Source organism: Artibeus jamaicensis, unplaced genomic scaffold, assembly GCF_021234435.1.
Source record: "Artibeus jamaicensis isolate MK-2021 breed Jamaican fruit bat unplaced genomic scaffold, CSHL_Jam_final scaffold_916, whole genome shotgun sequence".
In the NCBI taxonomy this organism is placed as follows: domain Eukaryota; kingdom Metazoa; phylum Chordata; class Mammalia; order Chiroptera; family Phyllostomidae; genus Artibeus; species Artibeus jamaicensis.
The window spans coordinates 4,413,888-4,553,916 of NW_026522059.1; the positions used below are offsets into that span (position 1 = coordinate 4,413,888).

A 140,029-nucleotide genomic window follows, 5' to 3' on the forward strand; every position below is an offset into this window, starting at 1 on the left:
CCCCCTGGTGCTCCCCGTCCCCCATCTCCCCACCCTTCCGTCCACAGCTGTTTTGGGGGTCCCCACAATGGGCCTGCCACTCTGTTAGGCTCTGGGTGCTCTGCTGGATTTTCCCTTCATGTTGTTGGAATCCCCATTTTTTTCATGCTCCAGAACGGCTACTTGTCATGGGTTTAAGGTCAACCTGTTACCCTTATAAATCTAGCTGCTTCTCTAAACTCTTTAAACATTGACAGCTGGTCAGAGCCTGAGACTTCACAAAACGAACTGCCTTTAACATTTACGCACTTAGCCAGATGTTCCTGTTTCAGTGTGTCTGATTTCACTTCTCCTCACTGCTTCAAACACCTTAACAGCACCCAAGTTTTTACTGTACCCATAACCTAAGCCCATTTGTAAAAATCGTAACTATCATACTGGTCCATATGTTACCCCTATAAAACTTATCTTTGTACTTTCCCAGGATTATAAGAGCAGATCCAAAGGAGAAAGATGAACTCCTCCCTGGGGCATGAATGAAATCTCAGCCGCTGGGTCGGCGACTGATGGGTTCTTGGTTGGAACCCGGAATCCTTCAGGGCAACTCGAAGGGCAGCAGGTGTCTGCTGGCGGGATCCCCCGTCTCGGGCCGGGCTCCCCTGCTTTGTCAACAGGCCTTGCAAGCCAGTCCTGGCGTCTTTCCCTCTGCGCACCTTAAACCCTGAGCACATGGTGCTCTGCCTCAGTTTACAATGAACTTCATTAAGCATCATTAGCCTTTCCTGTTAATTAGCAGGGCCACGTGACCGTCTGTCTACCAGCCCTTCTCCCAGCACGTCTGGCTAATCCGTGAACTCACACAGCCAATGACTAAACTCTCTGTCTGCCTGGTGATTTGTGAGCTCCCAGGTCCTGACCCGCCCCTCCTGGTTTCCCTGCAGTTTCTACGCTTCTGGAAAATCTCTGACTTGCTCACAGGAAGCTTATCTGCTCTTCTCGCCTTATGCAGCTGTAGCATTTTATAAACAGATACACAGAGCTCCAAGTGAAAAACCGAACCCCCGGTAGGCCAAACTTACCTACTCACTAAAGTATCCTATTTTTACCCTTTGAATTATAGCCAGCGTTGTGATTACACATTTATATGTGTGCTTTAATACATAAAACGTTAACCTTGCCTCGTTATCATGGTTTTCATAGACTCAGGCTGAACTTGATCAATAATGGTAGGTCTAGTTATTCTCTGCAACAGGCCCGTTGCCATGACCTGACCAGAGGGACGCCCCTTCCCTTTCCGCCGACTCCTCCGTCTTTTCAGCACTGGCCCAGCGTTCTTCGCAGCACTTGGTTTGCCGGCAACAGTGACACACGTCAGGCTGTCCTGACTCTCCCGGTTCCCGAGCAGGGCCTCAGCTTCTTTGCAGGAGCCCTGGCTCCTGCTAACAAAACACGCTGCCGGGATGGACATTTGGAAAGCGGACCGAAAACACGGAACTAGGAAAGGTGTGCCTGCTCAGGCCGTGATTATGTTCACCTCGAGGCCGCCCACTCTCGCTCTCCTCTTCCTCTCATGCAATTTTAGTTTTGAAGATTTTATTTATTTATTTTTAGACAGAGGGGAAGGGAGGGAGAGGGACACCAAATTGCGGTTGCCTCTCGCTCACCCCCCTATCAGGGACCTGGCCTGCATCACAGGCACTTGCCCTGACTGGGAATCGAACTGGTGGCCCTTTGGTTTGCAGACTGGCGCTCAATTCACTGAGCCACACTCTTACAGAAAACAAGTCAGCCGCTTCCGGGTGTACAGAGTGGAAGTTTATTTTACGGGGGGGGGGGGGGGGTCAGAGGAGTCAGTTTCCAAATTCTGGGCCTTGAACAAAGGGAAAGCAGTTATTTTATAGATTGGGGCGGGGGAGGGGAGGAGGCCCATCCTTCAGACCAAAGCAGGGATAGCTGGGGGAGGCCTGTCCTTCAGACTCTTACTTCTGACGCAAAAGCAGGAGGCAGCTTACAGAAGCAGAAGGAGCAGAGCGTTATCTATGGCACGTAGACGATAAATAGTCCAGAGACGCCAAAAGAGGCTTTTGGCCTCTTTGGGCCAAAACAAGCCACTGGACTGCAAAAACAAATCACTCTCTAGTCACTGTGTTGTCTCTTAAAATGGCTATCAATTTCCCCCAACACCACCAGCCGGGGCTCTTTTATACGATTTTAAACGGACTCTACAAGGTGCCTACTCAGATCTTTAACACTTCACTCAGACTGATTATTCCCCCCTCTAACTTTATCATTCCGTGTATCTCAAGGATTGTTATTTTGAAGTCACCTGTATGTATCCTTTAACAAGAAAGTATCTTATAAATAAAAATATGTGTACAATTATTCTGTTTTCATGTAAGTGCATATATTTGTCATAGAGCTTTTAGACATAAGCATAAAATTACTGACCCAAATACAATGATGTAAAGTAACTGCTGACTTGCCACGAAATGCCACTTCCTGCTGATACACTCATTGGCACAACTGCATTCATAGGCGGGCCCTGGGAGGCTGCCTGCCGCCAGCGGGCCCCCTGGGAGGCCGGGCTCCTCCAGGGACCGCCAAGGAAGCAGGATGCCATTAATGACATAATTTTCAGCAATTTACATTTAATTCCACTAACACCTCCTCATTACTTGATGGCATTTTGAGATACTCCTGGCAAATGAAAAGAATAAAGATGTTCACTGACTGACATGCGTAAATCGCCCAGTGAAGTGATGGATGAACCAAGGGTGAACTCACCTCTCCGTCTGTAAACCTGGTCCCTTAGAAAGGGGCTCGGCCACTTCTGCACACCTGTGGCCAGGACACTTGTCAGCAGGGCAGGTGCTAAGTGACTCTTCTTTGGATGGAGGAGGAAGAAAATGATGGAGAAAAATCACAGCTGCCCCAATAACCCGGGACCATCACTCCAAGTCCAAGTCCACGGTTGTTTTTTGGTTTTCATTTTTTTTTTAAGATTTGACTCTGATCTATTCTGAGGTAATGGGGTTTTGAAACACTTTTTAAATTGTTTCATTTCCAAAATTCATTGTAGTTCCATCCAGGAGCAATCCATCTGCTAATCAATAAATAACATTAAACGCCACTGCAGGAAAGGTGTTCAGCACAAAACCAATATTGGCAGCAACCCAGAATGACTCGTTTCCTGACAGAAATCGACCCACAGCGAAACAGTGATTGTTGTCAGTATTTATAGTTCCAGGAGGAAGAGCTCGTCGGTGCAGCATTCTCAGCTGCCCCTTTCCAAATGAGAGGCAGTGTCGGGCTCCACCGAGCATCCATCTCCTGATGAGGGTGCGGTGGGCGTGTCACAATGACCCGACACTGCCTTGGACCTGGCTCTTTGGGGGTGCGGTGGCTCATCTGGGTACCTCCCGGATGGCAAGGCGGTGACATGGGAAGGACACTGGGCATGGAGAGGCCGGTTCCACGCCTGGGCCTTCCCCACTTCCCGAGTGACCTCAGAGAGCACGTAACTGCTCTGAACATGCCTTTCCTCGTGTGCCAAAGAGGATGACCCAGAGGTCATCCTCTGGGCCGGTTTCAGCCATCATGGTCAGGGTGAAATGAGGGGCGGCAGCGGAGGTATCTCTGAATGTGTATTTAACGGACAAATTTGGGGTCTGGTCCTGACTGCTTACATCCCAAGAACAGGATTAAGCAACAAGGTGGAAAGGCTCCTGAGAAATCGGATGCCATCAACCTGTGCCCACTGTCCTCGGAGTTCTATTCTGACAACCAGGTGGCAGTGGGCATGAGCACGTGCCCTCAGCAATCCTAACGGGCGGTGGTAGACAAGGAGAGCAGAGACCCGTGGGAGGTTTGTCCCGTGCTCCCTGAGCTCACAGAGAGAGGGCTGTGCAGACACGTAAGTGTGAGCAGGTGGGGAACGGGAGTGAGCAGGGCTGTGGAACTCGGGCACGAGCTGTGGGGCTGTGCCACAGAGAATTTCTTTAAACTGAGCAGCAACAGAGGGCAGGTTATTCCAGGAACAGACATGACAGGCAGACATGAGCACTGCAGGAGAACCATAAAAATAAATCGGTCTCCCAACCTTCTTATCACTTGAGCTCCCTTTACATTTTTTTTTGCTTTGTCCCTGCTCCCTCTGTGTGTACCGTTTTAAGCTGACTAACTTAAAAGAGCTGTGCATAGTTGTATTTAGAAAAAAACCTTCACGTTACTACCATAAATGGAAAAAAAACCCTTTTATTTGTTATGAACAGAAAATAAACTTAACAATACAAGCAACATGAGCTCATTAATTTCTTGAATAAATAGCTGTCTGGTTCCGTGCTAGTTTCTGGGGTTACAGGGGTAACAGAGAGGGACAAAGGCAAGCAACTGAGAAAAACTGATGTCGGATCGTAGTAGATACTGTGAAGAAAGCAGACAGTGACCTAGAAGGGTTACTTTAGAGGGGGGGTGGTCTGGGAGGGCCCCCTGGAGATGCCATCTGAGCAGAGACCTGAAAAGTGGCAGAGCTAACCGCCTTAATATTGAAAACCGAAAACAAGGCCATGACTTGTCAACCAGGCACTGCTGCGGGCAGGAGGCTGCGAGACCTCACCCTCCACGGAGACTTGCCGAAAGGCAATCCAGAGGGTAGGGGAAAGGCACGTTCTCAAGGTGGTTCCAGGTTTGTTCTGTCTGAACGGACTCCTTCAAGGAGAAAGCATCCCACTTAGGGAAGCACTGCAACCTGAGAGGAGGCCGAGACCACAGACAGACACAGTAGTAAACCGAGACAAAACACAGTGAAATCGCTGTCCCGGGTTAGTTAGTAACGGGCAGACGCGGACACCAACTCTGAACTCTCCTTCCAACTCCAGCCCCGTCGCTATCCACCAGACAGGTCCAAGCACTAGCTGTCAGGGAGCAGAACTGGGGAGACTCCCAATCCTTAAATCCGCATTCCAGGACTTCCGACAGCTCCTCCCCAGGCATGGCTCAATCCGTGGAGCTGGGAATCCTCGGAGCGGGATACCACGCGTGGTCTCCGGTGGGAGCATGCGCAGTAACACGAGCCAGCCAGGCCCAGCTCGGCGCTGGGGGAGGGCCATCCGAGGCTGACGTCCGCTACGCCGGCGTCAGCACCCCGTGAAGAGGAGGGCGAAGACTCCATCCGCCATGTTGGATGCCGCAGATTCGCCATAAGCTAGCCGGCTCTTTTCTTAAAAAAATAAAATTAAAGAGCGAAGCATCAGCAGGGCGCCCCGCCTTCTCGGTGGGCACGGGAGGGGGCCCGGAAGAGGCCGAAGCTTTTTTTTCCTCCGCGGTGGGGGCGTTGCCATGGAGACGCGGACCGCAGGTGAGCCGGGCTGGGGGTTGGGGTGGAGAGGAGGTGGGGGTGGGGCACGGCGCAGCTCGTGAAGCGGCTTGGAGTTTGGAATCGGGAAGAAGCGCGCAGGCCGCCGGGTGGCGGAGGGATCCACGGTCCGGGGCGGAGAACGGACGTAGCGGCGTTCTTTGACAGCACGTTCAGTCGCTGGCTGTATCCCGCCGCCTTGGTTTTTATTAAAAAAAAAAAAAAAGTAACAAGGGTGCTGGTGGAAAAGGGGGGACGGCGCACGCGTGTACTCTGGCCATTTCCAGAGCAACGGGTTGGGCTGGGGCTTGCGGCAGCGACCTGTAGCTGGCGAACACTGGGAGGGAGGTTCGAATCCCAGCGCTGCCAACTGGGAGGCCGGGTTGCCGTACCTCCTTTTCTGGTTTCCGTTCCCTCCTCTGTGAAATGGGTAGGTCCTTTAGACCACGTCCTCGGTCCCAATGCTTTGAAGGGACAGCTGCTGTCCCTTCAGAAATTGAGCTACTGAAGGAAAGGTTCTTTGTGTCCTAAAGAGGATGTAATAAACAGGAGGGGTTAGCGTTGCAACCGCGTAGTCGTGCGACACGCCGTGATGAATCTTAATTTACCCTCTGCGGCTGCCTAGCTCTGCGGGGGCCTTGATCCTCCTCTCCCGCCCCCACCCCCCCACTCTTTAAAGTTAAGCACAATTGCCACCTCCTCCAGGCAGCCGTTTCTGGTTTCTGGCCTCCCAGCAGAGGCAGGCTCTCAGGCTGGCTGGATGCAGTGGTGTGATGGGCCTTTCCCGTCACACCAGGTTCAAGTCCCTTAACCCCGACCTTGGAAGCACACCCCAGCACTGACCTCAGGTTTTACTGCTCAGTTCTCCCAAGAACTCTAATTTGGGTGGCATTTATGGATGCGGAACAAAAGTTTAGACTAGAGTCCCATTTTGTCCAGTTCTGAAATGGCAGAGCTGGGGCTTTCAAGATCCACTTCCTCCCATTGGGATGAAGCCCATACTCCTGTCCCCCGTAAGGGGTCAGTGGGAATGTAACACACGAAAGCTTGGATGCAGACGCGCTCACTCAACACCCTCTGTCCCTGTGGGTCTGCTTTCATCGAAGAGCCCAGTAACCCTTTGCACATGCAAACGGAACATCCCTCGGACTTACCCTCCACAACTGCCCCTCCAGTCGCTTCTGAGCCTGCTGGTTCATCCTGCGGCAGCTGTAGGGTCTCCGGGAGACAGCGGGACTTTATGTTTGCCGGCCATCGGGTGGCCTCCCCCATCTCCAGGAGCACCTTTCTCGGGCTGCGTTCAAGACAGCCACTGTGGTTGGTGCCCTGCACACCGGGCAGGGCTAAGGAGCCCTTCCAGCCTCGGTCCTGCCCTCATCCCGCCGATGTGTCTGGTTCAGGCCTGGGTGGCGTGGAGTGACAGTGGCCACACCCCTAGCCAAGAGCCGCAGGGCCCTAAACTAGTTGGCCACACTTTCCTAGGTCGACATAAGAACATCCAAACCTGGAGAGCATGTTTATAGTAATGTGTTTGAGCCAAAAAGTGGACATGCCTGGAAGCAAGACCTCAACAGGCTGAAAAAAATGCTTCCAAGAAATGACCGTTTTCAGCCTCTTTTATGCATTTGGAATTAAGGAGGGAATGCAAGGAACGTGACGTGAAAATGTGGGAAAGCCCGAGGGGGGGGTGGACTACTGGATGGCTAAGGAAACCATGAGTTCTTTCCAGGTCACACCGAGGGTCTGAAAGGAGCCTGTCCAAGGCAACAGGACTCGCTCAAGGCAAAGATAAGCCTTTTACTAAAGAAGTTAGAGCCCTAGGGCATAATTACCCTCCACGCCTGCCCAGTTAGGAATTAGTGGTGGCCTCACCCTGTGAGGTTGCTGTCCCTGGAACTGAAAAATCATGACTTCTCCTTGGTTTGGTGCCCGCACCACCCCCAAGTCAGTCAGCTAACTGCTGATTCACAACATGCATTGCCCTTTTCCAGACCGGACAGCTTTTAAAAAGAAACCCGGGCATTTGCAGTAGTTTCCTCTCCTTTCTGGTCATGACAAATGAGAAACGATCACATTTTTAAACACATTGCTGTCAACCTGTGGTCAACTCATTTCTGAAGTTTCCTGTTCCCCTGGGTTGTATAATCCAGGAGAGGCACGGCGGTCACCAGCGAGACAGGCTCCCAGATGGCCCAGGAGGCCCAGCCTGGAGGTGGTAAACTAGCCGAGACGTCACGGCTGGAAACTGGGCGGTTTACTGCCTGGTTCCCTTCTCAGCTGGCTTCTCCTTTTCCTTGTAAAATGGTTTCTGTTTCCTTTGTCGTTCATATACCTTTTCAGAGATAGCCATCAGAAGTAGTTGGGTTTCTGCCCAGGGCAAGGGCAGTCAGGAATTAGCGATATTAAAAAGAATGTCCTCAATCGTGTTTCCTTTCATAGAGAAGTCCACGCAGGCCTCCTCTGAACGTCTCCCCATCAAGATGGGCTGATTTAATTACGTGGAAGGAGTTTAGCCTCGAGTTACGTTTTCTCTCTGTTCTCAGCTGTTTATTCTTTTAAGATTCCACCATTTTTGGAATTTCTCAAGGGCCAGTGTCCATGTGAACAGTGGGGAGGACGGGAGGAAGGTGTGCCTGCGTCCGGAGACCTGCCGCTCCCCGGAGTCCTTGCCGAGGCGCGTCCCCGGATTCCAGGGATGCTGCCCCTGCTTCCTGCCTCCGCGGGGCCTCGGCCTGCCGCGAGTCCTCCCTGCCTGGACCCGACCTCTCTGCACTGGGACGCTCCCTGCAGTGTCACCCATCCGCTTCTTGAAACAAACATCTGTGGGTGGAAAGGGGGATGGACTTTAATTTCATAAAAGAAAAAAAAGCCACCCCAGCTGGGTCACTCAGTTGGTTACAGTGTCGTCCGGACAGGGGTTGGGCGTGGACAGGGAGCGTAAATGAGTGGGAAAGCAATTTGATGTTTTTCTCTCTCTCTAAAAAAAAAAAATCAGTAAAAAAAAGAAAACATTAATGTGAGAGACAGCAGATAGACATAGTGAACATATTAAATATTTATTACGGGTTTGAAGTGTTTTCTCCACCCTCTTTTTCAAGGGACATAATATATAGATGACTGAGTTCACTGGTAAAAAGGCTGGTTTGGCACATCAGCATCAAAACGGGATTGTGAGCGGGCGACAGGCTTTGTCGTCGTCGACCTTTCAAAGCAGGTACCAGGCAGAGCTGGAGGCAGTCGGGCTCCGGAGGCTGGCACCTCCCGCCCAGGCGGGTCTGGGCCAAGGCGGCTCGGGCAGAAGGAAGCAGTCCTCGGGAAACCACCTGCAGTTTTCGTCGGCCCACACCTGCGCTCTCCTGGTGGAGCCACGCGAGGAGTGCCCACGCGAGGGGCTCGACCAGGAGTCGAGTTTGGTGGCAGGAACAGGCTGGAAGGAATGGGAAGACATCAGTTGTGGGGACACGGTTGGGACGTGGGGACTGCCTCCTGGCTCGTGTGCAGGGCCAGGGTGGAAGGTGAGAAGAAGCCGGGAGGACGCTGTGCCCCAGAGCCCCGGTGGTTCCTGGGAAGCTGGCCTTGTTGGGGAGGACGAGGGTCCTGGTTTGGACATGTCATGCTTGGCTGGACGGTTCTGTTGACCTTCGGGGGTCTGAGCCTGAGCCGTGGGCTGGAAGGGCTACAGGTGTGACCAGGGCGTCCTTTGTTCCCTGTCTTTGTCTTAAATGCCAGCTCCTGACCCCAGCCAGCCTACTCCAGGGCTTGTCTGAGCGGTCCTGCTCTGTGGCCCTCCAGTGTCTCCCGAGGTGGCTCTCTCTGTCCCTCCCACTTCCTCTCGCCTTTTCTCCTGCTGCCTGTCTCAGTCGGGGGGTTCTGTCTGTGCCCCGACCGGCTCTGCTGGCCGGCTCTTCTCCCTGGTCCCGAATCGGGCTCCCTCTGTGCGTCTGCCAGGGAGGGGGGTGTGTGAAATGGGGGCTCTGTGGCTGAAGACTGGGTGTGTCGGGAATTGTGGGCACGTGTGTTGACTGCGGGTGTCTCAGAACTTCTGGTCTGCCCTCTCCCTGTCTTCACCGTTTGAGATTAAGTGGCAGGCATGGTGCCCGTTTGCCCACTCCTACGCACTTTCTAAAAACGAGGCCTTTCTCTTACATAAGCACGTTGCAGTCGGCCACGTGAGGAAGCAGCATTGGCGCGGTGCCCTCCTGCACTCATCTGCAGAGACCCCTAGTTTGCCACGCTGCCCCGGGGACGGTCCCGTGGCCGTATACAGAGCCAAGCGAAATCCCCGGTCCCGAACGGAGTTCGGGGGTCACGCCCGGCCCCGGGTCGTCTGGAGCATTTCCCCTCTGCGTTCCAGGAGATTCCTGATTTTGAAGAACACGAGGTAGTTGTGTTGTAGGATGTCCTTCCTTTGGGCTCGGTGTGACGTTCCCTCCTGACTCCGTTCAGATTCTGCGGTTTGGGAGGAAATCAGGGAGGTGGTGCCCAGTTCTCGGCCACCTGTCAGAGGCCACGCGGTTCTTTGTCCTGTTGGGGCCATGCTGTGTTCCAGGAGGCCAGGTTCCTTGACAGTCAAGTTCCAGTTGTTCTCCTCTGTACCGAGACGTCTCGCGGTCAGATACCCTGGCCCTGCGGACTTCCTTCCCTCGCTGGTGCAGCTTCCTCGGACGATGCTCGCTGGAATCGGTTCTTATCCCGTTGCTAGGTGATGGGTTTCTGATTCCATCCTTGCTTCCACACCTGCCGGTTGTCCTTCTGTGGGACCAAAAGTGTCCTCTTCTCGTTCCTCTGTCTTTTCACATGAATGCGAGCTCCTGACTTCTTCTTTCCATTAGGGGTTCGTAACCCTTTATCATTATTCCATCTAGCACGCGCGGCGCCCCTAGTGTGGCCATTGGAGGTGCCTGTGCCACACCCTGGCTTCCCGTGTGCAGCGGACAGTGCTTCCACGAGGAGGCCTGGCTTCTGTTTACGGAGGCAGGTGTTCACCAGCCGGGGTCTGGGCTCCAGGTGAGCGTGTCATCGCTGGGGAATCGCGGCTGCTCAGCCCACCTGGCAGACACAGCTGGGAGGTAGACGGGTGCACGGAAGGTCACACCTGCTCACGCATCTGTATCTGTTTCCATCGTAGAAACCGCTGAGTTCGTATGGATCTTTCCAATTCCGACCCTGCGGTCCAGGGTTTATTCTCCCCTCCCCTTTCCACAGTCGTCACCCCTTTTCCAACAGAGAGGGCACCGCCTGCCACTGTCCACAGTGTAGCCACTGTCCACAGTGTAGCTGCCGGCTTGCTCGGCCCTGGAACATGCGTGGGCTTGTTTCCTCGTGCTGCTGCGCGTCCCGTGGACAAGGAGCCGCTGGTCGGAGTTTAGCATGTGCTCATAGTAGTCCCCACCTGCCCACGGTCTCAGTTACCGACCCAGAGTCAGCCATGGTTCAAAAATATTGAAGGGAGAATTCCAGAAATAGCCCACTCGAGGGTTTTAAGTTGTGCACCAGTCTGAGTGGTGCGATGAAGGCTCTCGCCATCCTCGGGATGGGGACTGTCCCTTTGTCCACATCCCCACGCTGTGGACGCTCGCGGCCGCTCCCCACTCGGCTGCTGCGCCTTGGTCACTGGATCGGCTGTTAGGGCGTCCCGGGGCTTGCGCTCAGGTCACCCTTACTGTGGCGACCCTGGCAGTTCCGATGTGCCAGAGACAAGCTCAGGGGGCTTTTTTAAGTGAAAAGGTGCAAGCTCCCAACTTAAAGTGCGGCGTAGGGCACATCGCCCATAAAAAGTCATAACTGCGTGGGCTACCAGGTGGGTACTAGACTCATGGGGGGAACATTTCATAAATTATGCAAATGTCTAGCCCTGTGCTGTGCACCTGAAACTAATATAAAATAAAGCTGAATGTCGAGTGTAATTTGAAAATTAAAAAAATAAAAATAAAATTCCAAGGAAACATTATTGGTGTTGCAGTGAAAGCTTTCTTTTTGAAATTAAGAATAAAGTAAAAATGCTTTTTATTGTCACTTCTATTTCCCATTTCATTGAAGATGCTAGCCAATAAGAAAAAGCTATAAAAATGGAAATAAACAGATAAACCCCGGCCCGTGTGGCTCAGTCAGTTACAGCATCATCCTGTAAACTGGAAGCTCGTGGGCATGATTCCCGGGCAGGGCACGTGCCTGGCTTGCATGTTCAGTTCCTGGTCGGGACGCGTGTGAGATATTTCCCTCCCCCCTTCCCTCCCTTTTCCTCTCTCTGAAGTCAGTAAGCATGTCCTTGGGAGAGAACGAAAAGAAGAAACAAACAAACAGGCGACACTTTATCATACACAGAGAGCATGATTGCGTATGGAAAATATCTGTGACTAAAGCGTTAGAATTCCTAAATAAAAGCTCTCAACTCAGTGAGGAAGACAGCCAAGGTACGTACGTGGTCAGGACGCATCTGCCCTGAACTGGGAAGGAGGGAAGAGGAATCCAGGCTGGCTTCGCGGTGGCTCCGCACAGGGCGGAAGCCATGGCACAGTGCTTTGTAAGCGCTGAGTTGAGATGGAAAAGACGTTAAATTTGTGGGTGGAAGACGTGAGCTGAAAATGTGTCCCGACCAATGGCAGCCTGTTGCTCCAGAAAGCTTTGAGTCCCTACGAGGACTTCGGCAAGGGGTCCCCGGAAACAGATGACACCAAGACATGGACTGCCAGTGAGGGACAGTCACATGGCCTCAGGAATGGGTTTGGCCTTCCATCATCTCACATCGTCACACGATTTCAAGACAGACTGCATACCCGTGGCTTTTATTGTAGTGTATGGTTATAGTTTCTCCGTTCTGTTAATTATTGTTGTTAATCTCTCACTGTGCCTGATTTAGAAATTACACTTTATCATCGGTACGTGCGTGTAGAAAAAGCAGTGTATGTAGAGTTTGGTACTGTCTGTGGTCTCGGGCATCCACCGGGCTCTCGGGCTGTGTGCCAGTGGACGGGCGGGGGCCACCATGGGTCTCTTCTCACAGCCTGAGGCCTACGGCGGCCACGCCAGCTCCCCGCCCCTCCCGAGTCAGTGCCAGTGTGGGCGCTCCCGCCAGACAGGCCGCGTTCGCTTGTTTCTGGCTGCATTTCTTTTCAGGGTCCCCCTCACTCTTGTTTGCTTATTTATTTTTTAACTTCTCTAAGTATGTGACTCTGGAGGGGGTGTATTTCTTATATGTTAGAGAAAGGAGTGAATTTTGCTTCTCTTTTTGTGGGGACTCAGACAGAGGAAGTGGCAGACACGCCCGGGGGAAGGTTTCCCAGAAGGAGCGGAGGATGGGAGTGGGACCCCCGCCCCCAGTGCACTGGGCTCCCGTCCGGGCTCTGCCCACCGCCCCTTCTCGGGCACCTGTCTTCCAGCCCTTTGTCTGGGTCTGGTTTCTCTTCTTCCATTTGGATGCCACGTTTGCTCCCGTGTTATAGACGGGACTCCAGGACCACAGAGGTCAAGTGCTTCCCTTCTGCCGGGGCAGCTGGCAGCTGTCCCACCCACGCCAGCCTTTCTTCCCACACACTGTCTAACCTGGAAGCCAGAGTTAGAGGGATTTGGTTAACTTAGGCATTTCTCAGGGCTTTTCCCGAGGACACACTGGAAATGATCTCGTGCAGGAAGTGTTTCTCTGTTTGTAGGTAAACATGCTTATTGACCTTTAGCATTGATCTCTTTAAGCTCTTAACTGTATTTGGAATTAAATGATATTGGTGGTTTTGACGAGGCAGATTGACGAGGCAGATTTAACAAACATACCATTAAATGCTCAATTACAGATTGTAGTGATTTCTACTATGGTGAATATTAGGGGGGAGTGGGTGGGCCAGAGAAAGTAAGGGGCCCTGGCTTATATTGAAGGGCATCTAAGACAAGTCTGTCCGAGAAAGTGAGGTTGGAGCTGAGACCTAAGTAATCAGGCTCCTGAACTAAAAAACAAAAACCAGTTTGACAGCCAGAGAGCAGGTGCCTGCCAGTTCCTCCACTTTGCAGAACGAGTTTCAAGCCTGCAGCTCAGAACCAGGTCCCCGAGGCCAGTTCTCCTTGCCCTTCCCACTAGGGGACATGCATGTCAGTGGGCCTTGCAGTTGACTTGGGAGATGCCTCTGTCTGCAGAGGTGGGGGCTGTGAGCTGAGCCGGGACTGTGGGCCCTGCCGGAGCCAGGGCGTGTCTGGCTGGGCTGAGGACTGCGTGCTGGCCACAGGGGAGAAGGCCAGGGGTTTGAGGCTCAAAAATGCTTACAGTGCTGGGTGGGAGCAGTGGCCTCACTGGGGTCGCAGCTGCACCTGCTGGGGCCAGGTCTGGGACAGGGGAGGGCTGCCCGCGCTTCCAGAGCCGCCTGGACACGGCGGGGGTGAGGGTCAGGTAGGGTCCTCAGCCTCCAGCCCCACCCCTGGCCTGAGATACTGGCTGGGAGACTGGACCTGCTACCTCTCTATGTCCCTCCCAGGGCAAGAGCCTGTGAAGCCAGACCACAGATAATAAATAGCACCACAGTCACTTAAAATTAGTCTCATCAGCAAAATGGGATTGTTTATGTTCCTGGAGGGCGAGTCTGTGCCTCACTCACAGCTAAACGTGCCTAGCATAGTGCGTGATTTATTCTCTGCACTCATTAAATGTTGAGATTAATAAACAAAGTAAGTTAAAACTTATTTTCCCCCAATCCTAACAGAGTGGCCCAGGTGTTTGGAAAATGAATACACCTAATACTTGTTTCATATGTCAGTCACCAGGAAGTATGGGCCAAATCTTTCTGGTAGGGTGCGGATGGGGGCCGGTGGGGTTGGGAGAATTCTTTTTTCCCCAGTGTCTCTTCTTGCTTAAATTTAAAGATCTCTTCTGGAATTTAAAAAGACCTTAGACATGTTTGAATATTAAAGAGCAGTTCTTTCTCCTAGAATTACATTTTTAAAAAAGATTTTATTTATTTTTATTTTTGGAGAGAGGGGAAGAAAGGAGAAAGAGGAGGAGAGAAACATCGAAGCCAGAGACAGCTGTTGATTGGTTGCCTCTCGCACGTGCCCTGACTGGGGACCAAACCTGCATCCCAGGCATGTGCCCTGACCAGGAATTGAACCAGTGACCTCTTGTTTTTCTGGATGACATCCAAACAACTGAGCTGCACTGGTCAGGGCTCTCCTAGAATTAATTGTCAAGTTCAGAACACTTTATAACTGAGACTGACCTCAGCCTTTTGTCATAAATAAAGTGGATATTTAAAATCTGAAGATGAATTTGCATGTCTCCGACATCTGCCTTCAGTTCCACCCAGGCTGGTACTTCGTCCCTTTGATTATGCCCCCGGGAGCCCAGAAGAAGCAGCCGGCTGCCCAGCCTGCAGCAGTGATGAATGAAGGTGCGTCTCTCTCTCCTCTGCACTAGCAGTGTGGACAGGGGCTCTGGTGGGAAGTTCCTGGCTTCCTAATTCTTCCCCTTCAGAAGTAAGAAAGATGCATCGGCCGCATAAAGGAACCAAAAGAGACCAAAGTAACAAAACTGGAAACTCTGGGCCTGGCGGCGGAGTGGCCGTGGGCATTGCTGTCCCCTCCAATCCACTGTAAAATGGGAGGGGACTTTGCACAGTCTTTTATATCCTTACCTGAGGATACGTTCATTGATTTTAGAGAGAAGGGAAGGGAGAGAAAAAGAAACATTGATGTGGCAGAGAAACATGGACCAGTTGCCTCTGGAATACGCCCTGACTGGGGATCAAACCCACGACTTTTTTTGGTGTGGGGGACGATGCTCTGACCAACTGAGCCAGCAGGCCAGGGCTGCACATTTGTTTTATCGTGGGAGTGACCCCAGAGACCTGACCACTCCAGAGGCGCAGCGTGAGTTCTGGGGCCAGCTTGGTAATTGCACAGGCCAGCTGTGGCCTCAGAGGGCTCCCCATCCACATCCTGAGAGCTCCCTGTACTTCTGCCTGGGGTCCTGCAGGCACATGGGGAGTGGGTGCTGTTCCTGCTCACACGGAGGGTTTGGGGGGCTTTCCCAGGGCAAGGCCCCACCCTTGGCGGTGGCGGGGTGGCAGGCGAGCCTGCTGCATTGCCAGGGCTCTCGCTTTGAGAGCACTTAACAGTGACTTAAAAAACATGCCAAGTTTTAACACGGAAGAAATGTGGATGCATAAAATTAAAATGCCACTGTTGGCCCAGCCTTAATTATAGCTGATACCCAGCATTTCTCATGTTGTTTTGTTAATCCAGTTTCAGCGAAGGAACACTCACGGGATTTCTCCTTTGCATTTAATAAAAATGTTAACTCTGCGAGCTATAGAAGTTGGCACATTCATCAGCGTTTTATGAGATGCACGATAATAATACCACAAATTAGGGTGAGCATGTGTGGGAACTGCTGCCCCTGAACCCCAGAGCTGGGGGGCACCATGGAGATTATCTGTGGGTGGGAATGGGAAGCAGGAGGGTGGGTGCCGAAGGGGCCCCTCCTGGCTGTGGGGGAAGCGATGCTGCAGAGCTTCCCTGGTGGGTGAGGCGGTCCTCACATCCTGATGTTGGCCCAGGTGGTCCGTCCACGTGCACACGTTAGCCCCCGGGTGAGACTCGAGCACCAGGTTCCACTGTAAAACACCAGAAGGCCTCTCCTCATCAGGACCCCTCAGCTCTCAGAGGGGAACAGGGCGGCCCAGGAGGCTCAGAGACGCAGTGTCTGCCATGCTGGAGGTGAGGCGCCAGGTCCACTGCTTCCGGAAGGACGGTGCCTGGGGTGTGGGGGTCACCGATGAGCTGGACACGTCACAGACACTGGGTGCCGCCGCCCTCCCGCAGCCCTGCGCAGACGAGCAAGCGCGAGCTCAAACGCCAAGTACACAAGCCGGATTGCAGGCTGCGGGGCGAAGGCGGGTCAGGTCCGGGCTCAGGGCTGCCCTTCTCTCTTGCCCCACTGTTGCCGTCATGAGTCAGACATTCACTTGGGAGTCAGAGCCTGCCCCTCCCCCACTGTGCCGTCATGAGTCAGACATTCACTTGGGAGTCAGAGCCTGCTCCTCCCCCAGTGTCTTCCTTCAGATTCACCATTTACATTTTTAAACATCGGTGCATACCTTGTATGCACAAAAGTGTGTGTAAAATACAGGCATGGCTCCATGCGTGTTCACAAACATGCAGGAGTTCCCCGTGTGCCCAGCCAGAACTCCGCCTCCCCGAAGCCCCCGCCTCCAGGCCCCACCCAGGGGTGACCCATTGCAGCACAAACAGGCTGGAGAACTCGTGGCCCTTCCCACCTCCTGTGACTGGAAACTCGCCCAGGCCCGAGTCAGGCTTCCTCACTCAGCGCCCTTTCTGTCGCACAGAAAGGGGCGTGGATGTGGAAAAGCACCCAAGGTGTGAAAATCACCTGGATGCACCCTGAGACTTGGCCAAGCGAGCAGTGTCTGAGTGTGAGGAGGACTGAGGCTCCGCCGTCGGAGGAGGTGGCTGTGACTCACCTGGGGTGGGCCCGGCCTGGGCTGCAGGGACAGGTCTAGTCTTAGTGGCATTTCACCTGGTGACCCTGCCGTAGGGTCATGAGTGGCTTGGATTTGCCCATCCCTTGGGCTCCCCTGCTGTGTGACTGTGGCCCCCTCCCCGGGCCCAGTTGGCTCATCTTAACATGGGCGAGCAGCCTCCTTACAGGACAGATGTGAAGCCTAAACGGGCGGCAGCTATCTGGTGTCTGGCAGAGGGAGGAACCAGTGGACCTTAGCTGGCTCTCCTCACACCCTGCTCAGCCCTGGTAACGCTCCTCGGTGCAGGCAGGGTGTAGTGCCCTGGCCGGCCACCAGGGGGAACCGCTAGCACGTGTATGTGCCGCCGGGGAATGACTGAAGGCCCTGTGCTTTCTTGTGTGGGTGACAGCCAGTGTCTTTGTTTTTCTGCGCAAATAGCTGTCTGCCCTGTGTATGGTGGTCCTCTGTCCCCTGGTTCCAGACCCGTTGCCGAGCTGTGCAGGGGGTGTGGTCCTTCAGTGCGTGGTCTGGGGGAGTGACAGCATCTACCTCCTGCACCCCAACCTTCCAGTTTGCTGCTGCCCCGAAATGAGTTGCTGCCGTGAGTTGTAGCAGACTCAGGGAGCAAAGTCCCCCTTCTGGTGTAGCTGCTCTTCTTAGTCGTGATTAGTTCTTTGAAATGTCCCTGGGATTGTGATGCCAGCCGTGGGTTGGGGACCACGGCTTGTCTTCCTGACGGTGACCCCTGCCCTGTTACAGGAAACAGCACAGTATCTCCTGGCACGGTACTGGGTGCTGGGGGGAAGCGGGTGGGGTGGGCAGAGGTGGTGGTCAGCTTGCAAGGTCAGCTCGGTCCAGCGTGGGCTTCTTACTGTGTGTGGCCGGGACTCCTTGGCTGCTCACTCACTCTCTGTGCCCCGGCTTCCTGCTCCGTGACGGGGTGGTGGTGCTGGTGGAGGTGGGGGTGGTGATGGTACAGTCCCCGCCCAGGCCTCTCCACGGGACAGCGGGGAGGACCCAGTGCAGGCACAGATGACGCTCTGTGTGAACACAGGGGGCAGCTTAATGTTGCCCTGCAGCCGAGCTGGGCGGGGAGGGTGGGCATTGCCTCCCCTGCCTGGCCTGCCCTGACCATGGCCCTCTGGTACCTGGGCGCCATGCTCACCTGACGCAGGGCTGGGTGCCGCACACCCACCTGGTAGCTTGTCTCTTGTTTCAGGAACACCTTTTTCCCACGGATTCTACATCTGTCCGTCTGTCTGTCTGTCTGTCTCTCTTCTTTCCTCCCTCCTCCCCTTCCTTCCTTCCTCTCTTTCTTTCTTTCTTCCCTCCATTCCTCTCTTTTCTTTTTAAAACCTGAACATCATGCACTTGTATCTATCAGCCTAACATACCATTATGAGAGAATGACAGGTGGAGCATAAGTCATAGTGTCCCCTTCCCGCCCTCCCCAGCCCAGTCACGTGGCTAATCAGCCTCAGAGAGAAATACCACAAACTCATCAGCCGTGAGGAAATCTCTCTAATTGCTGGTGTTTACAAATCTGGAGGCTCCAGATCCAGATTCAGCCTTTCCGCCCCGCCGACTGCACCTGGGAGGTCGCTGTTCTTCCCCAGGGCAGGCTTCCTGGGTGCCTGGCCCTGACCTCTCACAGATGGGCCTCCTGCCGGGGAGGCCGGGTGCCCCTTGCCATCCTGAGTTGCTTCTCCGAGGACCAGGAGCTGCTGAGGCCCTCCTTGGCTGCTGCGTGCTGTAGTGGCACCCGGCTTGCCAGCTGTACCTTGAATTTGTGTTCCCCATCCCTGCGTGAAAGGCTCTGTGAGACCAGGGCCTGCCTCGTTCCGCCCCCACGGGCCGGCCTGCGTGCACGCCCTGCCTGCAGGAGTCCCCTCCTCTTCATCGCTCTGCCTCCAGCCGTCTTGCCCGAGAAGCCTCCCCAGTGCCTCCGCCACAGGGGTTTCTGTGTTCTCCACGTGCTGCCCTGTGGCAGGCAGGTGGTTGTGCTCGTGTAGACACCTGTGCACCATGCACCAGCGTGCCCTGCTTTCCGGCCCCGTGTGTAAGCTGCTTGTGGGCTGACCGAGTAGCTCGGGAACCACCCAGGCCAGAATCTGCTCATTAGGCCACTTACAGCTCCCTCATCTGTGAAGTAGGTCACATCTCGGCTGACTCACGAGCAGGGCCAGGGCACAGCTGCGCAGGTGGCCCAGGGCACGAGGGTGCCACATCCATGGGGACCCATTTCAGATGGATCTGCACCTTCGTTAGGACGGTTTTCAGCAACTGGCAGTACAGTGCCTTGTTCCAACGAAATCACAATATTGTGACCACTTTCAGGGGGAGCGGGCATCTTAAGAAAGGGGTGCATTTTTCCGTGTCTCACGGCAGGAGGCCTCTCGGGCTGGCAGCGGCCCGGCTGGTGGGATCAAGTGTGACTAGGAGTGTGGCAGCGCCCAGCACGCAGAACACGTTTGCCTCCTTCCCGCTCTGGACATCGGGGCGTGACGTACTGCCACAGGGTTGCCCCCCACAGAAGTGGGGCTCCCAGCCAGAGCGAGTGCGGAGGGTGTTGAGGGCAGAAACGTGGCCCGAAGGGGAAAGAGCCGGAGTCAGGGGTCAGGTTTCCCAGGTTCACATCCAGCTTCCCGGCACTTGCCGTGCGGCACCTGACGTCATGACTCACATTTTCACTCCTGTGAAGGGCATCCTTCCTTTGACGTGGCAGGAAGCCAGGGCCCGGTAGTTTGTGTGGCGGCGCTTCCTTGTCTGGTGGTGTGTCCATCGGAGTGTGCGGTTTGTGTGCCAATGCCCCCTGGGAGGGCTGTCTTAGGTGGGGGGGAGGCAGCAGCCAAGTCCGTCCCACGGGGTTGCTGTGAAGAATAAAGGGGCCTCGCGTGGGCCGTGCTCGGCGAGTTACCCGCGGAGGGTTTCTGTCCTCGTCCCTGAACCCCGTTACAGCAAGCTCTCACCAAGCGAGGCGATGATGATGATGGCGATGATGTTACGTGTGGTCCATAAAAGAAACTGTTCGTAGTGGAGGGACAGCGTTTTGTCCCAACCCAAGCCTCTCTCCTGGGGATGAAGGAGGAAGGCATTTCACGTCGTGCCGAGCTTTGCCACGTGAGCCTGCGTTGGTTACGAGGAGCGTGATGGCCGTCGGGCTCTGTGCTGTTCAAACATTCCCATTCCTGTCGGGAAGCTGCCCGCTCTCGTGAATTTAATACCTTTGGGGCAAGAGTAAAACACGAAAACAGCAACGCAGCCCTGAAAGCATTTGCCACCCTGCTTCTCGTGATCTAGATAACGTGGTAGGAGCTGAGCTAGGGCGTCGAGTGCTCCTTAAGGTTGATCAGTCCTGGTGAGAAGTAGTTACAGAGCGGAGTGGAGAGGGTGGTGTATACTCATCAAGGGGAAGGGGGGGAAGTTTTTTTTTTAAGCTGTAGCTTTTAAGTGAAGTAATTGGGTCATCTGGTGACGTAGCACTTTATCTTCTCGTGGTTACTGATAGACGTTTGGCATAGTTGTGACTCTCAGTTCATCTGGTGCTTACTGCGTGCCCACTGTGTCCCCGGCAGCACCACGGTTGAGGGGGGTGGCCCTAGGCTGGGCGGGGCTCTGGCTACAGGTGCTGCACCTGGCGATGCGGACAGCGCCCCACAAAGGCGTGGGGTGCACAGCAGTCTCTCGGCTTGAGTCCCCCTCCATCCTGAGGTTCAGGGGGGTGGCGGCGTTCAGGAGCAGGCATGTGCCTCCGGTGCCCAAAGGAAGGCGGGGACCTGTCAGCGACCAGTGGCCCTGCCCGGAGTTGGAGGGGCCCCTGCCAACCTCCTGACACCTCCCCACCCATTCCGGTGCATGGTCGTCTTCTCGGAGGAGTGGGGTCAGAGGCCCTCATTGTTCCTGGGTCCCCAGGCATGGTGACGGTCAGCAGGGGACATGTCAGAGGGGACATGCCATGGACAGGGCCTAGCTGATGGCAAGTTGGCGTTGGGAAACCGGACTTGCTTGTTTTAAGGTTTCCCTTTTTAATGGTGCTGGGTGGCAGATTGAAAACTGGTGGCTAATCCGGGGGCACTCAGCGCTCGAACCCCAACTTGTGTGCTCTCCCTTGTGCCGAACACGTAGTCCCCTTCCGAGTCCTTTTGTTAGCATGAGTGCCTGGCGATTGGGCCTAAAAATGCATTCAAATGATAGCATCTTCATCATGATTAGCTGACAACATGATAATGATGTTTTAGGGTGTAAGATACATTTTTCATGTGAGCCTGCTATGATCATGAAAACAGCCCCTTTGCTATTATTTGGCGGATGAACAGTTCTTGGTACTTGGAGAAGGCAGCGTGAGATGACGCTTACTCCGCATGTGTTGGCTTTCTGCTGCCTCCTCGAGGCCCTGTGACATCACCGGGCCTGGGGGCAGTCACAGACCCCGTGCAAGAGGGAACACGGTGCCCTCTGCCCGGCTTTTGGCACAGGCTGCTCATAAATAAAGATTGCGTCGTCGGTAGCAAAACAGCCCTGCTCCTCGCTGGTGCTGGCCCTGGGAGGGCCATGTGGCACTGCGGGGGCCCTGGGCTGGGTCAGGTAAAGCTGGGCTCCACCTTGACCCTGCCCTTGGCCGGCTGCTGTGCAGCCGAGGGTGGGCAGCCTCTCTGAGTGTCAGTCCTCCACCTGCAGAATGGGGGTCATAAGCCCGGGCTGGCCAGGAGGTGGGGACCGCCTGAGCTGATGCGTGGAGGGTGGCTTTGAGCCCACCTCTGGTGTACTCCCGAATACCAGTGTCCTTTCCAGGATTGCCTGTCCTGTTCCTGGCTGCTTTTCACTCGAACAATCAAGCACCTCCTCCTAGAAGCCTTCCAAGCATGTCAGCCAAGGATTCCTGCCTTCCTGCACACACATACACGCACGCTGTTTGTTACTTGCAGCGTGGCAGTGGGCTCCCACAGTAGTTGAACGGTCACATGCCGGCCTGGGGGACGTGACCTTGAACACGATGCTGTCCTTGCCTGAGCAGCTCTGAGCTCCTCCTTGAGAGCTCTGGCCCAACCACTGTGCTTATCTGTTATCTTGCTTTTAGACGGTCTTTCCATGTTTATAACTTACACAGGCTCCTTGTGAAAACGCCTGGGTGATAAAGAGTCTGACTCGGGACTTGGGGCATCTTTTCCCAGCCTGGCCGGCTGCTCTTCCATCCACCCACTCGTGACCAACACCCCTCCATCAGTGACACAGGCACGTTTCCCCGGGGTAGTTGTGCGTCTCAGTCTTTCGCTCTTAGGAGCTCGTTAGGAGCCTTTCCCCACGTCATTGGAGATTCTTTGAAAATGCTATTTTGAGTGGCCGTACCGAGTTTCCTGGTGGGGACGTGTCACGCTTGCCCGAGCAGCACACGGAGGTGGTTTTGGAGCTCGCTGCCCGAAACAGCTCCGTGTTGAGTGTCTCCATGCAGAGTCCCTGTGTGCGATTGGGAGATCGTGCGGTGGGGTCTCAAGAAGTAGAGCCGCTGGTCGGAAGCTGTGAGCGAGCATCCTGGGGGCTCCTGGCCCCCGTGCCGGTGACAGCCAGGCCCCGGCCCTTCCTGCGTGCCCGCACGGCAGGAGCGAGCAGTCTCGGACACGGGGCTGGGGCTGCGAGCCAGCTCTCTGGAAGCCTTTGAGCTGCCTTCTGAGGACGGGTGACCTGAAGAGACTGCATTGCAGGCCCAGCGCTGCGGAGGCTCCGGGAGGGCTTGCGCGTCTCCCCCAGGCCCCTGGTGGTTCTGTGACTTCAGTTCAGAGGCTGGCCAGGCTCCTGGGCTGCATTGCACGGCTGAGCCCGGGGCTCACAGCCATCCTAGGTCATGTGTGCTGTTGCCACTTGCACCGGGGGAGCTCCAGGTCCGGCCCCCTCACCTTACAGGGCCGGACACACAGCAGACGCTCAGGAAACACATGCTGCTGGTCGATAGCCCGTGGATGGTGCCCCCTGGGGCTGCTGAGTCCTCCTGCTTGTACCACAGCCCCCGGCACTCTGCCAGCCTCCTGACAGTGCTTGCCACGCCTGGGGACTGAGACCCTCACAACAACTCTGTGGTCCCCAGGAGCTCTTTCCATGAGATGTCACAGACGTCCCTTTCTCCTGGAAGCAGACAGGAATCGAGATTCCTTACGGGCCTGTTGGGAAGTAGTTTAAGTAAGAACACTAAGATGCAGTTGTTCCGTGACGGGTTCGTCTCTCCCGTGAAGCAGTGGCCTCCTCTGTGGCCCCGTGCCTGCATCATCTCTGCATCTCGGTGCCTGCCCTGGGGCCCGCTCCACGGACGCTGTGCACCAGGTGCTGAGATGAACACGGGAGACACTGCTACTCGATTTGGGGATTATGTGCTTCTCAGCGGTGATTTTTGTCTCAGATGTTGTTGTGATAGTGGTAAGCACTTCAGCTTTCACTCGAGGAACTCAGCTCATGGTCTGTAGCCAAACAGGTCCTGTCGGGAGCAGGTAGCAGCAAGTCTGGTCTCTGCCTCCCGCTAGCTGTGACTCAGGCGGGCTGCTTATCCTCTCCCAGCCTCAGTTTCCCCACCCATGGAATGGGGTTACAGACCCCTTTCCCCTTGATAGTGGGCTCTCTGCAGGACCCTCAGAAGCACATGGAAGACAGCGTGGCCCCACACAAAGAGCGAGCTATTACTGTAGTCTCTTCTTAGTTGGGAAGCCTTTTGCGTTCCTTAGGAATAAAGCATATCTTGGAAAAAAATAAACTATCGATTGCCTGTATTCACAGGAGGCTTTCATTGATGAAGCAATGTTCTGCTTTGTTAAATTTCTATTTCACGTGCTGCTGGGGAGGAAAGCATTCTCTCGGGCCATTACTGCACCTGCCTGTTTGAGGAGAAGCCCTTTCTTTGAGTCTGGAGGGGGCTCATTCCTGTGACTGGTGCGTCCTGTCCACAGTGCGGCTGGGTTGTGTTGGCCTGCTGCTTTTCTTTCTAGTCTCTGCCCGGTGGGGGAGAAAAACGAGGTGGGGGAGAGCGGGGAGTGGAGAGCAAGAGGTGTTGGTTTGAAGGTGGGAGAACTGATAGTGGTAGGGAGCACAGACAGGGAGGGCTGGGCCGTCTGGAGGGAGAAGCAGAAGCCCCCGCCACAGTGCTGTTGGCGGGTGCCCGCAGGCCTTCTTGGCGCCCTCTGTCCGGTGGCCTCCCAGGGCGAGGGCTGCGGGAAGTCCTTCCAGGTGCAGGCTCAGAGGGCACACTGTCTGTCCGCAGAGAGTCTGAAAGCTCTACCAAGGATTCGGCGGCATCAGTCTGCCTCTTGTTTCCATGAGCCACCAGTTGTAAACAGCATCAGTGACTGAAACACTGCCTGCCCCAGTGGGCCTCTCCCCCGATCTCACACCCTGCACACACACAGCTGGCCACTGCTTGTGCGACCCCTTGCACTGACAGGAGCAAGGCCGGTGACCGGTGGAGGCCCTGGGCTGTGGTGTGGTGGGCGAGGCTCGGGGAGGTCTCTCCTGGCTGCTTCAGGGACACAGGAAGGAAGGCGAGCAGCCGGCAGTGAGGCTGGGGGTGCGGAGCGGAGGAGGGACAGGACGTTCGTTCCCAGTGACAGAGAGTGTGTGGCCTAGAGACTTGGTAGGACTGCAGATGGCCTTCCGCGGCCGGCGGCGGTGAGTGCCCAGGGGAAGCTGTGCTGGGAAGCAGTGCGGTTCCCCCTGTGCAGCTGTGTGGGCGGGGACACGTAAGTGGGGGGGCCGGGCTGGTGCAGGCTGCAGTTTTCCAAGTGCCGCAGCGTGGACTCTGCGGTTCCCGTGAGACTCTGCCCCCCAGAGGCGACTACTGCTCCTCCAAGGTCACCCCCCTACGGCATTCAGGGACCGGGGCTGGGCGTCCAGCCTGGGTGTCTGGCTTCAAGGCCAGTGTCCTATCCTTCCTTTCAGTGTAAATGTTACCCCCCAAAATGTAGCTTTTAATTGTTATCAGATCCTAAATTTAATATGTATTTTTTAATTAATTTTTTTATAGAGAAAAAGAGAGACACGAGTTTGTTGTTCCACTTATTGATATATTCATTGCTTTTTTCTTCTATGTGTTCTGACTGGGGATTGAACCCCAAACCTTGGTGTATCAGGGCAATGCTCTACCCACCTGAGCTAGCCAGCCGGGGTCCTAAATTTAATATTCTTCTATGTGCCTACAATTATTATATCAGACTCAAAGACCAGTTTTTTCCATCCCGTCTCCCTGCCCAGTACACGGATGGACATAATGGGCCATCAGGAAACGTCTGTGAGTGGTGACGGTGCTTTAAACAGGAAAGAAGTGGCTGAGACAAGGGGCAGGTTCCTGTTCTTCTTGTTCTTAGCTTCCGTGCCAGCCAGTGCAAAGGGGTCTCGGCTCTTGAGAGACGTTACTGTGACTTTCCTCTTGCCCCAGCTTAAGGACAGTGCGGCCCGGACACCTGACTGCCGTCGCTGCGCTGCTCCTCTGAAGGTTGGGCACAATTTTCGAGTCTCGGACTCGTTTCCCACTTCGCTGCGCTGTTACGGGAATGCAGGCCCGGGAGGAGGTTTGGGTCACGGGGAGGTCCGCGTGGGACTTGGTCCAGAGGACTGAGGTTCTGAAAAACTGAAGAAAGACTCTTCTGGCAACAGGGGCCGCCGGAAGGTGGGAGTGAGCTTCCTGGCTGGGCGGGAGTCCACGAGAGACAGGGTCAGCTGGAGGCCAGCGAAGGCCCAGACGGGCGACCTTCAGTGTTTTGCTTAGGCCGTTGGAAGTAATGGTCATTTCTGTGAAGATGCAACAACATAACAACACTTTTTTCTTACAGAAAACCCGGCCATCTTCATGTGCAAGTGCTGTAACCTCTTCTCCCCGAGTCAGTCGGAACTCCTCTCCCACGTGTCTGAGAAGCACTCGGAGGAAGGGGTCAATGTCGACGAGATCATCATTCCCCTCAGGCCTCTGAGCACACCCGAACCCGCCAACCCGGGCAGAACGGGAGATGGTAAGGGGGCAGGGCTGCTGGGCGGAGCCGCCCCTGCGGGCGTGCGTGTCTGTGGTGACGATGCTGATGTGCCCTCAAAGACACGGATCCGCGTTCCTGCCTGGGGTCCTTGGTTGTTGTCTGGTGGGCGTAGATGCATGGAGAACCCGAGCAGCCAGCCCAGAAGTCTGATGACAGTCTAGAACAGTGCAGGTCTGCTCAGGCGTGGTTGTGTTTGAGTTCCCTGTGCCTGTTGGCGGATGGAAGAAGGAGTGAGAGGCTGAGGGAGGGAGTGAGTGGAGGAAGCGGTGTTGTCCAACAGGCTGAAAGACGCGAACTTGGTGTCAGGTGAGTGGGGGTTTGACCCGGCTCTAGCACCTACCGGCTGCGTTACCTGAAGCAAATGGTGTTACTACGTCTCTAAGCCTCACGTTGCTTACCTAAATACAGACACGTGTTCCTGTTGCAAGGTGGGCCGTGAGGAAATCAGGCATTTTCGAACTGTTAAAGACAGCATTTCTGAACTGGTTACGTATGCTTGGACCATGGATTCTAATTGCAAAAAGCTTTGCTTGCATGGAGTCCTTCACGGTCACAGCGTACTCCAGGAGGTACATCTGGGGTGCAGTGTCCGGTCATCTCTCCTGAGTGGCATCAGAGGCCGGAGGGGGCGGAGGGGTCGGAGGAAGCGTTGTGCAGTGTAATTAGGTCCCCACAGATGCAGGACATATGCGGCACAGGAGGAGCAGCTGCAGACAGGAGTTAGCAGCAAGCCCCCACGAACCTCTGGTTATGTGGTGGCAGACAGTGGCTGGTCTCCTGTGCAGGAGCCCCATCTGGGTGGTGACTGTCCCCTTGCAGGGTTCAGTAGTCACACCAATAATCCAATTGCTCGTTCCTGGGAATTCTCAGGTGCATTTCTAATAAACGGGCGGCTCATTGATCACCTGTCTGACCCAGTGAACGAGGACAGACTCCAGACAGAAAGTGTGCTGGTTAACGCGTCTCTCTGGCTGTTCCCAGGGTGCTCGGAAGAGTACACCCGACGGAGCGTTAAGTTGTTGAGACGTGAGAAGTTGTTCCCGTTACACTGAGCCACGTAAGGTGAAAACGGAGAGAATCCACACCCGTGGCAGTCACGGCAGACGAGGACAGCAGTGTTTGCAACGTGACCCCATCCGTGCCGTCAGCGTGGTGTCCGGGCCTCCCTCAGCCCATCTGGGGCCTGTGAACAGATCCGTCTTCTCGCCACCGAGAAGGCAGGGGCGCCGTGGGCGGTTCCTCCTGCTCACGTCCTGCCTGACAGTTCACATGTGATTCTGTCTGCAGGGGAAGGGGAGGGGGCACGGAGGTCTGTGCCAGGCCCCGGGCATCTACCAAATAACCTGATTACCAAACAGGCGAACACCTGATAGACTTCTTCCAAAGATGATGTCCAGGTGGCTGACAGGTAGTTGGCGTAATCCCAGACCCTAGTGCAAAGCCTGACCCAGCGCACACCCCATCGCTGTGGGGCGGTCAAACCAGTCACCTTGGGTTGTTTGTTTCCCTACACGTGGCTCTGCTGCCCCTCTGCCTCCAGAGGAGACGTCCCATGCTGCCTGCCACCAGCCACTCAGAAGGGCTCGGTGGCCCCCCTCATCCCAGCCAGAGCTCCCCAGACTTCCTAGACCTGGGGGCCCTGCCGAGGAGCCTACACCTCTTACTGTCTCTGCAGCGCCTTTTCGGTGCAATTTCACAGGTGGGCCTGTTCCTTCTCCTTGTCCAGACCAGGGGCCCCACTAACAGATGAATGGGGTCTCGAGACCCCAGAACTCACCCTCCTCGCTGTTGCAGGCAGACCCACGGGTGTAAAGCTCCCCTCACTCCCCAGCGCACTCGGGTGCTGCTCCTGGGTCAGGCTCTATGCAGGGAAACCCGCCAGAGCCGTTTCACTATTCCTCTGTGCTTCCTTTGTTTGAATTGCAAAAGTAATAACACCTTGCTGGAGAAGATTAAAACAATGTAAAATGAGGAAGCACGTCTCTCCTCCCAAGTTCCTCACTGGATGGTCTATATACCCTTGGGAAGAATCATTGACCTCAGAGGTACGAGTATCAGTCTGGATTCTCAGTTCTCATCCATTAGTCTGTAGGTCTGTCCTCAGACCAGTAGTAAATTTTGAGATAGGAGAACTGTGTCCTCCAACTTTGATCTTTTCCCAGATTGTTTTCACTCTTCAGGGTCTCTTATATTTTATATGATTTTTTTGGAGCAGTGTGTCTGTTTCTTCAAATAAAGCACTTTGAATTTGATAAAGACCATGTGAATCTGTAAATCAGTTTGGGGACTATTGCTCTCTTTATACTAAGCCTTCCAATCCGTGAACATGGTGTGTCTTCTTATTCGTTTAGGTCTTTAACTTTATTTAGCAATGTTTTGCATTTTTCAGTGTTCCAGTCTTATACTTCCTTGGTTTTTTGTTTCTAAGTATTTTATATGTTTTTGATGCTGCCGATAAGGAAATAAATTTGTTATTTTTACTTTCAGATTGTTCACTGCTAGTTAATAAACACAACTGTTATTCGTGTATTGGACATGTATTCTGCTGCCTTGCCAAACTTGTTTGTTAGATCTAATAATTTTTTAGTAGATTCTTCAGGAATCTACCTTTGTAAGTGTAGTAGACTGCTCTGCCCCCACACGTAAGATCTTGTCATCTGCAGCTGGAGATAGTCTTACTTCCTCCTTCCCAACTGGATGCCTTTCACTTGATTTTCTTGCCTAACTGCCCTGGCTGGAAATCTGGGACCGTGTTGGATGCAAGTGGTAAGAGCAGACATCTTGTTCTGTTCCTGATCTCGGGGAGAGGCATCCAGCCTTTCACCGTTAGGGATCATGTTATCTGTGGTACCTATTTTAAATATACTTTATCAGGTTAAGGAAGTTCCCTTCTTAGTTTGTTGAGTGTTTTTATCATAAAGGGTGTTAGGCTTTGTCAGACATCTTTTCTGTCTGTGGAGATGCTCGTGTGGGATGTCTCCCTTTGTTCTGTTGACACGGTGTATCACGTGGATGGAATTTCGTACATACGTAGAGTCACCCTTGCATCCCGGGGTAAATCCTACTTGGTCATGTTGTGTAGTCCTTTTAATATGCTGCTGGGTTTGGTTTGCCAGCATTTTGATAGAAATATTCGTATTCAGAGACATTGGCCTATGGTCTTTGATGTCTTTGTCTGGTTTGGGGATCGGTTAGTAGTGGCCTCATAGAATGAGTTGGGCAGTGTTCCGTCCTCTGTTTTTGGAAGATTTCTGAGTGTTGGTGTTAATTCTTCTTATATGTTTGAAAAAGTTTACCAGTGAAGCCATTTAGTCAGGCTTTTAATTTTGGTGGGAAGGTTTTTGAGTTCCGATTTACTCTATTTGCTTGTCATAAGGATATTTCTGTTTTTCTATTTCTTCTTGAACTAGCTTCAGGAGTTTGTGTATTTCCAGGACATCTTCTATTTCATCAACTTTATCTGATCTGTTGACATACAATGGTTCACAGAATTGGAATTTTTTGATTTTCATAAAGTCAATAGTAATATCCCCTCCTTCATTCATTTTTAAAAAGATTTTATTATTATTATTTATTTATCTTTAGTGGAGAAGGGAAGGAGAGAGGGAGAGAAATATCAATGTATGTTTGCCTCTCGTGCATCCCCTGCCAGGAACTGACCTGCAACCCAGGTATGTGCCCTGACTGGGGATTGAACTGCGATCCTTTGGTTTGCAGGCCTGCACTCAATCCGCTGAGCTACACCAGCCAGGGCCCCTTCTTCATTCTTGATTATAGCAATTGAATCTTAACCTCTTCTTGCTGAGTTGACCTAAAACTTTGTTAATTTTGTAGATTATCTCTTTTGTTTTCTCTATATTCTATTTCCTTTTTTTCCACTCTGATCTTTATATTTTTGTCCTTCTGCTTGCTTTGTGTTTGGTTCACTTCTGTCTTTCTAGTTTATTAAGTTGGAAGGGTAGGCCGTTGATTTGAGATGTTTCTTCTTTATTTAACAGAGGCATCTGTGGCTATAAATTGTCCTCCAAGAACTGCTTTCACTGCATCCTGTAAGTTCTGGGATGTTGCGCTTCTGTTTTCTTCATCTCAGTCAATGTGTTGTGTAATTTTTCTTACAACTTCTGCTTTGACCATTTGTTACTGAGGAGAGGACATTTAGTCTTCATTCTTTTTTGGAGTTTTCAGATTTCTTTCTGTTATTTTAAATTTTAGTCCATATACTTTGTATGATCTGAGTCATTTTAAATTTATTGAGATTTGATTTATTGAGGTTTGATTTATTGAGGTTTGGTTTAATACCTTGGTTTATTGAGGTATGTGGTTTCTCCAGGAGAATTTCCGTGTCTCCTTCGGAAGGATGTGTAGTCCGTTGCTGCTGGGCGACATGTTCTCTCTGTCTGTGTTCGGTGTTGCTGGGCAATGCTGTCGTTCAGGCCTTCTAATCCACTCAGATGCCCAGATTTATGATGGAGGAATATGGGTCAAACAGCGAGCAGGCAGACCTGGGGATACTGTGGGTTTGGCTCTGACCGCCCCGTGAAGTGACTACCTCAATAAAGCGAGTCATGATCGTTTTGCTGGTGAAGAGTCTTACTTTCAAACTGTCAAAATGCAGCGTCCGTGAAGCACAGTACACAAAACACAGTGGGACTCAGTGTGCCCGCACTCATGGTTACTGTTAGTAAGCGGGGGGATAGGATTTGGGTCCGTCTAGCGTCAAAATGTCTTCGTGTTCCTTTGACCTCTGGGTGTAATCAAATTCTTACCATCGAGCTACTTTTATAAGTTTTTTCCTTGTTAACTTATGTATTTTTTAAATTTTACTTACTTATTTATTTTTAGAGAGAGGGGAAGGGAGGGAGAAAGAGAGAGAGAAACATCAATGAGCAAAAGATACATCAGTTGGTTGCCTCTCCCATGTTCCAGCTGGGGACCTGGCCTGCAACCCAGGCTTGTACCCTGACTAGGAATCGAACCGGTGACCTTTCAGTTCACAGGCTGGTGCTCTGTCCACTGAGCCACACCAACCAGGGCTAATTGACTTTTGACTTAAATTCTTAAATACATTTTCTCTTATTTACTTGTACATACAAAGAGTAGTTGCCTGTGCTGTCCAACTGAAAAAAAAGTATTTCTTAAGTCTTTAGTAACTCAAACTCTAAATACGAGAAAATTTTTTCAAAAATCTTATTATTCTAAGTTCTTCTGTTTTTCTTTGTGCAAGTCCATGAAATTTGAGGCTTGTAAAGGCTTAGTTTGTCTCTAATGATTTCCATTCAGGTTTAACCTTCACAATTCATTTTAGGTTGAGAGGTACTCGAAATGGTTTAATTAAACTTTTAGCTGAGTAATTGATTTATTATTTTGGTCTCCCTTTGTAACAGGAGGTTCCTAAGTCCTCTGGTTCATTTTATAGCCTTTAATCTTCTTGGTCGAGTGGGGACGTGGTCTGCAGAAGACCCTTCCATTTTCCTTCCCTCTTTCTAATCGAGTCTGGCTGTGGTCCAAGAACGAGTTGTTGAATGGACCGAGCTCATTCTCCCTCGTGTGTGTGTGTGTGTGTGTGTGTGTGAAAGAATGCACGTGCACATACTCATTCATCCTGAGGGAGGCTGGGCAGTTGGGCTTGCTCGAGGGGATTTCTCTGGGTCTCCTGGGAATCTGGTTTGGCTCCTCCAGCTCCTTCCTGCTCTCAGACTTTCCGTAGAAGGACTTCTCTTCTCCTTTTCATCTTGCCTTCCCCCGCTCCTGTTTCCCTATGACATTTCTTTAACTGGTAACCCGGCACCTGCAGTATGCTTGGGTGCGGTGCTGGGCGCAGTACTGGGTGCGGGGTCTGGGGCGGGCCCGGGCTCTCCTCCTGTCGGGTCTGCTTCCTGGCTGCTGGGGGGCATCCAGGCACCAGTGGACTCCAGTGCTTCTCTGAATGAAGTCTGGGCTGGAGGGGGGATGCTTAGTCTAGTCACTGGGTTAAAGGATGTGTCCCAGGGGCGGTGGGCATCCCAGTTTACATCTGCGCTGCCTCTTCTGGGCACTTAGCCCAAGTAAGGTCATCCTGCGTGCATGTGGGCACATGGTTCTTGCTGTTCCGGTGGCCACTGGAACCCGAGCCACTCCATCTACTGGGGCAGGCAGCGCAGGGCAGGGGAAGGAGTCTGAGACTCGGGTTTCCGTCCTGGCAGGGCTGAGGCTGGCCCGTAGGCCTTTGTGCGGATTACAGAAAGGAGCCCCACGTCTGGGCCGATGAGTCGGGAACAGCCTCGCTCTCCAGGTAGGCAAGCATGAAATGTGCTCAGGGCTGATGTACAAGCACCAGGGAGCTCAGCTTGGCTCAGGGGCTGTTAGCCCCCACCGCCCTCCGTGGGCATCATGCAGGGCCCAGCCTGCACTGCAGCCACAGAGACTGCTGGTGGTGCAGGCAGGTGGCTCTTGTCATCTGTTCCAGGAGCATAGGGCACTGGTCCTCTTTTAAAAGTGGCTCTGAGACAAATAATGCCTTAGTCCCCACCAGGTGCACGATGTGCTTACCAGCCCTCCCCTTCCTTTTGTACCCACCTGTTCAGGGCAGGGGTCGGCTGGTGCCGAGGCAGGTAGCAGGGCAGTACCATCGTCAATTGTCCGCAGCACTTACAGGTCAGAAGGTGCTATTTCCGCACTGTGATTTTACCCGAGCCGACGCAGAGGTGAAATTCACTGACTCTGACGCTAACAGAACTGGGTTCCAGTCACACCTCTGCCATTGATTAGTTCTGTCTCGGGACCAAGAACTCACCTTCTGAAGCCTCAGCACCCTCCTCGGCAGAAAGGGAGTCACACAAAAGCTTCCCCGGGGCTTTGAGGAGGACGCGTGCGGGGTTGCTTTGCGCAGGGCTGAGGTGTGTGTGCTTAATAAGTAATGATCGCTGATTGGTGTGGCCTGGTGTGTCCACATCATTGCTGGTGACACTCAGGCAGGCTGAGGGTGCCTTCAGCCTCCTGCTGCCTCGAGTCCTGGGCCCGGCTGCTGTCTGTCGCAGGGAGTGGTTTCTGTGTGGCCCACAGGCCTGGAAGGCGCACGCTCCCTCGTGTCCTTCTCATCAATAATTCATCATCTCCATGTTGCTTCCCGGGCTGGTTAGAAATAAACGTCACGGAGATGGACTGTCAGGGCCTGACAGTGTGAGTGTTCAGGATTTTTCTAAGTTCTCCAGTTGGTTTGACGAGATATTGAGCTACAAAGTGAGAGATTGGAAGGCTGGCTCTGTCCATGTGTCCGTGGGCTCAGGCGTAATGACACCGCTAAGTCTGGGCTTTCTTGGTGTGTGAGGTATGTTTAAACGAAGAGATCAGGGGCAACGAGCCCTAGTGAACATGAATGGGGGTGCACTGAGGAATCACATGACCTAGCACTGGACTGGCTGTGTGGGGACCAGTCCCTTAGAGAGAGACCATGTCAGAACACTGATGACTGTGTCCATCATAATACACAGGTGCCGTTTATCCAGCCTCTCCAAGTCCTGGGCTCAGCATCTGGGTGGATTTCTCCTGTTAACAGTGGCTCAGTGAGACAGAGTCAGCCTGTGTTTCTCTTTCACGTTGGAAACCGGGGCTCTGGGAGGATTTGAACCCTGGTCAACCTCCCCGTCGGCCAGTATTCTCAGCGCCGCACACACTGGCTTCCTTCACTGTCTAGAACCCACCTGAGGGCCACGTGACTAAGCAGAAGGGTCTGGGCCGGGAGAAAGGAAACCCGGACCCCAGCTCTGTGAGCACAGCAGCTGCTTCTGGAAAACCGGCCGAGTCCCTCAGCCCCTGGGACCCTCGTTTCTCTTCCTAGTGTGAAAGTTGCACTGACTACATCCATCTTTAAGGGTTTTATGAAAATAAAATGAGGTAATGGCCGGGAAAGTGCCTTGCAATCTTGACTGATGGGCAAATAAAGGGCTCATGTTATTAGATTTTTGATAATGTTGGGCTATTTTTTTCATAATGCTCATGTTGTCTTTGACTGAATAAAAATCTTGGGCTGATTCTTTCTGTCCCTTGCTAGCTTTTGCCCCTGGGTGGACAAGGACTGTCCTCTGACTGTGGGGATGCTGTCCCCACACTGTGCATTTGGGACAGGGTTGAGATGCGCTTTGCTCATCCCTTTCTTCCTACTGGAAACTTGGGCCATAGGGATGACTTCTTTTCCAAATGCTTCTTTTCCTAATGTTAAAAATGATTAAGGAAAGTAATTTAGGTGATATAAACAAAACTTTAATGCTTCACAAGTGAGAACTAGAAAGTGAACGGAAGGCGGGAAGCTTTTATAGGATAAAGAACAGGAATGAGAAGGAAGTGCAGCCCTGGCCGCTTGGCCCGGTCGCTCATTCGATTTGCGGTCAGGGCGCAGGTCTGGGTTGCGGGTTTGGTCCCCGATTGGGGTGCAAACAAGAGGTGATGGATCAGTGTTTCTCTCTCTCCCTCCCTCCATCCCTTCCCCCCTCTCTCTCTAAAGATAAATACAATCTTTTAAAAAAGAAAAAGAAGGAAGTGCAGAGGCCAGAGCTGGCTTGGCGTTGGGGGACGGCGCAGCCTCCCTGAGCTCTCAGGGTCCTGTGTCCAGGGCTCGCGCTGCCCTGCTGCTCCTGCCCTGCAGACTCCACTCCAGGACCATCCTGAGTCCCCCCCCTGACTTGGGAGCAACAGTGACCTGTGGGCGATGTGGCTGACACTGTGCTGTGCAGAGTCACAGCCATGGAGAGAGCAGGGAGAGATCTTGAAGGCACCCGAATCCTGCAGGTGGCCATTCCCCCAAGATGGTGCTTAAATCTGGGGCCCTTGCCCCCGATGTTCAGACTTGAAGAGGATGCTGAATCGCATGTGCCTAGGGGGACAGTTGACTAAGGTGGGGCGTCAGCCAGGAGGTGCCAGCTCCCTGCTCTGCCTCGCTCAGCGTCCCTCTCAAGCCACATCACCCAGGATCCCACCACTCACCCTCACACCAGAGCCCTGGGCTCCCAGAGCCCGCGCACCCCTCTTTGTTCCCACCTGCGTTCTGGAGACGGATGCCTGAAAAACAAATGCCAATGAAGAAGAAATGCAAGTGGTAAAATGATAGGAAACTTTCTCTAAAGCAGCTCTGGCCCTGACATTTAAATCATTAGGTCGCTAGGAAACTTGAAAATATTGTTATCTTTAGCCCTATAATTTGTGGCTTTAGATTATCATTATTTTTTTCTTTTTTTATCCAAAAAATTTGGCCATGGTAATTATGTCTTGAAATAATCTGCACAGCTGGGTAACGGGCCTCCGAGAAGCCCCGGAGGGAAGCCCTGGGTGGGCAGGGAACCGCGGGGTCCCTGGGGCCGGCGGCCACTTCACAGAGGCAGCAGGTGTGCAGGCCCTGCCAGACGGTCTCTTCAGTCACAGCGTCGCAGAACTGACTGTGCAGCTTTGCAGCTGCGCCTGCACAGCACACAGGGTGCGTTCTCGTGTTATCGCTTATTAATTATGTACTGTTTTCCGTGCAGACCACTGCGAGCCTACCCTTGCCCACCTCTTAGCGTCCAGATGCAAATATATTAGCATTAAAGGTACTGTTTGCAGGTGTCAGTTTCTGGAATGGTCGTCAACTCTTTTTAATAAAATGGGACCCCAGACCCGTTCCCAGGTGTGGAAGTTGGGTGCACACCTGTGCTGTCCCCTGTGTGACTCTGTGCACCCTCTGGTTTCCTTGGCAGAGCTGTCCGTCATGAAGAGGAAGAGGGGCAGGCCTAAGGGGTCCACGAAGAAGCCGAGCACCGAGGAGGAGCTGGCGGAAGGCACCGCAGGCCCGAGCACGGCCCGCCCACAGGCCCCGGAGGAAGACCACCGCAGCCCGGCCCCGGGCTGCCTGGAGTGTGCCAAGTGCTCCCGGAAGTTCTCCAACACGCGCCAGCTGAGGAAGCACATCTGCATCATTGTGCTGAACCTGGGCGAGGACGAGGGCGACGCAGGTAACCGCCACCGTGCTGGCTGGGCTGGTGGCTCGTGGAGCGCTCCAGCTGCGAGGGGCAGCATTCGCTGGTTCAGGTACTGCTTGGAAGTGGCGCGTATTCATGCCAGCCTCACTTCTCTGGGAAGGTGCTGCTTTTGTAGTGATCGTGGGCTCTGGCTGTGTGTCGTCTTTGAATTGAGCGTGTCATCTGGTGGCTGATGCCCGCCGAGCCCGAGTTGCAGGGGCGTCTCAGTCGGTGGCGCGGGGTTGCAGAGACGGTCAGCCTGTACCCTCACTGAGGTGAGACAGATACAGAGTTGATCCATGAATGTGGGCAGAGGGGTTATCTTCACACATGCAATCTGGCAGGTAAAATATTTCAAACTGTAGGGCCCACAGAGAAAATAATACAGTCTGGTTCAAGTCGGAGAAACCCTTTAAAAGGTAAAACTTTGTACTTTGAAAATAGTGATGGATTCACAGGAATTCACGGAGATCATAGAGCAAGGCCTTGCTCACGCTTCAGCCCGGTCCCCCCAGTGGTCACGTCTGACGTAACTGCAGCATCAACATCAGGATGTCACAGGAGGCGGCGTGCGGGTTTGTGCAGCCGCCACTGCTGTCAGGAGACAGGAGTGCCCCGTCTCCTCAGGTCTCCCCGGTGCTCCCACTCACAGTCACCCCCACCCCTGGCAAGTGCCCGTGATCTCCCAATGCTGTAGGTTTCCCGTTTCAAGAGTCTTAACTGAGTCCCACAGGATGGGACCCCTTAGGATTGGCGTAGAAACCTGCCTTTTCAGACCCAGTCTCATCATTTTAGACTTGAGGAGGCTAGGGGCCCGGAGCCACACTCACTTGAGGTGGGGTCAGGGCACCATCGCGTGCCCCCCCACCCTGACCCTGCGCCAGCCCCACACCACCCCCTGGCCCAGCACCCAGCTCGCCCCTGCTTCGTGGGTGTGGACCGCCCTCATGGGCGTGCGCCTCTCTCGGGCCCTGCTCTGCTTCCTGAGAAACCAGAGTGCCCTCCGTGTGGCCCCGAGGCTCCCTTTCCCCTCTGTGACAAACGTGGCGGTATCACCAGCGGTGGCAGTGGGCACAGGCCTTCTACCGAGACCCCCACCTCGTGGCTGTAGGGGACGGCCTCCTGATCCATCGATCTGAGCGACTAAGTGGACGTCCCCAGACACCACATGGGAAGGAGCAGCTCAGGCCACTGGCGGGGCCTCTCAGACATACAGACATGACCTTCCGCCCAGCAGTCCTGCGGCCGACGTCCGCCCCACCGCTCCGCACGTCTCAGTGTGCCAAGCACCATGTCACCCTTCGGGAAATTCTCACGTAATTGTTCTGATACGTGCTCTCTAACGAGCAGCTCGGTGACATTTCAAACAATGGACCTTGACTCTTTAGCTGGTTAAAACAATGAGAGGAAAACAAAACAGACTTCTGTGCACTGAACCACAGCAAGTTAAAGTAACACTTTTGATGTGCGTTCAGCATTTGTTTTATTCTGCATGTGAATAGTAAAAGAAACCAGGAAAACAGATTTTTTATGCCATTATGTGCAACAGCTGGTGTTTTTGAAAAACATTTTGCAGCCTCCAGAAATCACTGTGTCGGGTTTATAAAAGTGACTTCTGAACCTTTCCCAGCTTATTATTTCTGGGGTCATTTTACGCAGAGAGAGTTGTAAAAGGTGCTCTTACTCTTGTTCAATCCTTCCTAAAGAAGACAGGCATTTATGTTCAGATTGTACTTTGAGTGCCTTCTGCCGTATTTGTGTTGGCAGCACAGCCGACTTGAGGCCGGCTGCCCCGATCAGGGTTCTGAGTGAGGGGTGTTGGGACGTGCGCAGTCAGGAGGGCGGGTAGGGCCGGGTCCGGATGTCACACTTCTCTCCGTGCCAAACGGTAACTCTCACGTCCTTTCCCTGTTCTGCCCGTCGGCCCTCTCCTATGTCTGCACTGCTCAGGCGAATGGAACCCGGTGGTGATCTGGGCTGCGGTCTTAACCCCACCCTGTCTTTGGCACGCTTGCAGTGTGGGGTCTGCCCTGGACGTTAGTGCTCCCTTCCTGGGACCCCTCTCTCCCCACTCTGTCCACCTCGAAAGGGGAGGGGAGCCCTGATGGTTTCCCCTTGGCCCTGGGGGGGGGCATCTGTCATTTCTGCCCATGCAGTTCGTTGGTCAGAGCTGATTGCGTGGCTCCACCCGACTTCACGGGGCCAGGAAGTGCAGCCCTGCCACGCGCCCAGGGTGGGGAGAGCTGGCAGTGTTTGCTGACTGTCCCTAGACGCTGCTGCGTGGCTCCTCTTCATGTCCATGGAGTCCTCCACAGGCTGTGTCCTGGGGACGTAAGACGTCCTTCTTGTCAGAGTCTCCTGAGCCCGAGTCTGTGCTGCGGGTTGGTGTCGGGTGGTGCACCGTGTGGCGTGTGCGGTGCTGTGCTCGGCGTCCAGCTCCTTACAAGTGCCCCTCCCTGCTCCTTTTTGGTGGCCAGCCCCGCCGTTCAGATGTCTCAGCTAGAAACCGCTCCCAAAAAGCAGGGCTTGTGCTAGGGACGCTTTTGTTTGAGGGAAGCCTTTCTTGTTCAGCATCCTGGAGGCCAGCCCGGGGCTGTGCTGCTCGGTATCAGCGTGGTGGAAGCGGCTCCATGGCGCTGGGCGGCGAGGTGGTGACGCTGTTGAATTTGCTGTCTGAAGTTCCGTGGACTGCCGTGTGTCCTCAGTGGAAGAACTTGATGGCATGTGACAGAGCCTGTGACACAATGGGACTTACTCTAAGTAACGGTTCTTCCCAAGACAAGTCACTGCTGAGCATCGTGACCCCCATTTGGAAAGAAGTGCTGTCTCCCGCCATGGCAGCCCTGATGGCCAAGAGGCACTGGGACAGACGGCCTTGGCCCGGCAGCCTTCAAAGCCAGAGGGACTGCTGTGCCTGGTGCTGCCAGGCTGTGTGGAGCCGCCTCGGCAGGAGGAGAGGAGGTCCCGCACTGGCAGAGGGGGACAGAGAGGGGGGTGAGCAGGTATTAGAAGTCAGAGGGCCCATTGAGTGTGAGGGGGCAGGACCGGGTAGGACAGGGCAGGGCCCCGTGTCCAGGGGGTGCATCCTGCAGGGCATCCTGATGGGCACGGTGAGGGCGGGGGAGCAGGTGGGGTAAGTATTGCAACAGTTCATGCAGCAGCCTGCAGCTGCGGGAGCGCAGGCACCTCTGAGGAGAGCTGGGTGGTTCTCTGCAGTGAGTGTGCACTGAGAAGGGCTCGCCTGGAAGATAAGGTCCTCCTGCCCTTCCCGGGCCGGTTGTCCTGGCTGGCTCTCCTGGCTGGCTCTCTCGGCACCTTGCCTCTTTCCCCCGGCCGTGGGAGAGTGAGGTACTGCTCTGGGTGACTGCGGATCTCGTCTGCCATCATTTCCTTTCAGTTCTGTGTTAACATCTTTAGTGTTGGGGCTAATTGTCTGACCGAGGACCTTTTCCAGGCAGTTCACAGAAATCCGTGGAACTGCTTCCACCAGGTCTGAAAAGGTGCCGAGCACTGATGCTGGGGTCAGGCGCCCGAAGACTTTCGCTCGTAGCACTTGGAAAGCCAGTGAGGCCTGGTCCGTCTGCACGAGCCAGGCCCTTCCCTGCCTCCTCTTAGAGAGACTCACCCCCTAAAAACCTGTGCCTCTCTCTCGTCTGTCTGCCTTCAGGCATTTGTTGGGTGCAGGCAGACCCGAATCTCGGGAAGCTCCGAGTTCCCAGGCCATCCTCCTTGGTCTCTCCCGTGTCTCTGGCTTCTGCCTTATCGCTGCAGGGCCCCCACCTCGCCTCTGATGACCCTCCGGGAGCCCCCGCCGCACCCTCCCTACATGCAGCCAGCCACCCACTCGTCTCCTCTCTGATGGAGGGCTGTGGATGCTTGTCAGGACGTTCTGAGGAGGTGGTACTGGGACAGATGGTTAGGTCTGCGGCCGTGATTCTGCGTCAGGGGAGAGCCCTGCCCCTTCCTTCCCTCTCTGCATCTTGCTGTGGAGTCTGGGACAGCTGTGCCGTCGAGAGCTCACTCCCTCCTTCTTTACCTGGACGTCCAAGTGGCTCCCGCCCCTCAGGCCAGTGCCCAGCCTGGCCATGCGGAGTTGGCTCTTGTCCTGCTTGTGGCTGACACGCTGTCCTCCATGTGTGTGGATGTCTTTTGAACAGATTCAGTTCATTCTCCCAGTGGTGGTGCAGATTTAAAGCACAAACTTAATCAAGTCCCCCCTGCCACCAAACAGTGGTTCAGTGGCTCACCATCACCTTCTAGACCTTGAAAAATCGAATTTTGTATGAAAACCTGGATTTCCAGTTTGCCTTTGAACAGCCAGAAGATTTGGTGACTGCGTCCCACGACCTGCCGGCGCAGCCCTGGCTGCTCAGGAGCCGGCCCGTGTCGGTCACTCGTGCAGCTCGGGCCTTGTGAGCACTGCCACTCACTGGAGGAGGTTCCAGACTTCTCCCGGCGTCCCGGTCCTCTGGGACCCAGCTTTTCCCACCCTGGCTTTATTTCCGCCACCCTGCTTCTCCACAAAGGGAGCCACTCAGGGCACCTGTGGAACAGTTACTCCTCGTCTCTGCTACCTTTTCTTCTGAGGGAAATGCTGCCATTTTGACCACCACCTGTGATTTGCTGCAAATACTTGTTTTTGTATTTAGTGGGAGGGTTGCCTCCTTGGAAAGTCTTCTCTGACCTGTTAGCTAGAACCTACCCTCCCTCCCCGCCACTGCCCCAACCCCTTCCCAGTTAAGGTGGTGTGCGGGGCCTGTCCCCAGCTGCACCTGTTTGCAAGTTGGCCTCTCCCCGGGGCGCAGGCAGGGTCTGTGATGGCGCTTTAGGAGGCTGCCCGGCGCATGCGAGGTGCCTACACACCGTAGGATGAGGAAGTGATGATTTCTTCTCAGGCTGTAGGTCTTGGGGATCTCTCCCACCCAGAGTTGTTTGTGAGTGACTGAAGTCTGGTGGGGTTCGTGCCAACAAGGCGGGGGGCATCCCAGTGCCTGGACCGTGGCCTGCAGTGGGGGTGCAGGGACTGTGTACTGACTCAATGACAGGTGGAAGGACCCAGGATGACATCTGAAGGGACGTGGTGGCCTGCCCCAAGGGACCCACATGCATGTCGTAGGCACATCCCCTCACCACCCCCTAGATGGGTTCTGGGCGCCGCCCAGCTCTCTCTGCTCGGAGAGGGTGTTCTCTCCATCTCGGTGTTTGCTCCTCAGGTAACGAGTCTGACCTGGAGCTGGAGAAGAAGTTTAAGGAAGAAGACCGAGACAAGGCCCCGAGGAGGCCGCGGCCACAGAGAACAGAGAAGGTCCAGAGGGTCCCCTCCGGGAAGGAGGCCGGGCAGGCGTCCGGAGCGAAGAAGCCCATCGTCAGTGTGGTTTTAACTGCCCACGAGGCCATCCCAGGTGACCAGGACAAGCGGGAAGTGGGGACCTTTGGGCAAAGCTGTACTGAGGGCAGCCTGACCACTTGGACCCTGGGGCCCCACTTCATCGCCCGATAACCCAGGACGGTGGCAGGGCTGTGTGTGCCGTGTACGGGAAGGGTGGGGGCCACGCTGCAGCTGCCCCCTGCCCGCCCCGCCCCAGCGGCTGCACAGGTGCTGCGACCAAGGACAGGCCTTCTGTCTTTGCCCTCTGGCCCAGCCCGTCCCCTGCACGCCCCTCCCCCACTGAGCTCAGCACGGGGGGCCCTGCTTCTCCAAAACCATGCTGAGTATTCAGTTCCCGCTGCCTCACTCCTTTTGTGCATTGTTAGTGGGTTCCTCAGATACTTTACTGGGGACGCCGGCCCCCTTTCACATAAACTAGCGAGTGGATATCATGTGCTACTTCTTTTAAAAGTCTCTTCCAGAAAGTGTTACTTTAGACTAAGAGCAGTTTGTTACCATAGGTTCCACAGTAAAATAATAGGGTTTTTTACCTATCCGTTTGGGGTGATAGATGAGAAATAAAATGTTAAAACTCAAGTGTAGGATTTTAAAAACAGCGAGTGCCTTTTAAGCATCCTTTTTTTCTATACTCACGGTAACTCATTATTTAAAATGAACATGCTGAATAAACGCCTCCTAATACTTCAGTGCCGGGAAAGTTGGTAAGTGGAGAATAATCCGCGTGAAACTTGTGACTGGAAGAACTTTCTGGAAAGTCACTTTACCTTTTTCACCCTACTTCAGAGCAGTGTTACGTAGTTCTGGGGAGTGGGGACCCCGGAAAGAGGTTCCCGTTCTCAGCCATCTCTAGAGGAAGTTCCTACAATGATTTCTTAAAACATGATGGTAGTGTTTTGAGACTTCTGTTAAGTGGGAGTGAAAAGTGCAGTTAATTTCCTTTGCCGAAGTGAGAGGTAGACGGGAGCCTTTTCTTTAACGCACCTGATAGACACCTGTGCGCGTGTGCAGTGCACACTCGTCTGAAGTGTCCGCTGCCGTGAAAGGTCTTCGGCCATTTCACACCATAGAGCTGCACACAGAAGGTGACCTTTGAGTGTGTTCACTCCCAGCCCTTCGCTCGCTTGTGTGCGGAAGCAGAGGCCGCGGGATGGGAAGGGAGCTCGCTCCCGGGCTGGACCCGGGTGGTGCCCGTGCCTGTGTGCCGGGGGCCAGCAGCTTCCTCTGCTCTGTGCCGCTTTTCTTTTATTAGCTGTTACTTTTTAATTTTTTATACATTTTTGTTTTTGTTCATTTGCAGTTGCCCCACCTTTTTTCCGATTGCTCCCCTCTGCCCTGCCCACTACCCTGTTTTTTAAATAAAGATTTCATTTATCTTTAAAGAGAGAAAGGGAGGGAAAGGGAGAGGGAAATATCTGTGAAAGAAACGTCAGTAGGTTGCCTCTCACACGCCCCCTACTGGGCATCTGGACTGCAACCCAGGCATGTGCCCTGACTGGGAATCGAACTGGCGATCTTTCAGTTTGTGGGACAGTGCCCAGCCCACTGAGCACATTAGCCAGGGCCACTACCCCGTGCTGTCAATGCAATTTTCCATTTATGTAAAGTTCAACTCTTGTGGTTTCACACAACACCTGGCAGGTAAACATGTCTGTATCTGTCTATACGTTTGTGTATTTTTAATAAATAGATCAAGTGCAAAAGGACCTCGGGACTCTTTGATAGGTAATCGGAAAGTGCACCCATTTCCCCCAGGCGCACACGCACGTTAAATGTGTGGCCTGAGGGAAACTGGTGCCCGGGTGTCACCGGGTGGAAGCGTGCTCCCCAGGCTCTGCTCCCTGCATGGCTGCGGCGGGGCCCCTCGCGGGGCCTCTTTAACACGCGGCGCGTTGTGCCCCCTCGCAGGTGCTACCAAGATTGTTCCCGTGGAAGCCGGACCCCCAGAAACAGGAGCCACAAACCCCGAGGCCGCCTCGGCCGAGCGGGCGCCCCGGAGAGGGTACCAGGAGTACGCGATCCAGCAGACGCCGTATGAGCAGCCCATGAAGTCAAGCAGGTAAAGTGCGTGTGTTCCGTGGGACTCCCGCCGGCGGCTGGCTCCTGTGCCGCCACAGAGGGCGAGAGGACAGCGTGAGGGCTGATCAGGGCTCTGCTCTGTGAAGGACACTGGTGCGGTTTACCTGGAGAACCCGCCCCTCTTTCATGGCCAGTCTGCAGCCCACAGTGAAGGCGGGCGTGTGCCCTCCACATGCTCCCTGGGTCCGTCTCAGCCGTGTGTGTGAGGGGGGCAGTGGGGGCTGGGCACACTGACGCCCTGAGCTCTGCAGATGTTTTTCCAGCTGAGAGGAAAAACAAAGAAAACGACAGACACCAGGGGCTCCCTCTGTTTCTGGAGGAGGGGGAACGAGGTGTCCTTGAAGAAGAGTGAGTTTTAGTGCCGAACCGATCTGGGTGGCTCTGGACTCTTCTCCTGGCATTTGGCTCCTCAGGCTGGACATCTGTTCTGGGTCAGGGACTGGGGATGTGAGCAGGGACGGGACAGACACGGCCACTGTGGGGACCTGCTTTCCCTCTGCTGTGACCTGACACAGGTGATTTTGCCTCCAAGCTCCTGCGGCACCGGCCAGTAGAGTCTGACTCGGTGGAGAGAATGAGCGATGAACCAGCCGAGCAGCATCTGGTGCCACGGTGGTCTTTCCCATTGGAACATGGTGTCATGTGGTGGCTTCATTACTTTGTAGGCTCGGTCCCCTCTTGCGAATGTGGATGACCGAGTTTATTGATGAGGCTGTAAAAGTACTCATTCCTTTGGCAAACCCGTAATGGAATTAAATTTGGGATCATTCGGGTCTCAACTCAGGTTGATGTATAGACCTCAGCTACTTATCTTCATGCTGTTTCAAGGTTTGCTGGGGAGGGCTTCAGCCAAACGCTAATCCAGTTTCAGGTAGGTCAGTACTGAACAGATACTCAGCATTTGATGAACAGATCTAGGCTGTATTTCTATTGTCATATATTCTGTTACTATTTCGTCACATTTGTTGTGAAAGAGACTCTTGGTGTGACAGTTTCGCTTTGTAAAACAGGTGCAGACCTTTAGGTTATAGCAGTCTGTCAGCTAGGTCGTCTCAGGCAGGTCCTCACACACAGGTGGCTCCGATTCAGCGTGTAGGAACTCTGGGACGTCCGGAGAAGCGCCAGTGCTTCTGTGACCTCCCCACCCTGAGATCACCTCCGTTAATAGTTTAGTGTATTCCCTTCCGGCCTTTTTGCAGCCCGTATATTTTGTAAAATTGAGTTTATCTTTTAGGAGTGATTTTGTATCTTGTTTTTAATATTAGTCACATTGCACTTTCTTTTTGTTGAAATTATTTACAAACTCTCTTTCCGGGGACATGCTGTAACATGATGAGGGTGTGCTGTAATCTCCACTCTGGACATGGCAGCCAAGGGGATCTTTGTAAAATGCTCGTTGGCTCGTCCCCTCTGAGGCCTCCCACTGCTGTTGGGAGAACTTGGCCTCAGGCCTTCCGGGGCTGCCCCCTCTCCCACCCGGCCCGGCCCCCTTCCGTGCACCCTCTGGTTCTCTGGCTCCAGCCATCTGGGTGCGTTTTACTTCCTTAACCTCTACTTGTAGGGGCCTTGTGCTCTTCCTGGATGTCTTCCCTCCCCCTGGTCATTCTGCTCAGCTGCCCAGGCCTCAGGGAGGCTCGCGCTGCCCCTTTAGGGAGCTCGGTCTGCCCTGACCCGGTTCCTCTCCCATCACAGTCCAGAGCCGGCGGTCTTCCCTGCTCAGTGTTGGGGCTGTTGGCCTGGCCCACGCTCCTCTACAGATCAGCTCCCAGAGAGCGTGGAGCGTGTTTGTTTTCCATCCCTGTGCATCCCTAGTGTCTGGAATACTTTTTTCAGGTAATGAATGAATGAAAAACATGTGCCAACGTCGTCTCCTGTGTTGGGCGCCTCAAAGGCTCCGGTCAGAGTGGAACCTCCCATGCTGAGCTGCGTAAGAGAGAACAGCTCAGCCCCTTCATTGGGGTTTTGTGTTTCTTATTCTGGACCCAGAGGCCTGGCTTTTTGAACGGAGTGCCCAATCGCGTTCCCCCGCAGTGGGTGGGGGGGCCTCAGCCCGTAACCTAGCAGGAGCTGGCTGCGGGGGCCTGGCAGCCCCGTGGGTCCATTCACGGTCTCAGGCAGCGGCCCACACTCGAGAGTCAGTCGTAGGCTGCTTAGCGTCCACATCAGATTCGCCCCCTTGGCGGGAGACAGGGAGCTGAGGACGTTCTTGGGTATTTCTCTGATGGCACAGCACAGTGGAGGGTTCTCCTAAGACCGTTTAGATCTTGCATCAGAGACGGAAGTGCCAGGGTGTGTTTGTTTAATTAACATTCTGAGTCCAAGCTTTCTTCCTTTGGTGTTCTTTGTACCAATAAAATTTGTCACCTTCTGGATATCTTTATGATTTGAGAGAAGTCCAAATGACTTTCCTTAAATTAGCCTTGGATTTAGCGTGCAGTAACTTCCACATTTGAATATTTTAATTACACCCTGTGAAGTGTACCCTCTGGGGTTCGTGGACTGTGATCCATTTGAATATTTTTGATTTAAGGGCAAGGCAGCTTGCATTGATCAAACATAGTGGTGGGGAGAGTCCCATAATTCCAGGCTCCACACTGTCTGGCTCACAGTGCGGTGTGGTCACTTGTGTCGCTGAGGCCTCCCCTGGGAACCGGGACATGCGTCCAGAGGGAGCCCTCGTGGAAGAGGAGGCCTTGCCTACCCCCTTGGCTCGTTGCCAGCTCCTGTCCCCATGCACGTCGTAGTGGTTTGGTGACTGTCACTTGCTGCTTTCAGAAACAAGGCATGGCTGTGCCAACAGCAATGGGTGTCCCACATAGGGGCCTTCTCCAGGTGTACGGCCCCCCTGGGCGGTGTTTTCAGACAGTTCAGAGGATGGGAAGGAATGAGGTAGCTCTGGAGACGGGCAGTCTGCTCAGGTTCAGACCCGGGCCTCACTGCTCACTAATGGTATGACTATGGGCAACGGCTCAGTTTTCGTATCTGTAAAGTGGGCGTAATGGTAGGGTTGGGATTAGAGACTTAGCACAGGGGCTGGCGTATGCTGAGTGCTCAGTGCTCACTCGCTGTGACTATTTGTTACTATTGCCGTCTCTTTCCCCACACACAGCGGCCATTGAAAGGGAAAGGGCTCCGAGGGGGACTGTGCTTTTCTCCCCCACCCCGAACGTGAGACCCAGCAGTGCCTGAAGCATGTGGCAAGTGTTAATCAATGGCACTCACTTATTAATAAGTCATGAATGAGTTAATGACTAACCACTGAACTCGGAGAGCTGTCCAAGTTCAAAACCAGCCATGACATAGGAGAGTAAGATGCAGACTCTGTGGCAGTGGGAGAAAGTCACGTGGCACAAGTCAGCACGGGGCCTTCTGTGACCGTGCCAGAGAACTGTGCAGCTGACCTGCGGTCCTTCACTGCAGCCGCCCAGGCCCGTGGGTGCTCGCCTCACCGAGAGCTCAGTGCCACATGCATCTGTGGGCAGACGTGTCCTCAGCAGAGAGGAAGAGGTAGCTCAGTTCTCAAGGCTTGGTTCTGCTCCAGACTCCAGTCAGACACTGCAGTGCGCTTTTCCTGGAAGAAGTGAGCGCCCGGAGAAAGTCCGGGCTCTTTTGCTGATGGGCGGCCCTGCTGTGGGAACTTGCAGCAGAGGGAGAGGCTGCCGCCCTGTCGGCTGGTTGCAGGGTAGGCAAGTCTGCGCTACTGGAGCTACCGAGCGAGCCGGAGCAGGTGGTGCGCAGACGGGGCTCGTTCGGGCAGGACTGGCCCTGTTGGACTGCCCGGGACCCATGCAGGCAGCCCTGGCACCCAGCGGGTTCTCGTCCACATTCTGAGCGACACAGTCCCCCTCCTCCTCCTCCTCCGGCCTCCCTCCTCCTTGTTCTGTGCCTGAACGCTCAGACATCTCTGCTTTGACAGCTTTTCCCGGCCACCCGCATCCGGGTTAGGGGTGGCTTTCTCTTTCACACTGGTCACATGCCAGTCCACCTGTCCCACACAGTGGTGCAGCCATGTGCTGACCTATCCTCCCTCCCCCCAGACTGAGTGCAGGACCACGGACCCTCGCTTCTGTCCCCGATGGTCCTCGGTCCTGTTGGTTGACAAGTGCACGTCAGGGCTCCACCCTGAGCCCCACTGAGCTCCCTCTGGAGCCTTTGCCGTTTGGTCTCCAGCAGTAACTGTGCTGTTGTCTCTTTCCAGGCTAGGGCCCACCCAGCTCAAGATCTTCACCTGCGAGTACTGCAACAAGGTCTTCAAGTTCAAGCACTCGCTGCAGGCCCACCTGAGGATCCACACCAACGAGAAGCCGTACAAGTGCTCCCACTGCAGCTATGCCAGCGCCATCAAGGCCAACCTCAACGTGCACTTGCGCAAGCACACAGGCGAGAAGTTCTCCTGCGACCACTGCGCCTTCACCTGCCTGAGCAGGGGCCACCTCAAGGTGCACGTCGAGCGGGTGCACAAGAAGGTCAAGCAGCACTGCCGCTTCTGCAGGAAGAAGTACTCGGACGTCAAGAACCTCATCAAGCACGTCCGGCACGTGCACGACCCTCAGGACAAGCAGGTCCAGGAGGCGCTGGATGAGCTCTGCCTCATGACCAGGGAGGGCAAGCGGCAGCTGCTCTACGACTGCCACATCTGTGAGCGCAAGTTCAAGAATGAGCTGGACCGCGACCGCCACATGCTGGTCCATGGCGACAAGTGGCCCTTTGCCTGCGAGCTCTGCGGCCATGGGGCCACCAAGTACCAGGCGCTGGAGCTGCACATCAGGAAGCACCCCTTCGTGTACATCTGCGCCGTCTGCCTCAGGAAGTTCGTCAGCTCCATCCGGCTGCGCGCCCATATCCGGGAGGTACACGGGGCCGCCCAGGAGGCGGCCGTCTTCACCAGCTCCATCAACCAGAGCTTCTGCCTCCTGGAGCCCGGGGGCGACATCCAGCAGGAGTCCCTGGGCAGCCAGCTGCAGCTGGCCGAAGAGGAGTTTGTGTTCCAGGGGGTCAGCGCGCCCAAGGAGGCGGCCTGCCCTGGGGATGTGGAGACCGAGGGGGGACGGAAGGAGCCGGAGGCCCTGCTGCAGGTGCCGGCCCCGGCCACGCACTTAGCCAGCACCCCCCAGGCCGAAAGCACCACCCCACCGCCGTGTGCGCTGGGAGCCGCTGCCGTGGAGCCCCCGGACCTACATTCCCACGCGGTTGTTCCCGGGGAGCTGTTGCCTAAAAACGACACCCCCTCTGCTGGGGTTCACGCTGCTTCTGAGAAGGCTCAGGACACCCAGCCTGGAGGCCCTACCCGGACTCAGGGCGAAGAAGTCACCCTGCTGCCGCCCAAGGCTGGAATCCCTGCTACAGACCAGGAGACCCAGGCCTCCGAGAGCCCCCTGGGGGAAGGGCAGAAGGCTGCTGCCCTCCTGCCTGAGGGGCCAGACCCCAGTAGGTGCCCCAGGCCAAACCCAGCTGAGGCCTCGGACTCACCTCCGGCGGCTGGCGAGAAGGACACGGCCCTGGGCCAGGCCGACTTCTGCGCCCCTGCGCTTGAGCACCGGGCGAACATGAACGCCTTCCTGCGGATCCTGGACAGCTTGCAGAAGAGGCGCATGGACACCGGCCTGTGCGAGCGGCTCCGGAAGGTGTACGGAGACCTGGAGTGTGAATACTGTGGTAAGAGAGGCGCAGGGCGCAGCTGGCGGGCCTCTCATTCCATCCGCCCACCTCGTGTGCAGTGTGAGCGCACGTCTCTGCAAAGAGCAGCTTCCAGGCGAGCTGCCCTCCGTCTGTCGGGAGCCGCGGGCGGCCGCCCCTGTGTGCGGTCTTTGCGGAGACGGCTGGGGTGACGGGGACAGAGCCGTGCGGCTCAGTCAGGCTGCATGCAGAGCTTTACCCAAGGAGAGTCCTTCTTCTGGCACAGGACACGGTTGGCGTAGAGCTTTACGTGGTGGCCGAGGTCTAGATAAGCAGAGCGGTTAGGGCGTGGCGGCAGCCCTTTGTAGGAGGCCCTGAACAGAACCTTCCGGTCACAGAGCAGGCGCGGCCTCCATGTCCCCGGAGAACGGGAGGTCGGGCGGTGCCCCGGTGACCCGCGTGTCGCCAGCACGCTAGTATTAGTGTGTGCAGAACCAGACTGGGCACCGTAATCGGTCCTCGGCAGTCATGTCCTCCCCTCCCGGCTCTGACATCAGGCGAAAGAAGTAGCCCCTTAATGTTTGCATCCGCCCGCCTCTGAGAAGTGACCCCCAGCAGCGGTGTGGTGGGGAGCGTGAAGGGTGGCCCGCGCAGGCGGGAGACGTAGAGGAGTGTGGTCCTTACAGAGTGGTGATAGTTTTTAAAAAGTCAAGTTCAGTCTAAAAGAAACTTCCTTCTTCTCACGTGCACATATTTTTTTAGGCAAACTTTTTTGGTACCAAGTGCATTTTGACATGCATGTCCGCACCCACACCCGGGAACATCTGTATTATTGCTCCCAGTGTCATTACTCTTCCATCACCAAAAACTGCCTTAAACGCCATGTAATTCAGAAACACAGTAACATCTTGCTGAAGTGCCCCACTGCTGGCTGTGACTACTCGACTCCAGATAAATATAAGCTGCAGGCACACCTTAAAGTGCACACAGAGCTGGTAAGTAGAAGCCCAAGTGGCGGCCCCGTCCCCCCTGGGTGCTCCCGGCTTGCTCACTGTCATGCATTTGGAGGTGTCCCCGCTGCGTGTCAGTCTGCCGTGTCGGCATCCCCCCCCAAAACCAGACAGGCCCTTCCCACAGGACCGGCTCCGCGTTTTACGAGAGCCTTCACCCCAGGGGGCCTTTTAGATGAACGCACTCGGCTTTCTGTGCGAAAGTTCCCGCACGGGACGGAGTCTGCAGGAGAAAGGTCCACAGAAGGGAAGCGAAGCAAGGGTGTCCGGTGCTGTGCTTAAGGGTCCCTGACCACCGGGCTGACGATGATCATGACAGCGCCACTGGAAGTCGTGGAGAGGTCAAACCAGGTAACGCCTGGCAAGGGCCAAGCCTGGGCTTTGGCTCATAGTGAGAGCAGAGTGAAACTGCTACCCAGTAATTGTGTTATTTGCAGGGAATCGAGAGGCGGTCACGAAGCAACGTTATTTTTTTAAAAAGGGACGTGTTCATTCAAGGTGCTGTTCATGCTCATGATGGTGAATCCATTTCGTTCTTTGGCTGGGAGATCGGGCAGCCCATGGGGGATTGTTTGTTTTGGGAGCCCCTGTCTGCCGAGGAGGCTGACACCTGGGAGTGGTTGAGACGCGCTGTCAAGGGGACGCGGCGGGCCCAGACAGACGTGCTGTGTCCTCACTGCGTCCCCTTCCCTGCCGTGGGCGGCAGCGGTGGGGGCTCCACGTGCGACGTTCATGCCGCTGTCTTCTGGCATCAGTGTCGCCAGCGCCGTAGCGCTCTGTCACTAGGGGTGAAGGTAGGGTTTTTCAGGTTTCGTGGGCAGGTCAGAACATGCCCTTTGGGGTCAGAACCCTGCATTCAAACAGTGTCTCCAGCCCTTGCACAGGCTGTGTGACATTGGACAGATCACTTGTCCTTTCTGAGACGTGGTAGCCTGCTGTATGGAATACATATTAAAAAGTGTACATCCCTTTTATTCACACATACACAACATATGCACAGGCATATACTCCAATGCATACATACAAGTTTTTTAAAATCCTCACCTGAGGATGTGTTTATTAATTTTGGGAGAGAGGGAGGGAGAGGGGAGAGAGAGAAACATTGATATGAGAGAAACATCGACTTGTTGCCCCCTCCAGGCACCCTGACCTACAGTCGTACCTGAAACCTAGGTGAGTGCCCTCACCAGGGATCGAACCTGCCACCTTTTGGTGCACAGGACGATTCTGCCACCAGCTGAGCCACCTGGGTACGGCCACATAATGTAGTTTTTAAATGGCTTTTTCCGGTGATGGTTGGCATTTGGTATCGCCATATTTTGCAGTGCAGAATGGGTACCCACGTTTTTGGCCCAGACTTTCAGGAAAAGATCTTCCGTTTTAATTTTTAAATCAGTTACTTATTTGTTTATATTTAGAAACAAAACTGATTATCATATTCCAGAAACAAAGTAATTATTGTATTTTTTGCATATGGACATCATTATTGCTTTCTAGATTTATACTTTTAATGTGTAAACATAAATAAAAGAATTACAAACACTTATAGATATGGAATTAGTACTGCCATGTTCAGTGTGCACCCTTATTTTTCCCTTAAAAATTTGGGCAAAAAAGTAAGCGTTATACATGGCAAAATTACAGTATATCAGTGTCAAATGTATAGCACAGGGGCTAGGCATTTACCTGACTTATTAAGTGAACCCCCCCGTAAATCTCTCTCTCTCACACACACATACACACACACGCAACTATAAACACAGCAGACCATGCACACGTATGCCCACATCTGCATGTTTGCATTCGTGTGTAGAGTCACCAGGAGGTTAAGACAGAGTGCTGTATGTGAGGGTCTCGGCTGGTGTTGGTGTGGATGGCTGCTGGCCGTGGTGTGTCACCCGGTCCTACCTAGTACGTGTTCTGCTCCCTTCTAGGTTACTGTCAGGTCGCTCTGGTCTCCAGCCTTCTCTCAGGGCAGGGGCAGCTGAGGTGGCAGAAGGCATTACCGTGACTCCTGTGGGAGCTCACGTGACGTTGGGAGGCGGTGACCCGACACGAGAGCAGCCCTGCAGGGGAGCCGGGCTGCCAGACCGCCCTCCAGTGCTCCAGCCTCGAGATGAGTCTTAGAGCCGAGCCTCAGTTTACCCACCCTCAGAACAGTGCCGGCATGGAGTGAGCATTGCAGACCAGTGACGACGACCACTGTTACCACTTAGTCCACTTACTGTTTTGGAACTAGTGGCTCTGGATTTAGAGAGTTTGAAATGCAGCCTGCGGACCGACGGGGGCGAGGGGGCTGGAAAAGAGGCCGATGGTCTGGGCTGCCTGTGTCTCCCACCCCCATTTCCCTTGGCCTGGGACAGAGGGACTAGGGGTCCAGCCCAGCCGTGCTCTCGCCCGTGGACGGGGTGCTCAGCCTGCCGGCCACATCCCTGGGGCCCCTGGTCGACAGGGGTGCGTTGGGGACACGCTCTTCGATCTTCAGCCCCAATCTCATACACTTTTATTTTCCTCGGTAAACCGGCATTTGAAGAACCTTCTCTTTCAACTTACTGTGGTTACGAACCTTGCTTCCGGGAGGCCCTCGCTTCAGTCTCGGCACTCACGAAGGAGCCGCGTGGGGTGCGGTGTGCTGGGGGAAGGGCCCTCCTGTGGCCTTGCTTAGTTCTCATGCCACCTCCGGGAGGTGGGGATGACTTCTGCCACTGTGCAGGCTAGGACCTCCCGTCGCAGAGTCCCTTGGTGAGCTAGCCTCGGTCACACTGCTGGGAAGGGGCAGAGGCAGAGCTCAAGCCCCTATGTTTCTCCGTGAGCCACGCTCCTGTGACCGTGCCCCACCGTGGTCACGAATTCCCAGCATGCCGTTCTCGGCAGCTCTCTGGGCTACTGGCACACCGTTTGAAGGAACGTCGTGGCAGCGGACTTCGTCCCTGGAGAGCGGGGACTGAGTGGCCCTTCTGTGCTGTGCTTCGTGCCGCAGTGATGAGCCGTCTGGGGGTGACCTCCAGGGTGAAGCCGGAGGGAGGGAACAAGGGATAGTACCTCCCTTGACCCTACAGGACAGGAGGGCATGCTGGCTCTCATCGGCACCCCTGCTGTCTCAGAGGTGGTTCAAGTTTAACGTTGGCCTTGCCCCTCGCTGACATGGGCGGTTCTTCCATTTGAGACACTCCTACAGGTGAATGGGCGCTGCTGCCCCTGAAGTTTGGTGCGCCAGGCCTTGGGGTGTCCCTGTGGGTAAGAGCTGGCCCTGCCTTCAAGGTGCCCTGGGTTGTGTGGGTGGCGAATAGGTGGACAGGATGGCTGCGAGGCTGACGCAGACTGACCTGGAGCGGGCCAGGTAAAGGAGGTAAAGGAGGTAAAGGAGGGCTGCCTGGAGGAGGCGTTCTGAGTTTGATGAGTAGGACTTGGCCTGAAAAACGGCAGGGCTAGCCCCCGGCACAGCAGGCAGCACTCACCACGGGGAAGCCTCCACTCACGTGAGGGCACAGAAGGGCTGAGCACGTTTCCCGAAGCAGGTGGCCCACCTTGCTGGGGTAGTAAGGTAGCATCTTCCATGGAAACGGGCTCCAGTATTAGGAGTTTAGACATTTGTCCCTCGAGCCTGTACATTGTCTTTGTGGTGAAGCCAGAGGCACCAGGATATGCTGACCTGCTGGGAAGCCGGCTTGTTGGAAAGGGCTTGTCACTGCTCACCTTACCTCCTGGGCCCCGGGCGGCCGCTCGTCTGCTTCCATCTCCGTGGATTTGCCTGTTCTGCACACTTCACACGGAACAGTGGGGCGAATGTCGTGCCCTCGTTCCTTGGGCGGTGGTGGGGCTCCCCGCAGGTGGCACAGATGAGCTTTGTGCTGAAAAGGCGCTGTGCAGATGCCCTTGTCCAGCTGAGGACTCGGCTCAGGGGCGGGTCTGGCTGGGTCAGGGGTGCGTGCTGTCCTGACCGGGGCAAGCCCTTGGGTCGGCTGGGGGCTTGGACCCCTTACCTGTGACCTGGGGAGGGAGGCTGGGGTGTTGGAAGTCTGGCTGGGCCCTCCCATTTGTTCAGGACTTCCCTGTTTCAGCACAGATTCCCATGCAGTGCGAAAGTAAGGAAATTTCAAGTCAACCCCCACTCCCACCCCTACTCCAGATGGCATGTCCAGGTCCGTTCTCATTGCAAGAGGGCCCCAGGATAATTTGGCGAGGTTCCGTGTGACTCTCAAAAACTGTCTCAGCGAAGGGCCCACCTAACGATTGGAAGATGTGCACACACTTAGTGTATCTTCCCAGCACGCCCCCCGCCCCCATCAGTAACTAGAAAGGGTGAGTGACTGGAGTAAGCATCAGAATAAAGGGCATGTGGGGGCCCAGTTGAGGGCATGAGTCCCCAATGTTCCTGGAGCAAACCCACTTTTTACAGCACGGGCAACCTTTGCTAAGGGGGTTCCTGAGGGAACGTGTGTGTGTTCAGTGGGAGGGGCTCTGCAGCCGAGGGCCAGTCCTTCGGCCTCAAAGCCTCAGCTCTCTCAGTGCAGCGGGGACAAGGCTCTCCGCCCTGTCCTCGGGGTCGGGAGCGTTAGACCAGAAAACGTGGGCAGTGCCCCCAGGCCAGTGCACTTCCGTCCTGGGGCCATGATCGCTACAGGATCGGTGACTTGGTGTGGGGGCCACAGCTGCTTTATCTGAGAGAGGAAGTGCAGTAGAGTAAGATAGAAATCACCAGTGTCGTTCGCCCTTGCCAAAGGTAAGTGTTCTTTTTCTGAGACCTGTGTTTCCGCGTTTCATTACGTGCATGTGTTGGTATGTGTACGTGGATGTGCGGGGTGGCCATGTGAGTGGGGGATCACCTGTGAGCCCCATTAAATACGTGTGTCAGCCCCTGACCCAGGCGAAGTGATTCACGACATCCCGACTCAGAGCCCCAAGGGGGTGATGGTTACGAGTGACCTCCCTGGGCTCACGCCCCTGCCGTCACATGGGGGGTCCCGGAGTCTGTTAATTGAGTGAGTCTCTCCTGACACAGACTTTTGAACTATCAGGAGGTGCAGCGTGTGGTGGATGTGCAGAGTGTGTCAGTGCGTCCCCCTCGTCGCCGGCTCGTGCTCCTGCTGCACACGGCTCACAGGTAACCGGCACGGGGCGCAGTCGCGGTTACGCGCCCGGGCTGGGAGTGGGCACGTGTGTGGTGCTGCGTCCGACTCGCCCGCCTGTCAGCTGTGTGGCCTCACCACCTCACCTCTCCGTCCCCGGGCTGCACAGCGGGGGTAAAGGCCCCACCTCCAGGGGCGCGGTGAGAAGTTAGTGAGATGGCCTTCCTATGGGACACGGCACAGGCCCTTGTTCTTAGGAGCAGGGACAGCAGGAGAGGGAGGGGTGGTGGTGGTGGTGGCGGTGGTGGTGGCGGTGGTGTGTCCGTCTGGGAGGGGGTGGTTTTTCACAGGTTCAAAGTCGATGCCGGCCCTTGGCTCTGAGAAGTGTGTAGTCTATTTTTGGCTAAAGAAGCTACACATAGTTTAAAAAACCCTACCTGTATTTGCTAGAAGTAAGCTAAAATCACATGTTCCCAGCAACGCACGGAGCAAGTAGAGGGAGCTACCCCCAGTACCCTTTTGGGAGCAAGTGGGTCAGTCTTGTTTTTTTTAAGTGAAGGAAAATGTTACTGAACCTAAATGGTTGGATATAAGTTTTTCCTTTCCAGGACCTACAAGAGCACAGTCTTCTCTTACTCAGTGGTAGGCCAGCCTGTTTCTGTGTCGCCCTGCTGGGCGTCTGTCCATGGCCCAGAGACCTTGGGCCGCCAGAGCATCCTGTGCACGAAACAGCTTCCTGTCGGCAGCCCAGTGTCCAGCACGGAAGGGGCGCAGCCTGGCAAAGCCTCTGCTCGCAGTGAAAGGAAAATTCTTGAGCCAGAATCCCCCACGGAGCCCTTTGCTGTCTGTTTTCCAACTGTCCAAATCAGCCACAGTCTCAGCGTCGCCTCTCCTGTCCTCCCCACACTTGGGCGAGCCCGAGATGACAGGTGGCCTCTGTGTGTCGGCCCCTCTCTTTCTGCCCCAGCCTGGGAGCCCCTCAGGGGCAGGCTCAGTCTCAAACAGCCCTCTGTCCTCAGCGCGAAGCCTGGTACTTGATGGGCCCTGGGTGGTCTGGGGGCTGAAGGATGAGTCCAGGGAGGACAGCAGGTACCCCGACTGTGACCTTGATTCCCGGGAAATCGCTCAGAGTGGAGTCTCCCTATATTTTTAACTTGGTACCAGCTTAAAATGATACCAACTTATCATTTTAAGTTGGTATCGGATCCTTTATAGGTGAACTTTTTTATGCAACAGTTAATGGCAGAGGTGGAGACCGAGGCCAGGTTGCCCAGAGCAGAGCACAAGCTCTGAGCGTGGGCCCCGGGCTGCACCTGCCCAGAGGCCTCGGCCTCCTGCTGACACCTCCCTTCTTGCAGAGTCTTGTGTTTCTTTGAAGGTCACTTCCTTCGGAACAAACAAACTCCCGGGCTGGGCGCTCTTACCGTCACGATGGCGTGGCTCTCTCATTCTCTGCTGCTTCCAGGAACGCTTTTAAGCCCCGCTCTTTTTAAGTCTGCTTTGTCAGCTTGGGTTTTCATCTCCGGTACGGAGCTGAGGTTTTGAAAAAGGAATAAGTGACTCCTAAGAGCGCACCCTCCTTCCAGCATCCTGTGTCCTTCCGACAGTCTTCAAAGGCATCAAGAAACGAGTGGCCCTGATAAGCTCTAAGATAAATTGCTTGCAGACTATCAGAGATTAAAAGAAAAAAATCAAATAGCAAGGACTCAGGGGCGATCACTGTAAACGCCTTCAAAGCCCCCCTGAAAGCCTCCATCAACTCCAGTGGCGAGGGCACCAGAGGCAGCGGGGATGGGCCTCCTCCAGGACCTCTACTGGACCGGTGTCTTTCAGAATGTCATTGTGAACCCAAGTTCCTGTGCACAGATCTGGGAGGGCTGAGGTCCTGTAGGAGGGTCAAGGGCAGAGGAGGACAGTGACAGGGGTGCACAAAGACGCCTTGAGCCCATAATGTAGTCTGGGCGGAAGGAGCTCAAGACGGCTTCCCAGAGCCACCTGGACCCCTCGGACATCGGAGCTTGGCAGGCAGTGCTCAGAACCCAGAGGTTTGCTGGGGAGAGCGTTCACTACCACTGCTTGGTTGTCCAGAGGGACTTCTGTGTCTGCGTGTGAAGAACCCATTTCTGAGAACACTCTGGGGAACACGAGCCTCAGGAGACAGTCTGCAACAGCAGCTAATCCACAGCAATGGAGGCGTGCTCACTCGGACCCACCTGCGGAGGGCCCCAGGGCACACAGACATGAGAGGTCTGTCATCTCGGGCTGAGCCTAACCTCCATGTTCCAGTGTCTCAGACTAGAACAGTTCGGGGCTCGAGCAGGTTGTTCGCAGAAGGAATGTCTCGGCTGTCGAACAGACTTCCCTTTCATGCTGATACTGCATTTCTAATGGGAAGAAATGATCCGCTTTTCAAACAGATGGATTCTTGACCCACCTTCCAGAGGGAAGTTTGAGGACCGAGGCTGCCCTGTGACTCTAATACCACAGCAGCGCTCTTTCAGCTGTACCGAGCTCTCATGCGGTTCCGCACACTTTGTTTCTCTTAATAAACGTCAGCTTCAGAGCAGTTTTGGGGCACTGCAAAATTAAGAAGTACAGAGAGGTCCCATGTACCCCCTTCCCACACACGCCCTGCACACCTGGGATGAATCCCCCTTGGTCGTGGTGCATAGGTCTTCGTACATTGTTGGGTTTGATGTGCTGATGTTTTGTTGAGGATTTTTCCATCTGTGGTCATGAGAGATACTGGCTTGTACCTTCCTTTTCTTGTAATGTCTTTGTCTGTTCTAGGTATTAGGGTATTGCTGGCCTCCTGGAATGAGTTAGGAAGCATTCCCTCTGCTTATATTTTCTAGTAGAGGTATAGAGAACTAGTATAATTTCTTACTTAATTGTTTGGTAGAATTCCCTGGTGAATCCATCTGGACCTGGTGCTTTCTGTTTCAGAAGATTATTAATTTAATTTCTTTAATAGATATGAGCCTGTTCACATTGTCTATTTCTTTCTGTGTGAGTTTTGGCAGTTAGTATCATTTAAGGAATTGCTTATTGCTATGTCCTTATTGTTAAAGCAATTGTCTATCGCTTTAAGGAATTGCCGTATTTCATGTCGGTTGTCAAATCTGTGGACAGAATTTTTCATGGTGTTCCCTTACTGTCCTTTCAGTGGCTGCGTGGCCTCTGGTGTGTCCCCTTGTTTGTTTCTGATATTACTAATTTGTGGCATCTCTCTTTTTTCTTAGCCTAGCTAAAGGCTCAATTATTTTATTGATCTTTGCAAAAAAAAACACCCAGCATTTGGTTTCATTGATTTTTCATTATTAAATTTCCATTTCATTGATTTCTGCTGTAATTTTTAATTCTTCTGCTTAGTTTGATTTTTATGTACTCTCCCCCCCCCCCACTCTCTTAAGGTGGAAGCTTAGATGATTGATTTGAGATTTCGCTGTGCTGTGGATTTCCCTTAAGCATAGCTTTCACTGCTTTCTACAGATTTTCATTAATTTTTATTTTTACTTAGTTGAAATGATTTAAATTTTTTCTTCAGATTGTTTCTTTGACTCGTGTTATTTAAAGGTGTGCTTTTATCTGCCTGTGTCTGGGGACATCCCACCCGTCTTTCTTTACTGACTCCTCGTTTTCCCCCGGGGGTCAGGGCAGGCACGCCATGCGGGTCACGGCAGGCACGCCCTGGGCTGCCCTCTTGCCTGTTGGCTGCTTTGCCTGTTCCCCTGAGGGCAGGCTGCGTGAAGAGGACCAGAAAGTTCTGGCTTCCATAAAGTGGTGCCTCCCCCCACACCCCCCTCCCCCTCTGCTAGAAATGGAGACGGCTTTTCCCCAACAGTCACCGTGGGAATAGGCTGGGCTTTGTGTGGGGAAAACTCGCCCGAGTTGGGGGTCCTCAGGTCGCTGGGTCCCTGGAGGTGTCCCACAGTTGCCCTGTTTCTTGGGGAGGGTTCTCGTGTGGGTTTTGCCCCAGTACGCCTGGTTCTCTGCTTTTGCCTGTTTGGGGGCGGTGACTTGCCCCGTGACCTCCTGCGGGCCTAGGAAGAGTTGCGGCTTTCCCAGCGTGTTCAGATTTTCATTGGTTGTCCCTTGCCACCTGCTGGACCTGACACTGGAAGTCCACCTGTGTGGTTTCAGTCTCCGTGACCCTCCCAGCAGTCCCATGAGGGAGGCAGTTTCACTGACATTTTGAAGACACCTAGGCGCTGACACGTGTCACATCGCTGGCCCAAGCTGCCCCGGATGATGTGTGGTGAAAACAGGGTTTGAACTCGGGATCCCGAGCCCTGAGACGCACAGGGCGAGTGCTCCGGGGTGCAGAGCCCCGGTCTGGACGTCCAGCGCTGCTGTCCGTGGTGGTGTGGCCTCGGGCAGGCTCTCGAACGCCTGTGAGGGAGGGGTAGGGGCAGCACTGCCCGGCGCTGTGCACACGGTCAGTTGCTAAGGCACACTCGTCCTCGTCGTTGTTACTGCTGAGGGGTGTGAGTGGATTGCACTTGGTGGGGCCTGTGCAGATGGGGGTCGCTCACTAACCCACCGAGAGCACCTGGAGCCCTGCCGAGCTTCCGAAGGGACGGCCTCGGTGGCAGGAGGAGCCTAGTGGGGCCCCCGTACTCTGTGCACTTAGGCTCCAGCTCTGGTTCTTCCTCGTAGCCCTTGGCCTCAGCGTCTTAATCTGTCACCTGAGCATGACAGTGCTTGTCCACGGAGAGTCACATTAAAGGACGTGTGACCGCACGCCTGCCCCGCCCTGAGCGCCGGGGACGTGGTGCATGGGGTTGCGGAGCAGCGCTGATCTGTGTGTGGGCTCGAGGCACAGCCCAGCTGTCCCTGGCTGGTCACCTCTTCAGGACTGCCATCTCTCCCTCAGCCCGTCCCTCCCACTGACATGGAGGTGATGTTGGTCCCCTGCCACTGTTGAGCTTGCCGGGCTGTGCGGGGCCAGGTGCCAGCTGCATGTCCTGTCCTCGGAAAGGTGCACTACGCATCCAGCTGCTGTGGTGTCGGCGGTGGTGACGGCGGTGGTGGTGGTGGTGTCTCCACAGAGCCCGGGGGGCAACAGACAGCTAATTGATTGTGCTCTCTTTCTGTTAAGGAGAAAAGGAGTTATTCTTGTCCTGTGTGTGAAAAGTCTTTTTCAGAAGATCGACTGATAAAGTCACATATCAAGACGAACCACCCTGGTAAGGTTCTGCCCCTCAGAGTGGGAGGTCAGTGTTAAGATGCTCATGCTTATTTTAAGGCAGCGTTGCCTACCAGCTGCTCTCAATGGACATCGGTGTAGGGGGTGATGAAATCAGGAATAGACACGAGGGAAACAGCCATCCTCACTTAGAGCTGGGAGTTTATACAGTCACATGCCTTATTTACCCCCGCCCCCACGTGAACTTGGAGTGCCTCTGCACAGCCACTTCCAGTGCAGGTCTGACCTGGAGCCCACCCCCAGGCGCCTGTGCGGCCCCTTCCGTCCACAAGTTCATGCTGCCCACCAGGGTGGTTTAGGATGGGTGCAGTCTTCCTCCCCAGCCCAGGAGCCTCCGTGAGGTGGAGTGGCTGCCACCTTCGGTCGTTCCACACCACTGAGCTGAGAGGGGGTGAGGCTCCGGCTGCCTGGGCATTCCTGTCTCGTCACTGCCGTTCTCGCTGCCTGGGACGCGTCTCCCCCACTCTGCCCGGTTGATTCCTGTTGACTTTTTATGTTCTCTCTCAGAGTCCTGCTCTTGGGTAGGCTTTGGTGGCCCAGTCTGGGGGTTCCCTCCTACTCCCCGCCATAGCCCCAGGGACGTCCTGGGGGCAGGGCTCCTGAGTGCCCACAGCTGAGCCCCGCAGCCGTGTCCATGTTGCCACACTTGTCCCTGTGTCAGCCCCCAACTGTTTTTTCCTGGAATATTTGGAAGCGTATCCCAGACATCATGTTGTTTCCCCATAAACAAAACTTCAGGATGCATCTTTAGTTCCGATTTTGTCAACACAACCCGTGCCTTCATTAACGCCAAGAATTCCCAGTAACTCTTCTTACCACCTCCTGTCAGTCCATTCAAAATGTCCCCAGTTGACACAGGGTTTATTGTCACTGTTGGCCTGTTTGAATCAAGATCCAAGTGCTTTGATTTTGGTTGTTGTATCCCTTCAGTTTCCTGTACCCTTACAGGACACCCCCACCTCCGCTCGTTCCCCCATGACATAGATTTGTGGGAGAAACGAGGCCATTCTCCAGTGATGGTCATGCGTTCTGCATCCAGCCATCTGTCACCCTGTGCTCCTGCACCCCCACCCCTAGTTCACGTGAACACATGTTTACATTTGAGGCTCGATTAGGTTCTGGGTTGACGCTGGGGCAGGACTCCACTCTCGTGAAACTGTGAGGCACGTGCTGGCTTGCCTCCTCAGCTGCTGGGACGGACTGGGGGTTCAGGGGCTCCTGAGAGGCCCCTGCACACGACCTGCCTGCGTCTCTTCCAGAGGTCTCCATGAGCACCATCTCCGAGGTGCTCGGGAGGAGGGTTCAGCTGAAAGGGCTGATTGGAAAGAGAGCCATGAAGTGTCCGTACTGTGATTTCTATTTCATGAAGAACGGCTCCGACCTCCAGCGGCACATTTGGGCTCATGAAGGTGAGTGCCCGCCTTTCCAGGTGGGGGGCCCTTTGCGTTCTGTGCCTGCACACCCACCGGTGAGTGAGTTAGGGGAAGCCATGTCTTTGGGCCTGCTGCAGCCACAGTTTACTTAGCACGCTGGGAAGCAGGTCCACCAGTCTGCTGTGAGCCGTGATTTAAGTGTTACTGATTCAGTTGCAGTTGCAGTGATGAGCGACCTGTAGTTCGTCATAGCTGTCGTTGCTATGTCAATAAATCTCCATGACTCCTGCACCAGGAAGCAAGGACCTGCAGTCTCAGTTACAGCAGTACCTCCAGTGCCCACAAGGGTGCGCTATGCCTGGCAGGTGCTCAGCAAGTGTCGGTGTTCTGAGTGGATAAAGGCCAGGAGGACCTCAGAACTCAGAGGGGGAGGAGATGTGTACAGATGAGGTAGTAGAAGGAGGAAATGCAGTTTGTGCTCTTGGGGTGCTCGCCCATGAAGGGAAGTGTGGGGAGCACTGTGGGACTTGGGGGAGTTGCAGGTCAGGGCACTGTTGGAGGCAGTGGCCGCCAACTTTGTTTTCTGCCCCTGGGTCAGAACACAGCTCCTTGGTGCTGAGGCTCCGAGCCGTGGGGTGTGGGGGAGCCCACCTGAAGGTCTGCGGTGGGGGGGGCCCTTCCTGCAAGTTAGGGATCTGGGGCACTGCAGGGGGAGCGGGGAGGCTCCAGGAGGGGGTGGAGCACTCAGTCCTTTCCACACACGGGATGACAGTGGCCTGTTTTTAGGCCACAGGGAGGCCCTGCAGAAGGGAGACACTGACTGACGGGTGAGGGCAAGGTCGGTGGTGAGGGAGGAGCTGGGGTCCGTGTGCGGCTGGGTCGTGCCTTCCCGCTGAGCACAGGTGAGCACCTCAGCTCCGCACTCCTGGGCACCCACCACTGTGATGCCCAGCCCGGTTTCCTCCACCGCGAGGTCATGGGTGCATAGGTCAGGGGTGAGCAGGCTGGGCTCCCTGCAGTTTGTTACACCCCTGTGCTCAAGTGTGGGCACAGCCTTCCCCACCATGTCACACCAGGTTCTAGTGACCCTTTTGCTGGTCCGTATTTCTGGAGCAACAGGGCAGGCAGGGCTGGGCCCCCCAGGCTCATATCAGGCCTCAGTCTTTACTGCAAAGCAGGTGCTGTGGGTGTTTGAGAAATGTCAGGGGCCTCAGGGGCCAGGGCGCCCACAGTCGCCGTCATCACCCAGGCTGCACTAGCGGGGGGAGCTCTGCTGGTCTCAGGAAGTGACAAGTGCTTTCATGTCTGGCCCTGGACAGCTGACCCCACTGATGTTTGCAGAGGCTGGTGGCTGCTTTAATTCTGTTCAGTTTAACTCACTTCAGCTGGAGTGAACGAACATCCGCTGGATAAACCGCTTGGGACCTGTGCCCTGGCGGGGTTCCCAGGCAGCAGGGAGACACAGGTGGGGGCGGCTCACCGTGGTGCACTGTGAACAGGCCGCTGGTTGGGAGTTGCCGGCTTTGGGCACACCCATAGGGAAGCAAGGACCGTCTTCGAGAAGGTCTGTGAAGGCTGCAGAGGGGAGGCCTTGGCAGACCCCGGAGGAGGGGCCTCCCTGTCTGGACACTAGAAGGGGAATGTGTGGGGGCGCTTAGGGGCCAGACAGCACAGACACTGATACATAAACATGCGCGTGTATCTTCTCTCCTGTGGCAGGTGTGAAGCCCTTCAAATGCTCCCTGTGTGAGTATGCGACTCGCAGCAAGAGCAACCTCAAGGCCCACATGAACCGTCACAGCACTGAGAAAACCCACCTCTGCGACATGTGTGGCAAGAAGTTCAAATCCAAAGGGACATTGAAGAGTCACAAGCTCCTTCACACGGCTGATGGTGAGTGAGTGAAAGTGAGGCTGAGGCCGGCCCCCCGGGTGCAGCAGAAGCTGCGGGCGCCCCGGAGGCAGGTGGGGGCGTGCGGCTTGTGTCTGCACTCCGAGAGGAGCAGCCGCGGAGACCTCGCCCGCCTGCCCACGGCCCTGCGCCCGGTCAGTGCTGGGGCCGCGTCAAGGGTCTCCAGGGCTTGGTACTCACCCTGTGTGTGTGTGCGCACTCACCTGTGCCGTGGGGGTGGGGAGTGGCTCAGGGCGTGAGGCATCCGCAGGAGACCTTGACCTTTGGTTCCGCAAGTTGCAGTTCCCTTCAGGCCTCCATCCCCACCTGAGTCTGAGAACCCCGAGTGCCTGTGGTCAGCCCTGGCCTGACGTGCCCAGTGGACACTCCTGTCATCCAAGCTGCGTGCTAGGGTTTTCACAGTCCAAAGAGGGACTGAGTCCAAAACATACACAGTGTCGGGACACGTCTGACCTTAAAGTGTTAAATGGATTTCTAACTCCATTGATTTGTTAAGAAGCATTGATTGCATTCTCACTAAGTGCCAATTGTGAAGATAGGTTCTGGTGGGACAGGGTCAATGAGGAACAGTTCCTGCCTTCAAGGGGCCCCGTGGGAAAAAGGGAAGCATGTGGCCTTCGGGAAGGTAGGTGCCGTGCTGGAGGGGCACGTGGGCGCTCCAGGGAGGCAGGTGTGAGCCGTGGTGGGCGGAGGTCACAGCAGTGGGAACGGCATCCTGAGAGGGGCTGAGTAGAGGGAGTCTTGCCTGCCAGCCACAGCCCAGTACGACGACCTTGGTCCGATGGCTGTTTCTCTGAGCCTCTGTTTCCTCATCAGTGGAACAAGGAGAACCGTACCCCTGCTCCCCAGCTGCTCCCGTTCTGGGCTCTTCTTGGCTCTGGTCTCTGTAGCCTGGGAGGCCACAGGGCTCTCGATCTGTGCACCCTTCTTCCTGTGCTCACACCCCAGGCGATCTCTGCCGTCTTGAACCACTTACGTGGGAGACTTCCGGACTCCCGTTTAGCTCTGTCTGCCCCTGCACGCTCCAGCCTCTACACCTGCTGCCTCGGCCTCTGCACCTGCGGGTCCAGAAGGCACCTCAGACTTAGCACGTGCAGCGCCGAAATCCTCGTCCCCAAAACCTGTGTCACCTGTGGTCCAGGGCCACCAAGCTCTGAAAGAGAGAGTAAATATTTTACGTTTTGAGTGATCTGAGGTTTGTGCTACATGTTTTTGTTTTCTGTCTGTTTTGTGTAGCAAACCTTGTGAGAGCATTTCTTACCCCCAGCCGTACAAAAGCGGGCAACAGGCTGGACGGGGTCCCTGCCGTAGTTGCCAGCGCCGCTGTCCCCGTGTCAGTCACCGCTCCTTTGCCGTTGCCCCAGTCACAAACCTGGGGTCATTCTGGACTGTCTGCGAGCGAACCTGGGTGTCCTCCCTTCGGCGTGACCCCGGATCCCGCTTCTCCGCACCCTTGCAGCACAGTTTTTGTACAAGCCGCTAGCCTCCTAGCAGTCCCCCCGTGTCTGCCCTCGTCCCCTGTAGTCTGTTCTGCCACAGCGTCCAGTTCCCCCGCTGAAATAAATGTCAGGGGAACAGCCCGAGTCCTTGCTGAGACCTGGCTGACCCCTCACCCCATCTGCACGTCTGACTCACCCCCTCCACGCCCCGACCCACCTCCCCAGACGGGCCCGTCTCTTTCCTGCTCCTCAGACCCGCCAGATCCAGGCCCACGTCAGGGCGCCAGCCTCTGCCTGGCACGTTCTTCCCCTCCCGATCCTCAGTGGGTGCTTGGTTCGTGGCCTTCGGGTCCGTACTGGACGGCCCCTTCCCCACGATGGCCTTCCCTCACCGCCGTGTGCCGTAGGGTCTCACGCCCACCCAGGCAGCCCTGCCACCTGCATCTCTGTTTCTCCCTCAGCTCTTCTCTCCTTGGGAACTGCGCGGAGTCCTGCCTTGTCACTTCTGCCTGCACCCCGGGCTCTCCACGCATCGCTTCCTGCTCTCCAAGTTTCTCGCCCTTTCTCCGTAGACCATTCCCTGCTGTGCAGTGTTCTCGTTCGTCCTTATTTGCCGTTTTCTGTGTCTCCCACTGGACCGTAAGCTCTGCAAGCAGGGGGTTTTGACTTTAACTATATTTGTTTTATATCTTCAGCACCTAAAACTGCCTGATTTGTAGAAGGTTTTTGGTGGTGGAAGTTTCGTTGGTTGGAAGCGGGGAGACAGCGCTGGTACCCTAAAACGGTCGGTGTAGCGTGGCACTGAAAAACAGCCGATTGTTTTCCCCATCTCATCCCTTGGGGGTATTACATCAAATGCTTGTGAGTTAGGTACTTTAAAATGTGGTAGAGGCATTCACTATAAATGGATCTTCTTGGGCACCTTTTAATGAAGTAGAAAGGAATTGAGTAAGTACCCTGTCCTTTACCTGCTTGTGAATTTAATTTTTCACATTTATTGTCATCTTGAAAGCAATCTCTCCCTGCTTATTCATTCCCATTTCCCAAAGGAGCTCATTACTGTGCCTTCTAAGGGGTAGGTCATTCCGGGCGCAGACTTCAGTTAAATAGGCTCGCCAGTCGGCGTGGACGAAGACAGACAGCAAGCTGTACAGGGCCCAGTGAAGCCCTTCGTGTGCACACCGACAGTGGGCAAGAATATGCTGCCGGCACCGAGCTGAGACACATGCCCCCTCTGGACTTCAGAGAGGGCCTGGCCCCAATGCGTGGTCTGGGGACTGACCCCGACTGTGCTCACCTGTAGCAGGTGGGGAAGGTTAAATGGCCCAGTGCTTTTATGTTATATAATCAAGCAGGAATTCCCTAATCACGAAATGAAAAGCTCTTTGAAGTTTGGTGCTAATTCCTCTGGATTCCCCCTCCCTGCGATCCAACCCGGCACGCGCACTTGAATGAAGAAGCGTCCTGGTAAAATTGGCAGAGAGGAGTTATCCAAGTTCCGGGCAGTCTCCTGCCAGGGCTAATAGACCAGTGGGCAGAGAGTTCTGTGTGGAAATGGGGCCAGAGTGCAGAAAGCACCTGTTCTCCTCGCTTCTTCAGTTTGCAGTAAGAGGTCTCGTGACTGTACCTTCTAGGAGAGTAAGTGGAGTTTTCCCTTCCTCCTTCCTCCAAAAAGCAGGAGCCCTCCAGGGTCAAGTAGCCCCAGCAGCCCATGCATCCTACAGCCATGCACTCTAAAAGCAGGGAGTTGGTAGCAACTGGTCCCTGAGCTGCCAGCTGGTTGATCTCCTTACGGTCATATACTGAGCATCAGGTGTCTGCAGCATCCTTGTCCCTCTGTCACCATCCCTAGTGTCGCTAGGGACAGGCCGGGGCAGCGTGAGCAGGGCAGTCTGTGGCATGTCCTTGTAGACAGGATCTGGGTGATGGGCAGGAGCGGGGCTGACTCCAGGACCCAGGGTGCCGCTCTGTGTGTGCACCCTGTGTGGGTCCGCCTGACGCTCCCGTGTTTGGTTTTTGTGCATGATAAGGTGCACTGCGGAGTGACCCATGCAGCGTACAGAACAGAGGTAACTCGACTGAAGCTGGGTTCCTTCACCATCCCAGGTGGCGGGGTCTTGGCTGCCCGTGCCTGGCACAGTGGCGGTCCTACAGTCTGGTTCTGGTCCTGTGCTCGCTCCCATCCTTTCATCTGACTCTGGGCCGCCTTTTGTTTCTTCCCCAGGCTCATCCTGACCCGGCCCTCCTGGCGTCAGGACTGATGTACTAATTACAGAGATTCGGCACTCTCAAAGTCTGCAGCGGCTTTAAGTTCAGCCTTGCAAGCACAGGGACTTCTTAAGCTGCATTTTTATAGCCGTAGCTATTTCTGTTCTGATTTGCTGTTGCAGACATTGCCGCAGATGCTGGAGCTGTGGGGCCGTGCACTCCGCGGAGCACCTGCCTGCTGCAGAGCGCGCTGTGCTTCCCGCAGGGCCCTTCCCTCACGTGGGCGGCAGGACGCTGTGTGCAGGGCGGCAGGAGGGGCAGAGCCCTGGGCCTGCAGGGCCTCGAGCGAGAGCTTCGCCGTCCCCGTGTATGACATGGGCGTGCGCGCTTCCTACGGCTGCCGTCACGGCCTCCCGCAAGACTGGGGGCTTAAAACAACACAGATTTATTACGTGACAGCTGCGGAGGTCAGAGCCTTAAATCAAGGTGTCAGCGGGCTGCACTCCTTCTAGAAGCTCTGAGGGAGAAGCTGTTCCCTTCCCCTTCCCAGCTTCTAGGGGCCTGTCCTCAGGCCTGGGAGCCCCTCCCTTCCTCTTTGAAGCCGGCAGCTTAGCGGCTTCCAGCCTCTTTCCGCCCCTTCACTCTGTCATCACCCTCCTGTCTGACTCGGACCCTCCTTCCTCTCTCTTTAGACTCTCCTGATGTCATCAGAATGACCCAGGGAATCTCCCACCCTAAGATCCGTAACTTGATCACATCTGCAAAATCCCTTTTGCCATAGAAGGACATTGCCAGGTTGGGACCTGGATGTGTTTGAGGAGGGGTGACTGGTCTGCCACAGTGGGGTGTGGGACAGGTGTGTTCATACTGAATAGATGTACTTGTTCCCCATGGTCCGTGTTCTCACAGTCTCCAAAGCTCAGTGACACAGAGTGAGAGTGATGTCTGCAGGGATGAATCTCCAGCATCTGTGCACTCAGGAAATATCAGATTACCCTTCTCTCGGGTCTCATCTCAGCAGGAAGGTGCAGCGCAGTACTTCGTACTTGAAGAGTGTCCGTGTCGAAAGGGTCAGGTCAGCTTTCTGAAAAATTCACTTACGCAAAACACCAGCTTTGGCAGTGAGACTGGATACAGTCAGATGAAGGCGTTTTCCCTTTCCTGCCCCTAGCTGTTACTGCTGGTAACAGTTGGGTTTATGGAGACTTCATTTTCTGAGTCTCTTAATCTCTTTCACGTTTGAGGGGCATGTAAAGTTGGGTGTGGCAGGGCCGACTGACCTTTGACGGGCATTTAAATGAGGTGCCTTACAGTGGGAGGAGTTCTCCGTTGTCCCCTCCCTCTGGGATCTGGTGGAATCCATGTGCCAGAAGACGAGGGGACGGTTTTGTTTTCATGGGGCGGTTTCAGATTTTTTCGCTGCTCTCTTCCTCCATGTTCGTGTACAGAGCTCCACTTAGAGGAACTGAACAGCTGGGACTGTCCTCGGGGAAATTCATCCAGCGGACGAGGCTGTAGTAGACACGGAGGGAGAGGACAGGTGCAGAGCTGTTCACCAGGCAGGGCCCCTCCTTCCAAGAGCGAGCCCCACAGCTGCCCGAACAAGGGAGGGGGGCGGCCCTTCCCGCCCCCCGGATTGCTTCCCACCTGAGCCCTGGGTCTCAGCGAGCAGGTGCTCTGTTGGCTGCCCGGCGTCCGGCTCACTCACCTTCCTCCACAGTGGAAACAGATTCAGCAGGAAGGGCCGTCCTGACCCTACTGGGTTTGGGGTGCCTCCCTTTGTCTGACCCAGAGCAGAACAACAAGGATTTCTGCTCCTTCCTACTTCCCTCCTCCTTTCAAATCTTGTCCCCTGTGTCCTAACAGGACCAGCAGAACACTCTTCTACCTGCGTGAGGCCCAGGTGAAGGGTGGGCTGCTCCAACCCCGCACTTTCTTTTCCTCTCGGGTGGTACTTGAATTCAGGCAGCATCCTATCACCGGGTCCTGCCAGGGCTTCACCAGTCAGAGGTCAGTGCATGGCTCCAGACTGCTGATCAAAGTTAAGCCCTGCCTGGGAAGACAAGAAGTGACCACCCCTGCGGCTGTGTACAAAATTAGGCCGCTGTCTGTCTGTGGAGAAGAAGGAGGGGCAAAGGTGCCAGGTCAGAAAGAGCACCGTGTATCCGCATGGACTTCCTCAAACAGGGGTGGGGTTTTAAAAGACAGAGCTCTTTTGAACTTCAAGTTCAGGACCATTGACACCGGTCATAGGGTTTCGTGTGGGCAGACCCATCTTCCGGACGGTGGGCAGTAGCGGGTGGGTGCACCGTCCGAGGCGGGTGCCAGTTGATCCGAGGTGCTCCTCTGTCCCATGGGACACACTAGAGCAGCAGCCCCGAAAGGCTGGCCCCTCCGGCAAATGTGCACGCGATTCCATCACTAACAGATCAGTCGTTCTCTTTAAAACTGCTTTAACCTCGATTCCTGTTCACATGGAGTGATTAGTCAGGATTAGAGTGCAGACATTGTTCTTACAGCCTTAAATTAATGTTATAATTGTACTTTGTTGCTCTGGAGGCGTGGACGATACACTGGAGAGTTGAATGGAGTCCTGTTGAGATGGTGACCCCTGAGTGACCTGCCCAGTCCCTTACCTTCATCCTGTCTGCCCTCCTGTGGGGCAGCTCCTGCTGAGGGAGCCCTTTCCCGCATCTGAGCACTTCCTTTGGAGTTACTTCCCGAGGGCCCAGCTCCGGAAACACTCGTCTCCGTGGGTTTAAGTGTGTGTTGCACTGCCCACTTTTCAAAAAAAATAGCAGAAATATGAAGGTGCTTCCACTCAGTCTTCCATTTTTGGCACTTCACGTTATTAAAAATGTCCGGCGTCTTAGTGTGATGGTTCTCACATCCGGCCGTGTTGTGATAACGTTAGTCGTTTGATAGCCTGTTAACACATAATAATAGCGTGGTAAGGGCTCGACGGGCTCAGTGAGCGCAGGTGCCTGAAGCATCCGTGCCTCCGTGCAGGTGCTGACGCCGGGCTTCTGACTGAGTGGCTCTGACTCGTCCCCCCCCCCCCCCCGCCCCGACCCCAGAGTGCTGGCTCGTGTCCTGTTTTTATCATTTGCTTTCTGGGGCTTTGGAGTTTCACACTGACACAGCCCCTGATTCATTGGACAGCTCCACTTGTTGGGACGCCTCTGGTTGCCACTGGCAGACCCTCATTTGAGGTCACTGGAGCAGAAAGGGGCGTGTGTGTATCATAAAGGCACCAGAGGACCCTGTAGAGACTTGGTTCTTTGGTGTTCGTGACTTCTTCCCAGGCGAGTTGCTCCAGTTCTAGACCCTGAAGCCTCATCCGTGTGCAGGGTCTGCCTGCCTCCCCAGGCTTTGGCGTACATGGTCAAGTGTAGCACAGCTGCTGATGGCCAGTCACTCAGCAGGTCCAGCTGGGCAGGTGTGTTGTGTGAAGCTTATAAAAAAGTCGATCTTTCTTTTTTTCTCTGTAATCTTATGTTCCTTTTCCTGGGGTGCTTCGTGACTCGCATCCAGATGTGGCCGCTGGGTGTTCGTCTGACAGCCCTTTGAAGTCAATGTGCCCGCGGGGAAACGCTAGCTTTCCCAGTCCTCTGCCCGCGGTTCTCAGGAGTACCTAATAGGAAACAATCTGGTCGTCTCGAAGCGCCTCTGTGAGTGTCACGAATCCCCATTGCGTTATTTTAATTAGGCAGCAGAGGATTATGCCAGGCGCTCTCCCGGGCCTGCTGAAAACACAGGTGATGTTTCCTGCCTGGCGCGTGGCCTCAGCAGTGGCTTATGGGAGCTGCCGCCTTTCTCGTGTTCTGCAGATGTGGGAGGGCACCCCCCGACTGTGGAACACGGGTCTCCAATGAAGGGACGCCATGCATTCAGTGCTGGGCGTCTTTTCTGCATGTGTTCTTTTCTTCTCTGATCCAAGGGTCTTGGTGATAAGGGAAAATGCTCATCAGCCTGGAGCTCAGTTCTCCCAGCTTTTCCCGGGGGCTGTGGGGTCCCAGACCCTGTGTGCCTCAGGTGCCGGCAGAGGAAGAATGGGCTTAAGGGAGCTGGGATTCGGTGGTAAAGCATGGGTGGCCAGGACGGTACCGAAGGTGCGGAGAGATGTGTGAGAAAGGTGATGCCACGTTTAAGAAAAAGTGTTAATTCCTGCATTCTAAATGAAAAAGGTTTTTCTTTTGGAGCAGAGTCTAGAACTTGGGGTTCAGCTGGAACGACAGGTGCGGTGGCAGTGCTGATGCGTTTACACTGCCGGCTCCTCGCGCTGCTCCCGGGCAAGGTGTCACTCACATAAGCTGCTCCAGGTTTCCTTTTTGCTTCAGTTTCCCACAGAATGTGGTCCATATGCACCACCAGCTTGGTGCTGGGGTGCCAGGCTGAGGAAGGCATGGTCCCTGCCCAGCCCCAGGCTATGAGCAGGTGGTGCCAGTGCAGGGACAGGAGTGGGGGGTGTGTGTGCGTGGCAGCAGGCGGGGGGAGGGCCAGCCCTCAGCCCAGTGGCCGAGATATTCATCCTGCGTTTTGACTTAAAGTAAAGAACACTCGGTCTGAGAGACGGTGCAACCGGGATGGAAACTGTTAGCCAAGGCTTGGGAGGTCTGAGACTGCAGAGACAGAGAGGAAGGCTCCAGAACTCGGGCTCTGTGTTCTGGAGCCTGACCAAGGAGGAGAAGGCTGGACAGGAAGCCAGGTGGCAGAGTGAGCTCTGGCTCTGGGGGCCTTCTGGGCCATTCTCCAGGCTTTGGTGGGTTCTGCAGTTAGAGGCATCAGTGGGTTACTCAGGAAGGGCTGGGGGAGAATTCACGTTAAGTTTTCTGGACAGAGGATGCAGCATCGGAATGTGTGTGTGAATGTGTGCGTGTCGGGTGGATGGTTGACAGGTGGATGGATGGGAGGGTTCGTTGAAGCCAAGGAAGCCAATCCAGAGGTTTTGCCGCTGTTTGGGAGAGGAATGGAGGGCTTGACACGGCGGTGGAGGTACCAGAAACAGAGACAAGTGAACAGGGGCACGTCTGGGAGAGAGAAGCAGAAAGGTGAGTCGGGTGGAGTCGGGGCCGTGGCGGCGTTGCTGAAGGTTGGCAGGTGTCTGACTTGCGGGACCAGGTGAGTGATGAACTGAGGAGGCTGGAGGCAGAGCCCATTTGGGGGGCACGGCAACGAGTCCAGTTTAGGGCACTTGGCACAGCTAAGCAGGTCGTTCAGCAGATACTTGGGTATTCAAGCCCAAGCTCAGGAAAGGGGTCAGAGTGGGAGTTGCAGATTTGGGCACCAAAGGTTTATAGAAGCCCACAGGGCAAGGAGCTTGCAGAATGGGAAGACCAGGAGTGCAGGCCAGGATACTGTGCAGTGTCAGTCTGTGAAGGTGGCAGGGAGAGAACACCTCCGCCTCCGGGACACTCAGGATGACTCATCAGAGAGGTGTCGGGGCAGCAGAGGTGCGGACTCGATGGAGCGGCGCAAGGGTTGCCAGGGCCGACCTCCTGCGGTGGAGTCTGGTGAAATGAGGGCTGGAACTTGCCGTAGGCATCACGGAGTTCACTGGCTTCCACGGTGAGAAGGGCTTTCGGGGTGAGCTGGTGCCCTCAGCCAGTTTTTTCCGGTTCCAGAGCACACAGGAAGGGAGAGCGGGGGCTGCAGAGGGCGACGGCTGCTTCCCACAGCTGGTCTGAAAGCTGCGAGAGGTCCCCGGAGGAGCTGGGGTTTCTGCGGCCACGTGCAGGCCGGAGCTGTGGTCGTGGTCCCCGAGCAGCAGGCTTGCACTTCAGAAGGAAGCTGCTCGGTGCACACTTGCTGCTGTGAGAAGTGGTCACGTTTATGTCGGGCTGTGTGTGTTTCTGTTCCTGCAAGTTGTGTTTATATTCCTGCGAGGTGTGTTTGTATTCCTGCAAGGTGAGGTTTTGCTTATGCTAATCAGGGGGAAACGTGAGCCCTGTGCCTTCATTAAAGGGTACCGTGCATCCCATCAGTGCTGGGTAAATGTTGGGTGGATGTCTGCGTAAATGTTGATCCTCTTGAAGAGCCACGTTTTGCATCCTTCTGTACTTTGCCAAGTTAGGAGCTCCCGAACATAGACCTGGCTCCCTGGCTCCTGGCCTCCTGCAGGCTCTCCCTGCTCTCTAGGTGCGCCCACTCTTCTCGTGAGTTCTGGCCACACGGCTTCCCTAGGGCCGGCTCATGACGCTTCCCAAACCTTATAAACTAGGCCCCAGAAGGGACACGCAGCTGCTGCACTTTCCTGACCGTCCCGGGGTCCACACCTCCAGGCTCTCCTGTCCCCCCTGTGTCTCTCCTTTAGTCATTGGGACACACCCTTCCTCGGGTGTCATTGCTCACGGGCCTCCCCAGGCCGAGCTGGGTATCCACTCTCCACCTTGGTGGCCCTGCTGGTACCTCGTCTGAGGTTCCGGACTGCTGGACGATATGGGTGTCTTCCTGCACCCGGCTTGCTGCCTGGGACCGCCTTCACACACAGGAGCTGGGAGCCTGGGGACACTCACCTTGTCCCCCCTTCTTTCCAGGGAAGCAGTTTAAGTGCACGGTGTGCGACTACACGGCGGCGCAGAAGCCACAGCTGCTCCGGCACATGGAGCAGCACGCCTCCTTCAAGGTAAGGGTGAGGGAGGGTGCGGGCATTTGGGCTGCCAACGCGCAGCTTTTCCAAGGGAGGTGGGCAGAGCCTCGCCCATTATTCCTGGTGCTCCCTTCACTTCTGGGCCCCGTAGCTAGTACTCATGGAATAAAGGAGCCACGCCCTGGCCTCCTTTCAGAAGGGTGGCATTTCTCTGTCCTTCAGAGACCAAGGCCAGGAGGAGTGTGTGAGAGGATGCACGCCGGGGAAAAGAAAGGGGAGCGATTTAGAGGAGGGGAAGGGGGCTTTAGGAACAGGTACATGTGCTTCAGATCCCAGACTCCCAGGTAAATCCCCTGATCCAACAGGTGCTGTTGGAAGAGCTGAGAGGGTGCTCAGGGAGCCCAGCTTGCAGCGGGGCTCGGGAGGCTGTGGCCTCTCTGTCCCTCCAGCCCCTCTAATGGTGTGTCTGTAATGCAGATGGTTGTCGTCACTTGGCTGCTGCTTCTGGTTCAGTCACTGACGACGGCTCTGCTCCAGGGAGTTTGTTTCATAAGGAAGCCGCCCAGCGCGTGGCAGCTGGAGCCTCACAGTGGGTGCTGGTGCGGCTGCTTCTGGCAGTTGGCACGTGGGCACAGCAGGTGCGGTGCTCCGGCCGGCAGGCAATCCCACCTTTGGGCATCTCCAGGCCGCACTACAGCGACATGTAATTACAAAAAAATCTCATTTTAAGTACATTTATGGTTTCGTGTTGGGCTGCATTCATAGTCATCCTGAGCCACGTGTGGGCCAAGGGCCGCAGGTCAGACACCCCTGCCACGTTTGCTGAAACTGTGTCCATTGCCAGCCCCCCAGAGCATGGTGGGTGGTGGGGGGACCACCGGTCACCCTCAGGTGGCACTCATTCAGCATCTGCTCCGTGCCCCTCAACTTGGGGGTCCCCGCTGTGGGTCTCCTCTCCCTGGCAGGACAGAGGAAGAACCTGACCCTCAGAGAAGTTAACTGGCCACCTGTTGGTCTTTTCTGCCAAGCCCACACCCATAGACTCCACTCTCCATTGTCACATCGACCAGCCTGTGCTGTCACTGCATCTGAGGGGAGAAGGACCCTCCCCTTCAACAGGCTCATGGGACGCTCAGAGTGGCCTTGGGAGACAGGCGCTCTCCTGCCCTCTCCTGTCGTAGTTCAGAAACCAAGTGGTTTGCCAAGCATGAGGGCTTGTGTGCTCTCGACACCCAGGAAGCGAGGCAGCGAGTGCTCGGCCCGAACTCTCTCGTACGCCGTCTCGTTACTCACGTGGGCAGAGAGGGGCCTGGGGAGACGGAGGAGCTGCCGGCGTTGCTCACGCAGCTGCTTTAATGTCTGCCCTGAGCGTGAGTTTAGGTCAGACACATGTCACCTACCAGGAGCATCCCAGTGTCTCAGCCGGGGGTCCCTCCAGTGTTCGCGGAGTTTGTGCATGATCAACGTGAAGAGCTTCATTTTGCATTTCACCACAGACAGCTGTGGTTTTGGGGGAGGACTCTGGATTTCCATAGACAAGTGCAGTTGTGCTGCTGGGGAACCGAGAGCGAAGGCAGTGCCCACAGTCCAGACAAGGAACTGGGACCAGCTCGGCTTGCTGTTGTTCTCGCTGTTCTAGAAGACCAGCTGGACTTTTCCCCCGCTGCTTGGTTTTTGACGTGGAAGGTTTTCCTCTTCTAACCAGACGTAGCTCAGTGGTGGTCGGCCCTGAGATGCTCATCATTTTCCTCCTGAGACGCCTGCTTTTTGGTGCGTGTGCCGAAACACTAGATTTTAGGGAAAGGTTTGATTTAAGGTCTAACTCTCACATATACTGTAGTTTTCCACCTTTTCCTGATATCAGCAGTCCCCGCCCACTGTGGGGCCTCGGGAGCTGCCGAGCTCAGCTGGGCCTCAGGCCGTGGCTGTTTCCCACGGGCTCTCTGCTGAGTGGCACCCGACTGGGAAAGGGGCTCGGGCCTGAGAACCGCTGAGCCAGACCTGGGTTGGCTTGTGTTTCCAGGTCCAGATCCGTAGTTAGCAGTGGGGTTGTGTCAGGAAGCGCTGGAACGAGAGCGCTTGTGGTGCCCTTTACAATTACATGTTTTTATTTATACTTTTTAAAAATAAAGTCAACGGCACTCATTAAATAAGCATTAGAGTGTGCTTTTCGGTCCCTTGTGCAATTTTTGGAAATGCACTGTTTCAGGCGTGACCATGGTCACACTGCACGTGAGCCTCTTCTTGCTGGAGACAGAACCGCCTTGCTGCCACTGGCAAAGCCGTGCTGGGGAGTGTGGCCGCGAGGAGTGGCCAGGTAGCTTGCGGAGAACCCACACCACCGAGTCAGACCCCGGCCCCCGGCCAGAGGCCACGCTGCGCGCCAGCGTGCATCAGTCCTTCCCACCTCCGCCTTGTTCATGTATTGCCCCTTCCTGGGCCTCGTCATGTTGGGTGAAAGTACACTTATTAGCCGCTGTCAGTAGCCGCTGAAGGAGGAGGAGTTTAATTAGCCCTTCATGCTGAACAGTAGGCTCAGGTCTGGTTTGGGCTGTTCTGAGTGATCCCACCGCAGCTACGTGTGTGCTGAGAGCCTTCCCGTGCTCCGGAGGCTGAAGGACTCGGGAGCCCGGTGAGGCCCAGCACAGCCGTGAGAACTCACGACGGTGTCACTGTGCTTCTGGCTGCTGTGGTCAGCGGGTATGCCCTGAGGAGGGACCAGGGCACCGTCAGCCCCGCCACAGTGCCGGACGCTGCTCGGCCAGCAGGGACCAGAAATCCCTTCTGATTTCCTACGTCCTCAGTGAGAGCAGGAATGTCCCACCCGTGTGATTGTTGATAAGCCTGCCACAGCGCCTGCACGGAGTGGGTGCCCAGTTCATGTTCACGGTGACCCCCTCTGCTGCGCGGCCTGGGCACACAGAAGTTTTGCCTGGAGGCGAGGAGCAAGGAGGGTAACTGAGGCAGCAGCTGCTACTGTCACCAGTAACGTAAGCAGGTTCAGTCGCCAGGAGCTCTGCCAGCCCCTGTGAGGGTGCCCTCCAGGTGGCATGGCCCATGCGCAGGGCAGGGAGGACCCGGGCGATACAGGGCCGGGGAGAAGGACCGGTGTGTGCCTTTGGTGTGAGCCCTCCCTTTTTTGATGCTGTACATTGTGGGCCTGTGGTCATACTGTCGGAGTCCAACCTTGCCACGTACCACCTGTGGGGCCCCTGTAACTGTCCTGCAACACGGGGACAAGGCAGTGTCTCTGTCACTCCACAGATTGGGAGTAATAGCGCTTACAGGACGGCTTGGCCCGTGAACCTCGAATGTTGGTTCGGTCCAAAGGGCACCCTGGTGTCTCCTCCCCGCCTCGTGGAAAGGGGGGGTCCTGTGTGTACAGGGCCGTCTCCTCGATCAGGCCTTCGTTTAAGATTCTAGGTGCCTGGGATGTGTTTTGTTTGCTGAAGGAGTCATACCTCATTCCTCTGATGGAGGTACGTTCCTGTAAAGTGTGCCTGACCTTGTCACATGTCACTCAGCACCAGGACCTTTCACAGAACCCGCTTCCCAGACAGAGTTCCTCGTAAATGCCTCCTCCCCCTGGGGGGCGGTCTCCCCCAGGCAGTGCTGCCCAGCACTGCTGGATCAGGCCCGCTTTCTCGGAGCGGGTTGCCCCGAGCAGGGGGCCTGGCCCGGCTTTCCTCGAGACCCCCCACCTGTCGTTCTGCATCGCGCTGACACCTGTGTGCGGGCCCCAGTGCTGGGGGCTGTCTGCGCTCCGGGTCTTTGCTCCGTGAGGCTCCAAGTGCACCAGCAGGTCCCTGGGTTCTGGGAAGCAAGTCAGGAATCAGGTGTGAGCGTGTGCAGGTGTGCAAAAAAAATGTAGTCAGCAATCAGCAGTTTCTAAGTCTGTCCATCTTGGACACTGTTCAGTGCGGCTTCTTGCTGACCTTGCCTTCTCACTTCAGACTTTGCATCTAAGTGAGGCCTGGGCTCGTCTGGCAAATAGTGCTGACCACTCTTCCGCCCTGGCTTCCCCAGGGAGGGCTGGCTTCTCCTCACCTGTGGCCGTAACCTTGTAGGGGAGGTGAGCGTGTTCTTTCAACAGGGAAACCAACCAGAACGGCATCCTGAAGACACTGTTAAATTTATGTTTGATGTGAATCGAAAACCCACCAAGACCTCAAAAATTTGTGCCACGAAGCCTGAAGAATGTATTGCCTGTTGTCAGATTAAAATTTGTTCAATTAGCCCCGGCTGGTGTGGCTCAGTGGACTGAGTGCTGGCCTGCAAACCAAAGGGTCGCCAGTTTGATTCCCAGTCAGGGCACATGCCTGTGTTGCAGGCCAGGTCCCCGGTTGGGGCGCGTGAGAGGCAACCACACATTGACGGTTCTCTCCTTCTCTTTCTCACTCCCTTCCCTTCTCTCTATAAATAAATAAAATAAAATCTTTAAAAAAATAGCCTCAACTAAAGTCTTTTCAAAACTGGTGAGGCCCTGGCTGTTGTGGCTGGTTGGTCATTATCCTGCAGACCAAATGGTCTGATTCTTGGCGAGGGCGCAGGCCTGTGCACGAGGTTTGGTCCGCAGTCAGGAGCATACGAGAGGCAACTGATCGATACTTGTTTCTCATATCGATGTTTCTTTCCCTGTCTTTTCCCCTGACTCCCCCTCTCTGGAGTCAATAAAAGAAAAAAAAACAAACTAGTGAGAAGTCAGCGAGGTTTTAATCATTGACTTTGTTATCGGTGGTGAACTTTTCCTAAGTATTTCAGACGGAGTATGTGACACAATACTCTGAACATTTAGAGTTTAAGAAACAACGTCAGGATCGTGAAGTACTGAATTTTCATCTGGACTTTTGATGCAACACGCGAAATGTTCATTCCTGCCCCGATCACACCTGTTCTGTGCGCCCCCATGGGCCAGGTATCATGCCAGGGGCAGGGGCTGGGGGCGAGGCCGGCCTCCGTCCCTGGCTCCCACGGTGCAGAAACCGCAGCGAGTGCGCTGAGTACTGGCAGACAGGAACGTGCTGCGTGCCACGGGGACCCAGGAGACCGCCTCATTACGTCAGCTCTGTCGTTTTTTTAAAGCCATGTTTTAATTGGGTTATACATTATCCTGTCATGTCCAGCCTATTGCTTTGACAACCTAGAGCAACCAGAAAGTTCTCTGGTGGACAGATACCCACAAATCAAGGGGCAGCTGGTGTGGCCCCTCCTTGCATCCGGACAATTAAACGGCTCCCCATGGCGTTTGCATCCCCGTGTGTCCCCCAGAAGCTGAAATGAGTTGCACTCATGGAAGACCCCAGGCAGCTGAGCTTGCAGAAGGTGTAAGAGACTTCGCTGCTGAGCGGGGCAAAAGCAGTGTGTCAGGTGAGGTCAGCTGGGGTGTAGCTGTGCAGGGAACGTGCGCCTCATCGCAGTCCGGGCTCTGTGAGCAAAGGGGTGAGAGCGCGGCAATGGCCTCAAGTAGACAGAGCTTTTGGAGGCCCACATTGTGAACAGGCTGAAGTTCATCCTGCCGCGGCTCTCCTCTTGCCCATGAGATGGTATTGTCTCTCCTCTAAACGTCCTACCGCAAGGTGGACTGTTTAAACTCTTAGTGTCGGAGTAGAGAAGACGGGTGGGCTCAGCTGTCTTCTGCTCCATAGTAGCATTAGGTTAGGCCTGGTAGCAGGCGTTCTAACACGTTACCTGATTTCCCCCTAAAACTCCCAGTGCACTAGGTACTGATACTCCCATTTCATAGACAAGGAGACTGAGGCCCAGAGTCCAGTCCAGCAGCGGACTCACCAGCACGTGAGTGGTGGAGCCGGACTTTACGCTCGTCTCTGGAGACAGAGCCCCCCTCCACGCAGGACTGCCTCCCTCTCATCCAGGCAGAGGGACGCTTTCGCCCCTTCCTCCGGTTTTCCCCTCACTGCCTTGGTTATACAAGCCTGCAGTTATGTGTTTAGTTATCAAACTCAAGCAAAATCTTTAAGCAAAGTGCTGACAGAGGGTAAACTAGGCAGCCAGAGCGTTTTCCAAGTTCAGTGGCAATTACTGAACCATAGGCAAAGCGGGGGAAGGAAGGTACAGGGTTGCGGCTGCTGCTGTTTGTTTGCCTTTCCGCTTCTTAACTGAGATGGAATCGAAGAATTTGGGATTGCACATGTTCCTTTCATCCTTGAAGTGCATGTCCGTGCTTGAGGAAAAAGAAGGGCAGGATGGGGAGGCGGTGGTCGGAGGGGCCAGTCACCAAATTGTCAGAACCGACATGGCCCTGCTGGAAACCTCCTAGGCTGCCTTCTGCTGCCTCGAACGGTAGATTTTTAAAGCACTTGTGGAAAAAAAGGAACTTGGATTGACTTATGTTAAATGAAAACCCTGTCTAATAATGCACCGTATATTCTCTGGAAATACTGCCTTTTTGACAGCACAAGTGATTACAAAAAATCAATAATTGGGGAACGCAGAAGAGACTTCTGAGCCCCGACACGAAAAGCAATTAGTGCGGATTGATTTACGGTTATTTATTGTGATGAGATAATTGCCTCAATGAAGCCATTTTTGAACTTGTGGCACCCCGTGGTTTTAAAACGTTTATTCCTATAAATGGTTTAATTTGTCTCTGGCCATACTTTACACCAGAGACGGCCTTGTGCTTGTCGAAGGGTAGGAAAGACCCGGCCCTTCCGCCCTGGATCCTTAGCCCCAGACGTGCTCTCGTCCCAGCCTTGGGACCTCAGGCTTATCAGCTTTGAAGAATGAGGCCCCCCAAATCACCAACCCTTGTGTGGATTGGGTGTGGCCAGTGAGACACGGAGGAGGCGTGGTAGGGTTGCCCAGAATGGTGACATTGCTTTGAAATCTTGGGTGCTAACCACTGGGAACAGGAGTCCACGGCAGTCCAGGGGCTGGACAGTCCAGGGGCCCCTGCTGCTCCTTGGCGCGCAGGTGCTTTCCTTCCTCTGCGTCTGCACGCAGTTCCTGTTCACCCCCACGCTTGGGGGGCCGTGGGGGCGAAGAAGTCAGTGTGCTCTTTAGGAGTCTGCCCTGTAAGCTTTGCCATGGATCCTGCAATTTACCATCTTGGTTCTTTTTCTTATTACCGCGCCTATTTTTCTTTTTGGGTCGCTGCCTCCCCAGCCTAGGGGTTCAGGTGCGGTCTTTGGCAATGGCCCTGACCCGGTTTCTCTCGGGGCGGGCCAAGCAGGGCTCTGTGGGGATCACTCTGTGCGTGTGTGTGAAACCTTCCTGCCTGCTGGCCGCATCCTCCCCAGGACGTTCCGAAAGGCCATCAGCTTTGCTGGATGACCCATTACCCTGTGTGCGTAATGGGACTGGGCAGTTAGAAATTAGGTGTGATGAAGTTTTTCTGAGTGGAGAGGAAGTTTCTCACGGGCACATTAACCCGAGTGGGGAGGTTAAGCCCGCAACCAGCCAATCGGAGTTTTTGTTTCTGAATGTTTGGTTTCTCCAGTCTCTAGGACCCAGTGGTCCATGGGCTGCAGTGGGCAGCCCCTCAGAGGTGTCGGGCACGCAGGGCATAGCACCTGACCCCGAGTGTGCCTGAGCTTCCTTCCACCAAAGTTTCCAGAAAGTTCCTTAGAACACTAGTTCCGTGTGGCATTAGAAGGTGCTGTGTGGAGGGGACAGCATGCAGTGACTCTCAAACTTGTGTGTCCACAGAAGCCCCTCCTCCCTTTTTTCCCCACATGCCTGCCAGCACTTAGGTTTTATGAAGCCACTTGGGGAAAATTGGTCATCAGAGAGTCCAAAAGTAGAAAAAAATAACATGCACGAGGAACCCCACAATGCCGGCCACTCCTGTGGCTGCAGGCCACACTCAGAGTGACAGCCCATCCTCCGAGGGCTCCACACATCGGCCCGGCCCCGACACCTTCCCAATGCGGCTCCGCTGCGGACGCAGCAGGTCCGCTGCCGGCTCCTGCCCGGCTCCACGCCTGCCGTCCCTCCTCTCACCACCTGCTTCTCCCAGAAAGCCATGCGGTCTCTCACCGCCTTCTGGTTTAGGCTCAAAAGCTTTACTTTTTCCTGTGCTGTTTGACAGCCTGGCAGATTATTTACTTGTTTATGACGCTAGAACAGAAGCTGTGTGAGGCACTTGGTTTTGGTTTCTGTTCTAAGTACACAGGCCTTAAAAAATAATCTGCTGAGTGGCTAGATGAGTGAATGACCAGATTTTGTAGGACTCAAGTGTGATAGAGTCATCATGGGAGACACCTAGGTTTTCTCAGCGGGGGTATGGGTCCTTCATCTTCCAGGGCCGGCCTAGAGGCAAAGCCCCGGGGCAGCGCTTGGGAATCCAGGCCCGCCTCTCACCTGGTCACTCCCTTGGAGTGGGCGTTGCCGGACTTACAGGTGACAGCCCCTCCAGGCCTGTCACTGTCCTCAGGGAGGCACTGCGTTTCTCCTCTGTCTCCTTTTGGGACAGTTGGGGCCGCGGTGGGTACATTAGAGGTCGTTCTCTATCAACGTGCACTTCATCACGCAGGTGAAGGAAAGTAAACCTCGAAAGCACTTTATGTGTCAGGGAAAAGTGTTGTTAGTGTTGCTGACATTAGTAACAGCGGTCACTTGTCGGGTGCTGTGTGTCCTTCTGGGCCCTTTATCTGACTTATCTCTCGTCCTCATAAAAGCCTTGTGAAGAGGGTTTTTCCTGTTGTTTTTATTTTGTGATGTTTGGTTATTCATGTTAGTTTCAGGTGCACACCATAGTGGTTAGACATTTACATCATTTATGAAATGGAAGAGGGTTTTTCATGCCACATATTTACCTATTTAATCATCTGTTTCTTACTTCACTCTTCTTATTGTGAAGCAGGAGGTGTGAGGGGAATGCTGTGCACCCACCTGAACCGCAGCACCGTGTGGGCTGCCGTGCAGTGAGCACGCAGTGCAGGCCCCGCGGACTCTTCCTGCCCTGCGGCCCGAGTGTGCCTGGGCACCGAGTCCACTGGGGCTCGGTCCCCTTGCCCCTGTGTCTGGATCAACTGGGTCATTAGACTATGGTTGTGAAATGGTGACTCATGGCCATAGTTTATCTCACTTGTCATCCAGAACCGTCTTTCTTCTCATTTTCCTTGTCTGTGCCCTGCAGAGAGCAGCGGGCCCGTCACAGAGGGGCAGGCTCCTGTTCCGGTCTCTGAGCCTTAGATGTCGTATGACCACGAGGCCACACGTGGTCCCCATTTGCTGTGCGCGGGGCAGAGCACCCTCTGCTTTCACCAGATCGGCCCAGTGCTTTGCAGTCGGTTCCCAGTGTCACGGCCTTGGACATGACCTCATCCCCAGCTTCTCACCTGTTTTGAAACATTCTCCTAAGTCCCTTTCTGGACGCCAAGGGGAAGTCTAATACGGGTAGATGTCCTCTCACCCAGTGTCACGGAACCCAGTTTTGCACATCAGGCAGGATTGGCTGTCCTCTAGTTTTCTTTCTTTCCTTCTGTGTGAAGACCAGAACAGTAAATCCTCAAATTATGAAAAAGTAAAATTTCCTTGCTGTCTTGACATAAGTCTGAGAACTTAAAGTTTCAGCCTAGGCCAGTCCACTCGCACTTTTTCTTGCACCTCACACCAGTGATCTTTAACGCCCCTTGAGAAAGATCCTCCCGTCCCTGAAATCATCGGGACGCGGCCCCAGGCCCAGCACCGCCCTCCGGGCCTGCCTTTTGTTCTCTGCATGTTGCTGACTCTCTTCTTTCTCAGTGAGGCTGCTCATGCCGCTGCCCTAGGGGCCGGGTCCAGTGGACGCCTGTTAGGCCCCATCTGATTGGATTCGGTACTGCAGGCGCCTGTCATCTCTCACTTCACAAGGGAACTCATTCCCCAGCCTCCAAGACAGCAGACACCCAGATCCTCCTGCCTGCTGTCCGTCCCTCTGGCCTTCCTCAGGAGCTCATCTTCTTTTGGCCACGTGCTCCATGGGGCCATCCGGATGTGCCTGCCACATGCTCTCCAATGGCTGAGCCCCGCCCAGGGCACCTGCTCCTGGCCTGTGCTCGGCTCTGCCTCCAGAGCCCAGAACATCCCCCTAAGTCTTACACTCCTGTCTCCAGCCCCTTTCTGGACCGGCCCTCTTGGGAGTCCAGAATGCTGGCCTCCCCCCTGCGTCTCTTGCAGCTGGCAGGATGCGTTCCTCCTGCACCCCCTGGGAACGGGCATTCGTCACCTCTCTGCTCCACAGTGTCTCTGTCTCCATCGCCAGGCCAGGCCGCTTTCCCTCCCCCGTCTCTCTCAGACTCTCTCTTGAGATCTCTTGTCGGCAACAACTGGTAAATTGGTTCCCTGCCTCCCGCTTTGCTCCTTTCAAAGCCACCCTCCATTAATTTCCAGAGTGAAATGTCTAAATGTGAAGCTGGGGTGCCACCCCCCGCTCCACGGCTGCAGAGACTCGAGTTGCCTGAGGTCCCTTTCCTGGCGCTGTGAGCATCCCACGCAGTCTGGCTGCGCTCCCGCCCCGTCTCGTCAGCCTCCATGGTCCCGCCTCACTGCCATCACCCAGCAGCGGCCTTTATTTCTCCCAGCCCACCAGGGTGTTTCTCATTTTCGGAGTTGATCTGGACTGCCTGTGCGGTGGAGAAAACCAACCATACCCTCCTGGGGGACCCCCAGGCCAGACAGATGCTCAGAAAATAGTGGTGAACGGGAAACCAGAGCATCCCTTCGGTGCTGGCCGGTCCAGAGGGGTCCCCAGGTAGAAGTTAGGAGCTGAAGTAGAAAGTTATGGACAGAATGAGGGAGTAGAAGCAAAGCGTATGAAGGGCACAGACTGGAGGTCTCTGCTGCTGACGGCCGGCCCTGCAAGGGACCTCGGGGGGTGCGCCCTCCCTGCACAGGACGGGCGCTGAGCTCACAGACTGTCAGAGGCCCCAGAGGAGTGTGTCCTTGTGGAGGGAAGGCGGGTCAAAGTCCGTCTTTGAAAGCATCCCTTCCAACTGTAAGAACAGAAGGTTTTCTTAGAAATCAGTAGCTCAGAAACTAGTTTCTCCTTGGGCTCACCCGGACATGGCTCACCCACCTGCTCCTGTTGTGGCACTTTTTCTCATTAGCAGTTCCCCCAGGGGAGGGCACGGGGAATGGAAGGAGCTGAGGCGCTCCTACGGCGGTTTGTCAGCTTTGCCACCAGCAGGATGAGCCTGAAGTGAGGTTCGTAGGACAGATTCTCACTTAACTGCCCCTCCCTGCCTCTCTGCCCCTGACCACTCAGCGCTGGCAGTGTGGCGTTCTGGTAGTTCTCTTTGATTTTTGTGAGCACGCTAATGTCCTACACACAATTGCATTGTATTTGCTAATTTAGGGATGGACGCACTTGAAAAATGTGTCAGCTTTCATTTTAATTTTGCAGACAACCTTGGATTGGCATGTTAGTCCTCTTACGCTCTGCTCCATAGACAGCTGTCTAGTTTTTACCTTTGTCCCAGGTCTCCCCATTTAATAAGCCCCCACGGGCCAAACCACAGGGTTCTCTCGCATGAAAAACCCACTGCAGCATGTGTGGTGCGGCACGAGTGTCTCCACGAAGGGCGGCCTTCATGTAGGGTGGGGTTCCCGGGGACAGGATGTTTCGGAGCTGGGCAGCTCCTCACGTTCGCTTCCCTGCGTCTTCCTCTCCCAGAGGGGCCCTCCTGGGAGCCACGTCAGGTCCTGCATAGCCGGGCACAGCCCTTGTCTCTGTGCCGCAGTGACAGATGGGACGAGCAGGATGGGCTCTGGAGAGGTGTCCAAGGAAGCCTGCTCGAGACTCAGACATTGGAACGGCAAGAGAAGAAAACATCTCGGACGACGCTCAGGCTTCTGTCTTTGGGTGCTCAGTTGGTTTTGCAGAAAGAGCATGAGGCTGAAATTGTGTGTGCTTACTTGGAGGTGCCCACAGACCATCGCTGCAGGGAAACCTGCAAGATGGTTGAAAGTTCCTGCCTGTGGTTCAGGAGGAATCGTAACTGGATATAGGGACCCAGCAGGCAACGACGTGAACACGGTCCCTGGAATGGTGGCAGAAGGCAAGACCGGCCCCGGGACGGAACGTGGGAGACAGCCAGCACTTACCATGAGCCTCGGAAGGGGATCCAGCAAATAAACCGAGACTGCTCAGAGCCCCGGAGGGCCTGGTGATCGCCTCGTCACCCGTAGCACATGTCACAGCGGGAAGTGGCAGCCAGCTAAAGACGACGGGGTGTGTGTAAGGTCTGGGAGGAGAGCCGCCTGTACTGCAGGGGGGATCTCTGGCCCTGAGATCAGAGGTGAACCCCTGAGGGTCAGCCATGGGTGGGGCCTGCTCTTCAAGACTGGGGTGGACGGGGCCTTGGAGGAAGGCTGGTGGCTGCTAAAGGAGGACAAGGCAGACAGAAGGTTTTCCTTCTCACTTTCTTCCCTCTGCTCCTCCACTCCCCTTCCGCTCTCAGTCTCTCTCAGTCCCTGGGAAGGCTGCAGTACATCTGTAGACCTGAAGGGAAGAGACCACTGAAGGACGGGCTGATGAAAGCCTCAGAGAGGAGGGGACCTGTTCCCCACTTGCTGGTGCAGGGCTTCGCCTTCACAGATGCGTGGCTGCTGGTCCAGCCTTCTGGGTGTCGGTGGCGAGAGGTTAAGGAGCTGGACCGCCACGGAGTCAGGGTGGGTCGAGGCTGCAGCAGACACTGGTGCATCAGCCCCCACCGGCAGGGCGTGGGCTGTGTGAGAGTGCTCCTGAGAACCGCAAACCACAGTTTCTGTGGCATCTGAGGGTCCCTTCACATGACGTCCTTCAGTGCTCACAACCTTACAGGGGGGTGTCATTATCCCCACTTCACTGATGAGAAGCCAGTGCTCAGAGAGCCTCACCACCTCCCGAGGTTCCTTCGTTGGGCAGCACTGGAGGTCAGTTGAACTTGCCCATCAGGACCCCCTGCACTGTGGGCTGCTCCATGCCCCCTCCCCAATTCCCACTGGCCAGGAAGGTGCTGTGGTGCCCTGAGCGCCCACCAGGGGCTTTCTCCAGCCGCTGCTGTGCAGGTACACAGCACGTGGTTCGGAGGGACACCGGACAGCGCCCCAGCCAGGAGTAAGGGTGTGGGGTGTGACCATGAACTGGATGTCCTCCACCACCAACCCGATGGCCAGGTGTACTCAGGCCCCCCGAGGTCCGAGCAGGGCAGGGCTGCAGGGCCTTTTGTGTCCGCATCCTGAAAGTGCCTCGTCTGGCCCAGGCTGGGGGCAGGTGGAAGTAGATAGTAACAGGTGGCCTTCCCTGGTGCTGGGTGTTGGGTGGACACTTGTGCCTAGGCAGATGCTCACAGGCAAATGCTGCAGGAAGCGGCTCAGGTAGAGAAGCAGGTGCATCGGGGGAGGTCTTGTCAGGGGAGCCCCTTGGAGTGGCATTCACTGAACCAGAAGGGATGTGTTGCTGTACTGCTCTTTTCTCATTTTCTTGTTGAACAAGAACTGTAAGTTCTGGGGCAAATAGAAGGGAACAGAAAGGAAAGAAACGAAAGCACCCATGTGTGCAGAGGCCCCTCCTAGTCGGGGGACGCCCTGCCCTGTCACTTGGTTGGTCTCACAGAGGCAGGACTCAACAATACGGCCACGCTTTCCCTGGAGCAGGCCCAGTGGGGCGGGCTCGCTCCCGCCGGCTTCTGGGGTCTCAGACATGCACAGTGGGAGGTGGTGACTGACGGTGGATGTTTTGGGGGAGCCGTGCCTGCCCCTTCTCCCGCGAGCCCGGTCGTGGCCGGGCTCACACATCCCTAACAAGTCCCCCTTGTCCCCACAGCCTTTCCGCTGCGCCCACTGCCATTACTCCTGCAACATCTCGGGCTCCCTGAAGAGGCACTACAACCGGAAGCACCCCAACGAGGAGTACGCCAACGTGGGCGCTGGCGAGCTGGCGGCCGACGCGCTCGTCCAGCAAGGTAGGTGACGTGCAGCCCGGGGTCATGCTCCTCCCGCCCGCCACGCTGCTCTCCAGAAGTGCTGTGACATCTGATCCCTGAGTCCTAACCCCTGAGCGTGTTGTTCCTGCTCCATCTTCAGCAGGTCCTCCTCCGCTCCCTCGTTGGCAGTGACCAGCATCTCTTAGTGGGGGGCAACCTTGATGGAACCCCCAAATGAAAAAGTGGTGTGCCCACAGACCTTAACCCCCGCCCACCCTCAACTCAGGGCTCGTTTCTCTGCATCTCCTCTGCTCTCTGTCCGGGGTGTGTTTTGCAGGAAGGGAAGCTCATGCCTTCCTTTCTTTACCTGACATTGGTTAGCACGGCCATGCCGTTTCTCTTTGGTCCTCCTAATCATAACCCCCAAGGCTCCTTGTAACACAGTGCTCCTGGCCTTGAACACTTTCGGGTTTATGAAGAATGCTGTGGCAAGCGTGTTTGCTGTGAGCTTCTTTAGATTATTCAGAAATATTTATTGAGTCTGTGCATCACTGATCCTGAAAAGGAGAAACCATTCAGAACACTTCACCTAATGAGAACAGATGAATCCTCTAATATGATTGAAAAGGTTGAGGTGTTTTGCCCCTTTTTCATTGACTAAGCGTGTATCCCCACCTGAGAGGCTCTAGCCCAGGCGCTGATGCTGTGCAGAGAGAGAAGTGCTGTTGTGTGTGTGTCTGCCTGCTGTACCTTCCGCTAAAAACTCGCTGCAGCGCTTCAGCTGCCACTCCTTCCCCAGTCCTGCATCTGTGTGAAGCCGGAGACGGTTTTAGAAATTTGCCCCTGGGAAATGGGTGTGGGATGGCAGACTCGGCTGCTCAGAGTTTCCCAATGTGGGGTGAAGATCCGCTCTCTGGAATTGCCATAAAGCGCATCTTAATGTAAAGCAGATGAATTGACTGTATCCTTCAGCACTTTGTGCGACAGAGCTGATGCGTGGAAACGAATGAACAGCATAAAAACTCTGGTGGTTCGAAAGCCACCCATCGGGGTAGTGGGGAGCGTGTGCCTGGTGCGTTCCTGAATGGCAGCTGCGAGGAGCTGCATGGTGGGGGCAGGGTGGGGGCGGGTGGGTCCGGCTCAGATCTGTATCCTGTCTTAACTGTGCCCTTGGGCAGGCCGCCGGCCTCTCCATCCCAGGCCCTTCAACTGAGAGTGGAGTCCGAGCGGCCACCTGCCGTGATGGCAGGCAGGGTGGAACGAGAGGACACTTGTCTGGCCTCGGTGCACTTTTATTCCTTTCCCTTGTAGTATTCTCCAGAGATTACCTGAGGCCCGCAGAGCCACTGCGCCATTTCTGATGATGTCCAGGCCTCACCAAAGGAGAGGATGGATGCCTTAGAGCCCCAGCAAATGCCTTAGAGTAGCAGGCGAGAGATTCCTTTAACATCCTCCCCTTGCCCTCACCCGGGGTCCAACTGGCAGGAAAGACGTTACGGTGGCTGCTGGGACAGGCATGGGCCCCTGGTTGATAATAACGCCGTTGCTCAGAACTTCGGAAGTTTCATCGTTGCCTTGCAGGGAGCGTGCTGAGTTCTAGCTGTTTCACTGCCCGAGTTTCAGTTACCTGTCCAGGACTCCATCACGCGTGGGCGCTCCCTGACACGGGCCAGGTGTTCTTCATCTCTGCAGGGTGTGTCTGGTGTTTTTTCCTGCTCTGCTGTGTTAGATACGTGTCATATATGTACACGTGTGTATGTGCGTGTGTTGTCATCCCCCCTTGGAGGGGACATGTGCAGGGAGAAACAACCCATGTCTCTGGGCTCCTAAGAGACATTGTACTCTGGTGGAAGAGCCGGCCCTGAAATCAGACAGCTGGCGGGCTGTGGGCACAGCTGGGAAATGGGGCCGGAAGCTGGAGCCTCGTGTCTGGGAACTTTTCCTTTTCTTTTGGTTCATTTCAGGTAATTCTCCCCAGTCCCACTCGGTTTTTGTTCCTTTCTACTCAAAAAATATCCTCACGGGGCTTGGTCATTTTGTGTTCTGATACAGAGGACTCGTCCACTGACTGTTGTTTAAACAGTGTCATGCGGTAGCGTGGGCAGAGCCACCGACTGCTGGAGAAGAGTCTCCTGCCCCCTGCCCCCCACGGCTCTGGGTTTGGGAAGGGAGCTGTGGGAGCCGGGAGGAGCCGGGGAGGCCTCCGGGGTTGACGGGTGCCTGTGAGACACCCTGCCCCATGTAGGTTTCTACGGGAAGGGACCAGGGTGTTTTCCCGAGTTGGAGGTGTCTTCAGCGTGCTCCAGAGGCTCCCCCAGAATGTGTGCTGACAACATTCAACAACCGGCTGCCCCCAGGGCTAGGGGAGGAGAACCTGATTGGCAGCACTTGCCAGTTTTTGTGGTGTAAACAGTCCCACCGGGGCCAGCTTCCCTCCACCAGCGTGTGGCTGATCTGGGAAGAGCTGTGCACAGCAGGCTCGGGAGCTGGTTCCAGCCGGGCCCAGCTCGCCTCCCGCCCGAGGGAGCAGGGGTGACGCTGGGGCAGCGAGCCAGCGGGGCCCTGCAGGAGCCGAACTCCTCGGAACTCCGGTGCTGTGGGGAACTAGACTGGTGAACGCTGTGCAAACGCTGTACTCCCCGCCCGTGATTTACGCACTTCCGATCACTCGAAGGCGGGCTGGACGGTCTCCTGTTTGTGCCTCTCAGCCCGACACTTGCCCATTCATGTGGATTCGAGGCATTTCCCACCCGAACACACGTTTCCACGTTGCGCTGCCTCAGTGGGTCTGCTCCGGTCCTCCCCTCACGCGTGCCTGGTGCAGCTGGCTCCCGAGCTGGCCGACCGCGCACAGGGCGAGAGGGCCGTGAGAGGCAGGCTCAGCTGCCGAGCCCCACAGGCTCTCAGCTCAGTCCCGGAGCTCACGGCGCGGTAAAGAGGGTACTTAGCAGGCTGGTCGTCTTCCAGTGGCCTGGAGGTGCTCCTTCAGGTGGCCCCAAGTCACTGGCCCCAGCACAGGGTTGGGAGTCGGGTGGTCCTGGAGTTGGGCTCTCTGCTCACTGTGGCCTGGGGCCTGTTGCTGATGTCCCTGAACATCCGGTTGCACATCTGCAAAGAGGAGGGGCTGACACTTGCCCGGCGGGAGTCGCAAAGATGGGAAACTTTTCTCCTGAATCCCAGACCGTACCTGATGTGCTGTAAGTACGTGGTGAGTGGGGTCAGGTTTACGATCAGGTAATTTCCCATATTCCTTCTCACCACACGACTCTTGTGCTCCTGCTGCTCCTGGTGCACCTGGCGCTGGGCTGCGGTGGCTCTTACAGTGGCCACTGCCTGGCTTGGGGACGGAGGCCGGGCAGCCCCTCCACAGCTCCGTGTTCGACTTGGTAACAGAGGTGAGCCTTTATCCACCAGGCCCCCGGTGTTCATGGGAGTGGGATTCGCTGCTTCTCCAGGGCCGACCCTTCTCTGTGGCCCCCGTTTTAGGGGCTCGTTGTGGTGGGGGCAGGTCATGGAGATGAGAGAAGCAGTGAGAGGAGGGGGTCACGGACAAGGTGGTCTTTGGCACCTGCTGAAATCTTCCTGTTATTTTGAACTGCACTAGGAGAATGTAAATCTGTACGTGCGGTGGGTACCTTGGATATATACTCCTATCTCAGTTTTTCACACCAGACTTAGGGAAAATGGTGTGGGAGGAAATCCAGAGGCTGTCAGCTAATTCAGAACTCATCCGCCTGTTCTACTTTGGGGCGTTTTCATTTTAAAATTGTCGTTAGGGCCCAGATTCGTGCATTATCGGCAGATGCAGTGGCGATACACGTTGGGGCTGTGTTGTTGTTGAGTTTTCTCTCGCAGAGTCCCTGGGAGGCCGGCCTCTTCCTGCCTGTTTCCAAGTGAGGAGGAAACGCAGGGAGGACAAAGGACCGGCCCAGGCCTTGGAGAGCACGGGCAGCTGAGCGGGGCCGGTTCTGGAGTCAGTCTAGTTCCTAACCATCCACGGGCTGCTGTCCCTGCAGTTCCTCTCAAGTTCACACTTGGTAAAGAGGAGGAAGAGGTGGAGGAAGAGTGGAGAGCAGGGCAGGCACGGTCCATTGTGAGGTATCGTTGGTTCTCGTTTGCTAGAGACCACAGGACAAGGTGTTGAGAGGTCACGTGCACAGTTTACTTCCTCTTGTTTCCTTGTCCTCAGGTCTGGTGGCTTCTCTGAATGAGGCCGGCTCTACACCCATCTCTCTTTCTGCTGCTTCCCAGCAGTTGTCCAGGGGCTCTCGGCCCCACGGCCTGGGGCAGCGTGTGAGGGACCAGCGGGGAGAGGGGAGGCCTTGCTTAAGCCCAGTGGACCAAATCGCCCTCACTGGGGCTCTGCACATCAATCTGGCCAATCACAAAATGCACTTTGCTTTTTCTCTGCTCTGTTTTCCCTCATGCTGTTTTTCTTGGGGGTCTCACAGGAAGCGGGGCTGGGGTTTAGGACAGGATTTGGATGTCCCTGGGTCCCAAGGCTATGGCTGGACCCTTGGGCAGGCACTGCGTTAAGAGACCCCAGGAGGCGAGCATGTCAACAAAGTCCGATGCATGTTTCAGTTGTCAGTTCTGTGAAGTCGCATGCCCATCCGTACGCACGCGCTTTCAGTGATCGAGCTGCATTTATTCTCTCCCTGGAGTGCCTGCACTCTACCGCTGCGGTAGCATGTGACCGTAACCTTGGTGGTGGTCCAAACAACACAGCTCAGTGTCTTTCAGTTCCGAAGGTCAGAGTCCAAGGTGAGTCCCAAGATGGGTAAAGTGGAGTTTGCTAACGAGCCTGTGCTCCTGCAGGCTCTGGGACAGAATGTGTTTCCTCCCCTTTTCCAGCTTCCCCAGGCGCCCGCACTGCTTGGCTCCAGCTCCTTCCTCCGTGTTCAGAGCCAGCAACGGCCAGCAGAGCCTCACGTCACATCACTGTGACCTTCTGTCCTGCCTCTGTCTCACTAAGACCCCTGTGGTTACGTGGCCCCCTGCCCCCCAGTAATCTGGAATCATCTCCCTGTCTATAAACCCTTAACCAAATCACATCTTTGAAGTCCCTCTTGCCACGTAAGGTGATACCTTGGTGTGTTGCAGGGATTAGGACGTGGAAGTCTCGGGGGCCTGCCCACTGCAGCACCTTTTTGTGAGGACATGAGCCTCTGCGTTTCCCCTGAGAGTTGAAGGAAGGGTGTGGGTCGTGGGAGCGAGTGCAGGTTCAGTCCTCCCGGCACCCGGAATGTGCAGTCGGTGCCGTCCCAGGAGATAGATATTGAAAATGAACTTGAATTTTCAATCATGTCAGCCACACAAAGGAGCTCACAGTTTAATGCCCGAAAGGAGCTCACAGTTTAACTCCTCCAGAATATATTGCACTCCAAAAAGCGCAGAAGATGCAGGACCAATTTTTAAAATTGCTCCTGAAATTCTCTCCTGCTGCTTGGGTCATCATTCCTCACGAGGAAACTGGTTTGCGGGTTTGCCGTTTTTGTGGTGGCTGCTTAATGCCAACCCTGCCAGTGACTCCACTGAGTGTCCCCTGACCTTCATGAGCATTGCCTAAGAATTTAATGAAACGAGATAGAAATTAATTTCTCTCAGCTTTGATGGGAATTAACTGGCAGAGTTACACATTTGGTCTAGACTTCAGATTTTCATTTGTTCTTTAATTAACGTCACTGTGGCAAAGGCTGAAGTTTTAATTAATGTGGGGGCATCATCATATTAATTTTAATTTAAATGTAATATAAGGGTGTTTTTCTCCCTAAATGCATTTCCACTAAAAAGTACCCCGTGTGGAATCTTTAATTTCATGGTGAAGCCTAAGCGTGGGCTTAGGGAGTTTGCTCTTGTTCATTGCTTCACACTCGGTCTTTGCAGAACCAGCATCAGTTAAAAAGAAAGTGGGGAGTCCCCCACCTCAGAGGTTTTCAAAGGCGATCACAGGAAAACACACCATTTCCGATGATCAATAAATGCGAACGGGAGGCTGAAAACTAAGTTTCATTGCCCTTCAGCCAAGAAAGAACGGGTTCATTAGGTTTTGCCTAAAGAAAGGTGCTGACTGCTTGAGTTTCAGGAAATAGCATCTACGTGAGTGGCCTTTCTTGTAGAATGTTCTGGAAGTTTAGAACCTGGCGTTGGTGGCTGGTCCTGTGCTGACTCCATCCTCTGTCTCTGTCAGACCCTTGTGCCCTCCCAGCATCGGGAGGGGACTCTGTCACCGTTGGGGTGGCTTCCCTCTCCACTATGGCCCTGTGGGGAGCCGTCTGCCCCCTCAGTGGGTAGACAAGGAACCCCAGTTACTGTGGTGCCCTGCAGGGCTCCGCTGAGGCGGAGTGGACTCAGGCTGTCCAGCACCTCACGGCCGTGCCTGGGAGGTACACCCCCACGAGGTGCGTCTGGTCCTGTGCACTCAGTCAGGTCAGCCTCGTCTCCAGGACAGAAATCTCCCGGACCCGCCTCGGCATCCCAGTGAGCAGCAAGTCCTTGGGGCGGCCTGAGCGCCTCTGTGTTCAGCCCAGGTCTTCCCCCACCCTGGCCGAGCTCCCTTGTGATGTAGGAACAAGGGACACGTTTGGATGTCGCTGGATGTGCACATCAGGGACACAGAGGGACTGTGTTTGTGAAGCTGTGGGGCTCCAGACAGGGGCTGAAGAGCCTGGACAGGAGCGAGTCAAGAAACGCTTGGTGGCGGCACTAGGGGTGAGTGGTGTTGCAGAAGCTCAAGAGGAAGGGCCTTGGCTGGAGAGTGTGGTCAGCAAGGCCACATAATGCCCAGGAGTCAGAGTGGATGGCCACACAGCTGGCGGTCCGGTATGTGGGCCCTGTGGGGACCAGGCTCGTATTCGGTTCTTGGCTTTGCAGAGTGACCTCGGAAGGGTCCCCAGCCACCCTGAACCTCCCAGCTGTGTGCTCCGATGTGTGTGCATCAGACACGGGGCGGCTGCCCAGAAGTGGAAGACGTGTTTGTTGGTGGCAGTGGTGGCAGCAGTGTGACTAGCAGTAAAATGAAGAGTGCACAGTGTTCCTTGGCTTAACCAACAAACCAACGAACTGATGAGGAAGCCAGTGACCTCGGCAGGCGCAGTGCCAGGAGGGGCGAGGGGCAGAAGGCAGCTTGCTGTGACGTCACTGTGCGGGCTTCTCAGGCTCGGCACTGCCTGCACGTGGGGCCGGACCCCCCTCTGTGGTGGGCTGTGTGGTGCTTCCTACCGTGCGTGGCAGCACCCTTGCTGTCCACCTTCCAGATGCCAGGAGCCCTCCCAGGTGTGACAACCAGAAGTCTCTCCAGACACTGCCAGATGTCCCCTGTCTGAGAAGCAGGGTTGCCCTGGTGGAGAGCCGCCTGCCTGAGTAACGAGGACAGACAGGGGTATTACTTTCTGCTCTAGATTTACAGTCTTGATTTCACGATTTTTTTGAGTAGGCAGTTATGGTCACATGGAATGAAACGTAAGAGATTTGGGAGGCCATAGAGCAGAAACCGGCCTCTCAGCCGGGGTCTGCCCAGAAGGAGCAGGGCCACCAGTTCCTTGGGAGCTCGGGGACTCTTCCCAGTTAGGGCTGTTTCTCGGCGGGGTGATGGGCTTTCTCCCCCTTGAGTGAGACTGCACGTATGTATTTGCTGAGTGCAGAGTGGAAGGACTGCCGCGCGCGGGGCAAAACCAAAACGACCAGTCAGTAGGTCCACCGTCTCCACGAAGCAGTAGCTATTGCCAAGGGCCTGACCCCCTGGCTTTGCCAAGGGGGCTAGTGGCGCCCACATCTCCCCTTTTTGTTTTCTAAGCTGAAAGGTCACCACGGGCAGTGGCTTTGCCAGCTGGTCCAGGCCCCCGGCTTTGCCAAGGGGGCTTGTGGCGCCCCGCATCTCCTCTAGATGGTATTTGAACTGTTGGAGCCGCAGGGATTGCCACTGTTTGCAGGAGTATCGGAGGAGGGCTGGAAAACAAAAAAGGAAGCAAATAAACAACCCAACTATTGCCGCCCCTCTAACTACTCGAGTCTATCAGTCATCATTCCCCCAAGCGTCTCGCAGGCTGTTCAGAATGTCCTGAGCTGTGTCTGCAGCACTCAGGTCCAGGTGGGCCTTGGACATCCGCTGAATCTGCGCATGCAGTGCTGAGCAGTGAGGACAGCCACCATGGCCAATAACAGCGTGCTGGGACAGCTGGGAAGCCCGGCATGGGCCACGGCGGCTTGCGCCTCTCCGGTGAGGCGCTTGATCTGCCCCCAAGTGACAGGCAGCGACTCTCGCGTGGCCCGCGAGGGGGGTCGCACGCGGCCTCTATTCGGGCAAGGAGGCGGGCCCTGTGCCTCAGGAGGCATCTGAAGCAGAGGATAGAGATGGTGGCCGACTAGGAGCTCGGGGTCCTCCTCCCCGAGCGACAACTTCTTCAAACGGAAGGGAAGATTTCTCTCCTCTTTGTTCTGCTTCTTCATTCTGGGGACGAGCAAGTCGTTCGGGAATCCAAAGGGGGGCTGGCGCGTTCCTAGGGAAAACACACACATGTCCCCGCCTCCCCCCCTTTTGTTTTTTTTTAAGTAAAAGCTTAAGTGATTGATGTGCGCCCTTGACGAGCGCTTGCCCCTGCGGATTATAAGGAATGTCTGTCACATGGGCAATAGTGAAAGTAGCACAGAAGCGGCGAAAGCTGTCGCTGGTATAAGTAGGGGCATTATCAGTTTTAATTTGGCGGGGCAGCCCAAGAAGAGAAAAGGACTGCAGGCAAATTGCTGTGGGCGCAAATGTGCCCTATGAAGCAAGGTTGGGTGTGTGTGCGAAGCAAATGTTGAAGGCGCAAAAGAGAAGGCATAACGGGAGAAGTCTCCGGTCCAGGCAACACAGCAGTCTCCAGGTGAGGAAGGAGAGATACAATATATTGAGCGTTAGAATATAAATTAAAGCAGTAGTTAGATAGTTGTTCAAAGACATTGATGATTGTAGCGAGTTCAACGCGTTGAGCAGAAGATTCTCCTGTCTGCAAAACATAAGGGATGTTATTAATAACCCAGGCGGCTGTGCCGTTGTTGGAGCTATCTATAAATGTTAGCGAAGTATTGGTGAGAGGGCGTGGAGAGCACACCTTAGGGAAAACAAAGGGATGAGCCGTCCAAAAGTTAAGTAAGGGATGTTTGGGGAGATGATATGTGAGTTGGCCGGGGAATCCTGCGAGAGCCGTCCCCTAGTCTTCATCATTCTGGAACAATCGTTGCACTAGGTCCTTTTGGAGGGGGAGGACAATATGAAGTGGCTCCCGGCCGAAAAGCTCCAGGGCCCGGGAGCGCCCTTTCTGGATTACAGTGGCTATAGCCTGATGGTATGGATAAATCACCTTACGCCGCTGGCTGGGCAAATGCAGCCATTCTAGGGGCCCCCCCTGCCAGAGGAGGCCCGTCGGCAAGTAAGGGGTATCTAGAATTAACAAAGAAAAAGGTTGATTAGGAGACACTCTTAGAATCTGTTGCTGGCTCAAAGCTTGATCTATTAAAGCGAGCGCGTCCTCAGCTTCAGGCGTGAGGACACGCGGGGACGTGGGGTCAGGATCCCCACGCAAAATGTTGAACAAGGGCAGCAGCTGTTCCGTGGTGAGGCCAATGGAGGGTCTGAGCCAGTTGATATTACCCAGTAATTTTTGAAAATCATTAAGTGCCTGCAAACAATCCCTCCTGTCTCAAAGATAATTGCAAGGGGGTAAGGGGCTCCCCGATTACGGGGGCTTACAGTCGGCGGGGGACCTGCTCGTAACGCCGCCGCCACAGCCGGAGCGGCGGCAGACACACCCTTCTCCTAACTTCTGGAGTTGGCACTGGGTTTTCTCTTTCATTCTCTGCTGGCGGCTTAACTCTTTATTACCTGCTAGCTGCCTCAGCAACTGCAGAGTAACTGCCAGTCTAGCAAAAGCTCTAGGATCTAAGATAGCATCCTCATCTTCCCCCTCCTCCTCTTCTGCAGTAACCTCCACCTGATCACCTAAGATGGGGAACACTTGAGGGTCTCTTTCTACCTCATACGCTATTGCTGCTTCCTCTAAGTCTTCTTGATCGGAGGGGGATAACATCTCCTCGTCTATAGGAGGAGCAGAGGCAAAAGGGCTCAGAGGAGGTGGGGGCCCTGGAGGGGCCAGCAACGTGGCATCCTCTGGGGGCTTGGTATAAGAATGCTCAGACTTCACTGACTGGGTATCTAGCCGATCTTCTCTGGTGGATACTGCTAGACTACGGGTCATTCTCTCAATCTCTTGTACTGGGTCAAGGCTGTCACGGACCAAGTTCCAAAGGGAAAAGGCATCAATGGGAATCCTCTCAGGTCCGCGGGCTAGATAAGCGTCGCGGAGCCTTTCTCCTATTCGCTCCCAGGTATGTAGGGAGACTGTCCCCTCCTCGGGAAACCAGGGACATATCTCCTCTACAAATTTGAAAAACCTTTCCATCTGTTTCTCTCCAACCTTGGTCCCTCGTCCACGGAGCAACATTTTCTGCAATTGCACGTACATGTTCCGCTCCTTTGATTCTGAAGCACCCATAACGGCACTTCCTATTAAATCCCCCCGCTTTTTGCTACGGCCCCCCGGGGGTTTCTCACCAAATCCCTCGTACCTCTTCGGGCCCCACGTTTGGGCGCCACCTGCCGCGGACCAGCCTCGTCAGGAGAGGGGAGGGGGCGGAAATGAGTTAAGGACGCAGGGAGTCAGGTTGGAGAGGTCTCAGCATCCCGCTGAGCCCCGAACTCCGTTTATTCAAGGCTTTTATTACAATTATGGGGAATAAGGAGGAGGGGGGCTGCACCCAAGCCAGTTTCTTTGTCCTTTCTGCAAAGCTACTCCACGGAACAACAGGGGAACACAGGGTGCTATCAAAACATCCCTGTTTATCAAGCACCGGTGCATGACCTACCCTTCTACAGGGAAACAGGCTGTCTAGCTTTCTTGGGAGACCTATTGTCTAGCCACAGCAGGTTCCAGGCAGGGAGCCAAGCAAGGTGGAGAGGAACTGTGCCACGGGCCGCGGCCTTGCCAGCTGACCCCGGCCCCCTGGCTTTGCCAAGGGGGGCTTACAGTCACGTCTCCACGAGCAGTAGCTATGCCGGCCTGACCCCCTGGCTTTGCCAAGGGGGCTAGTGGCGCCCACAAAGGACAGAAGTACAAAGGAGAGCGGGGGTTGGCTGGGGAAAGAGCCGAGGAAAGAAGAGGGTTTTCCGAGACGCAGAGTCAGTAAGGCTCACGGACTGAGGACCGACCGGTTGGAGGCCAGGAGCTGGGGCCGGAGCGTGCAACAGCCGGACACCTGCCCTCAGCAAAGCACCACCGGAGAAGGGAGGACAGACGGCCGGCAGGCACAGCAACGATCCGTACTGCAGTCTCGGGCCCTACCACGGCTGTGACAAATGCAACAAGGAAGTCCTTGCTTGGGGGCTTCTGTGGGTGTGGGGGGCTGCCTGAGCTGGGGTGTCCGAGAAGCTTTCTGAAGAGGCGATGCTTGAGTTGAGACCCTGGGGGGGCAGGGGCAAATGGAGGTCATGGGGGAGGAGCTTCAGGCGGGTGTCCTGAGAGGGGTGAGCCTGGCCAGTGCAGAGATGGAGAGCAGAGGGGGTGGAGGCTGGAAGAGACTGGGTCTATTCTCGGTGGGAGGGGAAGCCACTGGGGGCTGAGCAGATCTGGGAGATGTGGAGCCCTCCGTTTGGGGTCCGCGAGGGTTCTGCATGCTGGCTGCAGAGCAGAGCAGCTGTGGCTGCCGGGGACAGGTCACAAGCCGGTGGCTGCCGGGGGCCGGGTCACGAGCTGGTTGCTCCCCACTGTGCAGAAAACGGCAATGGGAGGGGCTGGTTGTTGAGTAGGGGGGCACGGCACCTGCTGGACTGGCATCTCGGGCTGCAGTCGCGGGCAGACGTCTGAGCTAGAGTTACAGGTGGAACTGTCACTGGCTTACAGGTACCACGCAAAGTGTGGCAATTCCCTAGGAATCAGAGGGCAGGAGGAGGAGCCTGGGCAGAAGGTCTGAGCATCCAACCAGGGGGCGTGGCCGGTGGGTGGGCAGGAGGCAGTAGACAGAGTGCGAGGGCCCTTCAGGAGAGGGGCAGCCTGGTGGGTGGCTGGCATCGGAGGCCTGAGGGTCAGGGTGCTCAGTGGAGCAGTACCTCTCTGCACCCAGGCGGAGTTTGGAAACTTGGGGCCTTTTCAAAAACTGCTATAATTGTGTCTGGGCATTCACAGTTTCAAATGTATATCAGTGTATTATAAAGCACGTTCCACTGTCCCTTTAGCTGGAGGCGTTATGTTCTCCTCCTTCTCTCTGGCACCTGAAACATTGGCTGCGCACACTCATCTGTAGGTATCAGTGGGAGAGTGGTTGCCGGCCCCCTGGTGGACGCCAGAATCGGCAGGTGCCCGATCCCCAGCTCGAGCCGTTGCAGTGTCTGCCTGTGACCCGTGCACCCCTCCAGTACAGTTTACATCACGTCTGGGCACTTACGGAGTCCAATCCAGTGGACATGCTGTGCAGATAGTTGTGTTGTTCAGAGGACAGTGACAAGAAAAGGAGGTCTCTGTGGACACAGTCTCGGTAGGCCCACGTAGGACACATGAGCAGTAACGTAACCTTGCAAGCATTTCAGTCCGAGGTTGACCGACTCATGGATGGGGAACCCTGGGTGTGGAGGGCTGGCTGAATCCACTCTCTGCAAGTGTTTGTTTGATAAATGAAAAAAAAAATACATTAAGTTTTAAAACCTCTGCCTCAGAAACAAACTGTTGCCCTTCTGTTCTGATACGAGGATGAGCTTGGACTGAGCATAAAACTAAAATCACCCCTGAGACGCGAGGCCCGTGGGTAGAAGGAGGAGCTGCCGTGTTGCTCCTGCCGCGAGCGTCCCTCTTCCCGCTGTCTGCCCCCAGGTGGCCTGAAGTGCCCGGTCTGCAGCTTCGTCTACGGCACCAAGTGGGAGTTCAACAGGCACTTGAAGAACAAGCACGGGCTGAAGCTGGTGGAGAGTGAAGGGGAGCCCAAGTGGGAGGTAAGGCTCCAGAGTGTGGTGTTGACCTTGACATTTCTAAACGCTGATACAAACCAGGCAAGGCCAGGCCCCGGGCGCGGACAGTCCCTCAGAACCCTGGGTTTTGGGGCTGGGAAACCTGGGGGTCTTTTCAAGTTGTGTCTCATATCCGAGGGGGTGACTGGGTCCGGTCTGGGCCGCGCTGCACCTCTTCCTCTGGGTTGTGTTTAGCCTGGTTTGTGAAGGTCTGTTTGGCTCACCGACGTTTTTGCTTCAGTTACTCACAGACCCAGAGTTTTCCTATCATCAGGGCTGCCAATGACCTGGAAATTCTTCTGTAGGGCTGCCCTGTGCACTTCAGGACCTTTGGTAGCATCGCTGACCTCTGCCTGCTGGGCAGCACTAGTGCCCACTGCTGCGAACCCCAAAACCATCACAGTCAGCATTGCCCCAGAGTCAGAGGCCCCGGGCTGAGGGGCTTTATCTCAGGAGTCAGCTCTCGATGGCCAGTGGTCAGGAGCAGGGGCTGGGAGACGGCCCTGCCATGCGGGAGGGGAGTCTCACGTCCTGGCAGTGCAGGGGGTCCCCGAGTACAGGTGGTCGGAGGGCTGTGTCTGTGGGACCCACCACAGTGATGGAACTGGGGAGGGAACTAAGCAGTGGTCTTCTATAGAAAAGGTATTCGCCGAAGTTCAGGGTCCCCTGATTAAAAACAGTTCGTAAAGTGGAATGTGATGAATATATCTTCTTTTTTCTTTATGGTTTTTTTTTTTTTTAGAGAGAGAGAGGAAGGGAGGGTAAAAGAGAGGGAGAGAAACATCAGTGTGTGGTTGCCTCTTGCACACCCCCAGCTGTACCTTTCCTGCAACCCAGGCATGTGCCCAGACTGGGAATCGAACTGGCGACTCTGGTTTGTGAGCCAACACTCAATCCACTGAGCCACACCAGCCAGGGCTAATGAATATATCTTTAAAAGGAAAAAATAAGTACCTAAGTCTCAGCCCCGTCTTCCTTCGTGGGGAAACAGTGGTGGCGTCTCCCGAGGTTGGGGAGATGGAGGCCCCAGGGCGCCGCTCCAGTGCGGCGCTGGCCCGGGCAGAGCGAACAGAGACGGGAGGGAGAAGCGAAGTGTGTGTATCTGCAGGGGACGGGGTGACATTTTTGGAAAATTCAATAAAAGCAATGGAGAACTACTATAGATGACATATTCAATCACCAATGGGCTATCCTTAGTAGTTTATATAGAGAGAAAGCCTTGAGCCAAAGGTACAGAGATTTCAATGTAAAACCAGTGATATTTGACAAATACAAGAAGAAAACACGAGTGCATTTATTTGAAGGTCAACAGTGTGGAGACCTTCCCAGCTAGGTCTCAGCCCAGATGCAGTAAGGGAAAAGACTGGGAAAAATGCATGAAAAATTTTTACAGGCTTCCAGAAAACAACTCAGAGTGACAAATGACAAAAAAAGAATTTCAGCCCTCTCCTAGAAAAGGACAAATATCTTTACCTTATAAAAGGCTTCTAAAAATCATGGTGAGATCAATAGCCCAACAAGAAAATGAGCAAGAGCTATCTGAAAACATGGTCACCTCACACATAGTAAATGCTCATTAAAACTAGACAGAGGCAGATTGTCTCAGCCGACAGCCCGGCAAGAGTCCAAACAAGCTCTGCCTCCTCCCTGTGGCAGGGGCTCAGGAGAAACCTGTGTCCATGTGTTGTCAGTGAGTGAGCAGGTGCTGCAGCCTTGGAGGGGGTCCTGCACCTCAGGCGGAGCTGGGAACCCCCCAGAAAGGGCTGGTGCAAAGCTGGGTACTCGGCTCCTGAAGGGAGGGAGCAGGCTCACCTGGGGAACAGCAAGCTGCCTGCGCCAGCCCATGCGCTGCTGCCTGGCTCCCAGGAGTGCCTTGTGAAGACCCTGTCTCCCTGCCCATGGTAATTGTCACACAGAGCTCCCCACGGAGAATGGGAAGCCATCCCCTGGGAGCACCCCGGTTTTCACAGACTCGGGTGATCTTAGGTTGGTGTTGGCTGACACACCGCTTCACAGTAGTTGAAAGGAAACACGCTTCTTTTGCTTATTCACACGTTTGTCAAATACTTGGTGGGTGTGAAATATCTGTGAGGCTGGAACACCTAAATGAACTTGGCTGTGAAGGAATCGCCCCTGCTCGTGGAGTCTGTGTCAGTTGCTGCTACGTGCCTAGAGAGTGTAGCTGGCGGCCCTGACCCTGGAGGACAGCCCTCCCATTCGCTCTTCATTATCAGTGACAGTAACACTTCCCACCTTACAGGTTCTGCATGGACTGGTCCATTCCAGAGAGAGGTCGTTGTTAGTACTCGGCTCTTGTGGAAATTGCGTTCTCTCGCTCCCCCAAGGACGAGGCACCTGTGAGCCTCCCTTCAGCTCCTCCCAGCTCAAAGTCCTCTTTTTGTGCAGAAATGTCTTCCGTGTCCACTTTGTTTATCGTACCCACCACTCGGAAATAAGGAAGGCACGGGTAGCTGAGGCTGCCTGGGCTTCGACCCGGTGCCGGGACTTGTGCTGCAGGCTCATCCGTGTTCTGTGACTACCACGTCTTCCCTTCCTTCTGTCCTCTCCACTGCCGGGCCATTCTGCCAGCCAAGGGCGTGAGGACCATCAGAGGCAGTGCCCGTGGCAGGGGGAGGAGACAGGGAGCCGCTGGGGGGGCGCACACGAGGCTCTGAGCGCGTCTCACCTCTAGGTCTGAACTGCACAGGCTGCTCCCTGGGGCAGGATGCACAGAGGGAGGGTCTCGCCCGAAGCTGGTTTTAGAGACTTGTATTTGCAAAGAGAAGGCTTCTCTGTGGGAAGTGGGATTTTCACAGGAGCAGCTGACCTCTCGGGGCTGCTAAGTGAATGAGGGGGTGCAAAGTGCTTTGGTTTTGCCTTTGTCCATGACCCTGGGATCCTGGGTAACAGCTGGTCTTCCAGAAGGTCACTCAGGTATCTTGTGTTTATTTAGCCAGCAACAGAAGCTCCTGAGGAGCCCTCCACCCAGTACCTGCACATCGCAGAAGCCGAAGAGGATGTTCAGGGGACACAGGCTGCCGTGGCTGCACTCCAGGACCTGAGATACACCTCGGAGAGCGGTGAGAGGCCATGCCCGAAGCCTCCAAGTGGGTCTGTGCCGAGCAGGCAGAATGAGTAGACTTGTGAATGAGTGAGGTCTGCCGTTTGTCCATCAGTGGGTTGGCTTCCCAGTCCCTGGCCCACGTTTAGGCTGTGGACGCGGCCGCATTCCCAGGCAGAGAGCCCTCTGCCTCCTGAAAGACTGTTGCAGCACACAGGTGCCCTCCTGTAGGTGTGGCCACACTGCCAGGCTTCCCCATGGAAGGTCACATCGAGTGCACGGGACAACCCCTGAGAGCAGTGAAGCCTCCTGTCTGCACGCACAGACTGAGGGCTCTTCAGCACGAGTGCTCCTCTGAGAGACACCTGCTTCGGGGCTGGAGCTGGCCCTGCAGTCTAGTCCCCTGAGTTCTCACTGGGGCACTGTCCCCTTTCCCCACTTCATGGTCATCATTCCAGGTGGCTTATCCCAGAGTCTGCAGCGCCTGGCGGGTGGTGCAGGGGTCGCAGGGCCAAGACTGAGAGTACAGACGGTCCCCATGCAGCGGCCACCTGCAGAGCTGTGGGCTCAGGGCTGCCTGATTTCCACTTCTTCTGAAAAGTCCCAGATCAGGATTTTTATATCAAATGTCCTCATTTTCAGACCTGTGATCAATTAAAAAAAAAAAAAACACCACCATGCCAGCTTCATGGTGATTGGGACATTATGCTAAGAGAACACTTCTTTAATGTTCATTTCGGAGTAGGAGCGGCACCCAAGTTTGTATAATGGACCACAGCCCTACTTGTATTTGGGGAACAGAGGACAGGCAAGGGGGATGAAGAAGAGAGCGTTAAATGGTGATGGGAGATAAGAGTTAGAAAATCGCTGTTTCTGGCCAGTTCTTAAATCCCTAAGCCCCAGGCTGTAAGACACCGGCCTGGAGACCTTTGTTGGGCCAGTCGCTAAGGGACGGTGAATCGCCAGGGCAGTTCGGGCTTGCTGCTGCTGGGGCTGCAGGAGGCAGGGCCCCCGCTTTGCAGCCTTCAGAGCCGTGGGCTCTGCAGATGGGCCCAGGGAGGCCCCAACTGTTAACTGCAGTTCCCAGAGCCCAGGCCTGTGTGAATGAGTTTCCTTTCTTCCCATCGGGTAGTCGCCATCATTGCCACAGCCCTGCCGGGGAGCCTGTGCAGGTCCCTCCCCACAGGCTGGCTTAGGTCTTCTACAGCCTCTCCACTGTCCGGGGTCTCCTCCTAGTCCTAGGCGCACAGTTCAGACTTTGCCATGCGGCTGCCCGCCCTGGCTCCCCGCCCAGCCTGGCCCCCCACCTCTGGGCCCCCCTGGCCTCCGCAGCACTCTGCACAAGCTGCCACCTCCCCCGCGCTCCAGTGCCCTCTGGGACGGGGGCCGTTTGCTCCCCCACAGCACTGTCCTGCCCACTCCTGTCCGTTGTCGGGATTCAGATTTCGTGCCTCCTGCCAGCGGCTTGCCCGACTCCACCACGTCTTCCCCCGAATTGCCTTCCTCACGGAGCTGCAGTAACTTGCTCACAGATCTGTCTCGGGGCCTGGGAGCCCTGGAAGGAGGAGAGGCCATTAGATCTTTGTCTGTGTCCCTTGGGTTGAGCCCCCAGCTTGGCTGCTGGGCAGACTTGATACAAGGTCACTGAGGGAGAAGTAGGCATGAGGGTCACACCTTATCTCGGTGACCCTCCTGGACGCATCCCTCAGCAAGCCCATCCAGGAGGGTGTGCACGTTGGGGGGGACTTGACGGCATTCTGCTAACCTGGGGACCGGGCAGTGATTTCCCTTCGGTGAGGGGACGAGGAGGGTCAGAGTGGCGTGTCTGAGAGAGGCCTGGGTGGCCCAGCAGACCACCAGGTGGCCCAGTGTGAGCAGCAGGTCTACCCAGTAGCTGCCTGACCACCTGGACTGCGACCTTCGGAGACAATCAGACCAGAGCCCTGACTTCAGTTGATTTGGAACTGCCATGCCCGTTGGCTCGGCAGTTGAGGCGCCCTTGGATGTTTTGCCCAGAGCTGGTGTACTTGGCTCTGGCTGACCCCCTGCCCATGTGCGAGAGGGGACCCACCTCCACCTTCAACGTGGTGGCTGTGGTGGCCGGTGCTGCTCAGGCTTCCGTTTCGAGAGGCAGGCTTGTGTCACTGTGTTTGGCTTCAGAACATCCGGGCTTTGGGTATAGCTGACACCAGTGGCTGGCGGCAAGTCTCTCGGCCTTTCTGTGTGGAACGACCCGATCTGTGAAATGGGGGTGACACCGTCACGGTGTCCTCTCCTCCCGGGGCTGCGGAGGATTTCGAGTGTTCCCACAAACACTGCTTTGCAAGCCATCAAGCACCCTGTAAATGATTTCTGCTGTCCTGGTGAGCAGTCACCAAGCGCCCGTTCACTCCTGGGGGAGGCCCCACCCCAGAGCGGCCACCCCTGGGGGCTGCTTTTGCAGTCGGAGACCTTCGGTACCGGGCCCTCAATGGCCTCCCATTTGTCCTCGAAGGTGACCGCCTGGACCCCACCGCTGTGAACGTTCTCCAGCAGATCATCGAGCTGGGCGCCGAGACGCACGACGCTGCAGCCGTGGCCTCTGTGGTTGCCATGGCTCCAGGGACCGTGACCGTTGTGAAGCAGGTAAGGCCCCCACCTCTTTAATACGGTCCCCTCGCACTGCCGCCCACCCCCTTCTCTCCTGCCCCCTCAGTTTTTCAGGGCTTTCACTTCCCTAAGGAGTGGAATTGGTATGGTCTCGAGCTTCCTCTTTCTGCCTTTGATTGTTATGGAATTGTATTGCCAATAGCTCCGTATGGCCAGGTGTGTTTCAAGGCAAAGGTATAATAAATTTTTGAAAGTTCTGGAAACTTTCTGTTTCCTTCAGAAGAGTTCCAGAGTGACAGTGAGCACAATGTGGGCACATTGGGGCACATCTGTCATGAAAAGTGCCCTCAGTGCCTGAGGTGCCAGTTAGCGGGGACTGCAGGGGCAGCCAGAGAAGCCAGGAGGGGTCCCCAGTGCCCAGGCCTTTTAAGGGTCCAACGTCACCCCAATTGGATTTACACGGGATGACTGAACCGATAGGAGGGAAGCGATCAATTTGTGAACAAAGGTTACTTGACTTAATGGTCATCCTGTTGGGCTCATTTCCTCTTTTCCATCCTCAGAGAGTTCACCATCTGTTAAAGTGCAGTGTGCTTGGTAATTAGATCATCCTTTTCCTCTGTCTATACTATCTTCTGCTTCATTTTACAAAAGATTTAGTCTGTTCACACAAATATTTGAAAAAACAAAAGCACTCAGCACATCAGAACCAGGATACACAAAAGTTCAAGTTCATGCAGAAGATTGGCAGGCAGACTGTGGAGTTTTACATAGTTACCTGTTTTAGTCTTTCGCTCAGCAAACGTTCGTCAGTGCCAACTGTTGTCCAGCAGAGTGTCCGCAGCGCCAGGAGGGGCCCGGCGCCTGCCGTCAAGGTGCTTGCTCTCTAGCAGGAAACGCGTGGCGAGCCAGCGCAGTGGGAACGGCAGTACGAGAAAAGAGGGCAGTGAGCTCGGGCTAGGGCCGTGTCATAAAGGAGGTCGGGGCTGATCCCCGACACCTGAGCAGACACCTGGAAGTGGTGTGTGTCAGGAGAGCCGTCCCAGCCCACTGTGAACGTAGCACTGAACTTCATAACAGGAAACAAGAAGGAAACTCGGAGCAGTTAACTTAGCGAAAGGGGTCAGGTCGGGTTCAGGCACTCACAAAGGTATTCTTAAGCTGCCCCTCACAGAGGGACCCTGAGCAGTGGGTCCCAGGGACCTGCCTTTGATGAGGCAAAGGTGGCCGTGGCTGGGGCCGTGCTGTCTTCCGGATGGTGCTCAGGGTACCCCGCAGAGTTCAAGGTCCCAGTCTGCTTCAGCTGGATTTCTTGGTCCATGGAGAAGACTTGGCACATCTCAATGGTGGTCTGCCTGTGTGTCCTAAAGCCCTCCGCCACACAGTGGGTTGTGTCAGGAGGCTCTGGACTAGAGTCGGGCTGGAGGAGTCCCGTGCTTCTCCCACCAGGGCCTGCTGGTCTATGTAGTGGAAACAGATTCCTATTCTTTGTAGCCGAACCTCCAGCAGTCTGTCTGCGTGTTTCCCAGCCTGCAGTCTCAGCAGGTCTCTTTCACTTCCTCTGGAATGCCTCCCCGGCATGGTGACATGCAGCATCCAGAGCTGCTTGGCACTCGGGAAGGGTTGACTCAGGAGGGTGTCAGGAGGATGTCGGGCGTCTCTGACACACCAGGTCCTTTGTGAGTTGACAGAAGGTGCTGCCGACTGTGGTTCACGTCTCCTTTCCAGGAACAGGACCGCCCGCTGCTGCTCACGGCCAGGACTCACTGCACACCGCAGGGCTGTGGGGGGCTGCGGGCCTAGGATGCAGCTCAGATGCGCTGCAAGGCATTGGGCTGACAGCGCTACTGGGGGAAGGCAGATGGGCGTCCGGTACAACAGGTGTGGCGGGTCCGCAGTGGCGGGTGGTGGCACTGTTCAGAGACAGGTCTGGCTCACTGAGAACACAGGGCTGAGGGAGCGGCAGTGTTGGACACAGCCTTGAGTAACTGGATGGGGGATGATCCCTGAGAACACGTGTGTCGGCCGTTCTCCTGTCCATCTGGCCCAGCACTCCCCGAGGCTGTCGGTCAGGGACGGGAGGAGGGGCAGACAGACAGACGGACACTCACCCTCACCTGCGGCCCAGGGGTTGCAGCGCAGCGGGCTCTCTGGAAAGAACGCCCTCCGATTTCAGTCGTCCTGTCATTTACATTTAAACACAGCCGTTTTTGTTAGAGACATAAACTAGTTTCAGTTTTCTCCTTTGAGTAAACCGGTTCAGGGCTTTGCCGTAGAGCGTGTTACGAGGGCGCGGAGGCCACTTGCACAGGCGCTGGTGCGCGGGTCCAGGCCCCCCCTCACTGGCCGGGCCCGTGCTGTCGGGACTTGTCTCTCTCCAGCCCAGCACGTCACACCGCGTGGTTGCTCGGGAGAGGCTTACAGGAGGGTGGAGTACACTGTGGGTCTCACGTTGGGATTCCCCAGTTGTGTCCTGTAAGTTATTACACCCCATAGAGAACAAAAGCAGGAACACCCCGTCCTAGAGTGCGTGCTGGGTGTTGCAGAAAAAAGTGTAAAATCACTGTTGCATCTGGGAATAATTTAATCCCACAGCCCCCTGTCATGGAGCCATTCAAAGTAATCCCCTTAGACAAGGCCCTGGCAGGCTGATTTGGAAGAGCAGATGCCTTACATTGTACGGCCACGGCCCGGAGTAAAGGGGGGTGGGAGGAGGGACCCAGAGTAGGAAGGGTGCACAGAGGGGAGGGCTGGCCAAGGGGCAGATGCTCCAGGAGAGTCGGGGCCGGCAGCCCTTCCCACCCTGAGAGAGAAGCCTGGAGAGCCAGGAAGCATGGGCGAGTGGACTTGCCAACCGGGAGGCGATGTCCTCACAGGGTTGCAGCTCAGGGTCTCAGACTGTGCACTCTGCGCTGGGGGAGGGGTGTCCAAGCTGAGATAGTGCTCAGGGTGGGATGGAGATGGAGGACCCGTGCGAGCGGGGTCCACAGTTCCCCTTTCTGACCTTAGACCTACTTGGTCACTGACACACTTGCCTGGCTCCCTTTGATGAGCTATTAAAATGGTTTATGTTTTGTTCTGATGAACATTGTTCAGCAGAACGTGGAAGTGCTCCATGCCAGAGTTCAGCTTGTCTTTCTCTCCCGGGTGGGGGCGGGGGCTGTGGGAGGAGCCCGGTGCTGCTGCTTCCAGCTGCATTTTCCTTGTGGGCCACCTCTGTGAAGGACAGGGAGGGAAACTGGGAGGAGATGGATTGTGGAGTCCAAGGGCTAAGAGTTCGCACTGGGGGAAGAAAGCCAAGTGCTTCACCGGCACAGAGAGGGAGGCCCCAGGGAGCGAAGCCAAGAAGGTAGGGTTGGTCGGTCCCTGAGGCCTCATGGAGCACCTGCCATCAGGCTGCCTGGGGTGCGACAGCGAAAATCAGCAGGGTGGAGGGTAGAGGGCGTTCCTCCTCAGTGAGGTGCAGAGGGGAGTGCTCCGTGGCGGTGGGCGGGATTTCAGTGAAAGGGGTGTCAGCAAGCCCTGCCTGACCCTGAGAGTTGCCTGTCCAGAGGGGCTGCTGGGCAGTGCTGAGGTTTGCAGGGAGAAGCATGTCCCCACATTCAAGGTGCCCGCCGCCGACATGATGCGGCCCCCCCACGATGTTAAATAGAACATCAGTCCGCGTATCTGTGCTTAGAGGTCAAGGAAGTACAGCCTTGTGCACAATGAGCTGTCCAGAGCCGGGGCAATGAGGTGCTCCATCTACCCCTGCCGCCCCTGTACACAGGCTCTGACTCTGTCACAGTGCAGTTTCCGGTCACCTTCTGGGGCGCACTCTGGAATAGTACAGCCCGGTGGGTGCTGAGTGCCTGCTGTGGGCCCGGTGCCCTGTGGACATGCTGTGGAGGGGCTGTGCTGGGAACCCCGTCGGGGGAGGACACCCGGTAGCACCGGCCCAGTGCAGGCACACCGGTACCTCATCAGGTCAGTTCTCACACGATGACCGTGGAGACCACACAGTGTGCTCGGACTCCTGGGCACGAGGCACATGAGCTGTCCTTGTCGCGTGCCCCCCTTCCTGCTGCCTAGGTGTCTGTCTCTATCCCCTCCTGCCTATAGTGTGGTCTGGCCAACGTGGAACCCTTCATCCTCATGTGGCGGGGGGCGTGGGAGGCACCTCTCCCCCAGCCAGGAGCCTTGCTCTTCCTGTTCCCGGCAGATGAGAGCCAGTGGACAGGTTCCTTCCGGTGCCCTGGGGCGAGGGCCAGGGCTGCAATGCTGGCCAGCTGGACCCTGCAGTGGCCCAGAGAGCAGAAGGCACTCATGGAGGGGCCTGGTTGTGTTTAGCTGGAAATCTTTACGATTCAGGCTGCAGACTGTTGGTGGGATCAGTACTTCCAGCAAAGAAAAAATGGCAGCTATCTACTCAGAACCTGGAGGAAAACAGGGTGGGGGGGCTCCTGCCCTCTTCCCGGGGCCACGAGTCACTGCTCACATCCCCCCTCCCTTCAAAGGCGTTCACTCTCCACCGACCCGTGAATGGTCTCTCCCTGCCTCTGCATGTATTTTGCTGCTTCCACAAGTTTCTCCCCCTTTTCTGGTCCTACATAGACATACATATTTCTACAGTTGGGGATTTATGATGTTCCCTCTTACCCGCATAAACCATATTTATTTATACCTTTTCTTTCCTCTATAAATTCAGGGTGCTGTTTACTGTTTCCCTTTGTTTGGAGTGCACACCACACCATCCCAGCCTGGGGCTGAGAAAGTCAGTGCACTTGCTTATTGACCTTGCAAAGTGGGCTGGCGACTTTGAGCATGCCAGAGGAAGCCCTGGGCCGGTGATAATTCAAGGGAGCGAAAACCCTGCTGGGGAGAAGCTCCCTCCCCAGAGCTTCAGCGCACCCAGGGGGCTAGTCCGCCTGAAAGGATGGATGCAGTGCTGGCCGTCATTCTCAGTGTTTGGTTCTGCATGAGCCTTTGTCTGCCGCCCGCAAATCCTCGCCCTGTCCTGGAGCCTGAGACTTCCTGCGATGGCAGGGACCGTAGAAGGTGTTCATGCCGTCTGACTCCTGGGAACCCTAGTGTCCAAGGCCAGGGTCGACTCTTTCAGGAGACCATCCCTGACCACCACCCACTCCCTGCCCCCACCCTGCCCTGGGTGTTCGGAAGTGCCCAGGTCCTTCCTGCCAGACTGCAGGCTCTCTGCACTGGAAGCGGGTGTGGGACTCACGGGCATTTCCAGCATCCACCAGGGTGTCTGGCACATGTGACGTTCTCGGTGGAACAGCAGAGAGCTGAGAAGAAGCCTGACATGTTTGGGAATCTGCGTACGAGGAACGTGAGTGCGCATCTTGTCAGCGGTGGCCGTTCCGTCGGCCGCTCGCCTTTTAGAGGGGCCGCACGTGGGGGCTGCTGTCCGTGTGCCCCCCGGAGCACGTGCTAATGTGGCGGTGGTGCACGTCCCTGACACCATCTGAGGACGTGACACGTTCATGCCCACACATGTGCACATGTGCACACACCCTCCCAAGCCCACATACATGCACATGTGCACACACACACCCCCCAGAGCCCGTATCCCTTCACGGAGGCATGCGCCTGTGCACAAAGACATGCGTACACAAATAGAGACATACTCACACCCACACTCACAAGCTTCTCCCTGACACACACCCACACCCCACACTCACGTGCACATACACACACACACCGTGCACACCCAGCCCACCTCCTCATGAGAGCACCTGTCTGCAGTGTTTCACATCTCCCAGACTGGGTCCCCTGAATCACTGCTCGATGTGGGGGCTCACCACCCCCTGTGCACTGACGACGACAGCTGGGCCCCCCGTGGCATTCTGAGTACTGCGTGCTTCTCCTAACCGGAGGGTCCAGGGCCGAGGGCAGCTGGGCGCTCAGCTGGCATAGCTGAGCTGACTGTGGATTTTTCCCAGAAAATGTGGAGGATGATTCCTGTCCTAGAGTCCCTCAAACCGGAAGGTCCCAAGTGAAGGTGCTCAGCACCTTCCCAGCCCGACAAGTGTGACAGGCTTGAGGGACAGTGCTGTGGACGTGAGCCGCCCCAGAGTGCAGGGGCTTTGGTGGCGATTTTCATTCCAGAGGGTGATAAACTGAATAGACATTAAATCAGGTGTCGTTCTGGTTTCTTTCCATTATAGGACCAACAGAGGTTTTATCTCTTTACTATTTGTCGTGGACTTACCTGCCAGGAGCTGTGTTAAAACCATGGTGGATTCCACAGAGCCTGACGGTTGCGTGGGAAGCCCGGGGGACGTCTGGAGGGGAGTAGCAGGTGTCTGTTCAGGTGGCTGAGCCTGTGAGGAGCCTTCGGAGACTGCAGCCCCTGTGGCACGAGCGTGGGACCAGGGAGACTCGGGCGCTGGGAGGGAAGTCACGGTGTTTTGAAAGCTCTGGGAGAAAAGCGTGATGCAGAGTATGGTTTACTGTGGTCTGCCAGCAGCTTGTAAAATGTTCCCTTAAAGTTCCCAGCTAATAAGAGCCTTTGCTCTTTTCTCACTGCCGCCTCTGTGGGATCCAGTCTTCGTTCCCTCAATTGGCCTTTCTTCGTCATATCCCCGGGTCCTCGGGTGTCTCTGGGCTGTCTGGACGCCCTGGGCAGGGACTGTGGCTGGTGCATTCTATGACACAGAGAAGCACGTGTTAGGCTGTGGGAGAGCCACTCCTGGTGGTGTCCCCATGGCCCCGCACTCCCGGCTTCTCGTTTGGCAGGACAGCCCCTTCACACGCTTCCGGCCCGTGTCGGGGCTCCATGCGGACTCAGTGGCTGGGGGCAAACGGTGCTCCCTGTCGCTGCCTCTCTCGGGTGTTCTGTGGCATCTCATTCGAGGCAGAGGGGTCCACAGTGTGTTCTTATTTTTTTCCATTGATTTGAGAGAGAGAGAGAGGGGGAGAGGAACATGGATTTGTAGTTCCACTTATTGATGTATGTATTCCTTGACTGAATTCTTGCATGTGCCCTGACCTGGGCTCGAACCCTGCAACCATGGCATATTGGGATGATGCTCCAACCAACTGAGCTATCCAGCCAGGGTCAGGGCATCTTAAAGAGGACATAGGAATGTGAGGAAAGATGGCACCAGGGTCAAATGTCACTGGGGGAACCAAGACTGTGTGTCCCCAGCACTGCAGCCCCTGCTGGCCGAGTCCTGTGCTGTAGACGATGACCTGGCATCATCTCTCCATCAAAGGGGCCTGGGGCCGTGGTGTCACCTGGACTTAACAGTCTCACAGCCCAGGGAAGGCTGGGGGCACAGGAGTAGCCAGAGCACAGGTGCCAGGCCCCTGGCCTGCCCTTAACCCGCAGTCCCCTCTGAAGCTGGGGCACTAAGACTCCACGGGTGTGCCGCACACTGGCTGCAGGCCGAGCGCTCCACTCGGGGTCCGACACAGCCCCCAGGGCTCCTCCTCCTCCTCCTCCTCCTTCTCTCCTTTCTTCCTCCTGTTCCTTCCCTCCTCCTCCTCCCCCCCCCGCTCCCCCTCCTGCTCATGACAGATTGTTTGGAAAGCTCTAGCTGTGACAAGACAATGTGACCTCAGAGCCTTGAATATGTCCGCAGCATCACTCTGTGTTTGCGGGACCGTCCCTATCCGTTCACCGGAGGGCCAGGCACCGAGGCACTTCACCCGAGCTCTCCTGGGAAGCAGACCCGCCCTGCGGCTTGGTCTGAGGCCGGCCTATGCAGGGGAGGGGAGGGGCAGCGTTGAGACCGGAAGGTGGGAAATCGGACCCTGGTCCCAGACCCGTGGCCCTGGGCATGTGTTTCCTCTCTGGGCCTGGGCTCCTCGTCTGTAAGATGAGGGGGTGGACCTTTTGGAGTCAAAAGGGGTCCTTCCATGAACAGTGTGCCCCCTCCCCACCTCCACGTCATCTGGGTGGGCTCCTGTCAGACAGAAACAGGGCCGACCACTGCTCCAGACTGTCCTCTGTGTCATCGCTTCCAGCTTCTTCTACCCGAGGAAAGCTCTGGACATGCCACCTGCCCTCCCGTGTGCCTGCCTAGAGTGTGACGCGGGGTGGGGACAGAGAGGCTCGTCCTTGCTGTGGGGGTGGGGGAGGTGAGTGCGGCGGCGCATGGACTGTAATAGAGCCACGGAAAAGGGTTCTGTGGGGTCCACACAGCGATGGGAGTGCAGGGAACCCCTTTTTATTGAGGGCTCCCCGAGCCAGGGCACTTCCAGGAGTTTCTGGGATGTGGGAAGAAAGCATAACCTGCTTGGAATGGTGTTTTCAAAGGAAGTGGAGAGGGGAATGGGGGTCGGGGGGCAAGCAGGGCAGGCAGGAGAAGGGGGAAAAGGCAAGACGAGTGAGACTTGTGGGCTGGAGAGTGAGCCGGCTTGCACCAGCCCGCCTGCTGCCCCCCAGGGGCGGGCGGCGGGAAGCCTCATTGGAGGCAGAGCCTGACAGAGCGCCCCGACCGGCAGTGCTCCGGTCCAGATCCCGGAAGGACGCCGGGGGTGGGCACAAGTGCGGGACTCGGGGCCCAGTTTCAGGGATAATTTGTATGGTCCCCAGGGTTAAGGGTTTCTATTAAGCTATCTGTGCTGCTCATAATTTATCTGCAAGATGTGTGAGATCCAGCATTTGGGAGAACGGTGTACCCATCTCAGGGGATAATGGTGCTGTGAAGCCGTATTATTTCCCCCGTGGAGAGCAATTTTCAGCCATGCTAACAGATTAGGCTCCTGGAGGGATCATTTGAACAAGGAATGGTTGAGAGCTAGACAGCCAGCTGTAAACTGCCTGGGGTGGGTCAGAGTAAGAATTACCCTGTTTACCTATGACAGGTGGTCCCTTTAGCCCCTGTCACACTGCACCCTCTGAGGCAGGTCTGTGGACGTGGGGTCACCCAGAGCAAGGTCCAGCTCTTGCTTTTTCCAGCTGTTTGACTTCTGATGAGCCCCGCTTGTGAATGGGGACAGAAATGCCCTCACCAGAGGACAGCGTGTGGAAATGCTAGGGGTGATGCTTGGGAGAGTGTCTGGTGAGAGAGTCCAGGGGGCTGGGTGGACGCCAGGTTCTGCAGGGATGGAAGGAAGTCCGTGGTTTGCAACAACATGAAACAGCAACAGAGTGTGAAACATACCACACTGGGGTGCATGGAGGTGGGGAGAGGCACACTCCGCAGAAGCCTCCTGAACCCCATTGTAAAGCAGCCTCCCGCCCTGGAACCCTCTGCAGTGCGGGTTCCCACCTCAGCTGCATGCAGAGCGGGTGTCTGTAGGGGCGGCGCCTGCAGGGCTGGCCGGTGGCTCAGGAAAGCTCGTGAGAGTGGAGAGGCGGCCCGAGGGCCGGCAGCAGGGGGCCTTTGGGACCCTGGATGTTGCTCGTGTTAGATGCTCTGTGAGGTGACAGCAGCAGGGTGAAGCCCCCATCGCACCTGTGCTGACTGAGAAGGATGCTCTTCTCGGGGCTTCTGCGAAAGGCACTCCCGCCTCTGTCTCCCTTGCTCTCTCGGTCCCAGAGGATCCTGTTGGCTGTTCTCATAATTAGCAGTGGATGCATTTAATGGAGATTCTAGTGGACAGAATGCTGGAGCTGAAAACTGGAAAGAGAAACGGAGAAGGCACTACCTTCAAGTAGACTGAATACTTAGAAAAGGGATGTGGACCAATAAGCATCAGTGGGTTTTTGAGTGAAGTGGAACACCCGTGCCAGGCGGGTTCCCATCCACAGAGGGCCCTCCTTCGAACACCTGCCCTGCCTTCCTCTGCGAAGTCGCGTCTCCGTGTTTCAGCCGGTGGTCAGGGCTCAAGGTCTGCATGTGAACTTCGCTTCGGGCCTCACCTGCTCCTGCTTCCCCACCACTTGGTCTCCTCTGGCTTAGATGCATCAGGCCTCCCTGAGAAGCTCTCCAGCTCAGAGGTGGGGGCTGGTGCCTGGCTCTGCCAGGAGCCTCGGTGCAGGTGGAGTCCAGAGGAGTTGGGGAGGGGACCGAGCAGGGCTCCAGGCTCCGTGGGCGGGCAGAGGGGCAGCGAGGACGCCTGGACTCTGGGTCGGGGCCGGGAATGGAGCCCGTGGAGGGTTGCAGCAGTCAGGAGGTCGGCTCACAGCGTCAGGCGGCACAGAGCCTTCTGGAAAGGTGAAGCCGGAACCCTGCCCAGTGGGTTTGGCCACTGAGGGTGGCTGGTGGCCGGGGTAGGGGGGGGATTTGGGACCTGCGTGCTCTTTGCCCAGGGCCTTCCCTCCATCTGCATGGTCTGTTCATCTGACGTTCAGCGGGGTTGCTTTGAACCCTCCCGCTCATGGGACCTCAGCATAAATCAGCCACGTTCTAGCTTTTTCCTTTGCATGGACATGCCTGACAGCTACGAGGAGAGACGCTGTGTATTCCCTCCCTGGCCCCCTACCTTCTGTCAGGTACTCACTTCCAGAGTGAGATAAATCATTGTTTACTTCTGAAGTCTTAGTTCATAGAACATTTTCCCATTTAAATGAAATTGAAACAAGCAGTAAGAGAAGGGAAAAAAAGGTCTCAATTCACTCCAGAAAAACAAATCAGGCAAAATGTATTATTTCTACTCAGAATGGCTCTCTACCTTCTGGTGAATTCTGTCAGCCAAATTAAAAGTTCTTCCCAATCCATGTCCATGCGGGGGCGCCCCCCAGCCAGCCTTTTCCATTGTCCTCTCTGAACAAAACATGAGCCCTCCCAGCTGTCACAGCACCTCCTGCTCACAGGGACGAGTGCAGTCATGGGCCGGAGGAGACCCCTCTGAGCCAGCTGGAGCCTGCAGAGATGGCGTGGGGGCCTGGCATGTCCCTGGGGGATGGGCAGACAGGAGGACGTCCTCAGTGGCAGCTGGGACAGGAAGCAGAAGGGTCACGAACAGGAGCTTGTGGAAGATGCCCCAGCAAGCCCACCTCTCCCCGTCTCTCTTGGGGGTCACTGCTGCCTTCTGCTCTTTCTTCTCCTCTGACCTATCCACCCGCCCTGCCCTGCTGCCCGCTCGGGAGCAGCGTGGCTCTGCAGCCCGTGGCTCTGTCTGCGGCTGTCCTCCCCAGCAGACTCTGGTTTTCTGCTGCACACTGGGCACGGCATCCCGCAGCTAATGGGTATTATTCAGCACATACGGAGTCTGTGCTGGTGACGGGCGTCAGGCTTGCCTCTGGGGAAGGGCTGTGCAAGACGGCACGGCCCCTGCCCTCAGTCAGCTTAGTGCAGTGGGACCTGAGGGACTGACAGCAGATCGGTGCAGTGAGTGACATTCCACAGCCCCTTCAGGTAGGGGGTGAGAAGCACTGGGAGTGAAGGAATGAAGGCATCGGAAGGGCAGGTGCGAGTAAGCGCCTGCCGTATGCACAGAGCCCCCTGATCTTCCCAGCAGCCCTGTGACGTGGCGAAACTGAGCATCGTAGGCCCAGGGGTCTGGCATCGGGCCTCCCAGCTGCGAGTGGTGAAGCCTCGCTTCGAGCAGCACGGAGCAGGCGCTCTTCCCATTTTGCTGTCGGACCCCCTTGGAGAGTCTGTCTCTCTCACATCCTCCAGGAGCCTGCGGGCTCTCCTGGCCTGAGGATTCAGCAGGTCCCCTCCCCTGGCAGACTCACTCACCTGTCCAGCCATTGTGGCAGGGAACTTTCCCGGGCAGGCTGTCCCCACAGGGCTGAGGAGTTAGTGTTGATAGACATGCCTGGGGAAAAGCATCCCACAGGGTACCCACTCCTTCCTAGTGCGAGGCTGCTTTCAGACACAGAGGGGAGCTCCCAGAGAGTATGGAAAGGCAGACAGCACAGGATAGACCTAGTCCCTTTCTCACCGCCAAGTGCACCGGCTATGAAGTTCCATCCGCCCCCTCCCACCCACCAGCACGGCTGCAATAAATAAGTGATAAGGTGCCCCCATACCTGTGGGAGCCAGCTTGGCCTCAAGAAAAGGATCAGACTCTGGGTTTGAACTTGGGTTCCACCATCAGCGACAGCTAGCCCCGGCCATGCGGCCTGGCAGCGCCGAGCCTTGCTCTGCACTTGTAAACCGGGAGGGAGGGGAGCACAGCGTGGCGGAGAGGATCACTGCAGCCGGCGCGAGCTCCGGGGCCCACCAGACACTCTGTGAGTAGCAGCAGTGATTCTGCGGCCATGGCTGGGCCCAGGAGCGGGCCATGGGTGACCTTTTGCTCACTCTCCCACAGGTCACCGAGGAGGAGCCCAGTGCCAACCACACTCTCATGATTCAGGAGACCCTGCAGCAGGCGTCTGTGGAGCTGGCCGAGCAGCACCACCTGGTCGTGTCCTCCGACGACGTGGAGGGCATCGAGACAGTGACCGTCTACACGCAGGGCGGGGAGGCCTCGGAGTTCATCGTCTACGTGCAGGAGGCCGTCCAGCCCCTGGAGGAGCCAGCTGTGGGGCCGCCAGCACAGGAGCTCTAGTGGGCGCACATGTCGCACAGAGCCAGGGGCCTGCGGCTCTGCAGGGCACCCAGGCGCAGCGAGGCTGCAGACCGGTGCAACCCTCCACAGTGCTCTTCTCGGTGCTCCCTGCCAGTCCGCCCCTGGGGCGGCTCTTCCTGTCCTGCTTCGGGTGGGCAGGGCGACTGGCATCACCAGCAATACAGGACCCCGCCCCCAGCACCCCACCCCTCTTACCCAGTATGACTCCCTTCTGGAAAGACCTGTGCATCAATCTCACCTGGCCCACACGGAATTGCCCCATTCCCCCAAGTGTCAGAGGCCCCACACTCTCCATCAGCCTCTTCCTGAATCACCCCAACTCCTTGACCCCACTGAGCTGCCCAATCTTCTTCTGGGACTGCCAGGCAGCCTGGTACCAGGGAGATAGCCATCACAGGGAAAGTGACCTTACAGGGCAGAGGAGGGGGTCCAGGCTATTAGTTATTCCCTCCTCCAGTACTGAGGGTGCTTTTTATCACAGGGGGTGACCACAGCTTGGGGACTTGTCCACTGCCCTCACATGTGGGGGTCTCAGCTTACAGTCTTGCCATTCTTTTGCATTAAAAAAAATTGCACTTTTTACTATTTGCCTCCTATTCTAAGGAGGCAAGGTGGGTAGAATAAAACCAATCTCTGCCTGGTTTCATTTCTCCTGGTAGGTTGCGTGGTCTACATTTCCCACTCCTAAACTGGGATCTTGAATTTGGGCCCCAGCCCGACTCACCGCACCCAAGACCAGGGCCCTCAGAATGAGACCGAGGCATCTGTCTCCCTCTACAGCGGGGGTGTCGAACTCATTTTCACCAGGGCCACGTCAGCCTCGCGGTTGCTTTCAAAGGGCCAAAATAATTTTAGGGCTGTATAAATGTAAGTAAGTACTCCTTAATCATTAAGGAGTTGAAATGACATTTGGCCCTTTGAAGGCGACCATGAGGCTGAGGTGGCCCTGGTGGCAAGGAGTCTGACGCCCCTGCTCCAGAGCATTGGCTTTGCCTGTGGCCAGTGTCAGCGGTCAGCGATCCTGCCCCCGTGTCCCATGCCAGCATTCGGTGGGCTGCCAGCCCAGACGGGGCAGTGCCCGTGTCCCACTTTGTACACTTGGAGCTGAAAGGCGGGTCTTCGTGACACACTGTTGTCTGACTAAGTTCCCGTCCAGGCGCTCAGATCGGCCCCACATCCGTTGGAGCCTCTGCTCTGTGCGCAGCACTGGAGACGTCCAGGTGGGTCCTACTGCGCCTGCCCAGCCCTGGGGTTGCTTGACTTCATCACCCACCATCTGGCTTGCTGAGGTCAAGATTTATCGTCTCTAAGCCCTTTCTTGAAATAAAATCTTATGCAGGTATGTTAGCAGATGGACAAACAGATACAGTGGGTAGTTGGTTTCAGTGGGAAGAATTCACAGCCCCATGCAGTTGACCTTCTCCAGAGCCTGAAAGCTGCTCTAATACAGGAAGGGAAGTGACCACTTGCCCTAAGCCAGGAAGGGAAGAAGTGTGTCAGGTCTTCAAGGAAAGGAAGGACACTTCTCACTTGAGATGAGTTGGGGAGCGGGTCCTGGTGGAGGTAGCCTGTGATCAGGGCTTTGTAGACTAGACAGGCTTTCCATGTCTAGTCTTTGCAGGGACTGGGGTGAGAGAGGTGGATGGGAATTCCAAAGCAGAGTAACAGTGGAGCTGATCCCTGGGAGCCATAGCATGTCATTGGCTGGTGGGAGCTCTAAGGGGAAAGGCACGAAGATCAGCCAGAAGCCAGAATCTAGAGGAACAGAGATGAGGGATGGTGAGTATCAGTTTTACTCAGTAAACCATAGGGAGTTGGTGGCCATTTGAAAGGCCCAGGTACAAATGCGGAGTGACATTGCAGAAAGGTGATCTTGTCCAAGCATTGGGTGGGCTACGCCGAGATGATGCAGCACCCAGATTGGAGGCAGAGACCTGCGCTGGAACCCAGCTCTGCCTCTTCTTCTCTGAGCCGCCTTGGCGTATGCCTACACCTGCCTGAGCTTTAGTCTTCTCATCTCTGAAATGGGTCTGATGATGATAAAGCCCTGAAGTCATCAGCAGAGTGCCTGGCCCACACTCTGTTAATATCAATTATTTGTATTCCTAGGCACGGAGGACACAAACGTGAGTATCCCTCAAACTCCACCCTCAAAGGGTCACAATCTAGTGGGGGCAGAGGTTGTAAACACACAATAGGAAGATATATTGAGTGTGCTCAGTGTCCCCAGTGAGGCTGGAGGGGAGGAGCCTGGCCTGTCTTGATCCCCTGAGCTGGGGCCTCAGGCCAGAACTGTTGGGGCCATGTGACACAGGAGTCGCTGCTCAGCAGGAGCTCAGGACTGCACAACTGTCCACAAGGCTCAGAGTCCAGGCTCGGTCAGTCCCACGAGCTGGTCACTGCAGAAGCTGGATACGGCTATTTCTCAGATGCATGTCCGAAGGGTGCCACTGCTGCATCATCAGGGACCCTGAAGTCACTAAAAGACCTTCTGTTATTTATAATCCCATGAAGAATGAAACTGCCCTGGGCTGCTGCTCAGCATGGATACACTGGGTATCTGAGTCCCTTTAAGTCCTTGTGTGCTGAAGTTGAACATAGAAGTGAGGGAGAAGTGGCTTTAAGCATCAAAGTTCAGGTCCTGAGGCAGGACCTGGGTGAGCAGTGGTGTGGGCTTTGGTTTGAGTGCTGAGTCCAGGTTTATGGTTTGGTGTGCTGGTCGGTTACCCTTTACGAAGATCAGTGTCATCATCTGTAAAATGGGGTAAATAACTTCACCCAATTTGCATCTATTTTAAGTATTACCTGTGATAATAACATTGTCAAAGCACCCAGCACATCGTACCAGACATAGTTAGGATATATTTATTTTCCTTCCTGTTCATGGTGGGTTCCTTGTGGAGTCCCTTGACAAATGGCAGCTTGAACAGGGCTGTATCATTTGCTCATCTGTGAGCGGAGTGTGGCTCTCATCCAGTGTTGCCCAAACGTGCAACTGCATGGTCCTCAGCTGTCCTCCCTTCACTGGGCCAGTCACAGCGCCTACTGTGCATTCATTCACTCACTGGTTCAGCAAGGACTAACTTCCTCCAGCCGCCAGTCACTGGGCTATGAACTGGGAACACAGCTTACCAATGAAGCATGGTCTTGGGCCTCAAAAACTTCTCCCTCAGTGAGTGAGTAGAGGAGGGTACAGGTGACGGGAAGACCGAGAGGAAGCGTCTGCAGGAGCAGAGCAAGTGTCAGGGTGGGTGCCGTGTCCTTGGGTCCAGGCAAAGAAGAGGCAGCAGGACAGTCTTGAACTAACATAACCCGCCCAGGAAATGGCGAACGTTGACCCCAGGAACGAGTATACCAACCCAAAAAGGCTCCTGTGGGTAAACTTGTAATCAGAGGCTAGCAGCCATTGTTTACAGAGGCCTCTCCAAGGCACGTGCACATTGAGGGAAAAGCAGCCTGCACTGAGTTCTGCCCAGACACTATGAAGGAGTTCTTGGAACAGTATTTCGACCAGTGGGTGGAGACTTGCTCTGTCCAATCAGGGCTGCAAAGCTGTAGTCATTTGCATCTTTACTGACCAATCAGAGTGGCTCCCCTAGTGACCAATCAGGACAGCGCTAGTTGGACTGTAACTGTGCAGAAACTATAAATGGGCCTTCCTTTTACCCCGAGGCGAACCCTGTCAGATCTTACTGGGGTAGTGTTTCCGGTTCGCAGGTTGTTTACCTGAGTCAAGTTTCTCCTTTCACTGCACCCCGGATTGGGGTCAACTGTTGGTGTTAGGTTGGTGGCAGGCAGGTTGGTGACAGTGACCTTCTTCTGACGCAAGTAATAAAGACCAAGAACGAATGTGGACTAACCCCGCTAAACAGTCCTGGGTGTTGCGTCGTTGCCGCCCACGCCACACCTGCGGGTAAGTTCCAGTTTATCCTTCTCTGTCCAGGAGCGACACTGGTGTGACCAAAGCCTGTGGCTAGGACTAGGCGGAGCCAATGGCGCACTCGGCCGCCTGACCCTTGGACCTTGCAGCCCTGCCTTGTGGCTGTGTGTTGTACCTGGAACCTCCGGGGCCTGGGCATCTGGCCCCAACAGGGCACACGACAGGGAGGCAGGGCACCTGACAGGGGGACCTAACGCGGGGGTGCATGGAAGGAAGGGAGGGCGAGAAGGAAGGGAAGAATTTTGCTGTTCGATGGCGTTGAGTGTCACTCGCATTTGCAGACTGTCTCTCTCCATCAGCATCACTAAATCATCTCGTCTTTACCCCTGCAGGGTTGTCCTGGGCAGCATTGGCTCGCAGCAGTGCGGTGCAACAGGCTGTTTATTTTTGTATTCCCCCCGGACCCTAACTCCCACCCCACAAATTACTGGGAGCAGTTCAGTTGTCTGAGATACTGTTTGGGTGGTGTAGGGTGAGGGGTCTGGTTCTCCAGGGCTTTTTCCCGGCGAAGGGGGTTTGGCTGTTCTGAGCCACATGGTGCAGTTTGAGCCATTAGTGCCCCCTGGGCCATTATACTCGGGTCCTTTCGGTCCCCCTGTTTGCTCAGAATTTTGCACAGAGAAGTGTGAAGGATGGCGCTGAAAGGCTGAGCGGGCGCCTCCTCCCAGTTTTATAATATGTCCCATGTGCCACCTGTGTGCCAGGTTCCGTCCCAGGGTCTTCAATCTCCCCATCGACGTGTGTCTTACGATTTGAGCCGTGGGCACTGTGCTCAGCGTGTGGGTGTTCCCATTTCACCCTCACAGCAGCTCAGCAAGTTAGGCGCTGTTACTTGAGTTTTATCAATGGAGAATGCCCGCACAGAGAGGTTCAGAAACTAGCTCGGGTCACACAGGAAGTATCAGCGCTAGAACGTGAGCCCAGGCAAGGTCTGCGCTCATAACCGAGGTGCCCTCTGCCAACTCTTCTCCCCCCTTTATGCCTGAGAAAACAGGCTCTGAGTAACCTGCCGTGGGTGACCTTTGAGGCCAAAGTGCTGTGTCTGAGACTTGAATCCGGTATGAGGGTCCCTACGCCTGGCCGCCTCCTGTTAGCTTCCAGACCCAACTCCAGCGGGACAGAGCAAGGGCTGAGTGTGCGAACAATGTCCAGTTCCAAGGAGGCTGAGAAGCAGTGTGCCCACTTCCACCACGTGGAGTAAAAGCCTAGTCCCTGTGTGGCCATGAGGCGAGAGCGGGTGTGAACAGGAGCCGGTGGAGGCTCAGGGCCAGCCGGAAGTCAGAGATAGTCCATCCAGGGCCAGGTTGGAAACGGGGCCAGCTTGTGGGGCTGGGGAGGAGGCCTGCCCAGGCTTCCTTCTGCTCCTGGACAGGGAGAGGGCCAGACAAGGCAAACCCGAGCCTGGTCCGGCCTCCTGGCACTTGAGAAATGTGGAAAGTTGTGTCCCCTCCCCATTGTGCTAATGGGGGTGACGAGGGGACCTTCCTGCCAGGTCCAAACAGCTTACCGTGGGGGGGGCCCTGCATTCATTTAGGGCAGCACTGGGGCAGAGGCGGGTGCTGTTCTCACCTGCTGTGTAGATGACAATCCTGTTCGGTTTAGAAAACAGTCCTGGGGGCAGTGAGGTTCACCGAGACCACAGATGGTGTTTGCGATGTGCTAACACAGGGTCAGGGCGAGGGTGGGCTCTGGTTCCTGGAGGCAGCGCTTCGTGAGGAGGCAGTGACCCTCCGTGTGCTCCCACAGAGGTGTCCCTGCTGCCTTCTGTGCTCCTGGGTTTTACCTTTTTTAGGAGTCACTGACTCATTGTTATAACCTGTATCTACAGGGCCAATTTAGCAAATTAATTTTTCTTTAGCAAATTGAATATCAAATTAAGTATTCGAAATTTATTAGCTGTTGTCACTGGTGAGTTTCCCCTTGTTCTTTGGATCCATCTTTCAAGGCTGGAGAGAAAAGACTATAATTTCCAATCCATCCCCCTACCCTTTACAATTTCAATGTGAGCTGTCCATCCTGACTTTGGATGGAATCCAGGGTCACATCATCTCCTCCCAGTCGTAATGGTTTTTTAAAATATATTTTATTGATTATGCCATTACGGTTGTCCCATTTCCCCCCTTCATTCCCCTCCACCCTGCACACCCCCTCCAACCCACCTTCCCCCCCTTAGTTTATGTCCACGTGTTACAAGTTCTTTCGCTTCTATATTTCCCATACTATTCTTGCCCCCCCCATCTATTTTTTCCCCACCATCTATGCTACTTATTCTCTGTATCTTCTCCCCCTTTCTCCTCCTCCCACTCCCCTGTTGCTAACTTTCCATGTGATCTCCATTTCTGTGGCTCTGCTCCTGATCTAGCTGTCCGCTTTAGTTTGCATTTATTTTAGGTGTGGTTGTAAGTGTAGCAGGACACATTTGGGAATCAGTTAAGTGGGCTAATACTTTGCTGGAAGAAAAAAAAGGTTTGCTGAAGGTGGGGGACTTAATTTACCAAACCTCACAAAACTTTCTGAGTAAATTACTTTCACGTCAACTCAGCCCTTCTCTTAGCCATGTTTAGGTTGGGGACATGTTTGGATTTGATTTAAAAAATTCTAATCTATCACAGTCACCTGCCCTGCTGCAATTTAAGGCTTCGGTGGTTTGTGGTAGATAACAGTTGTGACACTTCCTTTCCTGCAGGCTCAGAACGCACGGGTGGGCTGGTATGTTCACCATCACAAAACAGACAAAGGGAAAAGGCAGGTCTGTATACACAGAGGAGGCTGAGTCAGGCGCCCCGGGCCTTTGGTGCTGTCCCCGGCGCCCAGCTTTGGTCCTTCCTCTCTCCACATCTTTTCTGACCTTCCTACGACCAGACTCAAGGGTGACAGAGAGATGTCCCAGGCAGCAGCTCCACCCCTGGGGAGCTGGCGATGACAGGAGAAACCACTAAGGGAAGGGCTGGTGGCAGAAGGAGCTTAAGTGGGTACTTAAGGTCACCTGTGTCCTACCCAGGCACCTGGATGGAAATTAGCCTTGAAAACCAGATTCTGCAGGCCCTGGAGGGAGGGCTGCTTGTCTGGCTTCTGTCCCTTGTCGGTCGCAGCGTGTTGACAGCAACGGTCAGTGCAGTCTGCCCAGTCTGGGGGTGCTGTGACCCGGCCAGCAGCTGGCTCCCTGAGAAGAAGCGTGGGTGTAGAGGGGCAGCTGGAGCTTCGCCATGTCTGCGGTGGGGTCGTGGGCCCCCCACTCACTGGCTGGGCCCCCATACTGTCCTCCTCGAGCCACAGCGTTTTTGTCTCTGAGGCGCAGCTCAGACCGCACCTCCTCATCGTGCTGTCTCGAGGCTCCGATAGGGCGTGTCCATTTCCCAGCAGAGCGCGGCTACCTGGTTAGGGTTATTGTAATCCATACGGTTATCATTGTCGTTTTCACTCTGAAGTAACCACGGCGAGCGCCCAAAGGGCCGCGGGGCTGGGAGGCGGCAGGAGCTGGGGGTGACTCCCCCTCGTGGTGACCGGGAGGGACAGGGGGAAGTGGGTGGGATCCTCAGGGCACTTCCTCCCGAGATGCGCCCGCACTCCAAGCTCCTCGTCTCCTGGGTAATAAGCACCTGCAGTGTCTCTGCCGTGTAATGTGTCTGCTGGGGCTGCTTTCCTACAGTGGCAGTTGTTGGCCTCGGCACTGTGCCCAGCACCCTGGGCACTCAGCTCCTAGTCCTCACAGGTGACCTGTGGCCACCGTCTCCTGGGTGTGGAAGCCTGGCTTCCAGAGGTCAGATTGCTCTGAGGGGACCCCACTCACTGGCTGGAGGTCAGAGCCAGCCCCTGGCGGCCAGCTCCAAAGCCCTCCCTTTCCGGCCTTCCTCCCCACCGCATGCTTTGCTGCATCTCAGTTACGCTGAAGCTTGTGGAATCTCTTTGCAGCCTGGGAGTGCAAGGCCTCGGTGGGCATGATGCAGGTCCCACGAGGTTTTTCACTAGAGAAACTGAGAAATGGTGCTGTGGCAACTGTGCACCAGCAGGGGGAGCTAGGAGCCTCCTGGTGACCCAAGCTGCTGTCTTGGGGTTGGTGCAGGCCGGGCAGCAGTGGGTGCAGAGGACTCACCGGCCGTCCTGGGGAGCAGGAAGGGGGTGGCCCTTCTCTGTTGCTCTGACAGGCCCAGTGTCCTGGACAACCTGAGGCGGTGGCAGAAAGCCTTGGAACTCAGACGTGTTTGCACCTTGGCTGCACTGGCTGTGTACGCTGGGATGCATCCCTTTCTAGTTCTTGCCTCAGTTAACTCTGTCTGACAAATGGGGCGATGAGACTCAAGCCCATGGCTGTTGTGCAGATGGGGAGAAGGCCCATTACCTGCCTAGTGCCACCCCTGACCCACAGGTGCTCGTCTGGCTGGGATGCATGGGGTGTGGTGGGAAGCCCCGGGCCCTTCCCCATCTCTCACGGGCAGTCCGAGTGCCCTTGGAGGTCTTTCCCACGCTGTGGCGAGCAGGTTGGGCCTGGGGGACTTCTGGCCCTTGGCTGGGGAAGGAAGGCACCAGTGGGGTGTGGACGGCCTGGCATCCGGGCAGCGGGGTGCAGTGAGGCTCTGGCCACAGGGGCGCTGTGGCCTCGGGCAGTTGCTAAGCCTCTCCGAGCTTGGGTTAGCTCTTCTGTCAGTGGGGGCGTTCTCACCCTTCTTCAGGGTGCTGCGAGGGTTAACTGTGCCTAGATATTGTCGCTGGGTCCTTGGCACACAGTGTGTCCTCGGCACACAGTGTGTCCTCGGGACTTGACAGCCAGCCTGCAACACTCTGTTTGCTGAGGGATGGCACGTTGGTTGGTCCGCTCTCGGAGGCTTCCTGATGGAATCACGGGCTTCTGCCGCTCTGCAGGGGTCGGCAAACGGTTCTCATAAAGAGCAGATGGATCTTCTCGGCCTTGCGGGCTTCGGGTCTGCTGCGGCTCCTCAGCTCTGCGGTCGGCACCCGAAAGCCTGTAATGAGCAGGTGTGTCTGTCCCCTCACAACTTCATTTGCGCAGGTGGCAGCAGCCCATGCGGCTCCCTAGCTGCCGGTTACTGGGTCCCGTGCAGTCTTGATGCTGGGTCTGCAGGGCCAGGTGCATGAATCCACGCAGGCGTTTGTGTTTCATTTTGATTTCCAGAAGCCAGGCACTTTTACACACATGGTCACGTCACATTTTCACAGGTATCATGCCATTTTAGAGAAGAATACACCAGGTCGCTGGTCGAAGATTACAGCCCTGGATGGTGGGGATGGTGGGGAAGGCAGGGGGTGGGCTTGTCACTCTTCCATCCTGCCCCTGTGCCCTCCTGTGACCCTGAGGGTGTCCCCCTCTTCCCTGTGCCTGGCTTTCTGGCTGTGTCAGGGGTTGGGGTGGGGCCTGTCTGAGCGGTCCTGTTCTGATAGGGAGGCGCCCGCAGCCCAATCACCCGTAGTGGCTCCTGATTCCTCTAATGCTGCTCTGAGGGAAATGAGACGTCACTGCACAGGGACAGATCCTTTAATTAAATTGCTGGGACCTGCACGGATTGAGTGATTGAAAGCAGAGGGGGATGCGGAGGCCAGGGCACTCTCTGTGGATTAATTAGATGCTGCTGGGCCCCCTGCTCCCCCTGCTCCCCACAACGGACCTTGGCCCCGGAGGCCTGGCCCCAGGAACAGTTAGCAGGCCCCCCATGGGTGGGGGGTCCTTGCTCCACACAGCTGCTACTCCCTGGGCCTCCTTCCCCCCACCCATTGCAAGCTGCCCTCCTGCTACCGCCTGCCACAGCTGATGGGGTTCACAGGAAGGGCCAATCTTAATTAAGCTGAATGATCTTTCTGGAGCTTGCAAAAGGAGTTAATGTTTCCTGCCTCAGCCAGGGGTGGGGGTTCCATGGGTTTAGCTCCCTTCCCTCCTGGGGAGGCCGGGAAATGTCCTGCAATACAGGTTGTGTGTTGCTCAGTAGGGTGACCCCCCGCCCCTCATAGACCCGCCCCAACTCCCGTGAGAGTGCAGTGTGAATTAGGAGCAGGCCTTGGGATGCCATCAAAAGCAGGAGTATGCTTCCCGTGGGCCTGCATCTTCCTTTCCCTCCAAGGCCTGCCTCCTCCTGGAAGCCTTCCTGGTTTGGTTCCACGGGGTATCGTGCCCACATCTGTGCCGGCACAGCCTCCCTTGGAGCACTGGGCTGCTGTCATCTCCTGGATGTGTGGGGTCATTCCCTCCAGGGAGACACACGCAGCTCCCTCAGGGTGTGAGTGACATTTTCCCTTTCCCCATGTCTAGTCTATTCGGTGCAACTTTAAAACAAGTACACCCACTACTTACTGAGGACTTAATTTTCTGTCCTGAGAGTGGGCCCCCCACCCCCAGTCCCAGTCCAGGAAGGCAGGACGTCACTGGCGGTGACAACACTTGGTGATAAGTAAAGTGGTTCCCAAGGTCTGTGGGGGCACCAAGGAGGGAGCCCCAACCCGGCTTCCAGCCTCAGGCTCCGTGGGTGCTGGGTGTCCTGAAGCCAAGCCCTCCCGGGTGTGCTGGCTCTGACCAGACAAAGGACGTGGGTGTCCCAAGGCACGCTCTCACTGGCCTCTAGGCCTTGGGACACCCATGTCCTTCATCTGGCCAAACTCAGGAAGAAGTTGGATGGGATTGGTGGGGGCAGGGGCAGGGGGTAGAGGAGTTGAGGGGGGGAAGGAGGAGGATGGGGGGAGGGGAGCACGCTAACTCCCTGCCGAGGACACAGCTAGGCTGGTGCCCGACCAGGAGCAAGCTCCCCCTGTCACCACCCTGATGGTGGCCCAGGGGTCTGCGACCCTTCTGGTCCTCAGAAGCCACCTGGAGCGTCCGGGCCTGCGGAGGGGAGTGGCACGTGGGTGGGTGTTTGGGGCGTTGAGAGAGGGGACGGGCGGACATTAAGGGCCTCCCAGCTGCTTCTTGGGGTCACCCATTCTCACGCAGACATCGCCTTTCAACCAGTGACAACACAGAGTGACTCCGGGAGGCTGTCCTGCTGTCCTGGCAAGAGAGGGAGGTCAGGTCCGTCTCTCTCACATCACACACACCTACATACCACACGTCACAGATACCACACACACAAAACACCACTCCCTAAACTACACCCCCCACTTACAGGCACAGGAGTGAGGGACAGCCCTCCCACCTGATGGCCTGTTCACTGACTCTTGCTGTGGCCTGTTCGTCCTCTTCCCGCTGTGGTTGGGCTCCAGATAAAGACAGGTTCTGGGAGACGTGAAATGTTCTCAGCACAGAAGCCTCAGTTCATGCCCTTTGAAGATGAGAACAAGTTTTACTTCTCTGGCCCCCACTCTGGCTTTTAAATCATTGTAAAAATATTCCTGCAAAAACGCCCTGCACCCTGTGAGGCTGAAAGCCAGGCAGGCTCACTGTGAGAGCGGTCACTCATTCTGCTGCTGCCCCATGCTAGACTGTCACCAGCAAGTCACCCACACACCCGCTGGGTCCCTGTCACTGCCCGCAGCAGGAGGGAGGGGGTGTTACAATCCCATCCACAGGAGAGAAGGGAGAGGCCAGCGTGGGCCGGGATGGGCTCAGGTCGGAGCAGACGGCGGGGCCCACAGGGAGCCCAGGGGCCCAGGCCCAGGTTGTGAACCTCCTGTGGCAGTTGCTCCTGCAGATGGAAGGCAGTTTGGCAAATGCAGAGCAGAGCAAAGAAGAAAACACAGACTCTTAAAGAACGAGACCGTTTACGTTCTGGTGGGTGTATTTGCGGTGTGTTTATGTAAGTGCGTTTTATTTAATGAAATGGGTTTACATTACCTGCGTGATTTATATGCAGCTCCCTGCCCCGCCCCCACCACAGTCACTCCTTTCCAAAGACAGAAAACCGAGGGAGGAGGGCAGGGCGTGGGCGGGAATAACACTGGTGCACCGTGCGTCCCAGGCCTGAAGAGGGTCTCGGTTTACAGTTAGTGGCGGGGGGCCTTGCACGCCAGGACGGACACAGGGAGGGCCGGCACCTTCTCCTGGACCAGGAGGTGGTCAGCAGTCAGGGCCCCTGTTGCTTGGTGGCTCCCTGCCTGCCAGCTGCTGGGGCAGAGACTGGGGCAGTCCCTTCACACCCTGGCCATCTCGTGTGTCCCTACCCAGTCTCTGAGCTGCTGGGGACTTGCTGGGAGTGTGTGACCAGGCCTGGCGCAGCCCTGCACCCGGGGGCCCTCAGCACAGGCAAGTTGTATTTCCTCATCTTTTCAAATTCCCCTTCAGGGACACAGCATGAGGGACACCTCAGCCATGTCTGAGCTAGTCCAGCACGTGGGATCCCGGGTTCGCTCGCCTGCTGTGTGGGAGGGCACCTGGGCAGGTGGCAGCACCTTTCTTCCAGAGAGGGGGTCACCTGCACCTTCACAGCCTCCCGCCAGGCCCCTGGACGCCCACTAACCACTGCTCTACACCGCCACCTAGAGCAGGGCTGACATACTGTCCTCGCTGCGTGAAGAGCTGTTGGGAGAGAAATAGCCATCGGAGGTGGATGGGGAAGAGCAGCTGAATGAGGGTCTGGTGTGTGCTGGCCCGGTCCCCGTCCCGATGTAGTGACAGCCCCGGCGGCCTCCGCCTTATTTATCGCAGCTGCATTGTGGCGCCAGGCTTCCTGGGGGCTGCAGCCACTGCACCGCGGCCAGGGCAGGGGGCCTGAGTCACATGTCCCCTGCTTCCTGTGGGGACTGCATGGCTGCCACCGTGGTAATGGGGTGGGCCACTTTGAGGACTGAAGTGGGCAGGGTCAGGAGAGATGTCCCAAAACCCTGTTCAGCCCAGGAAAGGGAAGGTCTGCCTAGGGACTTGCTGGGATGGATGCACCCGGAGTTCTGTGGGGGCAGGTCGAGTCATCCCCCGAATCCTATCTGGGACATCTCTAAAGGCTGGTCACAGGGCTGGACATTGAGGCTCCCAGGCTGCTGCAGGGGGCTGGGGCCCGTGGGAGGTGAGGCCTGTGTCCTAAGGGACAAGGGGCAGGGGTGAGGCTGGGCACAGTGGGAGGGAGGGTAAGCCACCACCCCCTGGCCCGGTTCACTTAGGTGGGTGATGGAGAATGTCAGGCCCATTCGTCATGGGCTTGTCAGGCGCTTCTGGTCCGAGGCAGAGAGAGGGACAGGGTCCCCCACAGGGGTCTGTGACAGGGAGCAGGTACCGGTGGCTGGCTCGGTCTGCAGTCGTTCAGCTGCAGCGTGCGTCGTTAACGGATGGCTGTGCCCCGAGCACACACATGCACACACAGGGCTGAGCAGTGCTGGCCTTCGCTCAGCTCCTACTTGTCCTGTGCCGTGGCGATATCAGTGCCATTCGATTGGGGTTGGGGGTCATGCTCCCGAGAGGACTGTCACTCTGCTTTAGTATTTGTGGAAGATGCTGCGGGCGCCATCTCTGCTGGGTCTCCACCTCCTGTGGCGCTCTGATGTCACTGGCCGGCCCCCTCCCCACCCCTCACCTCTTTTCCGGTTTTCCTTTTCCCCAGCCATTTTTCTGTCTGAAGGAAGGGTCTTGCCACCTCACTGTCCAGTGTGCCTGACCCCGTGTCCCCAGATGCTTCGTGGCTGAGGCCTTCCAGAGCCTGGGACCAGCACTGGACCTGCTGCTCTGTGCCAGGAACTGGGTTTCCAGCCTGAGTCTGCCCTGACACGTGGTCAGGGCAATAGAAAAGAGAGGAAAGGTGGGGGTGCAGACTGGAGACAAATGTTCTGGAAGGTTCTTAGGCATTTGCAGCTGTTCCTTGTAAGGGAAGATGAGGTGTCAGGTGTGAGCTCAGCCTGTCTGCTCACCTTTCTTCAGTGGTCAGTGTGCTCACGCCTCTGAGAGGCAGGCAGTCCGATTACCGAGGTTCCGGTCCTTCGGGCCCTGGGTCTTTGCACCCGCCGTTGCCTCTGCCTGGGGCTCTGCTGCCCGACCTCTTCTTTAAACTTACTGATCTGAGGGAGAAGCAGAGGCAGACAGGCAGACGTGGATGTGTTGCTCCCTATGTGCGCGTTCATTGGCTGACCCGTGTATGTGCCCCGCCCCCTTTCTCCCATCTCATCTCTAACCTCTTACTTGCTCAGCAACCTTCAGCCAGATTAGCCTCCTTTCTCTTTCTGGAACATTCCAAGCTCTTCCATGCCTCTGGAATTCCCGTGCCTCGATTGCCCTCCCTCCTCCTCCTCTTTGCGAGACCACTCCGTTCACATCCTTGGGGTCTCTGCTCAGATGTCACCGGGAGAGGCCGGTCCTGACCACCCAGCTGAATAGCCTGCACCCCAGGATGGGGAGCACCGTTCACGTCAGTCAGCTTGCTTCCCTCCCAGCATGCATCACACCCAGTGTCCTCGAGTTAGTGACACTGGTGAGTGGCCTCCGCTGGCACGGGGGCTCTGTGGGGGCGGGGACTGGGTGTGGGTCCCTTCTGCATCTGTCCCAGTCCCTGGCCCTGCATCTGGCACAGTGGTCCTTCAGCAGGTGCTTGATGAACGAGGGAGTGAGGGAGTCCTCTAGAGCCAAGCGAGGTGTGAAGGCTGATGGCGCCCCTTCCCTTGAGGGGAGGCGGTAGACGAGGGGTGGGGGACGGACACTGTGGGCGCCTTGTCGGCGTCCTGGGCCGTGGCCACCTCCCTCCCAGAGCAGCGCCCAGGGTATGATGGGAGTTCCCTCAGCACATTAGCACTCTTAGTTTGAAAAGAAAAAAAGAGGCATTTATGGGCAAGGCCACTTATCTCTGTAGCACCTGGAAATAAATCTCCTAACTTAGGGTGAGCTGACACCCTCCAAGAGCCAAAATCAATGTGCATCACCATAAATCCAAGCCGGGCCCCGTGTCAACACGCCGGCTGGTTGATGGCCTTTGCTCTTGTCTGGGGCCTGGTGGGCGTCCCAGGGACGTGGGGCAGATCCCGGGGAAGGGCACCCCACCTCCTCATAGGGAGGGTCCTCAGCCCCTGAGAGGTGCAGACTCTCAGACATCACAGTGGTCTATGGCCCTCTGAAGCCCACCCCTACTGCACGGAATCCTGCTCCTCCTCGCTGTGTCACTTCTTTGGTTAGGGAGGGATTCCATGTAAATCTGATTTTCCCCCTTAAGGGGCAAAAGTGGAACAGGAGTCAGACCAGCACCAAGGCCCACGGCGGCTCTCCCTGGCCGCACAGCCTCCTTGCTCAGCCCCTTCCTGCAGCTCAGCTCTGCAGAATCCGAGCTCCTCAGGCACAGTGGGAGGATCCCTGCCCCTGAGGCCTTTAGCCTTTGTCCCTGACGGTGCCTCATTTAGGAAGTTTTCTCCCCCCTTCCAGCCTGCTGACACCTCATTCACCTCTCACCATTCAGCTCCATTCCCGCTGGTCCTGGGCGAGAGCCTGCCGATCACGCCTGTTAGAGCAGGAGTTCAGCTTCGGTCCTGATGGAGGTGCTTGTTTTCATGGGGATGATGGAACAGGCAGAGATACCAGACTGCCGCCCTCTCGCCCACCACACCGCATCTTCTAGGGAGAGAGGAGGCGCCCCTGCTCACACAGGCGGGAGCTGCAGCCAGGATCTGCACGCTGGCTGCCCACCAGAATTCCCTGGGGTGTGTCTTCTTTGTGCCCTTATTTAGCTCTGTGTCCCCCACTTCTCCAAACTAACCCCAGTGCTGGAAATGCCTGCTGTCAGCTGGCGCCCTGGCCTCAACTGCATTGTAACCCGGAGCTGCAGCTGTTGCACCCCAGTGTGTGCCCTCAACGCCAGGAAGTGTATTGCGTGGCTTTTCCTACGTCCTGAAGCTGGGGCGTCCTTTCCTGCTCACCCTTGCTTATCTGCCTGTATTTGTAGCAATTGAGATAAGCCATTACCTGCCCTGCCATTTTGGGTGCTGGAGTTTCAGCTGTATCCTGGCTTCAGGGTGAAAAAGCCCACGTGACTAATGTGTCCTCTCTGGTTCCATCCCTTCCTGCCTGCCTGGCCTGATCATCCATCACTGCCCGTGCCATTCTACACGTCGGACTCCCCACAATACGCCCAGACAGTGTCATGCTCCCGCACGCCACAGGGCCTTTGCACAGCCTGCTCCCTCTGCCCGGAGTGCCCTTTCTCCTACGCCCATTCACATGACCTTCTTCCGTACCTCATGCTGAAGCCGAGTCCTCCTCCTCCACAGCAGCCCCCATCCCTGGCCTCACACTTTGATCAAGTCTCCGGTGACAGCGCTCACGTGGCTGCCCTCTCATAGTGCCTGGCAGGGGTGCAGTGCTTCTGTCACCTGTGGGGGCTGCTTCGCAAGCCTCCCTATTCGGTAAAGATGAGGGCTCACTGAGCCCATCTGATTTCTTGAGTAGAGCACTCAGCAAGTATTTGTTGAAATAAAGAAAGGTGAAAGAGAGAGAGAAAGGTGGGACGGGAAGGAGGTCGGCAGGAAGGCAGGCTGGCCATCGCCTCCCAGTGTCACAGCTGGTCATGGCTGAACCAGACGTGCAGTGGGCCCTTGGCCTCCAGACTGCGTGTCCTTTCCCGCCCGCCACAGCTGCCCCTCCATCCCAGCTCTGTGGGTGTCTGCTGGCTTGGGCGGCTCCCTCAGACGGCACGTGAGAGCATTAGTGGTCCTGGTCACACTCTGTGTTGTTCTTTGTATCATGTGTCACTGCAGATGAACCTGATCTAATAATTTCCATCGAGAAATTCGTTGCATTGATTCCCCTGCAGTTTTAATGAAAAGGAGGCAATTCTCTGAACTCCAAATATGCGAAGGAAGGCCGTGCCGGACCTGGTGCCTGGGTGGCCGGCTCGCCCACTCCGCAGCTCCGGACTGCACCAGCCTTGCGGAGCTCGGGCTCCTCGGTGACCGGGTAGTTACCGGGTACGGCTGCCATGATTTGAGGGCCCCACTTTGTCAGAGCGCAGCCGTCTAGCCCTCCGCTAACTCGCTCAGCCGCCCGCACAGTCACAGAGTGGTTTGGGTTGGCTAGGAGCCCCTCTGCTACCCTCTGCCTGGGAGAGGGAGGTTTTCTGAAAGCCCTAATTGCCACCCACTAGCACTGTGACCTGGAGCAGGTCACTTAACTCTTTGAACCTCAGTTTCCTCATCTGTGAAGTGAGACTCACAGTGCCCACTTCTTGGCATGGCTGTGTTGGTTACCAGTGTGCCTCTGTGGCCTGGGTGTTTGAGTCCCTCTCAAAGTCTCTTCTTGAAATCCTTCCTCCCATTTAAGGACGTGATTTAGGGGGTGGGGCCTTCAGGAGGTGGTTCCATCTTGAGGACGGATCCTCAGGAATGAATTGGTGCCCTTCCTCTGTGAACCTGGAAGCTGGCCTCTCATTCGGCCCTGACTCTGCCCTCCCCTGGATCCTGGCCGTTCAGCCACTGGACCGCCAAGGGCGAACCCTGTTGTTGGTGAGCCACTCAGGCTGCATCTGTTGGAGCCTGAACTGAGAGACCAGGGGCAGAGCACCTGGCCCAGACAGTGAGCCGGATGTGTTTCCTCTCCCTTGTTACGGAAGAGGGTGCGGCGTGTCCCAGTGGGTTTTGCCACTCGCACTGGGTGACCTGGGGCGTTTATCTCGGATGTGCCTCAGGTTCCTCATCTGCATGACGTGTGTGATAACTGCTGTCTTACCTAGTTCTGTAGGGCCATGTGAGCTCATCACTCGGGGAATGGTCGGGAAGGCGTGCTGAAGCGCGTCCCACAAACGCCGCCTCCTTCCAGCTGCTGCGTCTGCAGGTGTCGGACCTTTGGCTGATGACGGAAGAGCACTTCCCAAAGCCCTTTGAACAACATCCCCGAGGCCATAAAATTATACATTCTATTGTAATTCGACCCAAGGAACCTTTACTGACGACTCGAGTGTCCCAGGCACATTGGTGCGCTTCGCAGTCCTTAAAACAAAAACCGGTAAATGGCCCATGGGGCAGTCAGTAGGGATTAGATGTGGAGAAATCACATCTCCACTTCGTAGAGGACTTCAAAGTGTCCCCCGTGTCCCCTAACATGCTGCAGGCAGGGGACATCTCCCATGGCATGAAATCCGGGAGGTCACGGGGGTGGCCCTGCCTTGGTGTGACCACTCACCTAGGCAACGTCAGCCTCTCCCCACCCCGCTTTGCAGAGTTCACATCGAGGATCGGCCCCTTGCATCCGGCTGGCTGCCACTCCCTCCACCTGCGTGGGGAGCGGTGCCATGGTTCCTGAGAGTTTCCAGGCGAGTCTCGCAAGCTCTCGGGACAGCTTTTACGTGCTCTGCTTCAGCCCTAGCAGACAGGAGCCCATAGGCTCACATGGCGGAGCCTGCTGTGAAAATACCGAAGCCTCTGGTGTGGGCGGCTCACACGGTGCACAGGTCTCCCAGAGCCACTTGGTGCCTGGGCATGTTTCGGCTGGGCTGGGCTGGGCGGGGCGGGGCTGGCTCTCTCGAGGTCACCAGTTAGCTGGTGGGATGGTGGCTGGGGCCATAGCTGTACATGTATTGTCCTGTTTAATTCTCACCTCACAACAACCCTAGGAAGTGGATATCTTTTATTGACCCTGTCGACAAATAAGGAAGCGAAGGCCTAGAGGGGCTGAGTAACTTGCGACATCATCCCTCACTTGGGATTCCATTGCAGCTTCTTCCAGCTCCAGGCTCTTGGCTTCTGTTTAATCACACCCACTGGTTGAGCCAAGTAAAGTCAGTCTGCACCTAGGACAGCGTCTCAGTGCCAAGTGCATGTATTTGTGTGGAGCATTCGGGAGTGACCTCCAGCCTCAGTGTGTGGGCTCCGTTGACCGGGTCTGCGTCACCACCCCCACCTCCTGGATGCACCTCGGAACCCTGCCGGAGGACTGGACCAGTTAGCTTGCCCCGTTGAAGGCGTGAGGATGTGATCCTGCGTGATTCCACTTTCATTAAAACGCTGACACCCGGCTGGGCCCTGGCAGTCACAGTCCACACTCCAAGCTCAGGGCAGCAGAAGTCTCAGTCAACCTTGCGTTTGCAACAGTCGTGTGAGACAGAGCAGCATCCAGGCCCCTCTGGGCGTAGTGCCGCTGGCTTCTCCCTTCCGCCCTGCTTCTCCGGGGAGGGTGACGCCGATGCGGATGGAGGGCTCCTCTTTCTGTCTCGACAGGACCCAGGGGACGTTGAGATCCTGCCTTTGAAAGGGTGCATCCAGGCTTGGAGGAATCCATATTTGCTCGTGCATTAATTAATTTGCTCATTAATTCACTGCACAGATAGGTACAGGGACCCTGAACTTGCTACGATGCAGTACAAAGATGAATTAAGCATTGTTATTATCCTTTTCTCGGTTATATTTCTGGATCATTTTAACAATGATCTTAGTCCAGCTATGTCTGCTTTTGAGCTTAGTAACAGATGTCTCCCAGAGAGTGAGTGACAAGCCAGATCTGCATGCTGATCTCTTCCATCACAGTCCTGAGACCCTGCAACCTCAGGTCCGTATGTGCTTTGCTGCTCTGCCAGGACCCTTCTGGTCTTTAGATTGAAAACAGGGAGCTGGCTGTTACCACTAACTCATCCCTCCACCCATCCCTTTGGCGAGGGCTGAGTCACTGAGCATCTGTGGCGGCTGGGCAGGTGCTGGGTGCCCGCCCGTGTGCAGGGCTGGACTGGACAGAATCTGGGCCCTGGAGGAGCTCGCACTGTCCTGGAGGGCAGAGGTGGGACAGAGCATCGTCGCAGGAGCTGAGCAGGGGCACACGCAGACAGCCTTGGGGGAGCACAGAGGAGGGGCTGGGCGGAGGGCAGAGCAGTCAGCAGAGCTCAGAAGGAGGCACGGGGGGCTTAGGGTCGTTAGGAGGAGCCGAGGTCAGGGGCTAGAATCGGGGGACTCACTGCAGTTCCTCGAGCGCCTTTGGGGTGGGTAGAGAGGGATGGAGATGCTGAGAGGCCTTATTTACCTTCAGGAAAGGGAGAAAGTGTAAAGGGCTTTGATCAGAGAAGGGTCGCAACTGGCCACCTTGTAGCAAACTCACCCTGGTGATCGCAAGGAGAAGGGGTCGCAGGTGAGTGTGAGGTGAGCAAGGGCAGGGGGAAGAGGAATGAGTTAGGGGGTCCCGAGAGGAGTAGCACCTTCTGCGTGTCAGGGCTGTCTGAGGCCCCTTTGTCCCCATTCTCTGACAAGCGGCGCTCGGAGAGTGTCACCGAAAGGCCCTGGAGGGTCTTCAGTTTTCCGGTGAAGGGGCAGTCTCATCCCTCCACACTGGTGCAGGGCGTTCCCTGGAGGCCTGCTCGGGCCGTGGGGAAGGCAGGAGGGTGGGGTTCAGGGGTGAGCTTTAACAGGTGAGGCGCCGTGTGCTGGGGGCAGGGGTAGTCGGGAAACTTTGTGCGGGGGTGGGTCACCGTGGGTACCACATAAGGAAAATAAGCTGACACATGGTTCATGTTCAATTCGTATTTTGCTTTTTCTTTCAAGTGGGTCCTCCTCGATTAATCCATGCTTGATTAACTGCAGTCATTAGAATCAGTACTGTTTCATGTTTATCGAGTACTAAACTGTGTGGAAATGCCAAAGTCACGTTTGTCCGAGGCTTTCCCTGGGAGCGCTGGTCCAGTGGGACGTTAGCGCATTCACGGGTCCTTGTCAAGTATGTGAGGGGGGTGCTGGGATTCCAGTATGTGACCAGTGATGGTGAAGTCCGTGCTCTGAATCAGGGCCCCAGACTGGTCTGAGTGGAGGGAGGGGGGCTGCCGGGTGGAGGCCCTGCTCCCAAGCCCACACTCCCTCGTCCCCCTGTGCATGGGGTGACTGCCCTGCGCTTCGTGTTTCTGCTGGCTCTGCAGAGACGGGTGTCGCGGCAGCAGGATCAGTGCACAACACGCCTCTGCTCTCTCCAGCAGTGGGTCGGCAACTCCGTGAGGGAGTGGACAGGAGTCTCTGAGCCTGCACACGGCTCCGAGGGTCCCCAGCCATATAGCACAGTCCCGTCAGACCAACTTCCGCTCATTGGGACCCCTCGAACACTCCACGGCCCCTGGCAATGGCCGTTCCACACACTGGGTGCCACTTCCCCTCTTCTCTCCGAACTCTCCCTAGACAGGCTCAGAGGGCTCCCTGTCCCAGGCTCCCTGTCCCAGGCTCCAGGCCACCTCGGCTCTGCAGCGTGTGACAGAGCTAAGTTCAGACAGACGTCTTTGGAATGCAGAGGGAAAGGGAACCGGACCCTTTGATGCCTGGCCCAGCCCTCTGTGGGGAAGCACAAAGAAAAAACACGTGGGCAAGAATCTGGCCTGGCCGCGGTGCATCCCTGAAACAGCTGCTGTGACTGCACTGTGCTCTGGTTACTGAAAGCTTGAGTTGGCAATTGATCTCAGGGCGGCAGATCCGTGTGAAACAGGACTGCAGTTCAGGATCACAGAGAGGCCGCCGGGACCCCCACACTCCCACAGCAGCCATGTCCCCCCTCCCACAGCCCTGGCCCCGTGTTGTGATTGCACGTCTGTTCGTCCCTGTGGGCCGCCGAATTCCCGCAAACTGGAGGCCACGGCAGTTTGTTTCCAGCGGCGGCCAGCACAGGGGAGGGGCTGGATTTACGGCACCCACAGTGGGCT

At 55.7% G+C, this 140,029-nt stretch overlaps 1 protein-coding gene across 2 annotated transcripts; it reads left to right on the plus strand.

Annotated features, from left to right (window-relative positions):
* Positions 1-5,143: 5,143 nt before the first annotated feature.
* ZFAT (zinc finger and AT-hook domain containing) lies at positions 5,144-119,176 on the plus strand. 2 transcript variants are annotated; one of them, XM_037166717.2, is made up of 16 exons: positions 5,144-5,335; positions 25,596-25,772; positions 35,498-35,752; positions 40,972-41,160; positions 43,053-43,203; positions 47,422-48,878; positions 49,602-49,834; positions 60,020-60,107; positions 61,387-61,536; positions 63,220-63,393; positions 73,595-73,683; positions 87,398-87,536; positions 100,397-100,515; positions 103,484-103,610; positions 106,086-106,216; positions 118,334-119,176. In XM_037166717.2, the coding sequence occupies exons 1-16, from the start codon at positions 5,317-5,319 to the stop codon at positions 118,571-118,573; spliced, it is 3,738 nt and encodes a 1,245-aa protein (XP_037022612.2). In that variant the 5' UTR covers positions 5,144-5,316; the 3' UTR covers positions 118,574-119,176. The 2 variants fall into 2 exon arrangements, with proteins under 2 accessions (XP_037022612.2, XP_053517163.1); XM_053661188.1 differs by lacking the exon at positions 5,144-5,335 and adding an exon at positions 17,447-17,576.
* The last annotated feature ends 20,853 nt before the right edge of the window (positions 119,177-140,029 follow it).

Coding starts and splice junctions, on each gene's coding strand:
- ZFAT (XM_037166717.2), top strand. Junction 25,773..35,497: donor CCCGGGCAGAACGGGAGATG/GTAAGGGGGCAG, acceptor TTTCCTTGGCAG/AGCTGTCCGTCATGAAGAGG. Junction 41,161..43,052: donor TGCCCACGAGGCCATCCCAG/GTGACCAGGACA, acceptor GCCCCCTCGCAG/GTGCTACCAAGATTGTTCCC.